At 38.2% G+C, this 144179-nt stretch overlaps 2 protein-coding genes across 6 annotated transcripts; one reads left to right on the top strand and one right to left on the bottom strand.

Annotated features, from left to right (window-relative positions):
- Positions 1 to 43897: 43897 nt before the first annotated feature.
- On the bottom strand, positions 43898 to 48385 carry SOWAHC (sosondowah ankyrin repeat domain family member C). The gene has a single exon (XM_040454169.1). It carries the CDS (start codon positions 48199 to 48201, stop codon positions 46567 to 46569), a length of 1635 nt encoding a protein of 544 aa, XP_040310103.1. The 5' UTR covers positions 48202 to 48385; the 3' UTR covers positions 43898 to 46566.
- Positions 48386 to 48566: 181 nt separating this feature from the next.
- On the top strand, positions 48567 to 116385 carry SEPTIN10 (septin 10). Of its 5 annotated transcripts, none has more exons than XM_040454172.1 (11): positions 48567 to 49031; positions 75708 to 75776; positions 81496 to 81616; positions 82022 to 82217; positions 87019 to 87205; positions 90505 to 90666; positions 92253 to 92349; positions 93538 to 93706; positions 106645 to 106777; positions 112540 to 112727; positions 116085 to 116385. In XM_040454172.1, the coding sequence occupies exons 1-11, from the start codon at positions 49005 to 49007 to the stop codon at positions 116251 to 116253; spliced, it is 1518 nt and encodes a 505-aa protein (XP_040310106.1). In that variant the 5' UTR covers positions 48567 to 49004; the 3' UTR covers positions 116254 to 116385. The 5 variants fall into 5 exon arrangements, with proteins under 5 accessions (XP_040310106.1, XP_040310107.1, XP_040310109.1 ...); XM_040454173.1 differs by lacking the exon at positions 48567 to 49031 and adding an exon at positions 63939 to 63962; XM_040454175.1 differs by lacking the exons at positions 48567 to 49031; positions 116085 to 116385 and adding exons at positions 113479 to 113561; positions 114720 to 115960.
- Positions 116386 to 144179: the final 27794 nt, after the last annotated feature.

Here is a 144179-nt window from a genome sequence, read left to right as displayed (position 1 = left end):
GTCTCTGATATGGTTAGGCTTATTTTCTGGCCTAGTAGAGACTGTTTTTGCAATCCCTTTGTTACCTTAAAATCTTTAACTACTGAGGTTTTTACATTTTTTTGTAATTCTGACACCTAGGAAGTTTCCCAAGAAATGTGCTAGGGCAAAGTAGAGCAGGTACATAGGGCATATAGATCTTGGAAAATAGCTAGGGGCCTAAAAGGACTTTTGTGTCATAAAAAGTAAGTCTCATCTTTCTTTTTCTGAGGGCCCTTCACTCTTTGCATACACAGCTACAACTGTCCCCTGGTCTCCAGGCTAGCATGTCCCCATGAATTGGCCAGCACAGACTGGCTTTTCTGCATCCCAGTTCTCAATTCTCAATCAAGATCTATTGTGCTTGGTGTAGTTTTGGTCATGCTTTCAGATGTGTGCCTGGGAGGGCCACTGTTACGGAACCAGGCTGGAACGCTGGCAGAAAAACCAAGCAGCACTTGGAAATCTCAGTGGATCGGAGATTTATTTAACACCTGCGGGCTCAGAGGAGGCCATTTCTCCAAAGATCTGAGCTCCGAATGAAGGGGAGAAGGTTAGTTTATAGTTGTCAGCTTCCATATCTGTGGCAGGTATTTGCGCACACACGTGGCAAACAGGACAAGAAGAACCTGGAAGAGGGGTCTCTAAGCTAGAGACCAGAGCTTGTTTTAGTCCCATAGGCCATCTTATGGTGTAAAACTTTATTCATTTTCCCAACATTCCCCCTTTGATGCCTTTTAAAATCTTTTATTAGGCATCACTTTTTAGCTCTAGGGGTTGGTACCCTTGGAGGGCTAAGGTACGTGCTGCAGTTTAGCAAGCATCAGTGTTTTCAATAAAACGTACCAGGGTATTTAGTATACATGGGTCAATGGTCACAAGTAAAATTATGGAAAGGAGGGGCCCTGCCAGGGGAGCCAGGATGCCCAGTCTGTGAGATCCCATCCTCTCCATTGACTGATATTTTCCTGTTGTCTACTTTGAATTCTTTCCTTGAGTTCCTTAACCTTAGTCCTGATTATTCCTGATTGGATTACAAAATAGCAGCATTCGTCCCCGGAAAGATACAAGTCCCTCCTTTTCCTGAAGTGTGGAGGTCGAGAGCTCACCTATTTTGGAGGGACACCACTGCCAGGGAGTTTATTTGGCTTTGTAAGATTGTCAGGGAGTCTGCTATCCATTCCATGTCCAGTTTGTTGATGCAGTCTCTATTAGCCCAACAAGAAGCAAGATCAGGGCTATGACACCAGTAAGGGGCAAGGGCTGGCAGAGTTGCATCCAAACCCCTGGGCTCCATCCACATGTTGATTCCTCAAGCTTCTGCCATGCACAGATCAGCCAGCTACCAGGGTGTGGCTGGAGTAGGACTGGAGATCTCAGGGGCCAGTGTCTTTTTGAGGGTCAGTTTTAAGCAGGTTGACTAGATCTGGATCACTTCACCAGGTTGAGAGTTCCTCTGAGTTGGCCTTCTTAGCTCTGGAGTGATGGACCCATGGGCTTATACCTGAAATGGAATCCTCTATTTGGTGGTATATCTGTAAAGTCCACCTCCAAGCCTTCGAAAGGGGCATGTTTCTGGTAACTGTAAGATCAGGGTTAGGGAAGATATGGTTTGCATATTTAGGTATCCATCCTGTCTTCCAATTGTTTAAATGATCATATGCCCATGGGGTCTTATTATTATCCCCACAGAATAACAAGCACAGAAGATTGTATATACATGAAATACTGTGACAATTTTTCTGAAGTTTACCTCAAGTTGTCTAGTTTAGGCAAACAACATTTAAAGACAATCATAACTAGAATTTAACATCCATAACGGTGCATTGTTGAAACATAGTTTTTCTCTCTAAAAACTCCCCTTTCCAGAGACAGCCAAATTGACACCAATACATTTGTAGAATAAGTCCAGTCTTAACAAACCTGGCCTAATTATTTACATAAGCTCAGCAAGAATAGTGATTGTTCATGAGGATCTTTTAAAGTTTACTTTGCTAGAAACTTTTATAAGGAATCTCCCAGTTGAACATTTAGTAGCCTCTCCAGACCAGAAGCCAAGCCAAATACTTGCCATGAGACAGGCCTACAATACCTGTAGAATTGGGCAAATTCCTCTTCATGAGGTCCTCAAGATATCCTGAGGTTCCTGCACCTGCCAGAAAGTGACCTTCTTTACTCACCAGGTGAGGCTTCTGGGAACTCTGTAAGCAAAGTATCAGGCCAATATTTCCAAAGGGCTTTATGGCTCCATGTTTCATAAAGCCAACCTTAGTTCCTGAAAGCTGTCTGGTCATATCTGAGTCTATGAATGTCATTTTCAAATATGACAGTCCAGTCAAAGCCTTGGTAAAATAACCAGTATTTCCAATGGTGACCTGTTACAAGATGAACAGATTCTTACTGAATTTATGCAAACAATTGTAACTGCCATGAAAGAAAGAATATTCACTGAGAGTTTTTTAATTTCAGGGGAGTTCTTTAGAGAGAAAAGATAAATGCTTCAGTTTACAAATGAATACTTTATGACATTTCTGTATTTCATAGATATCTTAGGAGCAAGTTTCCTTAATCTGGAAGAGCAAACATTAGAGAACGAGCAATATTTTTGACAAGAATCACAAAACTATAATCTTCCTCAATTCATTTAATCCCATGTTCCTAATTTTTGTTCAGTTTCAATGCAGCTTTTTAGTTCTGGAAATTCTTACCCATTTTAGTATTAATCTTAAAGATGTCAAATACCTGTATTTGTCCCCAAAGTCCTTCTTATAAATCTCCTTGAAAAAGAAACACGTTTTGTGAGAGAATAAGAACAATTATAAATGACAAAATCTCAGAAATAGACATTGTTAAAGATCTGATGAGAGTTCATTATGATGCAAGTGATAAAGAAATTCGGTTATTTCTGTGACACATAACACTTCAAGTAATCAGAATATTAAGTGATGACCTTATACCAAAACATTAAAATTTTAGGAATTGCATGTACAGCATTTACCTGTGCAATACAACCTAAGGTTTACTATTGTATGACAGTGCTTTTCCAAGTAACTTATCATCCCAAATTAAAGGGCCTAATTGGTCAAAAAGACTTCATTTACTATTTAAATCCTGGGAAGTTTGTTAAACCTTAGGAAGTTATAAGTATATCCTAAATAGGATTATAGATCATTAAAAATCTTAAAACTTTATTTATTCAACCAAGCTGACAGTAAAAGATCCTAAAGGTGAATGTATAGCATTAGTTACCAAAACCTAGGTCCTTTAACATTGAGAAGTTTTAACTAAGTAATCAAAGACCTGATAAAGATGAAACCTAAAACTTTGGTTTTCCCAGAAGACAAACCTTTGTTTGCATTGTCTTATCAAGAGTAGATCAACAGTCCAAGAAAACTTTGTCATTTGAACAGAGAGAAAAGCAGAATTTTAGCCTTATACCAGTGTACTTTTAAAATTCCATTCATCTCAATCTTAGTCAATCCTGAGCAAATAACCAGTCTCATTTAGGACAAAATTACTTCCTTCTAAGCTCAACAAAAATGTTTTTCCATTCCTTATATCTTTCTTACATACCTCCTACTTTCCTACATCAGATTGCTTTCCTTATTTCCATCAGTCTTAAGTACACTTAGCAGAATTTTAACTCTTAGGAAACTTTAGTCTCCAATTGAGGACTTAGTAACCAATTGAGAGGTGTTTACACCAGAATTTTTTTAGATGGTAAATTCATGAACCAATTAAGTACAAAGCATGTTTTCCAATAGGTCCAAATAGCCTTAATTTCTCTGCAATAAGAAGTTAAAAAACACAAATCTATGTTCAGTAATCAAAGCTTTAGCAATTCATTCTATTTGGAAAAGACCTAGATGTCCAAGGGGGTGCACTTTACTCCTTGACCTTAAGGATGGGAGGAGGAGCCACTGAGGAGGGTATAGGAACCAGTTATGTAGACCACACACAAGTTGGTGCAGAAACAGCAGGGGGAGCAGAAGGCAGAAGAGGCAAGGTGCCAGTAGAAGGCAGAGAAGGAAAACCTAATTCAAAACCTTAACTCAGACAGAGGAGCAGACACCATGTTTTTTCCACCAAAGTGGAAATATGGAGTCCATATCAGGCCAGAGAAGACTGGGAATTTCCCTGAAACAAATGGAGTTTCAGCAACTGCTTGGGAACATTCCTTAAAGTCCCCATCGTGAGGTAGACTAACCACAGTTGGCTCCAATTATAGCTGTTAACCTGGAAAATGAGGGAGAATCCCTCACATCTATTAGGCAGAGGAACAGGCAAAGAGAGTCAGTGTCCCCTTCAGTCTGATTCTATCTTGGCCAGACCAATAAGGTCCCCTTCTCAGGGTTCCTCCTGATATCAGCTGGGTTTCTGGGACTTTCCCTGGATGGGACATTTATTCTTCCAGTGTCCCTTCTCTTTGCAGTATGCACATTGGTCTTTTGCTAAGGGGGCTTTGGGCATCCCCCCTTTTGGTGGTTGGGGTCTTCCTGTCTTAGCAGTGTCTATTTCTTTTAGTGAAAGAAAGGTGACCTTCTTTTTTAGTCTTCTCCCTGCTTCTCTTTTGGCTACTTCTCTGTTCATGAAAACTTACTGGCGACCTCTATCAGCTGAGTGATATTCATCCTGGCAAAGCCCTCCAACTTCTGGAGTTTTCTTCTGATATCTGGGGCAGCCTGTGCCACAAAAGAGGTATTTACCATTTGTTGACTTTCTGGTGCCTCGGGGTCAAATGGGGTGTATACATGGTATGCATAGTCTTTCATAGTAGTCTCTGGGAGACTCCCCAGGCTGCTGTGTGACTGACGATATTTTAGTCATGTTCATGGGCTTTTTGGCTCCAGCTCAAATTCCCAGAAGGATGGCTTCCTGGTATCATCGGATGTGGGCTTGCCTTTCTTCTGTGGTGAAATCCCATGTTGGGTGTTCTGCAGGTGCAGCAGCTTGAGCCCAGACAGCAGGGTCATTGATCCCTGGAGGTGCGTGATCTAGATACTGTCTTGTTTCTCTCATTCTTCTTCTTCTTTCCTCTGTATTAAACAGAGTATGGAGTAACTGTTTACAATCTTCCCAACTCGGTCGGTGGGTCTGGAAGAGGGACTCCATCAAGTCGACCATTGCTTGTGGCTTTTCAGAGTATGATGGAGTGTTGTGTTTCCAATTGAGGAGGTCGGCTGTAGAGAAAGGTTGATAATACATCATGGAATGGCTGGGCTGGACTGTTCCATCTTTATTCTGTCTTTCAGGCTCTCTCATCTCCCTTACAGGCATTTGGAGAGCATTAGATCTGGGTCTGGGGCACAGTCTGGCTGCTGGCCCTTGTGGGGGAGGGTTCTCTGGGTCTGAGAGAGGAGGGGAGATGGGCAGCGCCCACTGCCATGGCAACTGTGGCTGTGGTGGCGGCTGCAGTGGTAACTGTGGTGGCGGCCACTGCAGCAGTGACTATGGCGGCAGCGCTGACTGCACAACTGCAGCCGCAGCAGAGAGACAGATGCGGGAGGAGTTTCAAACTCAGGGGGAGCAGGGAGGGAGCTTGGTGAGTCATAAGGTGGCAAAAAGACAGGATCTTCCTCCAGGTCTCCTGCAAACACTAGGAAAGCAGTGGGTTGCTTTTTTGGCTCCCTGGGTGAGTCTCCAGATAAAGCGGCTAAAACCTTTGCCTGGCTCTGCTTGCTATGGATGAATCACACCCAAGGTGGAGGATTTCAGGCAATTTCAAGCCAGAAGTGGATGTGTGGAAATTGATCAGGGTGACCTGGGTCTCTGGAGACAACGTGCCAGATGAAGCAGACCATTGGGACATCCAAAGTTCCCTCAGAGGGCCCTCCTACACCAAAAGTGGGCCATTCTAACTCACATAGGGTCCTTAATGTGCCGGGAGTTATCTTAATTCCATAGTCTCCCAAAAACTGCTTCTTTGCTCTGTCCTGACCCCACAATGTTCCCATGAGGCAGAGTCACAAAGACAGACAGAGAGATACGGGTGCCCTCTATCCCCTCTAATGAGGAGACCAGTCAGATGCCTGTCTGGCCATGTCCCAAAGGAACTTAGGTGACACTAAGCTGTAGCAGTCTCAGCTTTGTGACTTACGATCAGAAGCTATTCTGATGCCACCATAGACTGTGTGCCATTCACCACAGAGTGGCAGATAGGCCCACTCAGACTCCATGGGCTTTTGGGGACCTTAAGGGTGCCCGTCCATGGAGCCACAGAATCAAACTCAGCAGGCAAGCTAGACTGAGTCACACATTCACACTCACATACACACCAGAGGTTATTATATTCCCTCCCACAGAATTCCTACCTGTGAGACTTCTGAGGTCTCTGGGGAGTGATCAAGTTCCCCTTCCACTCTTGCAAGTGGGTCTGACTAGACTGGGCCCCAGCCTTACCAATTCCAACGTTGGGTCCGGGTCCTCACCTACCGAGTCTCCTGAGTCTGGTGGGATTGGCAGAGCTGGGGCTGGCCTGAGGCGACAAAGGGGGAGACTGCTGACATTCAGGCAGGGCGCACCTTCTCCCTTGCAATTCCTCGATCCTTCACCACCTCACCATTTTCCCAAACCAACGGCAACAATGGGCCAGCGCAATTGGTTTTCCAGGTCAGGAAACCAAATATGTTATGGAAACAGGCTGGAACACTGGCAGAAAAACCAAGCAGCACTTGGAGATCTTGGTGGATGAGAGATTTATTTAACACCGGTGAGCTCAGAGGAGACTGTTTCTCCAAAAATCTGAGCTCCAGATGAAGAGGGAGAAGGGTAATTTATAGTTGTCAGCTTCCATATCTGTGGCCGGTTTTCACACACCTGGGTGGCAAACAGAGCAAGAAGAACCTGGAAGAGGGGTCTCTAAGCTAGAGACCAGAGCTTGTTTTAGTCCTGTAGGCCATCTTAGGTGTAAAACTGTATTCATTTTACCTGGAATAAATGACCTGAATGGATCACTGCTGGGGGTGAAGGAAAAAAATTTTTTTTAATATATGAAATTTATTGTCAAATTGGTTTCCATACAACACCCAGTGCTCATCCCAAAAGGTGCCCTCCTCAATACCCATCACCCACCCTCTCCTCCCTCCCACCCCCCATCAACCCTTAGTTTGTTCTCAGTTCTCAACAGTCTCTTATGCTTTGGCTCTTTCCCATTCTAACCTCTTTTTTTTTTTTTTCCTTCCCCTCCCCCATGGGTTCCTGTTAAGTTTCTCAGGATCCACATAAGAGTGAAACCATATGGTATCTGTCTTTCTCTGTATGGCTTATTTCACTTAGCATCACACTCTCCAGTTCCATCCACGTTGCTACAAAAGGCCATATTTCATTTTTTCTCATTGCCACATAGTATTCCATTGTGTATATAAACCACAATTTCTTTATCCGTTCATCAGTTGATGGACATTTAGGCACTTTCCATACTTTGGCTATTGTTGAGAGTGCTGCTATGAACATTGGGGTACAAGTGCCCCTATGCATCAGTATTCCTGTGTCCCTTGGATAAATTCCTAGCAGTGCTATTGCTGGGTCATAGGGTAGGTCTATTTTTAATTTTCTGAGGAACCTCCACACTGCTTTCCATAGCGGCTGCACCAATTTGCATTCCCACCAACAGTGCAAGAGGGTTCCCGTTTCTCCACATCCTCTCCAGCATCTATAGTCTCCTGATTTGTTCATTTTGGCCACTCTGACTGGCGTGAGGTGATACCTGAGTGTGGTTTTGATTTGTATTTCCCTGATAAGGAGCGACGCTGAACATCTTTTCATGTGCCTGTTGGCCATCCGGATGTCTTCTTTAGAGAAGTGTCTATTCATGTTTTCTGCCCATTTCTTCACTGGGTTATTTGCTTTTCGGGTGTGGAGTTTGGTGAGCTCTTTATAGATTTTGGATACTAGCCCTTTGTCCGATATGTCATTTGCAAATATCTTTTCCCATCCGTTGGTTGCCTTTTCGTTTTGTTGGTTGTTTCCTTTGCTGTGCAGAAGCTTTTTATCTTCATAAGGTCCCAGTAATTCACTTTTGCTTTTAATTCCCTTGCCTTTGGGGATGTGTCGAGTAAGAGATTGCTACGGCTGAGGTCAGAGAGGTCTTTTCCTGCTTTTTCTTCTAGGGCTTTGATGGTTTCCTGTCTCACATTCAGGTCCTTGATCCATTTTGAGTTTATTTTTGTGAATGGTGTGAGAAAGTGGTCTAGTTTCAACCTTCTGCATGTTGCTGTCCAGTTCTCCCAGCACCATTTGTTAAAGAGACTGTCTTTTTTCCATTGGATGTTCTTTCCTGCTTTGTCAAAGATGAGTTGGCCATACGTTTGTGGGTCTAGTTCTGGGGTTTCTATTCTATTCCATTGGTCTATGTGTCTGTTTTTGTGCCAATACCATGCTGTCTTGATGATGACAGCTTTGTAGTAGAGGCTAAAGTCTGGGATTGTGATGCCTCCTGCTTTGGTCTTCTTCAAAATTACTTTGGCTATTCGGGGCCTTTTGTGGTTCCATATGAATTTTAGGATTGCTTGTTCTAGTTTCAAGAAGAATGCTGGTGCAATTTTGATTGGGATTGCATTGAATGTGTAGATAGCTTTGGGTAGTATTGACATTTTGACAATATTTATTCTTCCAATCCATGAGCAGGGAATGTCTTTCCATTTCTTTAAATCTTCTTCAATTACCTTCATAAGCTTTCTATAGTTTTCAGCATACAGATCCTTTACATCTTTGGTTAGATTTATTCCTAGGTATTTTATGCTTCTTGGTGCAATTGTGAATGGGATCAGTTTCTTTATTTGTCTTTCTGTTGCTTCATTGTTAGTGTGTAAGAATGCAACTGATTTCTGTACATTGATTTTGTATCCTGCAACTTTGCTGAATTCATGGATCAGTTCTAGCAGACTTTTGGTGGAGTCTATCGGATTTTCCATGTATAATATCATGTCATCTGCAAAAAGCGAAAGTTTGACTTCATCTTTGCCAATTTGGATGCCTTTGATCTCCTGTTGTTGTCTGATTGCTGGTGCTAGAACTTCCAGCACTATGTTAAACAACAGCGGTGAGAGTGGGCATCCCTGTCGTGTTCCTGATCTCAGGGAAAAAGCTCTCAGTTTTTCCCCGTTGAAGATGATGTTAGCTGTGGGCTTTTCATAAATGGCTTTTATGATCTTTAAGTATGTTCCTTCTATCCCGACTTTCTCAAGGGTTTTTATTAAGAAAGGGTACTGGATTTTGTCAAAGGCCTTTTCTGCATCGATTGACAGGATCATATGGTTCTTCTCTTTTTTTTTGTTAATGTGATGTATCACGTTGATTGATTTGCGAATGTTGAACCAGCCCTGCATCCCAGGAATGAATCCCACTTGATCATGGTGAACAATTCTTTTTATATGCCGTTGAATTCGATTTGCTAGTATCTTATTGAGAATTTTTGCATTCATATTCATCAGGGATATTGGCCTGTAGTTCTCTTTTTTTACTGGGTCTCTGTCTGGTTTAGGAATCAAAGTAATACTGGCTTCATAGAATGAGTCTGGAAGTTTTCCTTCCCTTTCTATTTCTTGGAATAGCTTGAGAAGGATAGGTATTATCTCTGCTTTAAACGTCTGGTAGAACTCCCCTGGGAAGCCATCTGGTCCTGGACTCTTATTTGTTGGGAGATTTTTGATAACCGATTCAATTTCTTCGCTGGTGATGGGTCTGTTCAAGCTTTCTATTTCCTCCTGATTGAGTTTTGGAAGAGTGTGGGTGTTCAGGAATTTGTCCATTTCTTCCAGGTTGTCCAATTGGTTGGCATATAATTTTTCATAGTATTCCCTGATAATTGTTTGTATCTCTGAGGGATTGGTTGTAATCATTCCATTTTCATTCATGATTTTATCTGTTTGGGTCATCTCCCTTTTCTTTTTGAGAAGCCTGGCTAGAGGTTTGTCAATTTTGTTTATTTTTTCAAAAAACCAACTCTTGGGGCGCCTGGGTGGCGCAGTCGGTTGAGCATCCGACTTCAGCCAGGTCACGATCTCGCGGTCCGTGAGTTTGAGCCCCGCGTCAGGCTCTGGGCTGATGGCTCAGAGCCTGGACCCTGTTTCCGATTCTGTGTCTCCCTCTCTCACTGCCCCTCCCCCGTTCATGCTCTGTCTCTCTCTGTCCCAAAAATAAATAAATGTTGAAAAAAAAATTAAAAAAAAAAAAACAAACCAACTCTTGGTTTCGTGGATCTGCTCTACAGTTTTTTTAGATTCTATATTGTTTATTTCTGCTCTGATCTTTATTATTTCTCTTCTTCTGCTGGGTTTAGGCTGCCTTTGCTGTTCTGCTTCTATTTCCTTTAGGTGTGCTGTTAGATTTTGTATTTGGGATTTTTCTTGTTTCTTGAGATAGGCCTGGATTGCAATGTATTTTCCTCTCAGGACTGCCTTCGCTGCGTCCCAAACCGTTTGGATTGTTGTATTTTCATTTTCGTTTGTTTCCATATATTTTTTAATTTCTTCTCGAATTGCCTGGTTGACCCACTCATTCGTTAGTAGGGTGTCCTTTAACCTCCATGCCTTTGAAGGTTTTCCAGACTTTTTTCTGTGGTTGATTTCAAGCTTCATAGCATTGTGGTCTGAAAGTATGCATGGTATGATTTCAATTCTTGTAAACTTATGAAGGGCTGTTTTGTGACCCAGTATATGATCTATCTTGGAGAATGTTGCATGTGCACTCGAGAAGAAAGTATATTCTGTTGCTTTGGGATGCAGAGTTCTAAATATATCTGTCAAGTCCATCTGATCCAATGTCTCATTCAGGGCCCTTGTTTCTTTATTGACCGTGCGTCTAGATGATCTATCCATTTCTGTAAGTGGGGTGTTAAAGTCCCCTTCAATTACACATTCTTCTCAATAAGGTTGCTTATGTTTATGAGTAATTGTTTTATATATTTGGGCGCTCCGGTATTCGGCGCATAGACATTTATAATTGTTAGCTCTTCCTGATGGATAGACCCTGTCACTATTATATAATGTCCTTCTTCATCTCTTGTTACAGCCTTTAATTTAAAGTCTAGTTTGTCTGATATAAGTATGGCTACTCCAGCTTTCTTTTGGCTTCCAGTAGCATGATAAATAGTTCTCCATCCCCTCACTCTCAATCTAAAGGTGTCCTCAGGTCTAAAATGAGTCTCTTGTAGACAGCAAATAGATGGGTCTTGTTTTTCTTATCCATTCTGATACCCTATGTCTTTTGGTTGGTGCATTTAATCCATTTACATTCAGTGCTATTACAGAAAGATATGGGTTTAGAGTCATTGTGATGTCTGTATGTTTTATGCTTGTAGTGACGTCTGTGGTACTTTGTCTCACAGGGTCCCCCTTAGGATCTCTTGTAGGGCTGGTTTAGTGGTGACAAATTCCTTCAGTTTTTGTTTGTTTGGGAAGACCTTTATCTCTCCTTCTATTCTAAATGACAGACTTGCTGGATAAAGGATTCTCGGCTGCATATTTTTTCTGTCTAGCACACTGAAAATCTCATGCCAATTCTTTCTGGCCTGCCAAGTTTCAAAAGAGAGATCAGTCACGAGTCTTATAGGTCTCCCTTTATATGTGAGGGCACGTTTACCCCTTGCTGCTTTCAGAATTTTCTCTTTATCCTTGTATTTTGCCAGTTTCACTATGATATGTCGTGCAGAAGATCGATTCAAGTTACGTCTGAAGGGAGTTCTCTGTGCCTCTTGGATTTCAATGCCTTTTTCCTTCCCCAGTTCAGGGAAGTTCTCAGCCATTATTTCTTCAAGTACCCCTTCAGCACCTTTCCCTCTCTCTTGCTCCTCTGGGATACCAATTATGCGTATATTATTTCTTTTTAGTGTATCACTTAGTTCTCTAATTTTCCCCTCATACTCCTGGATTTTTTTATCTCTCTTTTTCTCAGCTTCCTCTTTTTCCATAACTTTATCTTCTAGTTCACCTATTCTCTCCTCTGCCTCTTCAATCCGAGCCGTGGTGGTTTCCATTTTGTTATGCATTTCGTTTAAAGCGTTTTTCAGCTCCTCATGACTGTTCCTTAGTCCCTTGATCTCTGTAGCAAGAGATTCTCTGCTGTCAGCTATACTGTTTTCAAGCCCAGCGATTAATTTTATGACTATTATTCTAAATTCACTTTCTGTTATATTGTTTAAATCCTTTTTGATCAGCTCATTAGCTGTTGTTATTTCCTGGAGATTCTTCTGAGGGGAATTCTTCCGCTTCGTCATTTTGGATAGTCCCTGGCGTGGTGAGGACCTGCAGGGCACTTCCCCTGTGCTGTGGTGTATAATTGGAATTGGTGGGCAGAGCCGCAGTCAGACCTGATGTCTGCCCCCAGCCCACAGTTGTGTCCGCAGTCAGACTGGTGTGTGCCTTCTGTTCCCCTCTCCTAGGGGCGGGATTCACTGTGGGGTGGGGTGGCCTGTCTGGGCTACTTGCACACTGCCAGGCTTGTGATGCTGGGGATCTGGCGTCTTAGCTGGGGTGGGTAGGCAAGGTGCACAGGGGCAGGAGGGGCAGGCTTAGCTTGCTTCTCCTTAGGTGATCCACTTCAGGAGGGGCCCTGTGGCAGCAGGAGGGAGTCAGATCTGCTGCCGGAGGTTTGGCTCCGCAGAAGCGCAGAGTTGGGTGTTTGCGCGGAGCGAGCAAGTTCCCTGGCAGGAACTGGTTCTCTTTGGGATTTTGGCTGGGGGATGGGCGGGGGAGATGGCGCTGGCGAGCGCCTTTGTTCCCCACCAAACTGAGCTCTGTCATCAGGGGGCTCAGCAGCTCTCCTTCCCTTTGTCCTCCAGCCTTCCCGCTTTCTGAGCAGAGCTGTTAACTTATGACCTCCCAGCCGCTAAGTCGCGCTTGCTGTCGGAACACAGTCCGTCAGGCCCCTCCGCTTTTTGCAAGCCAGACTCGGGGGCTCTGCTTGGCCCGCGAGCTGCCCCTCCGCCCCGGCTCCCTCCCGCCAGTCCGTGGAGCGCGCACCGCCTCGCCGCCCTTCCTACCCTCTTCCGTGGGCCTCTCGTCTGCGCTTGGCTCCGGCGACTCCGTTCTGCTAATCCTCTGGTGGTTTTCTGGGTTATTTAGGCAGGTGTAGGTGGAATCTAAGTGATCAGCAGGACGCGCGGTGAGCCCAGCGTCCTCCTACGCCGCCATCTTCCCTCAGGAACAATTTTTAAATAAGGAGAGGCTAAAAATAAAAAAATAAATTAAAATATAAATAGATGATAGATAGATAGATAGATAGATAGATAGATAAAGCCGTTGGTTGGGCTTATGCCTCCCCAAGCACACACACATATTCATAGATCACTAGGCATGGAAGGCAAGCCCAGGGTCCTGCTGACCAGCCATATTGGAGTCTGAGGCAGAGGGTTGAAAGGTGCATGACTCTTCAGAGTTTTATGTATTTTGTAAGGATTTTTTTTTGCCCCAGAATATTGAAATAGTTAAAAAGTACTGAAAAATTTGAAACATAAGCTTATTAAAACTCCCAGCTATATTTTAAGTTTAAATATTTTACTTATACTCAAAATAGAATTATCATTTTACTCTCCAGGCTTTGATGGAAATAAAATGTTTAATAATGTTTTATCAAAATCGTTAGCCATTTAAAAAACATAAAAACATGAATATGGGGAAGCACATTATTCCCTTTACCTCAAGCTTCAATATTGCTTGGATTCTGTCTTCATTTAAATTTTTAATACTTTGTTCATCATGAATGCTTTGCATTCATGTGATCTTTTAAAATATTAAATCAAACTATTATTTATCTGGATGACTGAGTTTTCTGGCACTGCTCCCCTTGCAGTTTGTGCGCAAGGTGTGTGCCTCTCCCTGATACCTGAGTGAAATATGAGGGTCAAGTCACCTGAAAGGAGACCAGAAATATAACCAACCAACAGAAAATAACCTAGGGAGTGTGCACAGTGTGTTCTTCCTCAGAAGAGCAAGGTGACTGAGGAAGGAAAGTCAGAGGTCAAGAAGTAGGAAGTCACCTGGATGGGGTGCCAGACCCATCTCACCATATCCCCTAGAGCCCTACTCAGCTGGTATCAGGTTTCAGATTTCCTTTCACTTTAGATCCCTTTAGGTCTCCTTATGTCTTAGTGAAGATTTTATGAATGTTGCAGCCTATCTTGGCTGTGCTAAGAGGAAATAAGAACTTTATTTACACTGAGAGCAGAGAGTTTAAAATGGGAACTGTGCACCTCTGGGAGCTAGCCATAAAAAATAATTATAACACTCACCCTGGCCTTCCTATAGACTCCAGGCACAGAAACACAATGTTCTCCCATCTATCCACACGGACCCTTGGAGCTTTACAGTGTAATCCTCACCTGGAAAGTCTCCTTTCAGATATAAACTTGGGAGGACCTGGGTTTATGTTAATAAGGCATGGGCTCACTTACTAATGGCAGCAACACTTGGCTTTACACAAAGAACAAAAATCTCAGGCTAAAAGGGTGCATTTCAGGCACCTCCCATCAGAGATTTGGCCAGAAGCGTCTGGGTGCCCACTTGCCAGTTCAGACTATTTGTTGCTATAAGACAGGTAGCTGAAATTACCTAGTGGATTAGTGAGGATTTGCAATGCCAGTCCCACCGCACTGCCTTCCTCCTATCTGTTTCTAAAGTCCTTTGCCTTGAAAGATTACCCTGCACTCTGTTGGCAATAGAAGCTCAAAAACAATGTGTAAGGAATTAAACTCACTGAGCACATGAAAGTGTGCATTACCAATAAAATGCCAGTGGAAGAATTTTGCAAGTGGATTGAAGACTAACTTTGCTGCTAGCATTCACTATAACATTTAGGATCTCACTTGCTTGTGAATTGAGGCATTGTTGTTTGGGACTACATAGTCAGGGAAGCAAACAAAAACTGCTCAGAGTTAGCATTGCATTGCTATTCCTGGGGGTGGGGAAGAGCAGGAACAAACCAATGGGAGAGAGGGGGAAGTCCCTAAAAGTAGACAGTGTGAGCCCAGTGGTTTCTGCTGACTTCCTCTTCTGTTTGTTCTAAGTGTCAGGCCCTGGGGCTTGGCAGTGGATGGGGTCCTGTGATCTGGAAATCAAATATTGACAAGCAGCTAAGGAAGCAGGGCAGGAAACAGAGTCCAGGTTTGGATGACAGCTCCATTTCTTTGGAAAGTGGAATGCTGGCTGGCAGCTTTAAATTCCAGCCCAAGGCTGCACTGAGGCAGCATTGCTGTAACTTCCCCAGCAACAGTGTTCTAGATACTCTTGGGGATAAAGAGACACTGGAGCCAATTCACAGCTCAAATGTGGTTACTTCAAAAGTCTGATTTCTATTTTCTCGCTTCACAGAAATTTTGCAGATGATTTCTTAGTACTCATCTTAGACTCTGGAACATTCTAACTGAAACACAGGCTACTTTCCTTCAATCACACTCTCTCCCCAAGTGACCTTATTCAATTCTTTGTCCTTAAATACCATCCATTGGTTGATGATTCCTATTGTGTAGCACCAGCTCCATCTCCGCTGAGCCCCAGAGCTGGATATCCAACTATGGACTGACACTTCTAATCGCCACCTCAAACTCAGTATGGCCAAATCTGAACTTCTGAGTTCTGCCTCTCCCAGTTTTCTTCTCAACAAGTTCATAGTCATCCTCCCAGTTGCTCAAAACCAAAAACCTAGAAATCATAATTGGTACCCCTTTCCTAATACTACTAGAAAACAGTTCTCTACTCCCCCAAAATATAACCTAATCATTCAGTTCTTACAATCTCACTAACAGTACCAGAGTACCAGACACCTTCACCTCTCACCTAGATTACTTCATGAAAGTTTCCTTCTTCCTTCTCTCTCACTTATTCATTTTTACTTAATTATGTTTTAAAGAACTCTTCATTTTGCAAAATTTTAAACATACAAAAAGTAAAGAAAATAATATAATAACCTCCATAAACCTTTTATAATCATCCTTCCCCTCCCTTTTTATGACATTAATTTGGGGGGGGGGTCCTGGTCATTTGTCCTGTGGAGTTTTCCACATTCTGGATTGATTAATTTATAACATCCCCATAATGTCACTTAAATTGTTTCACTGTTCCCTGCTATTTCCTGTAAGAAAGGTAGTAACTAGTTATACAGGTTTGATTAAGTTTTGGTTACATTTTTATGGCAAGCGCTACATAAGTGGTGCTGAAAACTTCCTGCATCATATCAGGAGGTATAATGTCTACAGTTCCAGTTTTAGTGCATTTATGATTGACTGTGGGTTCAAGTGTCTGACTTATTTTTATATAGGCTACAGTTGAGAATCCCTTTGGTCAAAATTAATGAAATGGAGCTATAATTTTAAAAATTATGTGGGAATTTTATTTGGTGATCCAAACCTAGAGTCTACATAGTAGGTGGGAGAAATGGAACAACGTGATTAGTTGGGACTGGTTGAAAATAAGGGATAAGGACATGACAGTGAGGCATCCCAAAATCTCAGGCCACCTGTCTCACCACTGGGATCAGATACTGAATGATGTCAACCTGAGATGGGCTCTTGACCTTGACTTGATCTTTTCCTTCCAGACACTCACCTCTACCCTACCAGCCCTCTGTTCTGTCTGGATGCATGGAGCAGGGTGTTTTGCCAGAAAGGGGCCTTTGCTGATATTACATTGATTTTTTTGCTTTCTCCTTTAAAGAGAAAATGCCAGCTACTTCGTAGCATAGTCAGTACTAAAAATACTCAGGCTAAGAGTGGGCCAGTCATCTCTTGAATGCATTAGAAGAATGATGAAACAAGATGTTTTGAGTTCTGAGAGTTTAAGAAAAATTTATCAAAAGAACTTAGCAAGAAGTTGAGGGGCACGTGGGTGGCTGAGTCATTTCCACATCTGATTCTTGATTTTGACCCAGGTCATGGTCTCATGGTTTGTGGGATCAAGCTCCACGTTGGGCTCCATACTGACAGTGCAGAGCCTTCTTGGGATTCTCTCCCTCTCTCTCTCTGCCCCTGTCCATCCCACTTGTGCCTTCTTTCTCTCTCAAAAATGGATTAAAAAAAGAAAGAAAGAAATTGAGGATGGGAGGAGCTGTCAGCTGCAGGTTTAGGAAGTGGCAGATGCTAGAGTAAGTCTTTTCAGCTTTAGTGTCTTCTTAACCATGCACCCCATCTATCCACTGCAGGCTGTGCCCCAAAAGAAGATGGGTCAAAGATATGTTCCCTAATGACCCCTATTATTATGGGGTATATCCTGTGTGTATCAAGAGGAAGGGATAGTGTTTTAGAAGGGAATAGACTAGACTTTCAGTCTGCCACCTCCCAATAGCATATAATTGCTCTAAGATCAAGAGGGTCTATGAATTGCACTTCTTTCTTTTTTAATGTTTATTTATTTTTGAGAAAGAGAGAGAGAAAGCATGAGCAGGGGAGGGGCAGAGACAGAGGGAGACAGAGAGTTCCAAGCAGGCTCCATGCTTTCAGTGCAAAGCCTGATGCAGGGCTCAAACCCACAAACTGTGGAATCATGACCTGGGTTGAAGTCCAATGCTCAACCAACTGAGCTACCCAGGCACCCTTATAAATTGCATTTCAAGCTGTGTAGAAGGACATCTAGTTAAATTTAGCATATACTGTCTTGTTGAATTCCGCTAACAAGCTTATGAAATGGTTGCTATTATTCATCTTTATTTTGCTGATAAGAAAGCTTGGGCTCAGAGAAGTGAATCAAATTGATCTAAGTCTCACAGCTAGTAATATGTTTTATTTTTTAAATTTTTTAAATGTTTATCTATTTTTGAGAGAGAGAGAGATAGAGCATGAGCAGGGGAGGGGCCGAGAGAGTGGGAAACACAGAATCAGAAGCAGGCTCCAGGCTCTGAGCTGTCGGCACAGAGCCTGATGTGGGCCTCAAATCCATGAATGCAAGATCATGACCTGAGCCGAAGTCAGACACTCAATCGACTGAGCTCCCAGGCACCCCTGTTTTATTCTTTTAAATGGATTTTATAGCATTATCCTCTGAAAGACCTAGAAACAATGATAGACCCAATAGCAATGATAAACCCAATAGCACTCTAGATGTCTCAATAGCATTTCTCACTAAAAATAAACAAACAAATAAACAAACAAACAAAAAACACCTAGGCTTCTTTAGAGAAGTGTCCAATGCCAGGTATGGTGAAGAAAATGTACAAAATGAACTTGGAACATATTGTCATATTACAAAGCAAAGAAGTAACAGAGTCCTTGAGTTATGTCACAATGAATTATTAGCCAACCTGAGAGCCAACCAAAGGTCAGAAAGACCCTCTCACATTGGCTATGAAAATTAGAGCATCAAAAAATAATTGGAGAGGGTTGAAACACGTTAAATATGTTAGAGCTCACAGTTCATAAAGTTATCTTTAAAATTCCAACTCACTGGTCACCTTTGGGAGATTCTAGGAAACCATTTTATTATTTGGAAAATTGACAGCTAAATGGGGTAAAGCCCATGCATTTGTCCTTCTTTTCCTATATGAACTATATCTTAATGTAACTGAATAGCTGATGGGAAGTTTCTCCTTACAGAAGTATTCCACCTAATAATTGAAGAAGGAATGATAGAATTAGAAGATCACCATTTGACAACCCTTAATGAAATAGTGAATCTGGGCACCAATCTTCAATACCACTAACTTCACATTTATACATACAAACAACAGTTATCTTGGGTTTCCTGATAAAAGTACACAACACCACTTATGAAGTGTTCTTGGCAAAATGGAAACTGAATATAATCAAGCCTGTAGATATGAATACCAATTTCCAGGAAATAAGGGATGGAAGAACATGCTAAATGACACCATAAGGATGCAGTTGGCAAGATCTAGTCTATGGGAACTCTGCAGGAAAAATGACCCAGTTTCTTCAACAAATAAATAGAAACTATAAAAAAAAATGTTGATGGAGTAATTGGAGGAGAAACAGATCAATTAAGAGACTTAAGACATATTGACCAATTGAAATACATGAACCTAATTTGGACTCTGTTTTGAAAAAAAAAAAGATCTATCAGTGCACCTGGGTGGCTCAGTGGGTTAAGCATCCGACTTCAATCCAGGTCAGGATCTCACAGTTCATGGGTTTGAATGCCCCCATTGGGCTCTGTGCTGACAGCTTGGAGACTGGAGCCTACTTTGGATTCCGTGTCTCCCTCTCTTTCTTTGCCCCTCCCCTGCTTGTGCTCTCTCTCTCTTTCTATCCCTCTCTGTCAAAAATAAATAAACATTAAAAAAGTTTTTTTTAAGACGAAAGGAAAAAAAAACTGTTTAGAAACCTGAGAAAATGGGGGAAATTTGAACACTCCGAATATTTGATGGTGTAAAGGAATTATTGCCAATATTTTAGGTGTGATAATGGTATTGTGATTATGTGATTGTGTGTATGCATGTGGTACACACATTTACCTTTTAGGGACACAGACATTTTTTTAATCTTGAATTTTATTAATAATTTAAAAATCTAAATATTTTGGAGGGGACTGGGAAGGCTTCCTGGACACAACACCCTCCTGCATTAAACATGTCCATATACTTCACTGTGCACACACCCTGAAGATGTGCAACTTGCCAGCACAAAGAGTGTCCTCTATTTTTAAAATTCTTTGAAAACAGCCATTTAGATTTCAAAATTTATATTCCTAAATTACCAGCAGCAGTTTTAAGCATCTCAACAATATGTATGAGCTCCACCATTTCTGATGTCTGGGATTTGCTTCAAAACAACATGAGACAAGGGAAAGTGGGTAGGAAAATAGATGAAAGAAGATTTGACAAAATGCTGATAACTGTGGAGCCTGATTTGTGAGTTAATTAGGGCTCATATATACTCTTCCATATTTTTGACATGTTCCAAAATGAAAAGTTAGTAACAACAACAAAAGCTAACCATTTCCCTCAAGATAATATCTTGTTTCTTAGGACCCACAGTCTTTCAATAGCAATTCCTATTTCCTACCTTATGTTCTACTTCTTGGAAGTACACCTTGTTCTAGCCAAAGTGAATTATTCATTGTTTCCCAATGTGAGGTGCAGACCCCAGACACTGAGGACATGCATTATATTGTCCTGTTGCTGGGACCAACCCTCCATCATCACTCCAAGTACATGGTTCCTCAGTCGGTCTCCTTTAATGCTTCCCATTTTACAATATGTTTTCACCTCTTGGAACATCAGTTAACACAGTATGCATATCCCTCCTTTAGCACTGACATTGTTAGTTACCTTTCTGTATGTATGTGACTTTCTTCCCTATCTAGTATAAGTTCCTGAGACCCAAAACCTTGTATTCTACTTATTGGTAGAAGACTTAGCACTATGGTCAATAGTAAGTGATTAAATAAATTTGAGTTAGTTAAATGGCTGTAATGACTTAGATGCTAGAGGTAGAACTTTGAAAGGAAAAAGATGGTGATATTTGAAAGCAAAGTTGGGAAAAAGAAAAGCTAGAAGTGAAGCAATCTGTCCAGAAGAGAAAAAAATTACCTGGTGACAGCCTTCTGAATACTTTGGTCTCAGTATGGGAAGATTTTGTCTTATGACCTTAGCAGATAATATTAGCAGATTTACTCAAGCTTTAAGTAAAGTGTCATTTTGTTCACACACAAGGGACTTTTATTTCCTGCTGACAGCATAAAACTTCTGTCTGTCCCAAATGTTCAGTTGCCAAAGTACACAATCTGGCTGAAACACCCTGAACCACGCATTAAGTGGACATTACTCAGTTCCTTTTATTAATCCTAATTTCTTTTTAAAATGTATTTCAAATAGCCAAAAGAAAATAAGGAAAGATTATTTGAGAAACAGAGAACCTGTCTCCACCATTTACATGACTGGCTAGGATACTATCCCTTTTTCCCCAATCCATTTTTTTTTAATGTAGCAAATATACATAACATAAAATTTACCATTTTAGCCATTTTTAGATCAATTCAGTGATTAAATACATTCTCTTGCTGTACAACTATCACTACCATTCATCTCCAGAACTTTCTCATCTTGCAAAACCAAAACTCTATACCCATTAACTACTAACTCCCCATTCTCTATCCCCCAATCATCTCACAGCCACCATTCTACTTTCTGTCTCTATGAATTTGACTCTAGGTACTTCATATAAGTAGAATTATACAGTATTTGTCTGTGTCTGGCTTATTTTGCTTAGCATAATATCTTCCAGATTAATCCAGGTTGTAGCATGTGTCAGAATTTCCCTCCTTTTTAGGGGGAATAATATTCCATTATATGAATATACCACATCTGTTTACCCATTCATCTATCAATGTCATTTGGGGTGTTTCTACCTTTTAACTATTGTGAATAATCCCACTATAAACGTTGGCATACAAATATCTGTTCAAGTCCTACTTTTCCATTGTTTTGGGTATATGCCCAGCCCAATCCATGTTTGAAAGCCATTATTTGCAGTTATACTTCTTAGGCATCCTGGATATCTCCCTTCTTTCTTCTCTTATTTTTTAAGTAATTCTAGGAGATTTATCTTCAATTTCTAGCCTCTGGTAAGCCTCATATAAAAGCAACAGCCTTTAAGTGCCAGAAGATTGTTGGAGTTGATTTGGAAGCAGCAGCCAGGCGGATATGGATGGACGCTGAGACATCTGATTCAGTCCTTCCGGCTACACCTGGGCCTAATTTAGAATAACAGATGCTTCAATCTCCAGGCTTGAGCATTTGGAATGACTGTTCAGTAAACAGCAGTCGGACAGGGTAAAAACAGAGCCCAGGAATTTGAGCCTCCTATCAAGAAAGGGCTGAGTCTGACTGTGATTCATGGGAGCAGGAAGCTGGCAGCCCAGAGTTAAGGATTGCAGTGACATACTGTGGTAATGAAGCATTGGCTGTGGCCCTCAGTGACTAATCAACTCTGCCCTTCCCTGGTTTGAGTTTGCTAGCTTTTAGAAAAGGGATCTTTATTGTTCATGCTTCAGAGCCATGTGAATAAATATTAAATATTAAGAGAGTTGGGCTTTGAAAAAAAAGAAATCATAATTCCTAACTGTGTGAATCCTCTACTATGGTTAATATACTCTTTCAGAAAAAAAAAAATAGAAGGCCAAAAAAAAAAAAAAATGAGAGAGAGAGAGAGAGAGAGAGAGAGAATATCCCCAGTACCTTTCTGAGCGGAAATTTCCATGGGTTCTTTTTCTAATCTAGTACTGTTAAAAAACATGAGTGGCCTGTAATAACCTTTTGTAAAAGGCATGTCAAAGGCTCTAGATTACAATCAATTTCCTCACATGATTTCTAGAGTCAAATAACTACTTAATTAAAACCTGCAGAATTCCGGAGGGATTCTCTTTACTCCCATCCACTGAGATGGAGAAACATATGTTTCATTTTCTTAGCATAAATTTGGCCTAATGTTTAAATCCATTACTACTCCTCAATTCAGAAAGTAGAGAATAAAAGCACTTGAAAAAAATCTCAGTGAATCTCTGCAAATGAGGAAGTGCTGCAGATCAAACTACTTTGACATATGAAGAAAGCCCTATCTGACAACAAAAAACATTCTAAGCATTAGGGAAACTAACTCCTACTCTCTAAGATTATTGGCTAGAAAAGCCAGGTGACACTTCTTTTAGATTGCTCCATGTTTGCCATAAAGGGATTTGGCCAGTAGCAACGTCTGCTGGGTCCAGGCTCTGTTTGGGAGCATGGCCAGAACTCTCCTGAAGGTAGAAAAAATTCTCCAAGCTCTATTTCAAGAAACATCATCTTGGTGTTGGCAGAAGAAGCAGGGAGTCTTATAAGAACATCATCTCAACAATGCAATTTCCTAGGCATTTGAAACTGCTTTTCAACAGTTTTAGTTGTTTTTAATGGTTTTTAACAGTTTAGTGGTTTTCAGGAGAGCCAGTCCTAGTAGCTGAGATCAAGACACCTTGAGTGAGCCATTAAAAGAATCTAAAAGAGAACAATATTGTACTATAATCATTAATCTTAAGAGATTAGAATTTAATGATTCCAACCTCTAAAAAGAAAGGATAATTATGTAATATGATAGAGGTGCTAATTATTGCTACAACGGCAATATTACAATATATAAATGTATCAGGGTGCCTGGGTATCTCATTTGGTTGAGCCTCTGGCTCTTGACTTTGGCTCAGGTCATGATCCCAGGGTCATGGGATTGAGCCCCACATTGGCTCTGCACTGAGTGTGGAGCCTGCTCAGGATTCACTTTCTTTCTCCCTCTTTCCTTCTCACCCACTCACACTCTCTCTTTCTAAAAAATAAACTATAGGGGTGCCTGGGTGGCTCAGTCGGTTAAGCGTCCGACTTCGGCTCAGGTCATGATCTCGCGGTCCGTGAGTTCGAGCCCCGTGTCGGGATCTGTGCTGACAGCTCAGAGCCTGGAGCCTGTTTCCGATTCTGTGTCTCCCTCTCTCTCTGAACCTCCCCCATTCATGCTCTGTCTCTCTCTGTTTCAAAAATAAATAAACGTTAAGAAAAATTTTTAAAAATAAACTATATATCTATATCTATCTGTATCTATCTATATCTATCACCTATCTATCTATAAAATGCATCAAGTTAACATGTACACCCTAAATTTATAAAATGTGTTTATCAAATATATTTAAATTAAAAATAAATAAAAATTATTTTAAAAGAATTTTTAGAAGAATGATGAGAACCCTGTTGCTGAGGCTCCATTTAAAAAAAATTTTTTTAGCACTGTGCAAACCTACTCTGTATTACTGTGTATTACTATATATTATATGGGGAATCAGAAGTTGATTTTGTATGTATGTATGAAAGCTAAATTGAACTGGATTGATTTTTAAGCTGGTCAATCGAAAGATGTCACACAGAAGACCAGCAATTAAATCATTATTATCTTTTTGTAGATGGCTCAGTCCCACTCTTGGAAGTCAACTTCAAAACCAGGTTCAGGACAAACAAGAACAGCACATGCTGATCCAAACATGTAATATGCATACCTTGGGGAGAATTTGGAACTTTGGTTTGTTTTTATAGAACATAAAGATGAAAGTTTCAGAAAAAAAATTTTTCAGAGAGCAAACCTGTGTTTACCACATCTTTATATGAACTTAATTTGGTTCTAGTGAATGCTACATCTTAACTGTTAACTCTTGCACAATAGTTTGTTCTTTTACCTAATTTTTAATGTAAGTTGAAATAAGAGCACAAAGAATTTCCACAAAGAATTAGGACAAATTTCTTTTGTCCTAATTCCCCAAATGTTAACATTTTGCCACATGTGCTTTAACTTTCTCTCTTGCTAATTTTTTTCCTGAATCATTGAAGAGTAAGTTCCAGACATGATGCTCCTTAGCCCAGATAGTGTGTATTTCCTGGAAGGAAAGACATTCTTTTACATAACTATAATGATCAAAATCATGAAATTAGCATCAAAACAATACCATTATAATCTACAGACCTTATTCAGATTTTGTCAATCCTCTTAAGAATGTCCTTCACAGCAAAAGAAAGTTTGGATCATGTGTTGCCTGTGGTTGTCATATTTCTTGAGTCTCCTTTAATCTGGAATAGCTCCTTTGACTCTCTTTGTCTCTTTTGATATTGATGTTTTTGAAGACATGTTAACTATATTTTATAGAAATTCCTCCATTTGGGCTTGTCAGATGTTTCCTAATTATTCCATTCAGGTTACACGCTTTTGGTAGAGATTTCATAGAAGTAATGTGTTCTTTTCAGTGCCTCATATCAGGAGGCATATTATGTTGATGCATAATAATTTTTCATAGAAAAACTATATCTTGGTATGCTCTTCTCAATGGGAAAAAACACAGGATAATTCTAAACCATTATCGAATTCTTAATAACTGTAGTACAATTCTATGTTTATTTATCACTTTCCAGCAGTGAGAAAAGTGTAGATCATCTCTTATTCATATTTACAATTTAGCAGCCAGAAAAGTGCATGACATCTAATTGCACTCAATAATACGTACTGAATGAATTATTTTTGAAGAGGAGAGCACTCACTTCATCTTTACAAATCATCTTTACTCTTGGTTTCTGCTCTGTATCTCCTCAACCTTGGCTTCTTCCTCAATTTAGACAGAGTCAGACAGTAGCCCAGTTTGGATACAGCTCCCTCTTAGACATGATATATGCCTCCCCTTGGGAGCTCAGAGTGGTAAAAAAAAAATGCCACTCACTTCAATGTTTGAGAATATTGGATCACTAAATAAAACATGTTTAAAATATAATATGCCAAGTAATTCTCTCACTTCTGCTAAACACTGGAATTTCACATTCAGAAACTTTTCTTTTTGCAATTTACAGAAAATGTTAGTATCATCAATTTCAGGTTTCCCCATAAATTGGTGTTAACACTCAGCATTTAGGCTCTTGCCATAGCCTATGTGTTAGTGGTTGCTGGCAGATGAAATAAGTAAACATGTCAGCAATGGGATATTTAATTAGAAAAAGAAGATCATAATTGTTTACCAGGCTTTAATTTTTTCATAGATACTCATTTGGGTTTGACTTCATATTATATGCAAATTAGTACTATCGTCAACATTGATCTTTTTTTGTATGCAGATCTAAATTCCTTCCTATGTTAGTTCTCTCTTAATTTTTAACACTGCAAGTGATTGTCATTATTGTATTATGCTGTCACTAGACTTTTGATTTGCCCACATATGCACATTAATGTACACATAACCACATATGTCTCAGAACTTCCATCTAGGATTACTTTGGCTTTTTCTGAATATAGTTCTTTAATGAGAAATTATGTTGGCAGCAAAGTCTCTCAATTTTTACTTATCTGAAAATATCTTTATTGTGCCCTCAGTCTTCAAAGACCTCTTAGCTTCATCTTCAATTATAGATGACTATTATTTTTGCCAGTGCATAGAAGCCATCATACCCATGGCCTTGTGGCTCTTATTGCTATTGAGAGATTGGCCCTCAGCCTAGCTGTCCATTTTTGAGAGATAATGTGCCTTTTCTCTCTGGCTTATTTTAATGTCCTCTCTTTGTACTTGGTGTTCTTCAGTCTAACTATAATATATATTCTGCTTATGATTTGTTGGACTTCCTGATCAATGATTGGTATTTTTCATCAGTTGGGGAAAATTTCACCATTATTTCATTATCTCCTACTAAATGCATGTATGTTGGGTCTCATCCTAGTCTTTATGTGTCTTAACTTCTTTTTTCTATTAAAAAAATCTGTCTGAGTTCCATCTAGATAATTTCTTCAAATGTATCTTCCAGTTGATTTTTTTTCTTCCTCTGAAATGTCTAATCTGGTGTAAGGCTATCCACTAAGTTTTTTTATTTTAAATTTAAATTACTTTACATTTTATTTATAAAAGTTTTGTTTAGTTTTTTTCAAATAAGCTTATTGAACTTATAGTCTCTCATTAGCTGCTCACGTTTTTGTACTGAGCGTTCAGAAAGGAATATGAAAAAAATCCATGCCCTGAAAAAGCTCACCACATAGTATGGGTAATAGTTAGGTAGAAAAACTAAATTACAACATCATAAGAGAAAGTGCAACAGGGAGCACACAACATGTAAATGTATCAACTTGTCAAAGGTTTCTTGAAGAAAATGACTAGCTACGAATTGCAAGTGAAGTTAACCAGTTAATCCATATTTCTCTTGAGCAATAACATTCACATGATACCAACTGTTGCATAAGTTAGATTTTAACAGAATTAAATAGAATCAATTCCATGCTACCAGAGAAAACAAATATCCACTGACTTTTTGAAAATCAACCAATCTGTAACAGTCCTGGAATCTAGCAATCTCTTATTTTGATTCCTACACTCATTTTCTGTGCTCAATATCATCCTTTCAACCCTAGATTAATTCTCTACCTGGGGGACAGATCATCTAGGTTTAATTTTGTTTCAGTTCTATCCAACTGCTGACAAGCACTGGAAGAGGGGGACTGACTCACTCCTTGCCCTTGGCTGTGGTTTAGCAGTGGCCGCATCCTTCCCAGGATGACAGGACTTGCTGGACAGCCCCTTTCTCCAGCTCTCTCAACAGGTGCTGGTAACATCTCAGGCTTGAAGGTGGTAATAGCTTCCTGGGTGCCTCAGCCCTCCCAGCTGGTTCCTTAATCCTGTCTTTTCTTTTTTAAGTTGTTTTGAGAGGGTGCCTGGGTGGCTCAGTTGGTTAAACATCTGACTTTGACTCCAGTCATGATCTCACTATTTGTGAGCTTGAGCCCTGCATTGGGCTCTATGCTGACAGTGTGGAGTCTGCTTTAAACCTCTGTCTCCCTCTCCCTCTCTGCCCCTTCCCAGCTTGCACTCTCTCTCTCTATCAAAAATAAATAAACATTAAAAAAATAAAATTTTTCTAAGAACAAGACACCCCAATAATTAGACAGCAACAGCTAACAGACAAGATGAGCTCCCTCATGTCAAGAGAAAAAAATAAAATTTGAATCGGGCTGAACAGCTATAAGAAACAAAATTAGTCACCACTGCGGCACCTGGGTGACTCAGCTGGTTAAGCTTCAGACTTCGGCTCAGATCATGATCTCACAGTCTGTGAGTTTGAGCCTGGTTTGGGCTCTGTGCTGACAACTAGGAGCCTGGAGACTGCTTTGGATTCTGTGTCTCCCTGTCTCTCTGCCCTTTCCCCGCTTGCACTCTCTCTTAAAAGTAAATAAACATTAAAAAAAAAAACAGCGCTAAGGTGACAGGCTTGCACAAAATTCATCAAATTTGCAGGAAGACCACTGCAACATATCTTATCATGCTCTTTAGAGACTTCTGCCACATCCTGAAACTGCTACCAGAAATCACAAGCTGTATCCTTCTGGTCCACTCTGCTCCGAAAGTGTGCAGTTTGGCACCTTGACTCTGACCAATTTCAATAAAGGGCACAGAACTTCCAGTTTTCACTGATTTAACTCTGGGCCTAAACTTTCCCTCTTGAAGCATATTTTTGGTTTGTAACAGAGGCTGTGTCTCCCCAGTTTGTAAACTGCATGGCGATAAAGCTTCCTCTTCCCTCTGACCAAATCTTTGCATTCCAAGAATTTTTGTTGAGAGTTCCTTCATTCAAATGTCTTTTTAAAAATTCCAGCTGAACATGCCTTTTGTTTCCCATCATCACTCTGCCTAATACAGTTTCCCAAAATCATTTCTCATACAGCATGAGCACAGGAAAAGTGGAGTAACAACATTTATGGTAATGTATAAGATTTTGGAGGCGAAAAGGAATTCAAAGGGAAAGAAATGTCACATGATAATTGTGCATTTCATCTTGGACATCAAGTATTGAATAGATAATATGGAATTGTTTCCACCAAAACTGATCTGACACCAATTGGGTACACCGTAATTCAATTCCAACACTAACGACCTGAAGTTAGTGCAGACCCCACAGGTGGAGGGTAGAGTCCTCTACAGGCTGCCCTTACTTTAGATGGCAGCCCTAAACCTCAGAGGGTCCCCAGGCCACCTGCACTTCTCACTGGTTGGCTACAATTCAGGGTTTCTCATGACCCCCTTGGGTTTGATACTTCACTAGAACAACAAACAGAACTCAGGAAAATGCTATACTTTGGAGTATAGTTTTATTGTAAAAGTTACACATAAGTCAAGATCTGGGAGGGTCCCAAATGCAGAATTTCTGTGCCTTCTCCCTGTGGAATCAGGGTATGTCACTACTGGGACTTCATTACATGGGCATGGCTGATTAAATCACTGGCCACATAACTGAACTCAACTTCCAGTCCCATTTCCCTCCCCAAAGGTATAGCTCAAAGTCCCAACCCTCTAAATGCATGTTGGCTTTTTTGGTGACCAGCCCCCATCCTGAAGCTATCTAGGGACCTATCTTGAGTCAATCATTAGCATAACAAAGATACAGCTATCATTCAGGAAATTCCAAGACATTTTAGAGTCTCCTTGCCAGGAACCCAAGACAAAGACCGGAAACATTCTTTATTATACACAATGATCATAAGATGGCTTAATGAACTGGTAGCTTTCCCAGAGCACAGGATTTTTGAGCTTCATATTAGTACTGAGAAGGGACAAAGGACAAAAATCAGCATATAACTTAGGTTTAAACATTATTTGCAACTAGAGTTTCCCAAATTAAGGATTTGGCAAGTTATGACAGATGTTGTCATTAAACTTATGAATTGATATCTACATACTTAGCTCAATTTCCAAAAAGATTTGGGACTATGAATAAGACTTATTTTCAAAATATCCTATTTTAAGAACGTATAATTCACCTAAACCATAGAAAATAGTCTAAGTGAAGGCAATAGTACTGAGACTCTGTAGGCTTAGATTCAAGTCCTAGCTCAGCCACAATGTTACTCTTGCCTTATCTCTGCTGCACTCGATAATAACACCAAGAACTGGACAAGATGGCATCTGCCATCGTAGGCCTGCCACAAGTCAACTGCCAGTTCACACAATGATGGCATCATGTGTATTTAAGCTTCAAATAACTAACACTCTTACACTATTTTTAGTACATATTTTTCAAGCTTTAAACTTAGAAACTTTCTACCATTAGGTATGGTAATTGAGATTTAAAAATCAATTCTTAATTTAGTAAATATTTATAAAGCTAATTTTTATATTAAGGTAGAGATCTCTCATTTTTCAAGTTTGTGGAATTAAGTCCCCCAAAAATGAAAAATCACTATAATTTATTAAAGAAAAAACTACTTTTAGGCCAAGTAATAGTTGTACTTTGCTAGTGGCTATTCAGTAGTATTTATCCGTTTGGTAGTATTTTTTATTTAGCCAGATGCTTACAATTAAATGATTGCCAGCTTACTTGCCAAAAACACGAGTTTCTTCAAAAAAAAAAAGGGGGATAACACCCAGAACTACATAAGTACTTTTGTAAGGTTAACAAAATCTGCCATTTAAGTGTAAATTATTCTTTTTCTCTCTCCCTCTGCTCTGCTTTGCAGCTTGCATACTGTCTCTAAAAAAAATTAAAAAATAAAGGTTAAGTGCCTTAAGTCCTGATTTCAGCTCAGGTCATGATCTCACGGTTGCTGAGATTGAGCCCCACATTGGGCTCAGTGCTAACGGTGCAGAGCCTGCTTGGGATTCTCTCTCTCCCTCTCTCTTTCTGCCCCTCCTCTGCTCACTCTGTCTCTCTCTCTTTCAAAATAAATAAACATTGAAAAACAAATAATAGATAGATAGATAGATAGATAGATAGATAGATAGATAGAGATAGATAGATACTTTTTTAAAAGGCTGCCTATGGGGTGCCTGGGTGGCTCAGTCAGTTAAGCATCTGACTTCGGCTCAGGTCATGATCTCACAGTCCATGAGTTCAAGCCTCACTTGGGGCTCTGTGCTGACAGCTCAGACCCTGGAGTCTGCTTTGGATTCTGTGTCTTCCTCTCTCTCTGCCCCTCCCTAGTCACACTCTGTCTCTCTCTCTCAAAAATAAATAAACATAAAAAAATAAAATAAAAAGGGTTGCCTGGATGGCTCAGTTGGTTGAACATTTGAGTCTTGATTTTGGCTCAGGTCATAATCCCAGGGTTGAGGGATGGAGCCCCATGTTGGCATTTACACCAAGAGTAGAGCCTTCTTAAGATTCTCTTTCTCTCTCCCTCTGGCCCTCTCCTCTGCTCATGCTCTCTTTCTCTAAAAAATTAAAAAATAAATAAATAAAATAAATAAACCCATTAAATTAAATGTACTACCTGAGATGAGTTGCCTTGAAAAGGTCATCATATTGGTGAAATGCCTTGAAATGAAATGTGGATAGATTTTAAAATATATAAAACAAGCAGACAGCTTTGGAAGCAGAAAAATGCATCCACCTAAAAAGCATGAGAATATAAATAAGCATATGGAGGAGAGGGGTCTACCCTAGTAAACTGAATGTGGCTGTAATGGGAATAATGGGAAATATATTCTTTAATGGGTCATGATCAGTTGTTCATAACAGAAACCAGGAAAGGGGGATTTACTGCAGTCTCTTAGGTGTCTGGAACATCTTTGTAAGAGTTAGAGAGAGGCTATCAGCTGGGCTTCTAATACCTTCCCAGAATACCACCACAGAAGAGGACTACTGGAGCTGCCACCTCTGTTTCTATCTGGAAGATAGAGAAGCAAGTCACTGTCCCAGATGGACCACATTTAACATTTGCATGCTGTGCCACCCAGCATATGCTTACCAAAATCCTTTCATTAGGATGTTCATAGTACATTCATAATAGCTTCAAAGTGAAACTACTCAACTGACCATCAACAGAAGACATAAATTGTGTTATAGTCACCCAACTATATAGCAATGAGAATAAACAACCAATCTGCAATCAATAATATGGACGAATCTTACTAACACTGTTCAGCAAAAAAAAAAAAAAGTCAGACACAAGGAGTACATACTGTATAGTTCCATTTTTATACAAAGACAGTCAAAATTAATCTATGGAATATTTTATATACTTCCATAAAATACTTTTTTAAGCCACTGCCTCAACTATGGACCTAGGCCCCCAAAGCCCCAGTGCACACCAGCAAATTGGATGCCTTCACACTGCTCTAGACTTTCATGAATCTAAGGACCAAACTAGGCCTCTACTCCCAGGAAGGATCTCCAACCCCAGCTTGTCTGTTGAATGACAGACATAGAAGCTCCTGCATCTCACCTTGACCTTCCTAATCTGCAAGGCAGCAATTTGATGGAAACCAGTCTAAATAAAAATTCTCAAATTTGAGGGTCTAAGAGGTATAGCTGCAAGTCTGAAATGTGCCAGTTTTCAGAGTGAGGCAAGGACAGAGGGCTGGAATAGAGTTGTGTGACCAGTCTGCAAATCAGTCTCACTTTCCCATCCACTAGCTGATGTCTTTGATATTTCCCTCTTTAGTTTAATTCTGCCTAGTCTGTTAACAGCTTGACACTCTAACTTTCTCAGAGACTATATTTTATCCTTTAAATTATATCGTGAATGAGTTCAGATAAACAACAAAATAAGGAAGAATGGAAAAGTTGTGACAGGAGACCAAAGTCTTTTTTTTTTTTTTTGTACTTTGTTTCCTCGTGCAATATCTATCTCAAACATATTTTAAAAATGGTAAACAAATATATACCTATCACCAAGCTGTACCATATTTAAACATCTTGCTATGTTTGATTCTGAGTTTAAGAAAAAGAACACCATGGATATAGTTATTTATCCACTTCATTCTCCTTCTCATGCAGACATAACAACCATATTGAATTTGGTATATATCATCCCATGCTTCTTTTTGTACCACAAATGAAACAGAATATTATTTTATTTTCATATCATATAAAGTATATCATACTCTACATTTCAGTCTGCAATTTGCTTTTTTCGTTCACTTAACACTACAATTTTGAATGTAATCCATGTTGTTATATATGGTTTTACTTCATTTATTTTTAACTACTTTATAATATGTCATTATATGGCAGTACTACCATCTGTAGTATCTGTTCTCCTTGTGTTGGAAATTTGGGTTGTTCCCTTTTTGGTTGTTATTAGAAGCAATGCTACAACAAACATACATGTACCCCTGCTTGAATTCCCTAGAACTTATGCTTGCCAATTCCTGGGATCTTGTTAAAATGCGAATTCTGATTCAGGAAGTCTTGGGTGGGGCCTGAGGTTCTGGATTTCTAATAAGCTCCAAAGTGATACTGATGCTGTTGGTCCGAAGGCCACCTGCTGAGTAGGGTATGTATTCAGAAGTGGAATTATTGGCTTAATGGGTATATGTATCTTCAACTTCATTACATTTTTCCAAATTACTCTCCAGTTCCCTTTGCTCTACATTTTAACTAACACTTGGTATTATAAGAATATAAAGTTGTTTCGATGATTATACAGTTTTTCTCCACACCTGATTGTGGTATGTTATATCAAACAGGTTTTCTCATTTGGAACCAGCTTTTCACTGCTGAAGGGAGGACCTTACTTGAATTTGATAAGTTATTATTAAGGATTTTTAAATCTAAGTTAATAAGTGAAATTGAGCTATAATTTTCTTTTCTTGTAATCTACCAGTCTGATTTTGGTAACAAGATTACATTAAATTCATAGAGCATTTCTTTTTACATTATCTGAAACAATATATGGCAGGAAGTATCTGCTGTTGATACATTTTATTTGTTTTAAGAGATTACAGTGTTTGGGGAAAGATGACTTTTAATTAATAACTAAATTTATTGAATGCTTATTTGTTTTTTAAAGAATTTTCTATTGCTTTTTAAGACTTCTTCCCCTAAAACATGACTTATTTAATATTATTTCTCAAATTGTTACCATAAAGTTACTACATTGTTTTTGAATAATTTCATACCATCATCTTTAAGTTTAATGTATTTCTAGTTTGATTTGAGTGATTGACCTAGTTTCAATCTTTTTCTAAATGAATTTCTTTAAGGCTATAAACTTGGCTCAAATATCCCATTAGATGCAGCATACAAATCTTGATATATCAATAGTACTTTCAATGTAGTTCACTTCTAGGCCCAATATGTTGTCATTTCAGATGCAATTTTTTAAAACTCATTAGAATTTTAGGAACATAATTTTAGGTTTCCAAAGAAATTATTTATAAAATGATTATTGTTGAGCTAATTTAATTGCACTGTGGTAAGTGAATTGGTTTGTGTGATATTGATTCTTTAAAATTTGTTGCCGGGCACCTGGCTGGCTCAGCCAGTTAAGTGTCCAATGCTTGATTTTGGCTCAGACCATGATCTCACAGTTCATGGGACTGAGCCCCTCATCCGGCTCCACACTAACAGTGTGGAGTCTGCTTGGGATTTTCTCTCTCTGCCCCTCCTCCACTCATGCTCTCTCTTCCTCTCAAAAATAAACTTAAAAACAATTTGTTGTAACTTCCTTTTGTGACTTGTAAATGATCAATGCTTGTAAAATTTTCTGTGTCTATAGTACACACAGATACATACCTATAATTTGTTAGGCACAGTGTTCATTTATAAATATATTAAGTAGTTATTCATATATTCTACATCATTTCTAGCATTTGGGATGCATGAACTCTCAGTCTCTGAAAGGCATTTTAAATATTTTGCTCTAATTTATCACTTTCTCTTTGAAATCTGCATACTTTTAACTTTACTCAGGGAAAGCTTTGAGTATATAATCATGATTTTAAAGAAACATCCAAGGTGCCTGGGTAGTTCAGTTGGTTAGGCCATCAACTCTTGATTTCAGCTCAGGTCATGATCTTGAGGTTCATGAGATCAAGCCTGCAACAGGCTCATGCTGACAGCTTGAAGCCTACTTGGGATTCTCTCTCTCCCTCTCTCTCTGTCCCTCACCCTTCTCTCTCTCTCTCTCTCAAAGTAAATAAGCTTTTAAAAAGTTTTTTTTAATGTTTATTCATTTTTTGATAGAGACAGAGCATGAGTGGGGGAAGGGCAGAGAGAGAAGGAGACACAGAATCTGAAGCAGGCTCTAGGCTCTGGACTGTCAGCACAGAGCCTGATGTGGGGCTTGAACCCACAGACTGTGAGATCATGACCCGAGCCAAAGTTGGAGGCTCAACCAACTGAGCCACCCAGGCGCCCCAATAAATAAACTTTAATAAATGAGGAAACTGCCTGATTCAGTGAGAGAAGAGGAAACAGGAACCTTGATACTGGACTTCTTTAATTCCACATGTTATGTGTTCAATACTTTACAGATTTGAAGCAATTCCACATGATATATCATTTGAAACTCAAAACAACTATGTGTGATATGTTATATGATATATCATCTCCAATTTATAGATGAAGATTACTGAAACTCAAAATACAGTGCTTGCCTGAGTTTAAATGGCACATAAGTGGCAGATAAATTTTCTAGTGACCAAGAAATACTGATAGATTTATTTTTTTTAATTTTAATTCAAGTTAGCTAATATACAGTATTATGTTAGTTTTGGGTGTACAATATAGTGATTCAATACTTCCATACAACACCCAGTGCTCATCATAAGTGTACTCCTTAATCCCCATCTCCTATTTCACCCATCTCCCCACCCCTCTTCTTTCTAAAGTAAAGTAGGAGTCTGTTTCTTGGTTTGTCTGTCTCTCTTTTCCTCATTTGTTTGGTTTCTTAAATGAATAGTGGTCACTTCCAGGGCACTTGGGTGGCTCAGTCGGTTAAGTGCCCGGCTCCTGATTTCGGCTCAGTGCATGATCTCACATTTCATGAGATTGAGCGCTGCATCAGTTTCTGCACTGCTGGCGCAGAGCCTGCTTGGGTTTCTCTCTCTCTCTCTCTCTCTCTCTGCCCCTCCCCTGCTCTTTCTCTCTCTCAAAATAAATAAGTAAACTTAAAACACATTGGTTACTAAACATATAAAAAATTATATCTAAATAAATATTTTATAGTATGATAAACAATACTGATTGGGGGTCAGATCAACATGAATTGATGAAAAATATGAATTTTAAGATGTCATAAGTGAAATTAATTTCTATTTATAAAATCAAACTAGGCTGAAAAATTTCTGCTTCAACATAGTTCCCAGTGTTAATGAATGCTGGGAGTGACCTGCCTCTATGCTGAGGCATGAGAATAAGCGTCTGTAATCACAGAATCTTTTGGTTAAAATGATCTCAAAGTTTATTCTGTCCAACTTTCTACTCAGTGCAAGAATTCTCTCTTCAATATCCTACACTAATGGTAGTATTAGCCTCAAATGAAAGGCACACATGATGGTGGTTTATAGTCTTCACCTAGCAATCTTTCCCTTAAATACTCCTTTATTCTATTTGTTTGCTTACAAAAATATGACTTCATAATTAGCTAAGAGCTTAATTTCAATGCAGCCTAAATATGAAAAGATTTTCTGTGTATGCCCAAGAGACAGTGAGAGATGTATGGAAGAACACAGGGAGAGAGCTAATCTGAGCAGTCAGCATAAGAATTATACATATCTAGACTATACTCATTAACTCCCCTCCCCAGAAGGCAAAGAAAAGAAGAGCAGACCTCAAGTAACATTCCCCAGGCAACTTGCAGATAACTTCAGATGGACACCTGAAGTAACCGTCTAAGAGACTGTAAATTTGAAATATTTGTAAATAATGTTTATAAAACTGGCAAAGTGGATGAAAGCATATTATCATGGTGAGGTGGGAGGCAGCAAGGGGAGTGGCAGAAGATGAAGACATAAAGTTGAAAGTAGACTCTGGGAGATTGTAAAACCCTTGTAAGTCCAAAGCCAGGGATGGCATGGTCAGATGTTCATTTGCAAATCTCCCTTTGGAAAGGGTGCCTTGGACTGGCAGAGGAGCTGGAGCAAGTCCTTGAATGAAACTTCCTGCGATACCCAAACTGTAACAAGTCCTATTGTCGTCCCAGAAGCCTTGTAGTTAAGGTGTCCATGGTGAGAGTCCGAATATTAGCTTTTGGGAGGGCACCTGGGTCGCTGTCAGTTGAGCATGGGACTCTTGTTCTCAGCTCAGGTCTTGATCTCAGAGTTGTGAGTTCAAGCCCCACACTGGGCTCCCCACTGAGTGTGAAGCTACTTTTTAAAACAATAGCTGTTTTTCACTCCTTCAATATCTGTATTAGGTATAATCCAATAAAAACTGAATAAATTATTTTATTTATTTTTTAATGTTTTTATTTATTTCTGAAACAGAGAGAGACAGAGCATGAGTGGGGAAGGGGTAGAGAGAGAGTGAGACACAGAATCCGAAGCAGACTCCAGGCTCTGAGCTGGCAGCACAAAGCCTGACGCCGCGCTCAAACTCACAAACCATGAGATCATGACCTGAGCCAAAGTCGGTCACTCAACCAACTGAGCCATCCAGGTGCTCCCTGAATAAATTATTTTAAACCAAGGAGAGATTCCAGTCTGAATTAAAGAAAAGTCAAATATCTTAAAGTATAGAAGGAACCATTAAGTTGGAGTTATTCTGGGGAATGTAAATAGGAAAAATGAATACTTTTTGCCCTATCTGCTTCTATCTTGTCATTTGTTGAAATCCATGAGCACACATCACATTTTTTTATATAAAAATCATTAATAAATTAAAGCAAGGCATTTTTTTCAAATTTTCATTTAAATTTAAGGTAGCTAACAAGTAATGTAGTATTGGTTTCAGGAGTAGAATTTAATGATTCATCACTTACGTATAACACCCAGGTCTCATCCCAACCAGTGCCCTCATTAATGCCCATCACCCATGTAGCCCACCCCTACCTACCTCTCTCCATCAACCCTCAGTTTAATTTCTATCATTCAGAGTCTCATGGTTGCTTCCCTCTCTTTCTCTTTTTTTCCTTCCGGTATGTTCATCTGTTTTGTTTATTAAATTCCACATATGAGTGGAATCGTATTAAATAATATGATATTTGTCTTTCTCTGACTGACTTATTTCATTTAGCATAAATACACTCTAGCTTCATCCACATTGTTGCAAATGGCAAAATTTTATTCTTTTTGATGACTAATATTCTATTGTATATATATGTGTATACACACACATCTTCTATATCTACATCTTCTTTAAAAAATTTTTTTAATCTTTACTTATTTTTGAGAGAGAGACAGAGTGTGAGCAGGGGAGGAGCAGAGAGAGAGGGAGACACAGAATCTGAAGCAGGCTCCAGGCCCTGAGCTGTCAGCACAGAGCCCGACATGGGGCTTGAACTCATGAACCATGAGATCATGACCTGAGCCAAAGTCGGATGCTCAACTGACTGAGCCACCCAGGCACCCCGTATCTTCTTTATCTATTCATTAGTCGGTGGACATTTGAGTGCTTTGCATAGTTTGGCTATTGTTAATGCTGCTATAGACATCAAGATGCATGTACCTCTCTGAATCCATATTTTTGTATCCTTTGGGTAAATACTTAGCAGTGCTATTTCTGGGTTGTAGGGTAGTTCTATTTTTAAGTTTTTGAGGACCCTCCATACTGTACCAGTTTGCATTCCCACCAGCAGAGCAAAAGGGTTCCCTTCTCTGCATCCTCGCTAATATCTGTCATTGCCTGAGTTGTTCATTTTAGCCTTCTGACAGGTGTGAAGTGATATATTCTTGTGGTTTTATTTGTATTTCCCTGATGATGAGTGATGTTGAACATCTTTTCATGTGTCTGTTAGCCATCTGGATGTCTTCTTTGGAAAAATGCTTATTCATGTCTTCTGCCCATTTCTTTACTGGATTATTTGTTTTTTGGGTATTGATTTTGATAAGTTCTTTAAAGATTTTGGGTACTAACCTTTATCAGGTATGTCATTTGTAAATATCTTCTCCTATTCTGTAGGCTTTCTCTTAATATTGTCAAATGTCTCCATGGTTGTGCAGAAGCTTTTTATCTTGATGAAGTCCTAATAGTTCATTTTTGCTTTTATTTCCCTTGCCTCCAAAAACGTGTCTACTAAGAAGTTGTTCCAGCTGAGGTCAAAGAGGTTGCTGCCTGTGTTCTCTTCTAGAATTTTGATGGTTTCCTGTCTCACATTTAGGTGTTTCATCCATTTTAAATTTATTTTTTTGTATGGTGTATCAAAGTGGTCCAATTTCATTCTTCTGCATGTTGCTGTCCAGTTTTCCCAACACCATTTGTTGAAGAGACTGTTTTTTTTTCCATTGGATATTCTTTCCTAAAGCAAGACATTTTTATTCATTTGAAGTATATATGTAGTTAATTGGGTATCAAAGTTTTAGGAAGTGACTTTTTTTTTTTTGGTTTCAAGTTTTTATTTAAATTCTAGTCAGAATTTAACTAGAATTTAACTAGGTCACAGCAACTTCTTACTTGACATGTCTCTGGAGGCAAGGAAAATAAAAGCAAAAATGAAGTATTGGGACCTCATCAAGAGAAAAACAACAACAACAACAACAACAAAACTTCTGCACAGCGAAGGAAACAATCAACAAAACTAAAAGGCAACCGACGGAATGAGAGAAGATATTTGCAAATGACATCACATAAAGGGTTAGTATACAAAATCTTTAAAGAACTTATCAAACTGAATACCAAAAAACAAATAATCTGGTGAAGAAATGGACAGAAGACATGAAAAAGCATTTTTCCAAGGAAGACATCCTCAACATCACTCATCATCAGGGAAATGTAAATCAAAACCACAATAATATATCACTTCACACCTGTCAGAATGGCTAAAATTAACATCTGAGGAAACAACAGATATTGGCAAGGATGCAGAAAAAGAAGGCTTTTGCACTGTTGGTGGGAATGCAAACTGGTGCAGCCACTCTGGAAAACAGTATGGAGGTTCCTCAGAAACTTAAAAGTAGAACTACCCTATGACCCAGTTATTGCACAACTAGGTATTTATCCAAAGGATACATATGGGAGTGCTGTTTCGAAGGAGAACATGTACCCCAATGTTTATAGCATTGCTATAAACAATAGGCAAATTATGGAAAGAGCCCAAATATCCATTGATTGAAAATGGATAAAGAAGTTTTGATATACACAATGGAATACTACGTGGTGATGAAAAAGAATAAAATCTTGTCATTTGCAACAACGTGGATGGAACTAGAATGTATTATGCTAAGCGAAATAAGTCAGTCAGAGAAAGACAGATATCATATGGTTTCACTCATATGCGGAATTTGAGAAACACAACAGATGAACATAGGGGAAGGGGAGAAAAAATAAGATAAAAACAGAGAGGGAAGCAAACAATAAGAGACTTAAATACAGAGAATAAACTGAGGGTTGCTGTAGGGGAGGTGGGTAGGGGATGGGCTAAATGGGTGTTGGACATTAAAGAGGGCACTGGTTGGGATGAGCACTGAGTGTAATGTTTAAGAGATGAATCACTAGGTTCTACTCCTGAAGCCAAGACTACGCTGTATGTTAACTAAGTTAATTTCAATAAAAATGAAAGTTAACATACAGTGTAATAGTTTCAGGAGTGGAATTTATTGATTCATCACTTACATAAAACACCCAGTGCTTATCACAAGTACCCTCCTTAATATCCATCACTCATTTAGCCCATCCCCTGCCCACTTACCCCTCTAGTAACTCTCAGTTTGTTCTCTATGGATAGGAGTTTTTTATTGTTTGCCTCCCACTTTCTCTGTCTCTCTCTCTTTTCTTTTTTGAAAAATGATTCATTTTTAAGAGCAGTTTGCAAACCAGGTGCATCCTTAAAGATTCTCCTCTTTAAAACATTCAACTGTCACCCTTTTCAATACAGCAAAGGCAAGTTTCTGCCTATTCCAAAATGGGTTATCAAAGTTCAGATTTATTGGTTAAATTTATGTCAAGGAAAATGGATGATGTATATTGGTTTTCTTCCAGGTTGATCATTAATCTTAAGATTGTGTATAAGTGGCCCAAAACCTTTCATTAAAGTTTAGTGCTCAGACAAGGTGGGAGGAGAGACTAGGAAGAGGGGAGGGGAGGCTGACCAAAGAAATATAACCACACCCTATGCTTTTAGGAACTCCACCATTCTGAGCTAAGAAAATGTTCTTTCCCAACCCAAATGAATTTTATCCTAGGTGAGACAGAAAAATCTAAACACCTAAAAATCTAGTTTTAATCTTATTCCTGTGTAGTAATATTAGGGTGTTAATGTCAGTATTTGTCTCAATCATCAGTGTGTGGTTGTGATTTTTGTTTGGTCTTTTACACAGGGACTATGAATTTTCTACATCATTTCTACATCACTAGGTGGTAGCCTTGTGAACTTATGGCCAGTTGACTATAACTTCTGTTCCCTGAGAAGTAGTATAGTCTGTTGCTTACCACAAACCCTAGGCCCAGGTCTACTACCAACTAGCTTTGTGAACTTGGACAAATAGCCAGTTTCTGCCCTTCAGTTCCTCATCAGTGAAATGGGGAGACTGGAACCGAATGGGGAGGGAGATGGGAGAATTAAACAGCTTACATTTTTCTTAAGTTTATTTATTTATTTTGAGAGAGAGATTGAGAGAGAGAGAGAGAGAGGGAGACATGCACAAGCAGGAGAGGGACAGAGAGAGGATGAAAGAGAGAATCCCCAGTAGGCTCCACACTGCCAGTGCGGATCCCCACATGGGGCTCCAACTCACGAACTGTGAGATCATGATCATGACCTAAGCCGAAATCAAAAGTCAGCCACTTAACCGAGTGAGCGAGCCATCCAGTCGCCCCAGCAGCTTACTTTTTATAAAGTGCTTAAAACCTTGCCTGGCATGCACAGTAAGCTTCCTGGAAGTGTTAATGGTTTTCATACAGCCAAAGAGAACCCTTAGCTGGGTTTGGAATCTCCTCAGTGCAAACTCAGCATGCAACCATAGGATTGAACAGCTGACCAAAACCAAATCATTGCCTCTTGAATGCATACTTGTTATGGACTCAATGTTTGTGTCCTCCCCAAATTCGTATGTTGAAACCTAATCCCCAATGTGGTGGTATTAGGAGGTAAGGCCTTTGGGAGATGATTAGGTCATAAAGATAGATCCCTCATGAATGGAATTAATGCTCCTGTAAAAGAAACCCCAGAGAGCTCCCTTGCTCTTTTGTTATGTGAGGGCACATGGAATAGACTACTGTCTATGACCAGGAAACAAGTTCTCACCAGACATGGAATCTGCCAGTGCCTTGGTCTTGAACTTCCCAGCCTCCATAACTGTGAAAAATAAATGTCTGTTATAAACCACCCAATCTATGGTATTATGTTATAGCAACCTGCATGGACTAAAACAAAACTCAAAGATCACATTTATTAATATTGGAAACTTCTGGACAGATCTCAGGAATACTCAATTATATTTATAGAAATTAAATCCAAAGCTTCTGAGAGACCTGTAAGAGTATTCTAACAGGTACTTCCAGGTTCTTTCATTAGAGCACCATAAATTTGGGTTAAAAAATTATATAGTGCTACTTTGCTGGATAACTTACTTCATTCAAAGTCAGGCCAGTTTTGGCTAAACCCTTGGTCAGAATAGATATGGCCTAGAGCAAGGTTTATCAAGACAGAATCAGGCACAAGGGTGCCTTAAATCTATTTTAACTTCTCAGGTGCTCATGTAACCTCTGATCAATTATTTTCAAGGGCTATGTTCTACCTCCTAAGACAGGCCACATCATGTTTAAAGTGACTATTAGAAATTTCTCTAAGCTAAACTAAATTTCATCTCTATTCTTTTGCTTTTTGGGGTTTCACAAAGTAGTCATTTGTATACATGATAATACTTAGAATATTTAAAGCCAGTTAAAGTAGATTCTCCTAGGGATTATGTACTTGGATCAACTTGTAAGGTAAAACTTTCTTATAATGAAATTTACTCATGAAAATCTTCTAAGTTGCTCACAAAGTAAAATCCTATTAAAGCCTATTTTACCTCCTGGGTTGGAATACTGTTCTTTTGGCTGGTCTGCAAATGAAGTAGTTGACTAGTATTTAGGAGCCAGATCCTATGAAAAATACTTACTTTTATTCATTTGGCAGAAGGGCATATCTCTGAACTTATCCATATGATGCAACATTATGAAATATTTCTTTAGCGTTTTCTATTTTTAAAAAACCCACTTATCATCTTCAATATACTAGGTATTGTGCAAGAGTTGGAACTTGTTTCATATTCCTCACCAATAAATGTGGAAAAATAGACACCTTTTTAACTGAATGGGGAAGCCTCTCCTGAGATGGAAATGAGATTTAAAGAGAAGATTAAGGAGAAAAAAGTATAACATGAGGGGCACCAGGGTGGCTCAGTCAGTTGGCCGTCCGGCTTCTGCTTGGGTCATGGTCTTGCGGTTCGTGGGCTCGGGCCCCACGTTGGGCTCTGTGCTGACACCTCAGAGCCTGGAGCCTGCTTCAGATTTTGTGTCTCCCTCTTGCTCTGCCCCTCCCCTGCTTGTGCTCTGTCTCTCTCTGTCTCTTAAAGATAAATAAACATTAAAAAAAATTTTTTTAAGTATAACATGAAAGTGATACTCTACAGAGGAAAATAATTGAAAAAGATGCAAACAACTCTACTGCTGAATCTTGAAAAATGAGTTCACAAACTGTCATCTTCCTGCTTAACTTCTAACGTTATTTCACGAAAATCTGGCTAATCACTGAAGGAACAATGCTTTGCAGAAAATTCCCAGAGTATTTATTTTTAGGAATAAATTCTAAGAAACTCCAAATAATTGCCTTCCTTTAGCAAAATTAAAAAAAAAAAGTTTTTCACCAGGATTAATTACAGAGATCTTCAAGTGGACTATTCAATGAATCCTTTTAAGATGCCTATTTCTAAGGAAAGAAGTCATTCTAGAAACAGAAACTAGACTTCAGTTCTTCAGTGGCACTGAAAAATATTTTATAAGTTGTCATAAAGCAAGAGCAACAACAAAAATCTCCAAAACCAATCATAATGGGATCTTCCCAAGTGAGCCATGGCTGACAATTACGTCAAGGTTTCTGATGCATCCCTTTGCCATCAGAACAGAGGTGAATTTCGTTAAAATGAAGATCAAAGTATTTCCTTGGTGAGGAAATGGGCTCATTAATGTCCAAAGATTAATGGATATTGAAGAAAATTGAAAAAGGTATTCCCGTATCTTTCCTAAGATCTGGTCTAGATAGGAAGGGCTCATAGTTAGCTGGTGTGTGCATGAACTACAGCGTTGTTGTTTTTTTTTTAAGGTAGTGGTAAAAGTACTACCTTCTGTCCAAGTGGATTCCTCTATTATTGAAGACAAACTACAATAGTTTTGCCAAAATTAGGCAATTGGAAGTGCAGAAAATATAATGTGGAACAGCACTGAATCTTAAAATCTTACTAACTGCTATTTACTTCGTGACCCTGAACAGTCATTGGCTTTCATTCCCTTTTCAATTTTAAGGGACAGGAAAGGGATCAAATAAATGTGAACTTCAAAAAGCATTGTATGAACTATAAAGGACTACAAAGATTTAGACAATTCAGAGAAAAAGTCTAGTGTGAATCTTTTATTTTGACAAAACAAATTTTTACAAATTATACACTCTAAACTCCCAAAGTTTCACTCATTTAAAATATAAGAGATGAGGCATCCTGGACCCCAAGATTTCAGGCATGAATAAAATAGTACCAGATTTTCAATTTATATAAGCTAGTTGCATTTTACATACCATAAAAGTGAAGAGAATCGTGACAAGCATTCACTAGTTTCAAATGTACCTATAAGACATGTGGGCAACTTGGGTTTTTTAACCACACAGCTTCATATTAACAAATATCTAAATAACTGACATATATATTTCCATTAATGGCAGACACAACTCCACAAAATCAAATTATATGAATAATTTGCTTTTAATAATCTCAACTTGGAAACTGAAAAATTAGAGGAATGTATAGTTAAGTAGCTGAAAATGTTATACTTATGGCACACAAGCACATCATGACAAGGAATGCTAGAAGTTGTTCCCCTCAGGAATGAATTTGAAAATTTAAAGTATATTTTATTGAAAAGCTAATATCCTTAGTGTGAAAATCAGGTTAAATGAAGTGTTGACTCAATCTCTAAAGATCCAGTAAATTATAGATTTTGTGCAATTAGTTACTAACATACACATTTCAAGATTAATACTGATTTCAATAGAACATTTAGATGGTTCTGAAGTATCTACTTTTTATAGTTGACTTTAACTACACATGTCAATGAAATGTAAGATTCCTCAGTGGGAAGTTATAAAGCTTGTCAGGCACTAGCTACAGGTAATATGTATAGGATTCAGAACAAATGGCGCTTTTCACCTTCAAAGAGCCCCCTTTTAATTTATACAAAATTAGACTGTTTTTACCCACATGTATGCATAAAAGTGCTTGTCAAATGTACACAGTCCATTTCCATAATCCTAAAACAAAACAGGCACACAAATGGATAATAGTTTATATGTTTTATGTGAATATTTTTGATACACCTTTAAACAAATTCAATTGCTATCTAGAGAGGTGTAACAAACTTGGTACAAATTTCTTTGACTTGGGAAAGTAAAGATCTAAGAACTCTCTAAACTCTGCAATTCAGTGTGATTCATATACTGGTTCACTCACTCTGCAAGCTGTTAACTCACTCCTTAATCTCTAGAGGCTGCAGGTACTTATGTTTCAGCAATTATGAGACCAAAAAGACTAAGGGAGAAGGACTTGTTAGAATTAGTCTCCCACAAAATAGTTTTGAATCTAGTTACAAATTGATTTAATATGCTTGCGAGTTAAATTTTATAATAATTATAAAGACATTTACTCTAACAAATTTGAATGAAATGTAATTAAGGACTACACCCTTAATTTTAATGAAAGGCATTTTTCATTTACATACAAAGGAATTCAATAGCCAGCAGCATTTAAATAAAGATATAGTTCCATCTCTTCTCTTTTCCCTTTTATAAAGTGCTATTTTTAACTGGGTAGATTTACTATCCAGCTTTTCAGTAACTTCACTGTATGTCTCTAATAGATTCAAGGAAACACTGAAAAATTGAAAGTCTTTAGTATTAGAAATATTTGCAAACATTGTACAAAGCACAGACTATGAATGTATTTTATTAATAAAATAAAAAGTGTACCTTATGTGAGAATCATTAAGTTGATTTAATAATTACTTCACAGAAGCATAAGCTGACTAGCATTTATGCCAATTTTTGCTAGTCCTCTAAACCAGAAACAGCTTCTGTAGGCAATTCAACTCTAAGCACCACCAAATAGGGTCATGTCAAATAGAACAAATGATCCCCAGAATAAAAACTCTGACAAATTTAAATTTAGACTGTTAGACTAGCAAAACAAATTACTGAGAATCAGAACCAGAGGCAACATTTTACTTAAAAGTACCATAGGTCATCAAGTGTTTTCTTTAAATAAAATTTTGTGTAGTTATTAATAATGTACCTTAACACTAAGTGCAGTGGTCTTAGAGACAGTTAAAAGAAAACCAGAGTACAGATTAACTTAAAAGTGAATGCTGCCTATTTCTTTAGTTCAGTAATTAAAGTTGAAATTGCTATTTAAAAAATAGCTGAGCACTACCTAATACAAACAGGATACCATCTTTCTCACATTATTCTCTAAATAGCTTTTTGTATTTCAACTTTGACCTGACCTTCAGTAGTATCTCTACTGTATCTACTCTAAAGCCAAATGTAATTACTAAAAAACAAAAAACAAAAAGCAGGGCAGTATGTAGTTTTGTTCACACTTAAAATTTCATTACAATTTGCATTTCTTGTCACTCTTGGAAGAGTAACCACTTTTAAAAACAGAAACATAAAAGCGCAACATTCCTTACTTTGCATGGCATCCAGTAATGGTAAAATCAAAGGATCCCTTAATCATCAATTCTGTACACCCAATTTAAATACATTTCCAGTCCTCAGAAACAGGGACTCCAGGGCAGAGGGGTGGCATATGGAAAAGAGGCCTAGGGCAAGGTTTGATGAAATCACTTGGAAATTTACTTCACCCAGAATGCTAGGTTATGGTAATTCCTCCCACCCATTCCAACTTCCCAAGTCAGAATGCAGAATTTAACCTCTTATCTGGTCTTACTTTCTTGCCTCCTCCTAGTATTCTATTCCTGAAAACAAATAAACCTAGAATTTTCTAAATGAAATTATTTTTACCCAAATACATTGGACTTCGGTCTCAATTTGAATGAAGATGAGTGGCTTTTAAGAGCCCGGTCCTCCTCTTCCTCCTCTCCTTCCTCCAGTAGCTGCTCTGGGTCTCTGAAAGAGGGTGTAGTGTGGATGATCTGGGTTCGGAAGCGGATTTTGTTGAGTCTGGGTTTTATTCGTCCACTAGAGCTGCCGGAGGCCTTGCGACCTGGATCCTTTGCTTTGCCTCCAGCCCATCCCTCAGTTAAGTGGTGGTGGTGGTGGTGATGGTGATGATCCCCTCCATCCTCTAAGACATGTGAGAGTTTGTAGGTGATGAGGTGTGAAGGGAGCACCTTTGAAAGCCTCCATCGCCCACCCCCGCTGCCAGTGGCACTCTCTCCATCATCCTCATCCAGGGCTCCCACCAGGTTCTTGATCTCCTCAGCGATGCTCTGACTCAGGTATTGAGAGGCCTTTTTCCCACTGTAGTCCCTAATGTCCACGTCTGCGTCGTAAGCCCCCACCAGCAACTTCACCACCTCCACGTGCCCGTGCATGGCAGCTAAGTGCAGGGCAGTGTAACCTCCGCTCGTCCTGGCGTTAATGTTCACTGGCAGCTGGTGTTTGTTAGCGAAATTGACCAGCATGGCAAGGAGCTCCTGTCTGCCATGCTTGGCGGCCCAGTGCAGGCAGGTGAAGCCAGTTATAAAGTCCCTCTTGGCCAGCAGGCCGGGCTCACAGGTGAGCAACCCTTCCAGGCTATCCCACTTGCCGTCAGAGGCTGAGAGCATCCAGGCGTGTTCCAGAGGGTCCAGCGTCACGGAGCCCCCACCGCTGCTCTCCTCCTCTGCCGACGACGAAGCGACGGATGCGCTGTCTGAGTCGCCCCCGCCTTTGCCGCGTCCTCCCCCAGAGGAGGTCCCCGCGCTGCTGCCCCCAGGACAGACGCTCCTCTTCAGCTGCGGTGAGCTGCCCATCACAAGGTCCCTAAGGTTCTGGCGCGTAGATTTTGGGGTGGTGACGCCACCGCCGGGGGAGCTGCCCGCGTCCGTCTCCTCGCAGCCATGGGGTGGGGGCTCTAGGTCCTCGCTGGGCCCGGGGTCCGGTCCCCTGGGGGAAGGCTGGACCTCGCGCTGAGAGCTTTTCCTCCGGGCCCCGCCGCTCAGCGACGGCCCGCTCAGGCTGTCGCCAGTCAGGCTTGGCGGCCCAAGCGCGGCAGCCGGTGTCTCCCCATGGCTCTGCTCGCAGTCTGGACCCGAGGACGCCTCGGGAGACGCCACCTCTGGGCACAAGCCGCCTTCCTGGGTCTCGACGCGGCCGTCGGGCGTCCTTGGGGCGCCGCTACTGGACTCTGGCTCTACGGTCACCGAGATGCTGGGCAGGTCACGCGAGGGCGCGGCTTCTGGCTGGGGGGGTCCCTCGCAGAACCTCTTTTTAAGGTGCACGTACTTAGAGCCGTCAGCAGGGTCGGTGCGCACCGTGGCCACGGCATTGACCAGTTCCTTGAAGAGAGCGCGGGCGCGGGCGCGCTGCTCCGGCTCGCCGCCCAGAGCACCTCTGAAGTGCTGCACCAGCTCGGCGTGCCGGGCCCGGCCCCCGCGCTCCGCGAGGAAACGCAGCACGGCCTCTGGGCTGAGCTCCACGGGCCCCTCCATCCGTGGCCGCCCTGCTCCTCCCGCGGCGGGTGGCTCAACCCGGCCCCATCGCGGCCGGCTGGAAAACACTGGCTTCTGAGGGACGTAGAGTCCAACCGCCTGGCTCCAGTGGATTCTTGCCAGAGCGTCCTCGGCAGGAGACGCCGCCACCGCCTCACTGGGGCCGCGCCCCTGGGGAACACCCCCCCCGCCGGCCCCCCCCCACGGGTTCACCCCCCCCCCCCCAAACCCCCCCCTTCCGGTCCCCGCGCTGGCCGCTAGTGCGGCTTCAGGCCGGCCGTCGGCGGGCACGCCCCCCCGCCCCATGACCCGCCCACTTCCGGCCTTAGCGCGGGCCGGCAATCACTGCACCCACCCGCCGCCTGCTGGCTGAGTTTTTTTTCCGCGCGTCTTTCACCTAAGGTCCTGAATCTCTTCCAGTCACTCTCCCTCTGCTTGGGTTTGTAGTCTTCTGAGGCGTCGAGGGGATACTCTTGAGAGAGGCTCCCTTCGCGCACGCGCGCAACTATTTGGCGCGGTTAACGTCGCGCGCCCTGCCTGGCGGGGCCTTAGCCCTCTGGCTTTCTGCCCTCGCGTCACTGAGGCTACTAGACTTGGCCCCTCCCCTTTCCCCGGACACCCCTACCCCCTCTCCCGCGGAGGCTGGCCTCGCCCGTTACACCGCCTCCGGTCCGCGCCCCGCGCGTTCAACTCTTCCCGGCGCCCCTTTGCTCCCTTCGCGGTCGGGACGCTACGCTCGGGGGCCCGGGCTGAAACCCCACTTCGCTGAGACCCCAGCCTCCGCTCAGCTCCCGCTCGGGACCATGACCTCTGAGGTGGCGCGGCATCTGGTGAGTCCCTGTCGACTCCTCACGACCCCTCCGCTGCCAAGCGCTGCCCCCTCCACCCTGGGCCCGACTCCCCGGGCCGCCGCCCCGCCTTTCCCAGGGTCCCAGCATATCTTCCTCAGTCAGTCCGGAGCTTGGGGCCCCTTAACACAGTCAAGGCCCCGTCCAGTCGTGGCCGGGATTGTGAGCCGCGCCGCTCCTCAGCTCCCATTGCCCTCTCGGCCGGTCATCCCCGGGCTCCCGAGGCCGGATGGTCCGACCCTGCTGGGAGAAGGGATTCTCTCTTAGCGCGGGAGGCAGGGAGCGGGGCTGTCCCCGCTGCCAGAAGCGGAGGCACAGGGAGGACTCCCCAGCCTCCCGACCCCACGTTGCTGGAGTGGCTGGGAGTTTTTTGCACGGCTTCTCTGTCTAGCCAAAAGTTAAATCTGAAACAGCGATTGTGGATCCATCATTTTTGTAACGGTTTTGGAGGCACAGATTAATGCAATAGTAGTGTAATATTTTACATTTGTATACTCTTCCCTTACTCTTTACGATTTGAGCCTTTTTTGTTTTTGTTTTTTGCTTTGGCACCCTTGAACCTTAAAATGATGTATGTGACTAATTTGTTCAATGTTTTATACTTTTTTTTTTTTTTTTTTTTTTTTTTTTTTTTTACTTTAGAGGGAGAGAGAGTAGGGGAGAGGAGCAGAGGGAGAGAGAATCTTACCCAGACACCCTGCTCAGCTCTGGCCCGAGGCAGAACTGGATCCCAGGACCCTGGAATCATGACCAGAGAGGAAGAGTGGCATGCTCAACCACTGAGCCACCCAGGCACCCACAATATTTTATACTTTTAAAATCACTTATATATTTACGTCACTTGATATAGTAAGCCAGTGGTTCCCAAAGTGTGGTCACAATTATTTTTGTAACAATACCAAGCTGTTATTTGCCTTTTTCACACTCTTGCTGTTATGAGTGTAAAACGAGTTTTCCAGAGGCTACATGATGTGGAATGACCTCACCATTCTGAGGGCTAATGTGTGTACTTGTCCTTTAAAAAAATTTTGTTTAGAGGTGCCTGGGTGGCTCAGTCTCTGGGACTCTTGGTTTCATCTCAGGTCATGATCTCATGGTTGCCTGCCCCCCCCCATCCCCCCCTTCCGTGTTGGGCTCTGCACTGACAGCATGGACCCTGCTTCGGATTCTGTCTTTCTCTTCCCTCCCCTGCTTGCTGTCTTTGTTTCTCTCTCAAAATAAATAAACTTAAAAAAATAAGAAATTTCTGTTTTAATTAATAACACTGTAAATATTACGGGTTGTAAGCCAGGTAAACAAAAGCTCTATGTGGGCCTGAGACCAAAAAGTTTGGGAATTACTGGTCTAAGCTCTTAAATTAGATTGTAGAAACAGAGTTCAGATTGTAGCCTGAGAGATTAGGTGATGTGTGGAAAGTTACACAGCCAGTTTCTTTGATAGATCCTGTACAAGGATTTTTCTCACTGATTCAGCCCAGGTCTCTGGACACTTGTCACATGTTTAGAGAAATATCAGTTTTTCTGTCTGAACTGCATTACAGTTGCTTTGTGTGCATGTGTGGGTGAGGAAAATATAAACTCATTCACAGTCATCTTCAGAATTAAACTTGAGCTGAAGAGATCACTTCATTTAATTGGTGTTGGATGGCTTGTCAACTGCTGTACTTATTTTGCAATAGTAAGTGTACTTTTATTTTCTAATTAAACTTTTTATTTTGAAGTAATTGAAGATTCAGGTGCAGTCTTGCAGTTAAGAGATAATGAGATCCTCTGTACCATTTATCCAGTTTTTTTTAAATAATAACATCTTGTAAAACCATAGTACAAGACCACAACCAGGACGTTGCCATTGATACTGTGAAGGTAAATTTCCATCATCACAGCATCCCACAAGTTTCCCTTTTATACCACATCCACTTCATTTCTACCTCACTTCCTCCTTAACCCGTGACAACCACTAATCTGTTTTTTATTTCTATAATTTTCTCATTTCAAGACTGTTATATAATGGACTCACATAGTATATAACCTTTTGGAATTGGCTTTTTTTTCATGGAGCAAAATTCTCTGGAGCTTTCATCCAGGTTGTTGGATGTGTCATTGAGTTGCTCCTTTTAATTGCTGAGTAGTATTCCATGGTATGGATATACCACCTTTGTTTGAAGGACATCTGGTAGTTCCATTGTTGGGCTACTATGAAGGAGGTTTCTATAAACATTCCAGTATAGTAATATATAATGTCACCTAATGAAAACATAAGTCTTCAGTGGATGGAACTGGAGGGTATTATGCTAAGTGAAGTAAGTAAGGCAGAGAAAGACAGATACCATATGTTTTCACTAATGTGGATCCTGAGAAACTTAACAGAAGACCATGAGGGAGGGGAAGGGGAAGGGGAAGGGGAAAAAAAAGTTAGGAGGGAGGGAGGGAGGCAAACCATAAGAGACTCTTAAATATTGAGAACAAGCTGAGGGCTGAGTGGGGAAAGTAGGGGATGGGCATTGAGGAGGGCACCTGTTGGGATGAGCACTGGGTGTTGTATGGAAACCAATTTGACAATAAATTATATTTAGTATATATATAAAAAAAGAAAACATAAGTCTTCAATCCTCTGGGATAAATTGCCAGGAGTGTAGTTGCTGGGTCACATGGCAGTTGCATGTTTAGTTTTAATGAGAAACTGCTAAACTGTTTCCCAGAGTTTCTGTACTGTTTTCCATTCCCACCCGAGATGTTATGAGGGATCAATCCACATCCTCATCAGCATTTAGTGTTCCTATTTTTTATTTAGACATTCTGATAGGTATATATGTATGTATGTATCACAGGTATGTGGTTTTAATTTGCATTTCCCTAGTGGCTAATGATATTAGCATCTTTTCATGGGCTTATTTGTCATCTGCATATTCTCAAGTGAAATGTCTCTTCATTTCTTCAGCCCATTTTTGAATTGGATTTTGTTTACTGTTGATTTTAGAGTTTTCTTTTTAAATATGTTCTGGATGCTAGTCCTTTCTTGATACATAGTTTGCAAATGTTTTCTCAGTCTGTTGTGTTGTTGTTGTTGTTTCATCCTCTTAACAGAGTCTTTTGCAGAGCAAAAATTTTCAATTTCGATTAAATCTACTTTATGTTTTTCCTCCTATGGATTATACTTTTGGTGTCAAGTCTAAGAGCTAACCCTAGATCTCAAACGTTTTCTTATTTTTCTCCTAAAAGTTTTGTGGTTTGTGTTTTACATTTAAGCCCATGACCCATTTTGAGTTAATTTTTGTATAAGGTATAAGACTTAGATCAAGTGTAATTTTTTGGCCTATGGATGCTCCAATACCGTTTATTGAAAATGTTGTCTATCCTCTATTGAATTGCTTTTGCCCTTTGCCAAAAAACCATTTAAACATACCTGTGTGAATCTATTTCTGGGTTCCCTATTAGCACTAGCACATAGTCTTGATTCTTGTAGCTATGTAAGTTTTGAAATAGAGTAGACTTATTCCTCTCACTTTATTCTTATTTTTTCAGAAATTATTTTGGCTATTCTCGTTACTGTGCCTTTCATTATAAGTTTTAGAATAGTCTTGTCTATATCTACAGAGAATTTTGGTAGGATTTTGATAGGAATTGTATTAAATCTGTATATCAATTTAGGGAGAATTGAAGTCTCTACTATGTTGAATCTTCCAATTTATAGACATGGTATCTCTTCCAATTTCTTTATATTTTCTTTCATTTCTTTCATCAGCATTATGTAGTTTTCAGCATACAAGTCCTGTATGTTTTACTAGATTTAAACCCATTTCATTTTTTAAGCAATTGTAAATTGTATTGCATTTTTAATTTTATTGTCCACATATTCAGTGTTAACATGTGGAAATACAGTTGATTTTTGTATGTTTATCTTGTGTCCTTTGACCTTACTGAATTCATTTATTCTAGGAACTGGGATTCCTCCTAGATTCCTTGGGATTTTCTTCATAGAAAATCTTGTCATTTACACATAGAGACAGTTTTATTTCTTTCTTTCTAGTCTGTTTGCCTCTTGCTGCCTTATTTATGCTGGTTAGGACTTGTAACATTATTGAATAAGAGTGGTGAGAACAGACATCCTTGCTTTGTTTGTGATGGGGGGAAAACATTCAGTCTTTTATCACAGATGTAGATTTTTTTGTAGATGTTCTGTCAAATTCACGAGGGATTTTGGTCTGTAGGTTTTTGTATTGTCTTTATTTAGTTTGGTATCAGGGTAATAATAGTTTCATAAAATTAATTGGGAAGTGTTCCCTCCTTTTTCTGGAAGAGACTGTATGTATAGTATTGGTGTTAATTCTTCCTTAAATGTTTGATAGACTTCTTTAGTGAAACCATATGAGCGTGGAGATTTCTTTTTTATAGTTTTAAAATTACAGATTTAATTTCCTTAGTTGTTATGTGGCTATTAATATTATTTCATATTGGGTGAGTTGTGGTAGCGGGTGGTTTTGTGATCCATTCCTTCTAAGTTGTTATTTTTATGTGTATGAAGTTGTTAATAATATTCCCTTATATTGATGTCTTTGGGGCCTGTAATAATATTCCCTGTTCCATTAATTTTTTTTTTTAATTTTAATGTTTTATTTGTGTGAGAGAGAAAGGATGTGGGTGGAGGGGAGGGGCAGAGAGAAGGGGGTGGGGTGGGGACAGGATCTGAAGCTGGCTCTGCACTGTCAGCAGAGAGCCTGGATGCTGGGCCTGAACTCAGAGTGTGAGGTCTTGACCTGAGCCAAGTCAGACACTTAACCACCCGAGCCACCCAGGCATCCCTCCCTGTTCCATTCCTAATAGGGTTATATTGTGTCTTCTGCCTTTCTTGGTTAGTCTTGTTAGAAGTTTGTCAATTTCATTCATCTTTTCAAAGAACCTGCTTTGTTTCATTGATTTTTCTCTGTTGTTTTTCTATTTTATTTATTTATTCATTTATTTTAAAGTTTATTTTGAGAGAGAGAGAGACAGCAGGAGCAGGGGAGGGCAGAGAGAGAGAGGGAGACAGAGGATCTGAAGCAGGCTCTGTGCCTGATGCAGGGCTTGATATCACAAACCGTTAGATCATAACCTGAGCGGAAGTCTGATGCTTAACTGAGCCACCCAGGTGCCCTTGTTTTTCTGTTTTATTTTATTTTATTTATTTATCTTTTTATATATTTTTTTCAACGTTTATTTATTTTTGGGACAGAGAGAGACAGAGCATGAATGGGGGAGGAGCAGAGAGAGAGGGAGACACAGAATCGGAAACAGGCTCCAGGCTCTGAGCCATCAGCCCAGAGCCCGACGCGGGGCTCGAACTCACGGACCGTGAGATCGTGACCTGGCTGAAGTCTGACGCTTAACCGACTGCGCCACCCAGGCGCCCCTTGTTTTTCTGTTTTAAATACAACTGATTTATGATCTTTATTTCCTTTCATTTGCTTGTTTTTGGTTTATTTTGCTCTTTTTCTAAGTTTTTACGGCAGACTTCAGATCATTGATTTGAGACTTCCTCATTTCTAATATATGGACTTGATGGTGTGAACTTTCCTCACAGCATGGCTTTAGCTGTGTCCCACAAATTTGGGTATGTTTTATTTTCATTTTCATTCTCCCTTTATTATTTAAAGAGTTATATTAAATCTCGCTTGATACTCAGGTTTCCAGGTTTTTTTTGTTTTGTTTTTTTAAGAGAAGAGGACATCAAGACTCGGAAAGTTTTGTATTTTGCTGATGGAATCATAGCTGGTGATGGTGAGATCTGCTCTTGGCTTATTGTTTCTGCCAGTCTCCAGGATGCCCCTTATTAGTAATTGCATAAGTTTTATTTCAAAAGATCTTGACTATATAGTTATATATTGCTGACTGTGATAATAGATCTTGAAATAACATTACCTTTTCCTTTCTCCTGAGAAAGGCACCTTTAAATTCCCACTTACCAAAACTTTTAAATGGTATCCATATTTTTTCAGTTCTTATCTGTATTTGTCATTTCCTCTTTCAGCTGCAATGCTTCAGAACTCTTATGTTTCTATTTTAGTTATCTTTCAGTGAGGATGTTTGTATCTTAGAGGCTTCCCTCATTTTATTTTCCATTTCTTAATTCTTTACTTTCATGTCTTGGAATTAATGACCACCTCAGTGCTAATGAAAGACCAAGTTCCTTTCTCACCTTCTCTAAAATTTTTCCAGAGAATTCTAATCCTTGACAATCTGTCATACTACTTGTTTGCCACTTAGTCACATGCTACCTTGTAATACTTCCTAACTTATGTTTGTATTGTTACTTAACTTTTTGCATCAATTTAATTGTAATGAGCCTTGCATTTTCCCCCTCTATTAAATGATCTGTCTTCAGGAAGAGAGCCTGTAATATTCTTTGTATCCTTCATAGCCATGATTTTATATTGTTGAGGACAGATGTTGATTATATTTTATATGGAAAATAAGTTCACCTTGAATCATTTTATTCTTGTTCAATGTTAAATGCTTAAATTATGAATTCTTGTAGGTAGCCAGGAGCTATTTCTTAGTCTACATTTATGCTTTCGTGAAGCTCCACCTTCATCCAGGCTGGACACAGATAGTGTCATACCTTTTAGGTATTTCCAGACTGATTTTGATCCTAACATAGTCCCAGACTATACCTATTTGTACTGGTATGTATGTATGTATTTCAGTGTGTGGAAGAGGAGGAAGAAGAAGGGTGCTTTTAAAATTTTATATTTTACTACAAATAGATTTTCTCTCTTTAGGAATATGTATCAGACCTCATTTTTAACCATATTAAATATAGCTTTCTCTGCTTAAGATTTTAAGTATTCCTAATACAAAATACCTGATTCTTTTTTATTAAATTTTTTTTTTCAACGTTTATTTATTTTTGGGACAGAGAGAGACAGAGCATGAACGGGGGAGGGGCAGAGAGAGAGGGAGACACAGAATCGGAAACAGGCTCCAGGCTCTGAGCCATCAGCCCAGAGCCCGACGCGGGGCTCGAACTCACGGACCGCGAGATCGTGACCTGGCTGAAGTCGGACGCTTAACCGACTGCGCCATCCAGGCGCCCCCAAAATACCTGATTCTAAAAGCTCTTTTACTGGGAACTTTAATTTTTACAATTTCTTGTCATTTATTGGAAGGAAATTTGATTTAGATGATGCTGTATTTTAAAAATTTACTTAACACCTTGTAAGATATGTATCTACTACTGGTTTGAAGATCAGGGAAGTAGGAATCACATTTATAGTTTCAATAACATAAATAAAAGATTAAAAGCTCTCATTTTAAATACCTTTAAAATAAATATTATGATGTAGTAGACTGGGATATAGCATTTAGATTTTGTTAGTATTACCTTTAGTAAATATGCATGTTATGCTCTAATATTCTTCCCATTTTTGAAAATTTGTCTTTGGCAGTTACACTTACTTGAAATTAACTGCTCTTTTTTGCATTTCTTAGCAAGTATAGAGATTTTTCTTTTTTTTATAGTTTTTTTTTTATTTTGAGAAAGGGGGGGCATGCGTGGGTGAGGGGCAGAGATAGAGGGGGAGGATCCCAAGCAGGCTCCACATTGATAGCTCAGAGCCTGATGAGGGGCTTAAACTCAAAAATGCAAGATCATGACCTGAGCCAAAATCAAGAGTCGAACGCTTAATGGAATGAGCCACCCAGGCACCCCAGTCTAGAGATTTTTCATTGAGGATTTAGCTAAAATAATTTAAATATAGTAGAACTCAAAGTTCATTCCAGAACATCTTCTTTTTTTTTCTTAGGAAGACATCTTTATTGCTAAATTTAATGGATACATTTTTATTAGTTATTTAATATTTCAGAATTTCTTGTTGCTGGTCCCTTCTTTAAAACAATTCCTCCCCCTTCAAGATGTCATAACTGTAGGATTTTCTTTCTGTTTTCTTTTTTTAAAAAATTATTTCCTTATGTTTTAAATTTTATTTATTTATTTATTTATTTATTTATTTATTTTTATATATGAAATTTATTGTCAAATTGGTTTCCATACAACACCCAGTGCTCATCCCAACAGGTGCCCTCCTCAATACCCATCACCCACTTTCCCCTCTTTCCTTCCCTCCCCCCCCCCATCAACCCTCAGTTTATTCTCAGTTTTTAAGAGTCTCTTATGGTTTGGCTCCCTCCCTTCTAACTTTTTTTTTCCCTTCCCCTCCCCCCATGGTCTTCTGTTAAGTTTCTCAGGATCCACATAAGAGTGAAAACATATGGATCTCTGTACGACTTATTTCACTTAGCATAACACTCTCTAGTTCCATCCATGTTGCTACAAGAGGCCATATTTCATTCTTTCTCATTGCCCAGTATTATTCCATTGCTTCTTTTAAAGGTGAATTTTGTTTGCCAGTCTTTTTTTTTAAAGAGAGAGCAAGCACGAGCTGGGGAGAGGGGCAGAGGGAGAGAGAGAGAATCTCAAGTGGGCTCCATGTTCAGCTCAGAGCCCCAGTCAGGGCTATATCCCATGATCCTGGGATCACAACCTCAGCCGAAATCAAGAGTTGGATGCTCAACTGACTGAGCCACTCAGGTACCCCTCCCTTGTTTGACAGTCTTAAAGTTGTTCAGTATTATATTTTGGCAGCCCCCTTTTCCTTCTCTGTTTTGTTCAATTTAAATAATGTTACGTCAGATGTACAGGTTTCCCTTTGGCTCCCTATAAACCATATTATCATAGACAAATGAAGGTGTGTGATTACAGTTTTACCTAGAGAAGTCTTGAGTCCTGGAACAGTGCCAGGTGTCTTAGTACATGATCCCTTTAGACTTTGGTTTGAAGAAACATGGTTACCATATTCTCTCAGTAACCATGAATTGATTACATTGGGAATTCTAGAATTTTCAGTTTCTTTCAGTCTGTTTTTTCAGACACTAGATCATTTTAAGTTACAGAGTAAATAAATTGTTGGGGCAAATTTTAAAAAGTGAACTGGGTATTGAGGCTAGAAAGGAAGGTAAAGGCAAACAGCATGTGAAAGATTTTTGAAATGTATCCTAAGGGAGATACAAGCTGAGGAGAAGGACCCTAGGCTTTAGAATTTCACTTCTACTTCTTTCTCTTATAGGGGAAGATGCTTGAAAACTGAAGTGACAGGAAGTGGTAGTTTCTGTGATAGGAACATGGGAGAGCTAAGGCTGTAGAACCTCTATTAGGGGAGAGGGATAAAGATATATCCTCTCAGCCAATTTCCATTTAAGGCTGTCCCAGGTCTTTTTCCATTTAAGGAATCCTACATAATCTGATACTAAGCCTGAGACAACTGACAGATGTAAAAAAGTAAATATATGGCAGTATTTTAGAGATTGCATAGTCATCATTTAGTTAACAAAAGATAGGTCCCAGAAATGCTTATGACCAGACGTAGAAATTAGATAGGAGACACAGGATTATTTGCTAGAATATCAGACTTGAGTAATGTATTAAATTGAAAAATAAACTAAAATAATGCCATATGTTGAACAAAGTAATATATACATAGGAAGAAGAAGGGGCTACCATTGGGAAAGAAAAGATAATTGTGTTTGAGATTTGGATGTGGGGTAAGACCAGGAGGATGATCTGGCCCTGCAGGTCCTTGCCAGGGTGCTCTAACCCCTTCAATCTAGTTTCAGACAGCCTATTGTCATATGACCCAGGGGTTTACCAAAGAGAAGATGGGAGAACCATGAGACATCTTCCCTGATCTCCTTTTACCTCTCCTCTTAAGAACTAGGTTAAGTTTATCCTACCTTCTGTGTGAGCTATGCTTATAGAGACAGCAAGGAGTCCTGTTATTCATGATATGTGTAGAAAGGTATTTTGTGAGTCATCTGTATGCTGTTTTTTTCATAGATGAATATAAAATGTGCACAGCAATATTTTTCTTAGTTGAATGTATACCTTTTAGCTGGAATGTTACTTTGCACTGCGGATTAAGCCAGAAATGATTGAATCAGTTTTGAAAATAAAAAGATACCTTTGGTTTTTTTTTTTTGAATGTTTATTTATTTATTTTGAGAGAGAGTGAGAGCGAGTGGGGGGAGGGGCAGAGAGAGAGGGAGAAAGAATCCCAAGCAGGCTCTGCACTGACAGTGTGGAGCCCGAGGGAGGGCTCACAAACTGTGAGATCATGACCTGAGCCAAAATCAAGACTTGGATGCTTAACCAACTAAGCCACCCAGACGCCTGAACATGAGATGCCTTTTAATTGTATTTACCAATCAAGAGAAAATTCACTTAAAATTTTTTAAGGTTTTTTTTTTTTAAAAACTAAAGTGAACTTTACCCATTATTTTCAATTTCTTTGTACATACTTTTACTTTTTTTAGTGGTCTAGTAATCTTTAAAGATCTTTGCAAAAGTTAAAGTATTTAAGATACATTTTTGTATGGTTTTCTCCTTTGCTGCTTTGAGTAAATCCACTGGGGTAATTGGATAATACCAAATGCTAAAGTGCATTCATTGTGACAAGTACTTTAGTTGTAATATCACATTTATCTTCCCAACCCTAGGAGTTCAGAACTGTTATTTTCATTTTGGAGGGATGAGGCTTAACTTTCTCAAATTTTGCTGAGAAGTCTTGTTTTGTTTATGTTGTCGTTGTACCTCCTTGTCCCAGGCCCTCCTACGTGGCTTTGGCAGTGATTTAGTGCTCCAACAGTTTGCGTCTGTTGCCACCAGAAGCAATTAATTCTAACAGCCTTCTTAAGCCATACATTTATACTGATGTCATGTTAATTCTTCTCTACTGTGACATGGGCCATTGAGATAATTTCTAGGGGATCTCTGTTTTGGGAGAAGACAGGCTGCTTGTCATATGGTAACAGAGATTCTGTTGTATAGAAAAGAAATCTAATTTGCAGTTTCCACCTAACTGAGAGCCAAAAGAACTTCATACTGAATTGTAATTTGAGCAATTGGAGAAAATATTTTAATCTTTTGCATTTGCTTATTTTGGTGTATATTTACTTTTTTATTGCTGCTTACAAATTATCATTTATTGTCTCAATGACCTAGTTTATCCTCACATATTCTAAGTTTTTGTTAGCCTCTGCTTTCTCGTGAATTGATTACTTATGTTTAGTTAGAAAATTTTGTTATATCTTCATAAATTAAGCTTTTTTATTGAGGTATAATTTATGTGTAGTTAAATTTACCCTTTTTTATTATAAAGTCTTAGGAGTTTTGATGAACACATATAGTTGTGTGTAACTACCACTATAATCAAAGATATAGAACATTTCTATCACCATTTCCATCCCCTGTTATTCCTTTGTGCTTCTTTGTAGTCCTCCATCTCTGACAATCACTGATCAGTTTTCTGCTCCTGTTGTTTTGCCTTTACCAGAGTGTCCTACATATGGAATTATTGTAGCCTTGAGCTGGCTTCTTTCACTGAATGCAATACTTTTGAGATTTGTCCATGTTGTTGCATGTTCCTTTTTATTGCTGAGTAGTATTCCATTGTATGGATGTGTCACAGTTGTGTTTGTTCATTCTTTATTTGAGGAATACTTGGGCTGTTTCCAGTTTTTAACAGTTTTGAATAAAATCACTGTGTACATTCACATACAGGCTTTTATGTGAATATAAGTTTTTTATTTCATCTGGGTTGATATCTAGGAGTAAGATTGCTGAGTAGAATGGTAGGTATGTATTTAAGAAGCTGTCAAACTGTTTTCCGAAATGTTTGTACCAATTTGCCTTCCTAACAATAATGACTGAGAGCCCTTGTTGCTCTGCATCTTTGCCAGTATTGTTAGTTTTTTAAAAAGTCATTTTTATAGGTATATGGTCATATCTTGTAATTTATTTGGCTTTATCTAATGAGTGATGATGTTGAGCTACTGTCATTTGCTTATTTGCCATCTCTGTATTCCTGGTGAAGTATCTGTTCAAATATTTTCCCATTTTTAAAATTAAGTTATTGTATAATTACTGAGTTGTACAAGTTTTAAAAAGATATATATTTCTCATATTCTTTTATGATATAAATAATTTACAAATGTTTTATCAATCAAAGTATGTGTCTTGAGTTTTCATTCTCTTAACAGTGTCTTGAAGAGCAGAAGCTTTTTTGGTTTATTAGGTTCAATTTATCATTTTTTTCTTTTATGGATCATGCTTTTGGTGTGGTAGCTAAGAAGTTTTTGTCTAACCTAAGGCCACAAGGTTTTATGTATACAATCTGTTTTGAGTTAATTTTTGTATATGTTACCAGGTTCCTTTTTTGTTTTTGTTTTTGTTTTTTGGGGGCAGATATTGGAATCTTAATTATTCTGGCACCATTTTTAAATTTTTTTAAAATGTTTATTTTTTTTTGAGAGACAGAGACAGAGTGCAAGTGAGGGAGGGGCAGAGAGAGAGAGAGAGAGAGAGAGAGAGAGAGAATCCAAAGCAGACTCCAGGCTCTGAGCTGTCAGTGCAGAGCATGACGTGGGGCTTGAATTCATGGACTTCGATATCATGACCTGAACTCAAATCTGATGCTTAACTAACTGAGCCACCCAGGTGTCCCTCTGGCACCATTTTTAAAAAACACTATCCTTTCCACATTGAATTGCATTTGCACCTTGTTGGAAATCTACCCTCCCCTCTCCTTTGACTGCTGTGGCTCACATCACTCTCTTTCCTTCATGATAATGACCACACTTTGCTTTCTTGTTTAACTGCCTCCTCTTCACTAAGTTCCTTGAGAGGAGGAGCTTTTGTATGGGACCAAGGATAGAAAGGGTATCCAAGCAGAGGTAATGATAATTGCTGGGGTAGAACTTTGACATGTCTGAAAACATGCCAAAAGGGGTCATCAAGAACAACATGAAGCTGCAGAAATAGATGGTGGTCAAATCCTGTAGGGCCTTAGTGAGGCTATAGTGCCAAAGGAGACTATGGTCTAGGACAAAAGGATTGGCATAGAGAGGGAATAGGGCATCATCACACTGTGATACTCCTTTTTGCCAAAGTGTATAAAAGAGGGGCAATAAAAAACTTCATTTATTTATTACCTGTGTCATGTTTCACAGCTCCCTAAAGAGTTCTGCCCACTGCTTTTCTTGGGTTAAAATGGATTTAGCCTTCCTTACGTATTGGTTATTTTAGTCAGAATATAGTAATATTTTACTAAATTTACATGTGACCAAACTTTTCCCAGAGGAGATTTGCGAGAGCTATGTTTCAAGGATTCCTGTCACTAATGGATACCTCTTGTAGCACAAAACCTGGAGATGGCCTGGTTGACCCTTTACTCCTCATTGCCACTTCCAGATCATTCTCCTCTCCTCCCTAAACATTCTCTCTTGACTTTCAATCAGCTATCCCACTGTATACTCACTATCTCTCTGATACATTCATCTCTGAAACTTATCTGCCTCCATGCTTGATGGTGTAGGTACTGGCTCCCTGTGATTCTCCAACATTAGATCTGTGGTAATTCTATGGGATTTCAGTATCCACATGGATTATCCTTTCAGTACCCTGCCTTTCAGTTTTTGGCCTCTTCTCCTTCAATGTCTTGTATTCTGTTCCCTGCTTTCACCTGTCCTTCTTGTGGTTAATATCTTGACCTTGTTATTCCCTGTAAATGCAGCCCCTCCAGGCAGTCCACTCAGCCACACCTCCTACCTTTTCTGTTTACTCTCTGTGGTACCAAGTCCCACAATTCTTTGACCTGACCTGTTGTTCCTACTACCTTTTCCCTTCCTTCATGTCTTCCATGCTCTTTCCCCTTTTTGCCCAGTTGTAAGTTCTTCCTCGTAACATTTATAGTCATTTCCTTGCATGTCTCAGTTCCCTTCCTTGCTTCATCATTCTCCACTGGCAAAAGCCACACACAGTGAAATTATACTATCTCCAGACTCTGCTCATGCAGCCTCACAGCTGAATAAGATTGAGGGTAATCATGCTGAATGGTCTCACTCTTAAGTCATGACCACTGGACTCCAGAGGCCTTGGTGCTGCCTGAAATTGTACCACATTTTCTTCATTTATTTGCCCTCTAATTCTTCTAGATTAAGGATCTTCTAGAGTAAGGGTTTTCTTTATAGGGTCAAATAGTATTTTCAGCGTTGTAAGCCAGATGGTCTCTCACAACTATGCAACTCCGTTGTGGCCTGAAAACAACCACACACAATACGTAAAGGAATGATAGTGGCATACTCTCTCTTCCCCCAAAGGCTTTCTTTACCTGTCTTCCAGGATTCCACATATATCTGGATTTCTTTCACCCTCTTTGGCTGATCTTTCTCAGTCACTTAGACTGGTTGCTCCTCAGTTCCCCAGCCTTTAAATGTTGGAGTTCCCCCAGCGTTCACTTCTGTGATCCCTTCTCTTTTCTAAATACCTTTTACTCCATGGGTGATTTCATCTCTTCCTGTAGCATTGACTATTTGCCATGTACTGATGACTTCAGAATTTTCACCTGTGATCTAGAGATCCTTCACTCTCAACTTGTCTATCCAGCTACCTACCTAGTACCTCCACTTCAGCATCTAATAGGCATTTCCAATTTAATATGTTTCAGAGAGAACTCCTGACCTTCCACAGTCCTCATTCTATTGTCTTCCCAGTTCCAGTAAGTGGAAGCTCCCTCCTCCATGTTGCTCAAATAAAAAACTTGGAAACCATTCTCTATATCTCTTTACATCCCACATTGAACATTCAACAATTTCTAATTTTTTTTTAATGTTTGTTTATTTTTGAGAGAGACTGAGACAGAGCTCACGTGGGGGAGGAGCAGAGAGAGAGACACACACAGAATCCAAAGCAGGCTCCAGGCTCTGAGCTGTCAGCACAAATCCCAATGCAGGGCTCGAATTCACAAATGGTGATATCATAACCTGAGCCAAAGTTGAAGTCTTAACCTACTGACCAGCCAGGTGCCTCTCAACAAGTTCTACTTTTGAGGTAGATCCAGAATTTAACCATGTCTTAGCTCTTACATCATTCACATTCTGCCATGATCTCTTTTCTTGAATTAACATAGTAGCTTCTTAACCAGTCTGTTTCTGTGTTGCCATTATTTTTTTGAATTTTTAAATTTTATTTAAATCCAAGTTAGTTAACATATAGTGTATTAATTTCAGGAGTAGGATTTAGTGATTTATCACTTGCATATAACACCCAGTCCTCATCCCAACAAGTACTCTCCTTAGTGCCCATCACCCATTTAGCTCATTCCCCCTACCCAACACCCCTCCAGCCAGCCTCAGTTTGTTCTCTGAATTTAAGAGTCTCTACGGTTTGCCTCCCTCTTTTTATCTTATTTTTCCTTCCCTTCCCCTATGTTCATCTGTTTTGTTTCTTAAATTCCACATATGAGTGAAATCATATATTTATCTTTCTCTGACTGCCTTACTTCACTTAGCATAATACACTCTAGTTCCATTTGCCTTGCCATTCTTTAGTCTACTCTCAACATAGTAGCTGTAGCGAACTATTTAATACAAAGAGAAATCATGTCTCTCTTATGCTAAAAACTCTTCAAAGCCAGTCCTTACATAATTTGGCTCTCATTTCTCTCTGACCCCTCTGTATCTCCCTTCCTCCCCTGCAGCCACCAGCCACATTGGCCTCCTTGATGTTCCTCATACCAACAGCAACATCTGACTCAGGATCCTTGCAATGGTTTAATTCCTTCTGCCTGGAATGCTCTTCCTCCAGATAGCCCCTTCATCTGCTCTCCTCCCTTAACTCCTTCAGGTGCCCTAACTCCTACGTCTTCAGGACGTACTTACCACCTTTCCAGTTAGGCCTTCCCTAACCTCAGGGCACCTGGCTGGCTCAATCAGTAGAGCATGCAACTCTTGATCTCGGGGTTTCGAGTTTGAGCCAACGTTGGGTATAGAGATTACTTAAAAAGAGTAAAATCTTTAAAAACAAAACCAAAATGATATCTCCTCACTCATGCCACCTCCACATTTCCTGTCCCCCTTTCTTGTCTTATTTTTCTTTATTGTGTTTATTATTCTCTTATTAGCAGTGTCTGCTTTATGCCTGTCTTTCCCTAACTGGAATGGAAGCTCCCTGATGGCCAGGACTTTTTTCTGTTTTGCTCAGTTATACTTCCCCCATACCTAGGATAGTTCCTGGAACATAGTAGTCATTCAGTACATATCTTTTGAATAAATGCATTTTTATAGATATTTGAAAAATACTTATATTCTATTAGTCTCTGTTAAATTCACATAAATGATAATATTAATGGTTATCAAGAAGAAAAGGTAGTATTCTCTTCCCTCTAAGAATCAGACTCCAGGTGTTTGTCCATATGCATAAATAATCTGTAACCATGGTGTCAATACAGTTTTATATTCTTATTTTGCTACTTAATATCACATCATGTCGTTAATCTTAATTTTCCTAACTATCACTTCCAATTTTTTGTAAAAAAAGTATTTCAACATAGACTTATATGGAACTTCTTCCTTTTTTTAAAAAAGATTTATCTTTTTCTGACTTGTAAATATAGGATAATACTTTCTAAACTGCATCCTGTTACTAGTAACATATAGCATTAACTATGTTCAGTCTAAAAATCAAGCCTGACTGGCTTAATGAGTTAGGCTGAATTTTTAGTGCTCTAAAATGTGGAAGAATTACCAATATGGATGAATTCCAGTCTTAGGGAATCAGTGGCAACTTCAAGAGAAATGGGAATTATCACTGTATTTATTTATTTATTTATTTATTTATTTATTTATTTATTGTTAATGTTTATTTTTGAGAGAGAGAGAGACAGAGAGAGAACATGAGTGGGGGAGGAGCAGAGAGAGAGGGAGTCACAGAATCCGAAGCAGGCTCCAGGCTCTGAGCTGTCAGCATAGAGCCCAACGCAGGGCTTGAACTCAACGAACTGCAAGATCATGACTTGAGCCAAAGTCGGATGCTTAACTGACTGAGCTACCCAGGTGTCCCACCACTGTATTTATTTTTAATAATCATGTAAAAGTTACCCTAGATTAATTATACACTTGACTGAAGACTTCAGTGGTTATGTAGAATCTCCTTGAGGGATCCAGAGCGCTCATGAAAACCTTAAACTCAGTATTTCCAAAATTGCATCAAACCAGTGCTGATTTATCTCATTTTCTTTCCTGCCTCACAGTAACATCTACCAAATTACCACCTTTGAAGGTGGGCATGGCTTCACTCTAAGGCAGAGTGGATGTCCAGCTCCCTGTTTCCTTGTCCAGGCTTACCTCTTCTGTCCTCCTTGCACTTAACCTTAAGCCTCCTTAGGCTTAAATGATAATGAGCTTACTGCAGTTTTCCTAGCTTTCCTAGTATACTTGCATGGTTTTGCACACATTGATTCCTCTACTTTCTTTTCCCATTTGCTAGGAATATTCCTATTTCTCCTTCAAGTCTTTGCTCAAGGCTTTTCTTGGCAGTACCTTCTCTGACCATGCAGGGTTCAGTATACCCCGAGCTACTGTGGTGTTTATAAGTTGAATGCATGTCTCCCCACAGTACTAAAATTTAAATTGCAAGGATATTGGCTTATTCACCTTTGTTATTCTGTCCTGAAGATGGAAAACCTTTTAGTAAGTATTGTGTATATTTGTGGAATAAATAAAAAGCAGTATATTGATAGTCTTCATACTGACTCCTCAGTATTCTTTTTTCCCAGATATTCCATGTCAATTTTAAGTCTTTTAATTTTATTTAATTTTATTTATTTTATTTTATTTTTTTATGTTTATTTATTTTAGAGAGAGAGAGACAGAATGCAAGTGGAGGAGGGGCAGAGAGAGAGGGAGACACAGAATCCAAAACAGGCTGTAGGCTTGGGTGGCTGGGCTCAAACCCACGAATCTTGAGATCATGACCTTAGCTGAAGTCAGACACTTAACTGAATGAACCCCTATTTTTTTACTTTTTAGAGAGAGTGCACACAAGCCCAGGAGAGGGACAAAAAGAGAAAGAAAGAGAATCTTAAGCAGGCTCCCCATTCAGCTCAGAGCCCGATGTGGGGCTCAGTCTCAGGTCCCTGGAATCATGATCTGAGCTGAAATCAAGAGTCATACTGTCAACCAACTGAGCCACCCAGGTGCCCCTAAGTCCTTCTAATGAATTTCTTCTGCCTTCCCCCCTTCTTCAGCTCCTTTTCCCATTTGCTTGCTTTTCCCATTTACTTTTCAAATTTGACTGGCTTTTTTTCATGAGTCTACATGGAACATGCTCCCTCTCCCAGGAATTCAAGCTGTCTACTTTTCATTTTAATAGCCTTTGAGATTTAGTTCCAAAAAGCCTTTTCACATCAACTAGATACAATTATGTTATGCCTGTCCTTACTTCCCCTTGTCTGAGCATGCAGTTTCCATGGCTCATTCTTCATTCTCCATATCACATACTTTTTCCTCACTGCTTGCTTATAGTTATACAGTCATAAAATCTGAGTTGAAAGAGACCTTAGAAGTTCATTATTTTTGCTTCTCACTCAGTGAAGGAATTGGCTCTGTGTATCCAGTTGATGACTGTGTCACTGTTTAAATTAACTCTCAAAGGCTATTACACGGGCCACTAACTGAATCCTTCCTGGGACAGCCCATTCCACTCTTGCTAGGCAGCTCTAGTCATTCAGTAATTTCTCTTCACTGTGTCAGATTGACCTCTCTAGTCCATTCATGCATCCTAAGTTTTCCCTTGGGAACTCATTTCCCTAAAACAGACTTTAGAGATGTTTGAATATACTTTGCTATCCCTTGATAGAGCAATAGGCTAAGGATGTTGGGAAAAATTCGGATTGCCTTGACTCACGCAGTGCTAGAAAATAATTTTTAGAAGTCTTAAAAACTTACGTGTAAGACATGAAACCCTTAAAGAACTTGGAAAAAATTCAAATGGATTTTTTTGAACCTCAGGGTATGAAAAGATTTTTTAAGCTTCACATTTAAGGAAGAAACCAGAAAGGAAAACATGGATTGGACTCTATGAAAATTGAAAGAGTCAGTGACAAATCAGGAAAAGATATTTGTAATACACACGACAAGCACAGTTATATCTAACAGCTTTTGTTAATAAGAGGAACAAAAAAGGGGATACCCCGATGGGCAAATGGGGGAAAACATGAATTTAAGATTTATGAAAATATTCTGAAAAAAATACTCAAAATACTGGATGTCAAATTAAGATGTCAGTGTTTGCCTGTGAACTTGACAAACACTTAAAAAAATGTTAATATACTGTATTGATGACTTCATAGTGAAATGAACATACAGATTTTATTTTTTGGTTTTTTTTTTTAACATACTAATTTTGGAAATGTGAGCAGGTATATAGCCTTTTTGAGGAGGAGTTTGACAATATGTTCATACCTTTGATCAGGACAATATGTTCATACCTTTGATACTAGGAATTTATCATGAGGAAATTATCAGATGTACAAAATGATTGATGTTTATACAGGTGTGTCCTCTTGGGTCCTCTGGGAAGCAGATGCTGAAGTTAAGAGTGTTAGAAATAGATTGGGAGTGAGAGGCAGGGAGGGGAGGTAATGCCTGTAAGAGACAGGGAGGAAGCAGTACTGGAAACGAAAAGGCTTCAGGCTCTGATGCAGATTTTGACAGCTGTGAAAGGAAAGAAGCTGAAGCAGAACTTGGCAGAGAGAGCCTCAGAGGCTATTCAGGTCTGGCAGTCTGGGCCAACCCAGTGGAGACCTCTCTGACTGCCTGTTTGGGGGGGCTCACCTAGTGCAGAAGGGGCCAGGCCCTGACACGCTCTTTGTGCTCAGTCCTGGGCTAGGGGCTGCCAGGAAGGAGTGGTCTTGGGTGGAATACTGTGCATCCTGAAGGCTCTAAAGCTGGAAGCTATCAGCCAACTGCATTCTTTGTAGCCAAAGGGCTAGTTCTTGCTGGAAGGGAGATGTAAGTACTATACCACAAAATGGATGTTCATTGCAGTGTTATTAAAATGACATGATTAGAAATGCTATTTTTTCCTATAATAAACATAAAATACTCCCATTTCTAATTAAGAGTGGGAAGGTAACTTCAAGATAAGATTACATTTATTATTTTAAGCAGCCATGTATTACTGTAAACTTTTGTTAACCTTGATACCCCTAATTTTTTATCACATGAACTACTATCAAGAATTTACATGTCTTGATCTTTTGAGGCTGAATATTAGACTTTATATTTACCCTCTAACTTTTATATTTACTGGAGATGATGGTAAAATTGAGGTGATATTTTGATGGGATTTAGACTACCCCAAACTGCCTTAAACTGAGACTGCCCTGGAGGAGATCCAGGTGTGCACATAGGAGGCCAATGTGTTGCTTTGCCTTACACTGCCCAGTCTCACTGGTTTCAGTTGAATTCTTTCTTTTTCCCCTGCGGTGTAATTAGCATCCACTTCTAGAATCAGGTAATGTTAGTACTTGTTTTTAGGAAAATTTTAGATCAGCACTCTTAAGTTTATTTTAAAGTTTCCTTAACCTGGAGATTTAATAAAATGATTTAAAAAAAATTTTTTTTTCAACGTTTTTATTTTTATTTTTGGGACAGAGAGAGACAGAGCATGAACGGGGGAGGGGCAGAGAGAGAGGGAGACACAGAATCGGAAACAGGCTCCAGGCTCTGAGCCATCAGCCCAGAGCCCGACGCGGGGCTCGAACTCACGGACCGCGAGATCGTGACCTGAGCCGAAGTCGGACGCTTAACCGACTGCGCCACCCAGGCGCCCCTAAAATGATTTTAATCAATGAGTCTGTGGAATCTTTCAAAGAACTCTGCCTGTTTGAAAGGCATACAATAGGCCTAGGTAATTATTTTGACCACTCTCTGCTTTTCGTTGTCTCTTACTTTTTTTTTTTTTGTCTTAAAGAACTCCAAGAAACACACCAGGAGACAGTTTGAAAACTTTGGTTCTTTGATTAATTTCTTTTTAATACGAAATTTATTGTCAAATTGGTTTCTATACAATACCCAGTGCTCATCCCAAAAGATGCCCTCCTCAATGCCCATCACCCGCCCTCCCCTCCCTCCCTCCCACCCCCCATCAACCCTCAGATTGTTCTCAGTTTTTTTAAAATTTTTTTTTCAACGTTTATTTATTTTTGGGACAGAGAGAGACAGAGCATGAACGGGGGAGGGGCAGAGAGAGAGGGAGACACAGAATCAGAAACAGGCTCCAGGCTCCGAGCCATCAGCCCAGAGCCTGATGCGGGGCTCGAACTCACGGACCGCGAGATCGTGACCTGGCTGAAGTCGGACGCTTAACCGACTGCGCCACCCAGGCGCCCCTGTTCTCAGTTTTTAAGAGTCTCTTATGGTTTGGCTCCCTCCCTCTCTAACTTTTTTTTTTCCTTCCCCTCCCCCATGGTCTTCTGTTAAGTTTCTCAGGATCCACATAAGAGTGAAAACATATGGTATCTGTCTTTCTCTGTATGACTTATAGCATAACACTCTGCAGTTCCATCCATGTTGCTACAAAAGGCCATATTTCATTCTTTCTCATTGCCACGTAGTATTCCATTGTGTATATGAACCACAATTTCTTTATCCGTTCATCAGTTGATGGACATTTAGGCTCATTCCATAATTTGGCTATTGTTGAGAGTGCTGCTATAAACATTGGGGTACAAGTGCCTCTATGCATCAGCACTCCTGTATCCCTTGGGCAAATTCCTAGCAGTGCTATTGCTGGGTCAGAGGGTAGGTCTATTTTTAATTTTTTGAGGAACCTCCACAGTGTTTTCCAGAGCAGCTACACCAGTTTGCATTTCCACCAACAGTGCAAGAGGGTTCCCATTTCTTCACATCCTCGCCAGCATCTATAGTCTCCTGATTTGTTCATTTTAGCCACTCTGACCAGCACGAGGTGGTAATCTCAGTGGGGTTTTGATTTGTATTTCCCTGATGAGGAGTGATGTTGAGCATCTTTTCATGTGCCTGTTGGCCATCTGGATGTCTTCTTTAGAGAAGTGTCTATTCATGTCTTCTGCCCATTTCTTCACTGGATAATTTTTTTTTTTCGGGTGTGGAGTTTGGTGAGTTCTTTATAAATTTTGGATACTAGCCCTTTGTCAGATAATGTCATTTGCAAATATCTTTTCCCATTACTGCGGTTGCCTTTTAGTTTTGTTGATTGTTTCCTTTGCAGTGCAGAAGCTTTTTATCTTCATGAGGTCCTAATAGTTCATTTTTGCTTTTAATTCCCTTGCCTTTGGGGATGTGTCAAGTAAGAAATTGCTGCAGCTGAGGTCAGAGAGGTTTTTTCCTGCTTCTCCTCTAGGGTTTTGGTGGTTTCCTGTCTCACATTCAGGTCCTTCATCCATTTTGAGTTTATTTTTGTGAATGGTGTAAGAAAATGGTCTAGTTTCATTCTTCTGCGTGTTGCTGTCCAGTTCTCCCAGCACTATTTGTTAAAGAGACTGTCTTTTTTCCATTGGATTTTCTTTCCTGCTTTGTCAAAGATTAGCTGGCCATACTTTTGTGGGTCCAATTATGGAGTCTCTATTCTATTCCTTGGTCTATGTGCCTGTTTTTGTGCCAATACCATACTATCTTGATGATTACAGCTTTGTAGTAGAGGCTAAAGTCTGGGATTGTGATGCCCCCTGCTTTGGTCTTCTTCAAAATTACTTTGGCTATTCGGGGCCTTTTGTGGTTCCATGAAAATTTTAGGATTGCTTGTTCTAGCTTCGAGAAGAATGCTGGTACAATTTTGATTGGGATTGCATTCAATGTGTAGATTGCTTTGGGTAGTATTGACATTTTAACAATATTTGTTCTTCCAATCCATGAGCACAGAATGTTTTTCCATTTCTTTATAGCTTCTTCAATTTCCTTCATAAGCTTTCTATAGTTTTCAGCATACAGATCTTTTACATCTTTGGTTAGGTTAATTCCTAGGTATTTTATGGTTCTTGGTGCAATTGTGAATGGGATCAGTTTCTTTATTTGTCTTTCTGTTGCTTCATTATTAGTGTATAAGAATGCAACTAATTTCTGTACATTGATTTTGTATCCTGAGACTTTGATTAATTTTATAAAGATAAAAATTGTGGGAAAATAAAGTTAAAATGAAGCTATTAAAACCAAGTCACATTTCTGTTCCTCTAAGGCTCATTGTTATACCTAGAGAAAGGGGCAGTTTCAAGAATGTTTACAAGTAAGGAAACTTGTTATCTAATGTATTTTGTGAAAGAATCAGCAAATGTTTTCGCATAATTGGCTGATAGGAAAAAGGTCATCTACTATATGTCTCCCTAGGGACCCAGAACAATTGTGTGCCACCTCTGTTGTATTGCCGATACTCCCCAAAGTGAAATTTTGAAGAAGGTAGAGCACCGAAACTTCCTTCGGCTATCTCAATGTTTTGGTACTTTTTTCCCCATGATTCATTATATATTATAACTTAAAAAAAAGTGTGTTAGACTTTGCCAGGAATTAAAGGTACTATATGTTTTTTACTTCTAGGTAGTGTATGTATAGATTTAAATATATATGTGTTTGTGAATGTATGATATATATATATGTATTTAAAACAAAGTGTAAAAGCAAACTGCATAATCAAGTGTAGGTAGTGGTTTCATTAGTCTAACTTGGAATGAGACTGTGATTGCCTGTCATGAGTTTGTGTTTCTCAGAGGTAAGTTCTTAAGGTCAGGGCTGTGTCTTACTCCTCTTGAGACCCTGGTACCCAGCACAGTGATTTACACATAGTAAGTGATCATTGATATTGCAGACTGGAATTTCACTTCCAGTTTGTTGTTTTGTTTTATTTTGTTTTAATTTAGGTTTTGCCACTAGAAGGACTTGGTCAGCTCTTGTCCCCTTCTTATTTTACCTTCAATAATGTCCTGTTAATTTATTAAAACCTTTTTATTCTAAAACTTGTTTTGGAAATTTGACTAGTCAGGGAGTAGCAGTGGAAAATATTAAAAACAACTATTTATAATATTTTTATGTGACTCATTCATACTTCCTGATCAAAACTTTTATCCACAGAGATATTAAGTAGACTTTTTGGCAGGTATTCAGAAACACAGGAAGTGAATAATCAAAAGCAGATCTTTGAAATGAGCTTACATAAATGACAGAAAAATAACCTAGGTTTTATTAGTCAGAATTTAATGATGAACTAGTACAAAACCTATCCTGTTTTTTTAAGCAAATTTTACTTATCAACCGAATTGCTTACTAAGCAAGCATTTAATAAAAATATGCTATTCATTACATTAAAACCCTAAAGCTACTTTCTTACCATATTTTTTTTTACATCAGGAAGTAGCATTCAGCATGGAATGTTCTACACTCTTACTCGATTTATCTAAGGCAAGGCTCTCAGCAGGTTCCCTAAACAGTTGTGTTCTGTGGTACTTCTTTGCCTTTACCAACAAGTGAGACTCTTGAGATAGACTCTTCAAAATTCCTCAGTCAGCTACTCATCTCTTGTCTCTAATCTGTTTCTCATCCTCCTTCATAACCTCATTCATAATTGCAAAAGGAGACAATGAACTTTTTTTTCCCCTGTACCGAACTACTATACTCATGATTTACTTTCTCCAAATACAAAATTTTACCTCACTCCAGTGCTTAGGGATTTTTTTCTACCCTAAATGCCACCTTCTCTCTTGGTATGTATACCACTTTCCTGACTCATTTCAATATTATTGTCTTCTCTGAAAACTGCTTTGGCCTTTAATGATCTCTTTCTCCACATGTCCGTAACTACCATTGCTCTTTCCCTTAGTTTTTTCTTACTTTTCTGTTCTGGCATAGGAGAGGGACATGAGCTATTGCCTACATGCCACACAATGACTAGAGGTGAGACAGCAGGATGGAGGGAGTAAGGTGAAGTATATATAATTAAAAAACAAAACCTTAGGCCAATTTGATGTGCTTTGTATCATTATGTAATTTTCACTTTTTAATGTGAAAATATGGCTATCATCTGTAAGTGTTCATCACAGAGCTTTTGTTGTGTGCTTTTATATAAGGACATCTTCCAACTGACAGGAGTCATTTCATGTTGGAACAATGTGTTCAGTTGTATGTGGAGTGGTTAAGTCACAAGGCCAGCCTTCAAAAGCTTCTGTTACCCAGAATGTACAGAGGTAGATTGTTGTTAGCATTCTGTAAAATCCAGTTATGATATATACCTGTCTATCTGTGAGATTGCATTCACAATCCCAGTGTGTATGTGTATGGGGGCGGGTGTGTGTATGGGTGTGCATGGTGCCAGAAACACTATTTTCTTGCTACAGTGGTAAGGTTCTTCTCCCTTTCATCATATATTGTCATATACAAAACAGAATACTATACCACAGAATGAATGTAGTAGATCTACATACTAGAAGCAGTTTTCAGGAGAGATTAAGGGGAAAAAAATCACAATGCAGAGCAATAGATCACTACCATTTATATAAACAAAGACACTTGCATATTCACTTATGCTCATACACGTATGGTCTGTCTCTGGAAGTATACATAGGTTTGCTGAAGTACTAGCAAGTCAAGGGTAGGAAGGGAACTTATTTTGCAGTTTTCTTATTGGCACTGTTTGCATTTTTCTTACTATAATCCATATTACTACTTTTTTAAAAATGCCACATTTCCTTAGTATCTTGTGTAGTCAAAAGTAGGATAACAGTTTTTGAGGTAGTATGGATTTGAAATTCCCACAACTTCTCTTGTACCTTTTTCCCCCCATTCCTCACTGTTGCAAACAGTGAATATGTGTTTGGTTTACAACTTGGGACAGTAGTAGAAGGAATATCTGGTTTGCAGGCAGATCAGACCTGTGTCTACATCATACTGGCTTTTATGATTTGGAGTAATTTATTTAATTTTATAGAAGCCTTGAATATGTATAGCTCAGAAAATAATAAACATAGTTAAATAAAATATACTTAATGAGCTGCATAGTGATAGACATATAATAGGAATTCTACAAATGATAATTATTTCTATTTTAGTTGGATAACTAAAGGACTTAAGTTTTTTTAATTCATTAATGTTTATTTATTTTTGAGAGAGAGAGTAACATAGTGCAAGCAGAGGACGGGCAGACACACACACACACACACACACACACACACACACACAGAATCCAAAGCAGGCTCCAGGCTTTGAGCCATCAGCACAGAGCCCAATGTGGGGCTTGAACCCATGAGCAGTGAGATCATGACCTGCGCCGAAGTTGGATGATTGACTGAGCCACCCAGATGCCCCAAGACTTGTTCAGATTTTTAGATCACTGCTTTCTTAAATGTACTAAAATTGGATCACTAACAGTTGTATTTACTCTGGCATGCTTCTGTGGCAAATACCTAATTTTGAATATCTCCTTGGCTCTTAGAGTATTTTTTTAGTGAAATAGCTTATTTTCCCTTTTTAATCCTGTAAAGTCTTTTAAGTAAGAGTAATGTGCTTTGTTTTCCTGGATGTAAATGGGAGTTTACTCTTTTATAATATTTTTGCATATGTGGGTAAATGTTTTAATATATATTATATATTGCATATATTTATCCAGCAAGGAAACCATGGTTTTAAGCATGAGTCAAGTGTGTAGATTACAAGTGACAACTTGATGATAATGAAAATTTTTAAATTCCTTTTTAACATGGATATATTATTTAGATACAGGGTTTTTTAGAGTAATCTCTTTTTTAATATATATATATTTTTCTTTTTTTAGCTCTTTCAGTCTCACATGCCAACAAAAACAACTTGTCCATCCTCACAAGTATCTGATGATGAACAGAAAGTGAGTATATCTTTCAAATAGAGCCATATTGTACTCCACATACCTCTAGGATTTCAAAATAACTGCTCAGAGACCTGACATTTTGTTTGTACCTTGAATGTAAATTAACTTTTATGTTGATTGAAATTGAAAATCAGTAATAGATTGAATAATTGTTGAATGTTTTCAGTGTCTCTTACTGATGTATGGGACTTGAAACAAATTAAAACTCTTGACTGCTTCCAGAGCATTCAGTAGGAGGACTAGCACTGCTTTTGTTGGGCATGCTTACAGAACTTGGTGGGTATAGAGAACTCCTTTAATGACAGGGTGTAGGAAGTCTCCAGGTGGCCCTTCAGATGCCTTCCTGAGTGTGAGATCAAGCTCTTAATGCTTCCAACATTCTTCTAAGTGTGCCTGAATAAGAGGGATGTGTTTTAGTAATTCATATTAAAATATATATTAAAAAAGAGGGAGTATATTTAACTTGGTGAAAGAGGTGAGTTGATGAGTTTTTAAATAGAAAATGGCAAAAACAAGCACAGGTAATTCAGTAAGATTAAATGATTTCCTTTAGTTCTGTGCCCATTAAGCCTCTTCTTGCTTTTCCCTCTTCCTTCACAAATGCTAAGTTCCCCATGGTTTTGATAAATTATAGTTTGACCACCAAACTACCATCCTTTTTATCTTTTTTCTCTCATTGGTAATAATGGTCTGCTCCATCTTTATTTTATCAACTTGCAAACTTTTAGAATTACTCTTTATCTGCCTTCTAACACATTGCTTTGCCGAAACTGCTGTCAATAGTCACTAGTAATCCTTTAGTGATGAATGCGCTAAGTGGATTGCTTAGTCCTCATTTTCTCTGGTCCCTGTTCTTCGTTAAATTATGGTGACCACTGGCACATTTTTGAGAAGCTTCTGTTATTTTCATGACCTAACAGTCTTACAGCTGTAGAACCCGAAGGGATTCTACAGGCCATTTAGTTCAAGTTTTATCTGATAAGCATGTGCTAATCAAGTAAAAACTCTAACAAGTATCTAATCTTGAATACTTTCATTACTGAGAAGCACAGTGTTTCTTCACTTTCTCTTTTTTTTTTAAATTTTTAATGTTTATTTATTTATTTTAAATATTTTTTAAGGAAGTATGATTGACATATCAAAATTATGTATATATTTTAAAGTTTAAAGCTTTTTGTTTTTATTTTTTTATTTTATTATTTCTTTTAACGTGAAATTTATTTTTGAGGAAGAGAGAGAGAGACAGAGTGTGAGCAGGGGAGGGGCACAGAGAGAGGGAGACACAGAATCCGAAGCAGGCTCCCAGCTCTGAGCTGTTAGCACAGAGCCCAATGCAGGGCTGGAACTCAAGAATGGCAAGATCATGACCTAAGCCGAAGTCGGACGCTTAACCTGACTGAGGCACCCAGGTGCCACTTTACTTTCTTTTTCTTAATGATAAAGATAACATACTTATGTGACTAAAAGGGTTCTAAAGGGCAGAAATGAGAATATAGTATACTAGTTTTCTATTGCCCCATAACAAATTGCCGTGAATTCAGCTTCTTAAAACAATACCTATTTATTAGCTCATAGTTCTGTAGGTTATAAAACTAGGTTGGCATAGCTTGCTTCTCTGCTCAGGGTCTCACTTAAGATGTTGGCTGGCTGGGTTCTTATTTGAAGCTCCCCTTCAGACTCTTTCAGGTTGTTGGCAGAATTTAGTTTCTTGCTGGCTGGTTGCTGTCAGCTCCTAGAGAACATTCTTATGTCCTTGCCATATGCTTCTCTGTCATTCATACAACAGGGGAGAACTAATGTCAAATCAGGTTTCAAATCCCTTTCACCTGAAAGATCCCAGTGCATTTTAAGGGCTCACCTGATTAGTTCAGACCCACCAAGGATAATCTCCCTTTCTTAGATTAATGATTTGGGACCTTAATTACATCTGCAAAATCCCTTCATGGCAGCACATAGTTTGCTGTTGGGTTGAAAAAATAGAAGGTTGTGAGTACACCAGAGGCCATGAATCCTGGGGTCCATCTTGGAATTCTACCTACCATCTACAGTAATAAGTGAATCTTTCTCACCTCCACCTCCAAGACCACTTCTTCAACCTGCAAATCCATTACCCAGTAATAACCACTCTCATGGACATTTTCATCCATATTCATATATATGAGAAAATATGAAAAAATAATACTTTTTTTTCTTAGTCAAATCACAGTAAAAAAAAGTCACTTAGTTTTTGAGACTTAACCATGTTGTGGCACATATCAGTAGTTTAGTATTCCGTTGTATGGATATACTACATTTTATTTACCCATTCAACAATTGTTGGATATTTGGGTTGTTTCTAGTTTTTGACTGTTTGGACCAAAGCTTCCATGAACATTCATGTGTGTGGATGCATGTTTTTATTTATCTTGGATACCTTCAGTTAGGGATTTTTGGTTATGTATAGTAATGTGTATTTAACTTTATAAGAAAGTACTCAATTGTTATCCAAAGTGGCTGTACTGTTTTGCTTTTGTACCAGCAAATTTATCAGAGTTCCATTTGTTCTTCAGAATCTCTAATACATGACATTATATGCCTGCTAAATTTTAGACATTTTAGTGGTTATTCAGTGGTATCTTACTGTAGTTTTAATTCACATTTGCCTGATAATGTTGCACACTCTTTCATTCACTGATTGGCTATTTTGTTATATCTGTTCATGTCTTTTACCCATTAAAAAAATAGATTGTTATTATTGAATCATATGTATTCTGAGTGTATGTGCTTTGTCATATGTATATGTCATATATATAATATTTTTTTCCAGTCTGTGACTTACATATTCCTTGATGATCACAAGTTTTTAATATTGATAAGGTAGAAAAATATAAATAATAAGATTATCCCAATACCACACTTCCTGGTGATTGTAACTTTTTGATTAGATAGTATAAATCCTTTAGCTTTGTTCTTTTCCATAATTGTTTTAGCTATTCTAAATCATCTGCATTTCCATATAAATTTTAGAATAATCTTGTCAGTTACTATATTGACAGCATGGAGTTGAGTCATTCTTTTATCCAATCTGACAATTTCCTTCTTTTAACTGAAATTTTTATATATTCACTGTCCATTATGGTAGCCACTAGCCACATGTGGCTATTTAAATTTAAATTAGTTAAATAAAATTTAAAAACCAGTTCCTCAGTTGCACTAGTCCCATTTGAAGTGTTCAATATCTGCATGTGGCTGGTGGCTACCTGTTGCATAGATCAGATACAGCACACTTCCACCATCACAGGAAGTTCATTCTATCAGATACCGCTGGTTTAGATCATTTACATTTAATTTAACTATAGATATAGCTAGGTTTAAGTCTGCCAATTTGCTGCTATTTGTTTTCTCTTTGTCCCATTTGTTCTTTCATTTTTCTTCTTTTTCTGCCTTTTTTTTTTGATTAGTTTTTTTTATTGCATTTCATCTTTACTATTGACTTCTTACCTATACCTCTTATGTCTTTTTTTTTTAAATAGTAGTTGATGTACGCTTTAATTTATTACACATATCTTCCAACAATATTATAATACTTCATGTATAATACAGAAACCTTACAACCATAACTGTCCATTCCCTCTGTTGTGTTGTCATTATCATACATTCTATTTCTCCCATGATTCCAAATTCTGCAATATATTGTTGTTGCTTTAAATGATAATATTTTCAAGAAATTAAAACAAAAAGTTATTTTACACACATTTACATGTCATTTTTTTCTTTTGTCATTTTATTGATTATTTTCTGTGGCCTTATGCTTTGCATTGTTTTTTTGTGAGAAAACTGTAGTCATTTTATGTATTATTTGTGTGTAATATGTCTCCCCACATCTGGTTGTTCATAAAATTTTTCTTTATCCTCTTGTTGAAACATTTTGTTCTGATATGGCTAGTTGTGGGTTCCTCTGGATTTTTCCTGTTTCTGGTTTGCTGAAATTCTTGGATCTCTGAGTTCATGTTTAGAATATTGGAAAAATTTCAGTCACTGTTACTTATATATTTCTTTCCATCCTCCTCCAGTCTCTCCCCATCTTTTCTATATGATACTCCAGTTACAGGTATGTTAGACCATTTGATATCATTCCACAGTTTTTGGAGCTCTATTGCAGTTTTATCTTTTCTATGAGAGACTTTTAGCTTGGAGAAATAAAGGTATTTAGCTTGGATGATAACTATTGAAGAAATCTTTCCTTCCATTGTTTGATCTGCTGTTAATATGGTTCAATAAGTTTTTTATTCAGACGTTGTATTTTCCTTCCAGGAATTCCATTTGCTGACTTTTGTTGTTGAGAGCTTCTATATCTCTCTTGTAATTCTGTCATGTCAGCCATTATATCCATCTCTTTTTCCTGTAGAAAAAGAGTATAGTTTTCTTCTTCAGCATATTTATCATAGTTATTTTAAAGTTCTTATCAGCTGATTCAACATCTGGTTCATTTGTGGATCTCTTTCTGTGCCTTTTTCCCCCTTGACTGTGAATCACATTTTTCTACTTCTTCCTCTAGTAATTTTTTATTATATGGTAGATACTGTGGATAGTACATTGTGGAGGTGTTGGATTTTGTTTTCTTCTTCTGAAGAGTGTTGACCTTTGTTCTAGCAAGCAGTAAATTGCTAGGTTGTTGCATTGTTCATGTTGAACCTTGGTTATAGGCTTTTTTAGATCAGGTCTATTTCAGCTGTGTATTAGGGAACATTTCTGATTCCTGGGGTGTGATCCTTACTCCTAAAATGTAGTCCATATAGTTTTTCAATAGAAAGCCTGAAGTGTTTACTGAGCCCCTTTAACTTATAGACTTAAAATTTATGCTCCCCAGGATGGCATTTCTATATAGCTCCTTCCAATTTCCATCCCCCTCCCCACTTTAGGCTCTTTGTGCTCCCCTTATACTCAAGTTCAGCAGTCAGCCAGAGTTTTAAGAGGAGTGTATTTCTGGATTTTAGTCCAAAATCTTCTTCCTTTCTGGAATTTTCTTCTTCAATTTTCAGCTGATCTACCTGCTCTTGTTTCCAACTGACTACTCAACCCAGTAAGACTACTACTTCCATCTTGAGGTCTATCTTCTTTGTGTAGCAGTGACTAGGTTGTGCCCTCGGAAAGACCTAGAAAATGTACATCTCACCCTACATGGTCTCCTGTTCCCAAGAGTCTCATTCCCTCTAGTGTCTATTGGCCTTTGGTTGCACTTCAACAACTTGGAAGAATTGATTATAATTGTTAATTAGTAGGAACATTAGTGTGACATAAGTTTGCTGTCCCATTGCTGGGAGCTAAAACTGTATAATTTTGTATTGTACTTTTTTCACGTGACATTTAAATTAAAATTTAAGTTACTAAATATTTACCATAAATGTATTTAATCACTTTAAACATTCCATTTTATGAATGAATATGCCATAGTTTACATGATTATTTTCCTATTTTTTGGAAATCAAATATTTGTGATAAACAATGCTGGACTCTCATTGTATGAAGAAAATAAGAAATGCAGATGTGTTTTGAGGGTCTGGACACAGATTTCTCACAAATTTGCTTAACACATTTATATCTTGGTGAAGGTATAATGATCATAAAATCTTTAGTTTCTTTGATAAATTATATTTATCATTTGAAATGTGTTTATATCCTATTTTAGTAAAAGTTTTTTCTTTTAATTATTGCCATTGTCTTTGTTTTCTTTCAGCAAAAAAGAGAAAATATTCGTTCTTTAACTATGTCTGGCCATGTTGGTTTTGAGAGTTTGCCTGATCAGCTGGTCAATAGATCCATTCAGCAAGGCTTCTGTTTTAATATTCTCTGTGTGGGTAAGGGCCAAACTCTTCTTCTATATTATTCCTTTATATTCCTTGTGTTCTCTTCATTCTTGCAAAGAGTATGATGCTCATGTCATTAATTTGATATCATGATCGCAGATTTTTTCAGTTATTTAAATTCTATTAGTTTTTTCTTAGCTTTTCTGCTTTAAATTTTTTTTGTTCTTTAAATATTTCAGTGCTTTCTTCAGAGTTCTGAGTAACTTAGCATACATACTTACTTTTATGTTCTGCTAATGACTCAGTGGACCAGCCTTTACATGTATGTCTTTCACAGACAACTCAGCCTTTGAAATGTTTGAAATATTTGGGATCCCTTGAAACCACTCTGGGAGTTCTATTTTTTTCTCATTTGTCTTAATGCACCTGTGAAGATACACCTTTGTTTTCTTTCAGGGGAAACTGGAATTGGAAAATCAACATTGATTGACACACTGTTTAATACTAATTTTGAAGACCATGAATCCTCACATTTTTACCCACATGTTAGACTTAAAGCTCAGACATATGAACTCCATGAAAGTAATGTTCGATTGAAATTGACCATTGTGAATACAGTAGGATTTGGTGACCAAATAAACAAAGAAGAAAGGTATGTGTTTTCTTATTGTAATGAAATAAGTTTTTTCTTATTTTAAGACAATTGTCTGAGGTGCGTGCCTTAAGCATCTGACTTCGGCTCAGGTCATAATCTCACAGTTTGCAAGTTAAAGCCCTGTGTCAGGCTCTGTGCTGACAGCTGAGTGCCTGGAGCTTGCTTCAGATTCTGTGTCTCCCTCTCTCTGTGCCATTCCCCCACTCACGCTCTATCTTTCTCTCTTAAAAATTAGTAAAAACATTAAAAAAAAAAGACATTTGTCTTGTGCCATGATTTGGTTTTCTACTATGGAAATTCAAACCCTTCCTCCCAGACTTTAATTTTTTTAATAATTCAGCTATATTTTGTTCTTAACAAATTGACATTTTCTATCCAGTTTAATTTGTTTAGAATAATTTGAATCACATTATTGAAATGTGTATTTCAGCAAAAATTATTTTAATTATTCATATGCCAATTTGGTATATAATAAGTGATTTGTACTAATTTTCAGGCAGGAAATTATTTTGTTGAGGGTAAAATAACAAGACATACAGTGGCAGATATATAATGGCCCAATCCATGGTGCTTGAATTTTTTGTGTGTGAAATTCTAACCAAATCAGCCAGGTACATTATTAAGCATTGCAGGAAAGGTCTGATATAAATAAATTATTACTTATATTTTATAGGATAGCATTATTTCTCCTATGATACTATGAAGAATGATTATAGAATCTATATGAAATTTAAAGTATGAAATAGGGAAATAGATTGGAGTAAAGCAATAACTTTTTGTTCTCTTTTCCTTTTCGAAATGCATATATTTTCATTATTAGAGGTAATTTTTTAGTTTCCTAAAGTTTGCTTGAGAGGAGAAATATTTTGCATAATTGGCTCCCTTTATATGACTTATGTTAGCCTATCAGCACATTTATGTGGGTTTTCTAGAGGAAGAAGATTAGTGGTAGAGTCAAAGGCCTGTGACATGTTGCTTTAAATCTTCATAATTTTTTTATAATTTTCTATGTAGACATCTTATACAGCTTTATTCAAATTTATTCTTAGATATTTGGCATTTTGATGCTTTCATAGATGATATCTTTTAGAAATACTTCACTTTCTATTTGGTGTATAGAAATATAATTGATTTTGCATATAGGGACATTTGTAAATTCTCTGATTAATTCCAACAATTCATCTCTAAATTTGTGTAGATTTTCTTTTTTTTTTTTTTTTTAAATTTTTTTTTCCAATGTTTATTTATTTTTGGGACAGAGGGAGACAGAGCATGAACGGGGGAGGGGCAGAGAGAGAGGGAGACACAGAATCAGAAACAGGCTCCAGGCTCTGAGCCATCAGCCCAGAGCCTGACGCGGGGCTCGAACTCACGGACCGCGAGATCGTGACCTGGCTGAAGTCGGACGCTTAACCGACTGCGCCACCCAGGCGCCCCTTGTGTAGATTTTCTATGTATGTAATGTGTAATCTCCAAATGACATTTATATATCTTTTTTTTTCAGTTTTTTTTTTGTTCCTTTTAAAATAAATTTTATTGATGTATAATTTATATAGCATAAATAAAATGCACTGATTTTTTTTAAGTGTACAATTCAGTTAATTTTTACACATACATGGTTTCATAAGCACCACCAGGACTATAATATAGGATATATCTATAGTCTTGGGTTCTTTTCCTCAGACATATATGCAGATTAGTGCTTCACCAAAGACTGGAGGGAACTGCTGTCCAGATCATTAGCACTTTTGTTGGTGCAGCTGTCTTCTATTTAGTGTTCTTGCCTACAAATTTTATTTGCCTTGGCCTCCCTGAACTCCTGTTTCTGTCTCCTCAACTTGGTGAGTCCACCAGGCTCTGGCTCTCTTGTGCTGTGCCCTGGAAACTTATATCCAGGGAGTAAGCTGAGGGAATTGTAAAGTTTTTCTCATTTATTTCCCTTCTCAATGAACACAGTTTTATACAATGTGTTGTCCCATGTCTTGAGAGCCTTTTTCGTGTGTTTTATCCAAGTTTCTAATTGTTTAGGGTGGGAGAGTAAATCCAGTCCCAGTTACTTCATCATGGCTGCAGAGAGTTTTTATTTTTCTTTCTTCCATTTTTAAAACCTGACTGCATTGGGTAGGGTGTACAGTATTATATTGGATAGCCAGTAGTATTAGTGGGTATCTTTGCCTTGTCCTGATGCAAAGAGAAAGCTTGATTTTTACCACGTATTATGCTTGCCTGCTTTTTTAAACATTTTAGTTGTAGTAAGGAAGTTCCATTGTATTATTGGTAAGGGCTTTTTTTCCTCATGAATAAATATTATCAGATATTTTATTTATTCATTCTGTAGAAAAGAATTTACTTTCTCTTGTTTAATCTGTAGCAAGGTGAATTTTAGTAACTGAGTTTTCATTGGTAAATTAGCCTTGAAATCTTAAATACCATTTTGCATACTTAAGATTATAAATTATTTACCGATGTTTGTTTTTTTACTTTGGGTCTTATTCATTGTGTTTTTTTTTCTCATATGCTTGGTTATTTTTTATTGTAGGTATCATGGTCTTTGAAAAATTATTTGCAGAGATACTTTGAGGTCTAAGATGAAGATGCCTTCCTTTGAACAGATTTAGATTTGCTTATGTTATGCCCCTGTGGCATTAATACTCTGAGGATCCTTAAATCCGTTTCATGGCTAGAGGTTTTCAGCATCAAAGAGGCTGTGAACCTGGGCTGTGGATATATGTGAGGGCAGACCCTGTGGCCTCAAGTTCTCAAAGACTTTTTTTCTTCTTTCCTTTTATTTTCCCTACTTCATTTACTGCCAGGGCAACCTTCCCTGCAACAACTTGGGGGGAGGGGAGGAATTGTAGGTTAACTTCTAGTTCATTCTTAACCCTGAGGGTGTAGGCTCTCAGGATCTCAGCTCAATGTGGGGAGGCAGTCTCTTAATAGATTGCCACTTTGTGTGGGTCCTGGGCTTTGATTTCTTCTTTCTTGTCCTGTGAGTCTTTCAGAACTAAAGCTCAAGAACTAGATTGACAAGTGACCTCAGGACAAAACTAGCACTGATGCTTTTAGTGCAGGGGTTAGTAAAATTTTTCTGCAAAGTGCCAGATAGTCAATATTCCAGACTTTGCAGGACATATGGTCTCTGTCCAAACTACTCAACTCAGCCACTGTAACACAAAAGCAGCCATAGGCATTACATATACCAGTGAACAGGGCTGTGTTTCAGTGAAACTTATAATATACAAGCATCGTCTGGACTTGGCCCATTTACTACCTCTCCTCTAAGTCCTCTGCTCACCTCTCTCAGGTTCCACTCTCTTCAATTTTGACCTGGTTAATTCCTTAACCATTTTATGAGTACTTGGAAGTTTTTAAGGAGGTTATTTTTGTATTTTAAGCCATTGTCTTTTGTTTCACTGGAAGAATGAGTATGCAATGTATTGGAAATGGAAACCTAAAGCAAATTACTATGGAAGAACACCTAATGGTAGACTATTTAGCAGAAAATGTTTTGGTTTACATTTTGACAAGCATAATGCAACACAGTCAGGTAGAGGACCATTTATGGCTATTAGGGCATAAAATAGGTCATATTACTCATCTCCTTCAAGTCATTAATAAAAGCTTTGGATTTTTTTTATGTTAAATATGTATTTAACAAATTAATTTTTAGTATTTTATTATTTGCGGGAGGAAATCATGTTGAGTCACATTTAGACAAGTTTTCCAAGTGTAGTGTTCCTGATAGTTAATACTGGTGTTTCTAATAGTCTCTCTGATAATGTTCAAAGTATTGTACTAAGTGTTGTGGAGAACATAGAAGATACTGTCTCTGTCCTCACATTGTTTACCATCTGTGTGGGAAGAACAAGGTATTCTATGAGATTAAAAGAGGTGATGATCCTAAAGGACTAAAAACGTCAGGCAACTTCATGGAAGAATTCAGTTCTGTGCACATGTATTGAGTATCTCAGCTGTATGAAGTACCACTCCATTTGCGCTACAAAGATAATTAATAAGGTGTCCAGAGAATTTGACAGAGGAACTATTTGCTGTTATTTTCACTTGGAAACCCAGATTTACTTAACTAGAATGGTTAAGAGTAGAAAGTTGAGTTGAATAGACAGTGATTTAGCATATCAGAATGAAGTGGAACAGTCACAAACTAATGTGAATGCTGGTGCACATGCAACGTAATATGATTTGCATCTTGAAGGATGCATAGAATGAAATAGCTAGAGGAGAATTTATTTGGGCAAGGACTCAGCATAGAGTATGATGCGCTTTCAGAATTAAAAATAAAATTATGCCTGCATTACTGGTTACGTTCATTTTATATATGCATTTCCTCATTATGTTGCTATTCTTCATGCCTTATGGGTCTTATTTAAGAAGGAAGAAATCATAGAATTTGACTTAAATATCTTTTAAGGTATTAGTACTCATACCTTTTATCAGTCAAATAATGTGTCATGTCCAGTTTGGTTATAGTTAGATGCCTGTACTCATTCAGCAGTCTGGCAAGTGTGGGGATCCTTGTCAGACGTGCAGTGTGCAAATGAAGGTGAGAGTGAGTCTGTATATTCATTCTATTTCTGTAAAGCACAGGGTATACTGATGGTTTTAAAGTACTACCTTTGTATATGCATGTTCTGCACAATTTGTTTTATTACTAAAGTTCTCTGTTTAGCATAGATAGTAGCTGTTTATTAATTGGTGAAAATTCACATAAATTACATAAATATCTTATTACGGTAGCATGAATATGCTGTATTAAATATTTAAATGTTAATTTTTTCAGCTACCAACCAGTAGTTGACTACATAGATGCTCAGTTTGAGGCCTATCTCCAAGAAGAGCTAAAGATCAAGCGTTCTCTCTTTAATTACCACGATTCTCGCATCCATGTGTGCCTCTACTTCATCTCACCTACAGGTCACTCTCTGAAGACACTGGATCTCTTAACAATGAAGACCCTTGACAGCAAGGTGGGCTTAGAAAAGGAATCAGCTTATGCTTTAATATTTATTTTGAACTATTATAATATCTTTATGATATGTATGTATATCTTAACTTTTATTCTGTGCATTTTAAAAACATTTGATAAATTTCAATCTTAGGTTATTTTCCAGGGAAATTCAATTTGGAAGATGAACTGCAAAGAAAAATATGTTAACATAAAACTTTAGTCCTTTTTTTAGTGATTAAATTGCATGCCAGAATTTGACACTGATTTTACTTAATGATGCTATTGAGAAGAAGTTCATTGACAAAGGTTGAGATCTAATGTTTCATCATGTGTTATAGTAATTATGTTTTAATTTGAACCATACCAAGAAAAGCTAGTTTTGAACATCTGAGCAAAGAAGTGGTATATAAATACAGGGAGCTATAAAAATAATATCCACAAATTAACTCCTTTGGGGTTTTTTTTTTATTCATTTTTTTTAATCTGCATAGAAGATGGTTGAAGACCACTATCTTATTCTAAAAAAACTCCAGAGTTTTCCCATAACCTTTGATGGTGTGAGAAATGCAGTTTTCATTATCCTGCCTAATGATTTTATGAAATAGGATTCAGGGAAAAGGGCATTCTGTCCAGTACTACTCTCTATGTAGAAATCCGTGTGGAAAGCATAAAGCTGCCAGTGAGGTCATGGTACATAGATTGATTGATTTTTGACTAGTTGCACAGTCCCCTGGATTTAGCAAAACTTTGATGAAGCTTACATGGTAGTCTATTCATCTGATTAGATGTTGTAACCATTTACCCAGTATTTTAATAGTTGAGTCTGATTATATGGAAACTCATAAAATCAAGCATGTGCCAGTTTGTCTTAGCTAGACAGAAGCAACATGATGTAATCTGTATAAACATTATAGAATTTGGTGTCAGTAGAGGCCGGTTTTAAATACTGGGTCTGTCCCTTAATAGCTTTGTGGTTTTTGGCAAGTTTCTTTAGCCCCCTGAGTCTCAGTTTCCTCACCTCTAACATAAAAATTTAAGGAGAAAAATACCTACCTCAAGGGACAGATGTGAGGGTTAATTAAACTGATATCTTGTCTTTTATTCCTAAGCTTGACATGGAAAGTTATCTTATGCAAACAGTGTAAAATCTCTTTGCCTCCCAGCGACATACAAATAAATGGATGTGTAGCATTCAGTCTGTGATATACCCTCCCAGTCTAATTAGAGTGATATTCTTGGCTAGGAATGTCTGAGGTACTCCCCTAACTATATTACTCATAGCATGCCCCACAGATATCCTTCCCAGGACCAGTGTCATGGCTGAGCCGGCCCTTATAGCTCTTTTACTATGATTTCAGGATGCACTTCAGCCAGATACCATCAGGGAACTTTGAAGAACAAGATCTATTACTCACAGGTCCTGGAGGGTACACAACATGTAGGAGGGCCACACAATAAAGTTGACAGTGAACCTGGGCTCTGCTTTTATTAGGATTTAGGGTCAGGTGTCTAGGGTTTTGCGGGTTCACTCCTGGCAAATTTAAAGGATAAGAGTGGAATTAGGGCACGGGGAGGGAGAAGTGGGCTCACTCAAGTGGTCAGTTACCTGGGTAAGTCACCCAGGTTTTCTAAAAGGGGAGCTTCATGGGTGGGGGTGGCTTTGTGCTTTATTCAGTTTTGCTAGTAGCTGTGTCATACACCTGGCAATATGTTTATTCAACATGGATGTCTTTGAAATGAGTATCTTGGCAATCAAAAGCTTAACGTTAGGCACTTACATTAGAGCATGCTTCTGCTATTTACTGTGGAAGCAATTATAAGTTATTAACTTGGCATAATTTATTGACAATCTAAGTATACAATATTGAAACCAAGAACTTGGATCAAATTTTTATGTACTTTGATTAATTTAGCATGAAAGCTGTTTGCCCATAATTGCTGGAAAGTTTTCATGGGTAGATGAAAAAATCTTTATCTTCTGTGGAGCATATTAAGACTAATAAATCTGAATATACATAGTAAGTCACTGTGAAATTGGAGAAGAGCAAGAAATTTACGAATAGAGTACGAATTATGATTTTTACTTTTCATTCTGAAAATTACATTGATATCTCACTCTCTTGATACATATGATTAGTTAGCCTGAAGTTTTTCTGTAAAACCAACTAAATAACCAACAAACAAAAACCCTACAAACCCTTAGATTTGTGGAGACATTAGTCTTTTGTGGGACTAATGTTGTAAAGTTAGTCAGTCTTCACAACCCCAGATTTCTTCCTCTTTGGCCAGTGATAGGGCTTTAATGCTAAGAGTGTTATTCCTTTGAGTCATGAACACTTTCAGTTAATATTCATAAATTTCCTTCCTTCAACATAGGTAGGAGTCTCTAACAACAGGGTTCAGATAGGATGTATTGATTGGGGAGAGGACCTGCTGAAATGAGGGGCAGAAGGAGAAACTCACCTGCTTCATAGTTTTGCCAAGGGATCAGTTACTCTTATTATTTAGTGCTTAGATTATTAAGAAATAAAAAATTCTTAGTGAATTAAGCAGATGATCTCAGCTTCCTGCTTACATTTTGTATGTGATAGAATTATAAGACACGTTGAAAAAGAAAAGAAAACGTAAAATTTATAACCATAAATTCAGGTGTAAGATTAATCTTATAAGAACTCTGCATTAAAAATTTTTTTTTTCAACGTTTATTTTTGGGACAGAGAGAGACAGAGCATGAACGGGGGAGGGGCAGAGAGAGAGGGAGACACAGAATCGGAAACAGGCTCCAGGCTCTGAGCCATCAGCCCAGAGCCTGATGCGGGGCTCGAACTCACGGACCGCGAGATCATGACCTGGCTGAAGTCGGACGCTTAACCGACTGCGCCACCCAGGCGCCCCAAGAACTCTGCATTTTAGAAGGAGTTACTATTAAGGCCAGCATCTGTAGGAATGATTGTATAGGGGAATATGATGACAATGACAGCCAGAGATTTTCTAGGTTAGGAGTTGGCAAGCTTTTTCTGTGAAGGGCCAAGTAGTAAATAATATTTTAGGCTTTACAGGCCATATGGTCTCTGAGTTAATTGCTCATTTCTGCTATTGTAGCATGAAAGTGGTCATGGATAATATGTAAATGAGTGAGCCTGGCTGTGTTCCAGTAAATCTTTATTTATATCAACAGGCAATGAGCTGGACTATAGTTTGTTCATCTGATTTAGGTTAAAAGTTTGTTGAGACTGAGTGGTTTTGAATGCAAAAAACATAGAATTAAAAAAATAAATCCTCAATTGTGAGATTTTGTTTTTTCTTTATTGTTGGTAGGTGAACATTATACCAGTGATTGCCAAAGCAGATGCAATTTCTAAAGCTGAATTACAGAAGTTTAAGATCAAGCTCATGAGTGAATTGGTTAGCAATGGTGTCCAGATATACCAATTCCCAACAGATGATGAAACTATTGCTAAAATCAATGCTTCAATGAATGTAAGCTCCTAGTTGAATGTTAATTCTGTTTTACATGTGAAAAGAGTAATGTATAAATGACATTCCTACTAACACACTTCCACTTGCGTCTTCTCAAAAGACTTCACACAAGGTGAATTTTCAAATGTTCAGTATAGAAAAATGTTTTATTTTCTAGAGTTGGGAAAAATATAAAGAGAATATATTTTTGAGCATATTTTCTTTCCTCTACTTTTACCTAAATAGAATGATACATTGGTGAGGCTGGGGTTCTCCTTTTGTGGCACTATACTTCCTAATTGCCTTAGGAAGATGCCTTTCTATCCTGTCTTTAAAAACATGTGAAGTCTTTATACTCTCCTTTGGAATGCTTTAGAATCTTAAAACCTTTAACGATATGTTTCTAATTTGGTATTTAAGCTCATTCTCCCTTATGGTGTTACATGTACATATTAAACATTCATATAACTTTTAATTTAATATAACCAAATATGGCTAATTTCTTTGTGTTACTTTCTCCAAGCTACTAAATTTCTTAAATATCTGGTTATATTTTGAAGGGTCATGGGTTTTGGAGTTATATAGACTTAACCATATGTTCTTCTGGGAGTTATTAACCTCCCTGAGACTATTAACTTACCTACAAAATTGGGTTAATACCTATTGTATGTGTTGTTGTGAGGAGACAGTCCTTGTTCACTGCCTAACACATTGACATTCAGTAACCCTGCAGGCTATTTCTCCTTTTCCTTTTCTGATTTTTTCATTCAGATACTTTAAATATATAAAAAGCTGACTATGTAAATGAAGTGATCTCAATACCTATGTGTTATATTGTCTTCCGATCCAATTTTATTTTTTGTGCCCACTTGGAATAATTTTCCAGAAAGGCCCAATTAAGACACTGTCAGTTATTAAATATTAAACAAAACACTTAATACATTTTATATTAGACTTTTCCCCTATAGTATTCCTCAGTTTCAGACAGACCAGTCTATTCACTGTTTCCTAAATCTAACTATTTATGTCTTTGTTCAAAATCTTCCCCTTGCCAAAGTTAGTTCTTACTCTCCTTGATCCATCTTTGGTTTAGGTTGTATCTTCTTGCTTACAATAATCCCTCACTCTTCTAAGTTTATGTAGCATTTATTGCATTTACCATTAGTTTTGGACTTAAATATTGCTTCATATTATCATATATCTGTGCACACACTAAATATAGACATATGTTTTAGTTATGTATTTTGTGTGTGTGTGAGTATATGTACTTGTGCAATTTCCTAAACATTGTTTTTTAGAACCAAGATAATATTGAGGGAAATTATACTAATACTAGAATTTTTTTTGTATTCCTATTACATAATACCTTGCATGTGGGGGATGCTCAATAAATAATTTTCTTTATAGGGCCTAAAATTTACTCTTAGAGAACAATTGGCACATATTCACTGCCAAGTTTTAAAATTGGAGGCATAGCAGGTCATTTGATTTTAATAACTTCATTATTTAGTAAATTTTCTCTAATCTGTTATTTTTATAAAACTTGTTTTAGTTAGGCATTTATCACAGTAATGTGAGATATGATTGATATCATGGTTCCTTTCCAGGGACATTTGCCATTTGCTGTTGTAGGAAGTATGGATGAGGTAAAAGTTGGAAATAAGATGGTCAAAGCTCGCCAATACCCTTGGGGTGTTGTACAAGGTAAATGAGATGAATGATGACTAGGAATATGTATGTCACCTAACAGTCTGAAAGTAGCATTCAGTATATTCTGAGGTATTATTTATTTTGGGTTATGATTTGTTTATCAGGAGTGTGGAATGTGTTTTATTTTAGCCAACCCTGTAGAGGCTGGCAGAGCTTCTCTATTTTCTGCATGATCCCACACACATTTCATGTCTGGTGTGCCAAGACATTCAGATGGTAGAAAGCACTGGTCAGGTCCTTTGAACAGAATTTGAGGGTAAACACTAGTGTTTGAACATGATACATAAACTAATTACTAGGTAATTCTAGGCACAGTAAACCATCTTGTACATTTATATATTTTCACTCATCAAAGTATTACTATTTCTAAAACAAAGTAGTCAGGCAATTAAGAAACTTTAGGATTTATCTAGCATTATAATGAATAAGTAATTAGTACTATCTGGTTCATTTACTTGTGGTGCTAATTAATGGGGAATGGATTACCTCTACTAGTACTGATTTCCCAGTGCTGCTTCTTTTTTAAATTGACAAATTTGTAATTAATAAAAATATTGACAAAACTTAACATTTTTAATGTGTAAAAAAATATACAAATAGTAATTGTACTTAAAACTATTCGTTTCAGTAACACATTTATTTGTAGTCTTTGAGCCACTGTAAACAGATGAAGGACCATGTAAGGAGGACTCAGTGTATTTATTCATTAATTCTGTATCATGTCAAACATAGCATCATAAATGTGACATTGTATAAAAAGAATTTGATAATTATAGCATGTATAGGTGGTATCTTGAGTACTTTGAAGTTTTAGTAAAATAATGTTACAGACTCTTTTTAAGCACTTTGCGAAATGTCCTGAGGATGGTTTTGTAAATTGCTAACAAAATATTAGTGAAATAACTGGAGCATATGGTAACATAACGTAATGTATTTGTTTCCTGTTTATCTATTGCCTACTAAATTTAAAGCAATCTCCCAGTCTGTTAATTTACATGCCTGTAATTCAGTGTATATAATTCAAGAGTTTCTTCCTTGGTTATTTATATAAAATAGTTGTAGGTAACTGATCATTTTACTGTTATTTCAAATGTGTTTTTATACATTCATTCATTCAACAAATGCTAACTGTGTGCCAGGAATTAAAAATTGGTGTTGCTGTTTTCTTGTTTTTCGGACTAGTGGAAAATGAAAACCACTGTGACTTTGTAAAGCTCCGAGAAATGCTAATTTGTACAAACATGGAGGATCTGCGAGAACAGACCCATACTAGGCATTATGAACTTTACAGGCGTTGCAAACTGGAGGAAATGGGCTTTACAGATGTGGGTCCAGAGAATAAGCCGCTCAGGTAAGGGGGGGGATTTCTCTGAGAAGCCAACCAAAGAGGAGGTTAGAACTATACTATGTTATATATCCAGGATGTTGGAGAATGTGGTTTTCAGAAATCAGGCAAACCATGAAGTAGAATCATTTCCTAATGATTAATATTGTGCTTCTCAGATTAGTTGAGGCCTTCTTGCTTTTGAAGGGTTTCTAAGACCTCATCTGACTTGAAGTGTTTAAGAAAGAACATGGGGCAAAAGCCCACTATCTCAGTACATGCTGAAATGAATAACTAAAGGAAAGAACTCTCATTATTTGGTTCTATGTTTGTATTTTTCTGAAAAAGATGAAAGTATATTTATCCTTTCTTCTAAAAGAAAGTTAGAATGTGCATCATAGTAAAACAAACAAAAAAATCACTTGGTTTTCCTCCTGATGAAAGTTTGGAATGACTTAAACTTAGGGAACTATCTTGTAAAGGAAAAATAAACATGCTTGCAGGAAGTCAGAGATTAGACTTGTTTCTTAAAATATTTCAGTATAGTTATAAGAATTTTAGAGCCTGATGACCTTCTTGCTCAGTGATTATAGCATTCAATGTTATAGTAAACTTGCTGGGTAATTTTATATGCTGCCACATTCCTCACTTTTTTTTTTTCTTATTAAGATACGTAAACATGAAACTCTAATCCTTAACCTACTACATCAAATTTGATTTGATGTAGCATTCCAGAACAGTTTTTGCATGGAGGAAAGCATGAGATCTTTAAGACAAACACTCTTTAAAACTCTGTTATGGGACTAAGGATTCCTTTTCCATTTCATTATTTGCATTTCTGTCATTTCCCTGGCTGTTCCTATTTGCACTAGAGTAAACACAAAAGGAAGGAGGAGGAGAATGTTAAATGAATGCTGCTATTGCATATGACCTTTGGGAAGATTTAATAGATGAGGTTAAATTTTCAATTTTTTTTCTATCCATGGATTTAATTACTGTTTTAGCTTTAGTAGCATGATAAATTAAGAATTATATGTACTTAACCCCTCTCACCAATTTCAGGCATGCTGTGCTTCTGGTTATGGGTCAGTTCTGATAAAATTATTTTCTCTATTGAAGATCTGGCTTTGCCACTGTTTCCCAGATGAGGCTTTACTTCTTATTCTTTAAAGTCTAAGGGTCGGGGCGCCTGGGTGGCGCAGTCTGTTAAGCGTCCGACTTCAGCCAGGTCACGATCTCGCGGTCTGTGAGTTCGAGCCCGCGTCAGGCTCTGGGCTGATGGCTCGGAGCCTGGAGCCTGTTTCCAATTCTGTGTCTCCCTTTCTCTCTGCCCCTTCCCCGTTCATGCTCTCTCTGTCCCAAAAATAAATAAACGTTGAAAAAAAAATTAAAAAAAAAAATAAAGTCTAAGGGTCAATTCAGAGGTCTCATTGGGGCGCCTGGGTGGTTCAGTCACCAAGTTGATGGTTCAGTCAATCAAATTTGACTCTTGATTTCAGCTCAGATCATGATCTCAGTGTTGTGAGATCAAGCCTCACATCAGGCTCCTTGCTAAGCATGGAGCCTGCTTAGGATTCTTTCTCTCCCCCTTTCTTTGCCCCTCTCCCACTTGCATACACATTCTCTCTCTCTCTCTCTCTCTCTCTCTCTCTCTCTCTCTCTCTCTCAAAGTACATAAGTAAACATGAAAAAAATTCAGAGGTCTCAGTGTACATTACTAAGACATGGATCCTGAGTGAGAGCAAGTGGGACAGCATTGAAATACTCTGAAAAGAGGGATTCAGGTTGTCTGGTGGGTCAGTCATCAGGCATCTGTGAAAGATTAAGAAAGACAGGTTCAGAATTTCCAGGGATGGGCCAAAGGATCTACATTTAAGTTAAAATTATCATTCAGCCATTTAGTAGATATTTACTCTTTGTCTCCCATCTGCCCCACACAGTGCTAGTCAATGGATATGTATGCACTGTGGGATTAAACAGGAACCCTGCCTTACAGAGTTTCTGGGGTAGAGGTGGGAGGAGGGTACTCTGGCCCTGTGTGGAAAATAGAGTCAGGATGACTGCTGTAGTAGTCCTGGTGAGACCAGAGAGGCTTGGATTAGGGTGGTAATGTAGACGTGGTCAGAAACACATTACGACATCTAATTTGAAGGTAAAGTTAATAGGACTCATTGATGTTTCAGATATGGGATGTAGAGGACAGAGGAATCAAGGATAACTCTAATCACTGTGGTTGACCTGAGAAATGGCTGAATGGTGGTGATGTTTACTAATATGAGCAAGGCTGGGGAAAGGGTCAATTTTAGGAGTTATGGTTGATAATTGAGAGGTTTGGGACATGTTAAATTTAAATTGCTTATTAAATATTACAGTGAAGAGTTTCAGTAGGTTCTTGCATAAATGAATCTAGTGCTTAGAGAGAAGTTAATGCTGAGATAATAATTTGGGAATCAACAGTGATTAACATTATGTAAAATCATAAATATTGTAAAGGTGTTTACTCTTTGCAAGGCTCTGGGCTAAGTGCTGGGGATATAATACTGAATAAGATCCTGTAGACATGGCTGTCATGGAGTTTACATTCTTGTAGGGGAGGCCAAAATCAATAACTAATTCCACAATCACAGTTGTGAAATACACACTAAGGGAGAGATGTTATATTGGGGGGGGGGTATCCTGATTTAATGTGGAAAATTAGAGACTTTCTTGAGGCAGTTACTGTTTTGAGCTAATAATTTGGGGAAATAAGAGAAAGACATGAAAAGACTGTGTAAGCAGAGAGAATAACATTTTGAAGTCTGTAGGAAGGTCATTGTAGCTGGAGAACAGACAAGTTGGGGGGTATAAGATTGAGAGAAGAGGTACATAGGAGTCAAACTGGGGAGGACCTGGTAAGGATTTGGGCTTTGTCCCAAGGGAAAGGCAAAACCATTCAAGGAGTTATATCACATTTGCATTTGAAATATCACTTTTAGCTATAATGCAAAGAAGGTATTAAAGGGGTATGCAAAGCTACTTTGGAGAGAACAGTGGGAGAGTAAAAGCAATGAAAATAGAACTAGATGTGCTTGCAAGATATCTAGAAGATGAAATTGAAAGAACTTAGTGATTGTTTGGGTGTAATGAGGTAAAGAAGCAAGAGATGTCAGAAGATGCTAAAAAAAAGACTTCTGGTTTCCTAGTATTATGGTTTCATTGGCTAGGCAGATGGTTGTTGCTTTCATTGAGATAGTTATCTCTGGAAGAACTGGCTTTTTTTGTGGAGCAGCAGTGATGGCCATGATGGAGATCAAAAGCTTGGTTTGGGACCTGCTGACATGAGTTTCCCCTCAAACATCCAAATAACAATGTTGATAGGCACTTTGGGTACTTCTCTGGAGCTCAGAGGAGAGGGCTGGGCCAAAGGAATAAACTTAAGAGTTATCAGCATTTAGATGTTTAATTGAATGTATGGGTGTGGATGAGATTGCCTGGAGAGAGAAGTATATCTGGAAAGCAAGGTACCTTGGAAACAGACTTGAGTCACTCTAATATTTTTCAGCCAGAGAAGCAGATAGAAGAGATTGAGAAGGCTTGGGCAGGAAAGCCAGCAGTGTCATGTCTTGGCAGCCAAATGTAGAGGGTTTCAGGAAGGAAGAGGTCAGTTGTGTTGAAGCTGAGGATCAAGTTCTTGCTGTAGAAGTATAGCAGTGTAATACAATCCAATTGCTTCCTTTACAGCTCTTTGAAAATAAAAACCACTCCGTCTAAAAGAAAAAGGGCAATAGTTGGAAGACTACATTGGCCAAGACTTACAGATTTAAAGGGAAGGCTTAGAACAGGTAGAAACCAGTTTCATTCTATACTGGAAGTGGAGTGAATGAATTGAAACCATTTCCAGACTTTTAATTCTCTGCTTGACAATTTATAGCCCAGGAGAGAGTGTCCAAAGGCCTACCTTAGGACGTCTTGCCTCGTCTTGGCCAGAGTGGGCATGAATCTAATTAATTGTCCCATCATACGATATCCCCAGTGGGGAGAGGTAGCTCTCCAAAAGGTAATCAGGTAACAATACCAAAAGGAGGTATAGATAGATGGTGGGCAGTCAGAATCAAAGAGTGCTTAGAACATCTTTTTTTTTTTTTTTTTTTTTTTTTTGAGCATATCTTCAGTCTGGGAAACATCCGCTCACAAATCAGAAGACGAATGGAAAATTGGCAAAGGAGGTTCTTCAATTTATGCCAGATTTTAGATTGGATAGGGAACAAGAAAGAAAAGATGGGGAACTAGATCTCAGTGTAAGGAAGACCTCTACCTGCATGGGTCCTCTGCCATCCTTAAGAGAGAAGAAATTCCTTACTGGATTTCTTGAGTCAGGCATGGCAGATGTTTCTTCTCTTGGTGTTTTCTCATTCGTGAATGAATTATCTGATAAAGCTTCTATAATTCAGTATAGCCTGATGTCTTAGGAAGGTTTTACAGCTTCAAGAAGTTATATTCTGTTTTCTGGGCAATGTTTTCCATTTAATTTGGGGTGTATGTAAAAATAGTCACTGTGATTTGGTTGGCATATGAAATCCATCCCTATTATATCTATCAATAAAAAATAGTTCTATGAACCTGTTAGAATGACCTTTATTCTTCACTGCCATACCGTCAGCTTGTTTTCCACTTATATTTTATTGTGAACAGTTATGCTGAGTCATAGTTAGCATCCTAATCTCCCAACACTGTTCAGGTGCTTATCATGAGGTCCCAGTAAATGGCATTATACTCTCCTCTAGTCTTAATTAACTGATCTTTAGTTATTTAAGCTAGATCAGACATGCTTATAAAGCTCCTTAAATCCCCAAGTTATTTTAGATTAACATAACCACTCTTATTCCCCAAATTAATCATCTTTAACATTAGAGAATAGAAGGGGCCTATAGATTTGAGGGACCTATAGTTTTGAAAAGAAGATTTTTGTAGTATTTTAGAGTTGCTTAAGTGTTTGGCGTGATTTTTTGTGTTATAAAATTTGTGTCTTTGGAATTCTCAAGAAATAAATAACTTTTGCATTTAGTCTACAGCAGAAATGGAGAAAGTTCAGCAGGTTTATTAGAACTGTATATGAAACACAAAGAAATCCCAAGTGAAGGGACTGCAGTGATTTTCTTGATGAAAATGAATTTCTGAGAATTTTTTTCTTCTTTGGTTTTCAACAGTGATACTTTAAGTATAGTAATATGTTGTGTTGAATATTCACAGCAAGCTACTTTTATATTAGAAAAAGCAAGAATTTTATATTAAAATAGCAAGAAAACCATTTTTTCATTTTCATTTAATGAATAAATCCATGATAGTAAACAGTGGTTGTCTTAGTTTTACAACACTAACTAATAAATCATTCCCTTACAGATTTTCTAAGAGTTTCTTTATGACTTTTTGAAAGATAGTGCAGGTTTCTTTACTTACAATTGGCTTTTGGTTGTCAAAGTTGAAAAACCATATGACATGGTGGAAAATATGCAGGAGTAGTACATTTTTATCTTTAAAAAAACCCAAAAATCTGACCTGGTTCAATTTCCAACTTTCTACTTACCAACTATGTTGCTTTGGGCAGATTACTTTACCTTTCTGAGCTTTAGTTTTCTTATCTGTAAAACAGAGTATTAGTGCTTGATCTTCACAGATGGTATGGAAATTAGATAGATATGGGAATTACCAGAAAATTACCTTGCTGTTAGCAGCTATTCAACAAATGTTAGGTCTTTTCTCTTTACCAGGTAGATTTATTTTCCTCCTAAGCAACTCAAGTGCTTATGTATAAACAGATAATGAGAATTTTGAAAACAGTTTAAAATTCATTTAAATTCCACATATTATTTAAATCAAGTTTGTCATCAAAGACTATCAAATCCAATATGGGGCTGGTGAAATGTAGTGAGGTTTCTGACAATAGTGAAGGTAGCCTGATAGATTTAGAGGCTTCTTTAAAATAAGACCAAAACAGGGAGGAGCCAAGATTACGGAACAGCATGGAAGTCTTTTTGCATCTCACATCCATGAAATACAGCCAGATCAACACTAAACCATCCTGCACACCTAGAAAACTGATTGGAGGATTAACACAACAATCTGCACAACCTGAGCCACAGAACTCAGCAGGAATTCACCCCATAAGAAAGAGCAGAAAGAAACAACAGCCAGAGACTTAATCAACACAGATAAAAGCAAGATGTCTGAACCAGAATTTAGAATCACGATAGTAAGAATACTAGCTGGGGTCAAAAATAGATTAGAATCCGTCCCTGAAGAGATAAAAGAAGTAAAAACTAGTCAGGATGAAATTAAAAAAGTGTCATAACTGAGCTGCAATCTCGAATGCCACGGTGGCAAGGATGGATGAGGCAGAACAGCGAATCAATGATATAGAGGACAAACTTATGGAGAATGATGAAGCAGAAAAAAAGAGGGAGACTAAGGCAATGAGCACGATTTAAGAATTAGAGAAATCAGTGACTCATTAAAAAGGGAAAAGATCAGAATCATAGGGGTCCCAGAAGATAAAGAGAGAGAAAAAGGGGTAGAAGGGTTATGTGAGCAAATCATAGCGGAAAACTTTGCTAACCTGGGGAAAGACACAGAAATCAAAACCCAGGAAGCACAGAAGACTCCCATCAGATTCAACAAAAACTGACCATCAACAAGGCATATCATAGTCAAATTCACAAAATACTTAGGAAAGGAGAGGATCATGAAAGCATCAAGGGAAAAAAATCCTTAACCTACAAGGGAAGACATCAGGTTTGCAGCAGACCTATCCACAGAAACTTGGCAGGCCAGAAAGGAGTGGCAGAATATATTCAATGTGCTGAATTGGAAAAATATGCAGCTAAAAATTCTTTATCCATCAAGGCTGTCATTCAAAATAGAAGGAAAGATTAAAAGTTTCCCAAACAACAATTAAAGGAATTTGTGATCACTAAACCAGCCCTGAAAGAAATTTTAAGGGGGACTCTCTGAGGGGAGAAAAGACAAAAAAAAATACCCAAAGCAACAAAGATTAGAAAGGACCAGAGAACACCACCAGAAACTCCAACTCTACAAGAAACACAATAGCAATAAACTCGTATCTTTCAGTACTCACTCTAAATGTCAATAGACTAAATGTTCCAATCAAAAGACATAGGGTAACAGACTGGATAAGAAAACAAGATCCATCTGTATGCTGTTTACAAGAGACCCACTTTAGACCTAAAGACACCTTCAGATTGAAAGATAGGGGATGGAGTACCATCTAGCTAATGGTCAACAAAAGAAAGCCAGAGTAGCCATACTTATATCAGACAATCTAGACTTCAAAATAAAGACTGTAACAGGAGATGAAGAAGGGAATTATATCATAATTAAGGGGTCTATCCACCAAGAAGACCTAACAATTGTAAACATGTATGCTGCAAATGTGGGAGCACCCAAATATAAAAATCAATTAATCACAAACATAAAGAAACTCATTGATAATAATACCATGATAGTAGGGGACTTCAACACTTCACTTACAGCAATGGACAGATCATCTAAATAGAAAATCAACAAGGAAGCAATGACTTTGAATGACACACTAGACCAGATGGACCTAACAGATATATTCAGAACATTTCATCCTAAATCAGCAGAATGTATATTCTTCTTCAGTGCACATGGAACGTTCTCCAGAATAGATCACATACTGGGACACAAATGAGCCCTCAACAAGTATAAAATGAGCCCTCAACAAGTATAAAAAGATCAAGATCATACCATGAATATTTTCAGACCACAATGCTATGAAACTCAAAATCAACCACAAGAAAAAATTTGGAAAGATAGCAAATACTTGGAGACTAAAGAACATCCTACTAAAGAATGAATGGGCTAACCAAGAAGTTAAAGAGGAAATTAAAAAGTACATGGAAGCCAATAAAAATGATAACACCACAGCCCAAAACCTCTGGGATGCAGCAAAGGTGGTCATAAGGGGGAAGTATATAGCAATCCAGGCCTTCCTAAAGAAGGAAGAAAGCTCTCAGATACACAACCTAACCTTAAACCTTAAAGAGCTGGAAAAAGAACAGCAACTAAAGCCCCAAACCAGAAGAAGACAGGAAATAATAAAGATTAAAGCAGAAATCAATGCTATTGAAGCCAAAAAATCAGCAGAACAGATCGATGAAACCAGAAGCTGGTTCTTTGAAAGAATTAACAAAATTGATAAGCCCTTAGCCAGTTTGATCAAAAAGAAAAAGGAAAGGACCCGAATAAATAAAATCAAGAATGAAAGAAGAGAGATCACAACCAACACAGCAGGAATAAAAACAATAAGAGAATATTATGAGCAATTATATGCCAACAAAATGGGCAATCTGGAAGAAATGGACAAATTCCTAGAAACATATAAACTACCAAAACTGAAACAGGAAAAAATAAAAAATTTGAACAGATCCAAACCAGTAAAGAAATTGAATTAGTAATAAAAACATTCCCCCCAAACAAGAGTCTAGGGCCAGATAGCTTTCCAGGGGAATTCTACCAAACATTTAAGGAAGAGTTAACACCTATTCTCTTGAAGCTGTTCCAAAAAATAGAAATGAAAGGAAAACTTCCAAACTCTTTCTATGAAGCCAGCATTACCTTGATTCCAGAACCAGACAGAGACCCCACTAAAAAGGAGAACTATAGACCAATTTCCCTCATGAACATGGGTGCAGAAATCCTCAGCAAGATATTAGCCAACTGGATCCACCAATACATTAAAGAAATTATTCACCACAAGCAAGTGGGATTTATACCTGGGATGCAGGGCTGGTTCAGTACCCACAAAACAATGTGATTTATCACATCAATAAAAGAAAGAACAAGAACCACATGATCCTCTCAATAGATGCAGAGACAGCATTTGACAAAATACAACATCTTTTCTTTTAAAAATTTTTTTTTCAATGTTTATTTATTTTTGGGACAGAGAGAGACAGAGCATGAACAGGGGAGGGGCAGAGAGAGAGAGGGAGACACAGAATCGGAAACAGGCTCCAGGCTCTGAGCTGTCAGCCCAGAACCTGACGCGGGGCTTGAACTCACGGACCGCGAGATCGTGACCTGGCTGAAGTTGGACACTCAACCGACTGCGCCACCCAGGCGCCCCACAACATCTTTTCTTGATAAAAACTCTGAAGAAAGTAGGGATAGAAGGATTATACCTTGAGATCATAAGAGACATATGTGAAAGGCCCAACACTAATGTCATCCTCAATGTGGAAAAACGGAGAGCTTTTCCCCTAAGGTCAGGAACACAACAGGGATATCCACTCGTCACGGTGATTCAACATGGAATTGGAAGTCTTAGCCTCAGCCATCAGACAACACAAAGAAATAAAAGCATCCAAATCGGCCAGGATGAGGTCAAACTTTCACTCTTCGCAGATGACATGATACTGTATACAGAAAACCCAAAAGATTCTACCAAAAAACTGCTAGAAGTGATCCATGAATTCAGCAAAGTGGCAGGATATAAAATCAATGCACAGAAATCAGTTGCATTCCTATACACCAACAATGAAGCAACAGAAAGAGAAATCAAGGGATCAGTCCCAATTGCACCAAAAACCATAAAATACCCAGGAAGAAATCTAACCAAAGAGGTGAAAAGTTTATACACTGAAAACTATGGAAAGCTTATGAAAGGAATTGAAGAAGATACCAAAAAATGGAAAAATATTCCATGCTCCTGGATAGGAAGAAAAAATACTGTTAAAATGTCAATACTACCCAAAGCAATCTACATATTCAATGCAATACCTATCAAAATAACACCAGCAGTCTTCACAGAGCTGGAACAAACAATCCAAAAATTTGAATGGAACCAGAAAAGACCCCAAATAGCCAAAGTAATCTTGAAGAAGAAAACTAAAGCAGAAGGCATCATAATCGCAGACTTCAAGTTGTATTACAAAGCTGTAATCATCAAGACAGTATGGTATTGGCACAAGAACACTCAGATCAGTGAAACAGAATAGAGAACCCAGAAATGGACCCACAAACATATGGCCAACTAGTCTTTGACAAAGCAGGAAAATATCCAATGGAATAAAGACAGTCTCTTCAGCAAGTGGTGCTCGGAAAACTGGACAGCAACATGCAGAAAAATGAACCTGGACCACTTTCTTACACCATCCACAAAAATAAACTCAAAATGGAATGAAGAGCTAAATGTTAGACAGGAAGCCATCAAAATCCTCGAGGAGAAAGCAGGCAAAAACCTCTTTGACGTTGGCCACAGCAACTCCTTACTCAACATGACTCCAGAGGCAAGGGAAACAAAAGCAAAAAAGAACTATTGGGACCTCATCAAAATAAAAAGCTTCTGCACAGCAAAGGAAACAATCAGCAAAACTAAAAGGCAACTGATGGAATGGGGGAAGATATTTGCAAATGACATATCAGATAAAGGGTTAGTATCCAAAATCTATAAACAGCTTATCAAACTGAACACCCCAAAAACAAATAATCCCGTGAAGAAATGGGCAAAAGACGTGAATAGACACTTCTCCAGAGAAGACATCCAGATGGCCAACCAACACATGAAAAAATGCTCAACATCACTCATCATCAGGGAAATACAAATCAAAACCACAATGAGTATATATGTACAGTGGAGTATTACTCCAGAAGTAATGCGGAGTAATGAAATAATAAAGAATAATTCATTAATTATTCCGCAAGTAATGAGGAGTAATGAGTGAGTAAAGAATGAAATCTTGCCATTCGCAACTACGTGGATAGAACTAGAGGGTATTATGCTAAGCGAAATTAGTCAGAGAAAGACAAATATCATACAACTTCACTCATATGAGGACTTTAAGATACAAAACATATGAACATAAGAGAAGGGAAGCAAAAATAATATAAAAACAGGGAGGGGGACAAAAACATAAGAGGCTCTTAAAAACAAAGAACAAACAGAGGGTTGCTGGAGGGGTTGTGGGAGGAGGGGATGGGCTAAATGGGTAAGGAGCATTAAGGAACCTACTCCTGAAATCATTGTTGCACTGTATGCTAACTTAGATGTAAATTAAAAAAAAATAAATAAAATTAAAAAAATGTTTAAAGAACAAAAATAAGACGAGAACAACCACAGAAAAGCAAAAAGCCTGGTAAAAAGTAAAATGTTCTTGAGATCTGGGACATTTATGTGCTTATCTAGGGCAGTTTGTACATTTTGCTTTTAAAGAAAGTGTTTAGGATCTTTTCCTCCTCAGAACACCTGCTTTGCATACCACACACAATAAGCCATAATAGCTGTTATGCAACATTTCTTACTCTATTTCTTCATGAACTTTTAAAATTCTATACTTGGAAGATTTATTTCTCCAGTTACAACATTTAAGATTGTAAAATGCCTTAATTTATCACATTTTATATCTATTTATATGTAAAGTTTTTTTTTTGTAAGCAGTAGAAATTTCTCACTGCAACACAGCTGGAAGGTGCATTTGTGTTCCCTGTTAAATCTTTGGGATAGTCTCATGGTGAGCTGAAATGGAAGGGCTTGGCATTTCTGATGTATAAGAAGTACATCTGAAATGCTATAAGTAAGAAAGAGCAGCTAGGCATAGTGTTCCAGTACAGTCCTTTCTCTGGTTGGTTAAATCTGGCTCTACTTTCTGCCAATTTCTGTCACCAAATGAACATTTATTAAAAGACTGAAATGTCTAGAGAGCTTTGCTGTAGTCACGTTACAAAGATAATGATCTATTAGAAGAGAGAGGCAGATAGGATATAAATGCCAAGGAAAAGGTACAAAGTGCCATGAGAATGCTTCAAAGGCACAGTTAGTTCCAATGGGGGAGACTAGGGGAGGCTTTAGAGAGGAAGTTGCATTTAAATTTGACCTTGAGAAGTAGAAGGTTAGATGGGTAGAATGAGGATTGAGAGGTGGGCAATAACATGGGAAGCACAGGAGACACATAAGCTAAAGCATGAAATTTGTGGTGTGTTTTAGGAACAACGAGTAGGCTGTTATGACTGGAACCTTAGGGCATTAGATTTGTTTGTTAAGAGACAAATCTGGAGAGGCATCTGGGGTGGTTCCATTGGTTAAGCATCCAACTCGATTTCAGGTCAGGTCATGATCTCATAATCCCCTCGTCTGGCTCTGTGCTGACAGCAGGGAACCTGCTTGGGATTCTCTCTCCCTTTCTCTCTCTCTCCCTTCCCCCATCTCTCTCTTTTTCTGTCTCTGTCTCTCTCTTTCTCTCTCTCTCTCAAAATAAATAAAGTTTTTTTGTTTTAAAAGAGATGAATCTGGAAAGGTAGAATTAGGCCAGCTTGTGAAGTTTCTTGAGTGCTATTTAAAGGAGGTGGGACCTTATTCTGTAGATAACATAACTAGTGCAATGGAAAAAAAGATGAGATTTGTGGGACTTTTTGGAAAATCTTAGGAGTGAAAAGAAAGAAGAAAGTGAAAGAGGAACTAAAAGCCCAGAAATCAGTTATGATATTGCAATAGTGAAAGCAGAAAATGACCAAGATTGAGCTAGGATATCTGTAAAAATCAGAAGATTGGAATGAAATGATGTCAGGGGCACAGACTGAACTCCCAGACTTTGGTGATCAGGTAAGGTAAGGGTAGAGTCAAGGATGACTTCAAGACTTCAAGGTTTTCAGACACAGTGATGCCAATTAACAAAGACTGAAAGAGGAATTCAGTTGGGGTAAAATTAGAATACTTCTTGTAAAGGGCTTATAAAAAGCAGAGATTTCAGAAGTCCAGTACTCTCTGTTAGCTGTGTCACTGGTGGCTTTTTATGTCTCATTGCTATAGGAAATGTCATGTTTTGGGTTGCTGTGTGTAAGAGGGTATTGGAAAGTATGGTATACTTATGAGGATTAATCCAAGATGTTTGACCATTTGAAAGTTTCCTACATCGCTTTTTAACATGAGAGTACCACAAATAACTTTGTAGTCTTCAAGAGACCTATGAAGCCAAAAGACATGAATTTTATGGTGAACGTCAGAGGAAGGAAGAAGAAATGAAGCAGATGTTTGTGCAGCGAGTAAAGGAGAAAGAAGCCATATTGAAAGAAGCTGAAAGAGAGGCAAGTACACTGGTTTGATGTGATCTGCATTTGTTTTTTAGGTGTCCTGTTTGAGAGATTTATCTCAAGAATTTAGCTGAGATGCTTTTGGAGAGTACTTATTGTTCTTTAAAAAGTAGCTATTTTAACACATAGTCTTTGGATACAGACTTTTAAAAATCTGAAATCAAATAAAAATTTGGCTTTTTTGAGCAAATTGTCTTCCATTAGAAGTGGTTCTCCAAGGGGACTAGGTCACTAAGAGGTGTTTTAAGTATCTTAACTTTGTTATTTATTTATTTATTTATTTATTTATTTATTTATGCATGCTTTAGTTAATATACAGTGCAATTATTGGTTTAGGAGTAGATTTCAGTGATTCATTACTTAAATACAACACCCAGTGCTCATCACAACAAGTCCCCTCCTTAATACCCATCACCCATCTAGCCATCTCCCACCCACTTCCATCAACCCTTAGTTTGTTCTCTGTCCTTAGGAGTTTCTTATGGTTTGTTTCTGTCTCTTTTTCTTCCCCCTCCTTCCCATGTTCATCTGTTTTGTTTCTTAAATTCTCCTTATGAGTGAAATCATATGGTATGCTTTTTGACTTTCTCTCATTGACTTATTTCGCTGTTTAGTAGATGCATTCTAGTTCCATCCACATTGTTGCAAATGACAAGATTTCATTCTTTTTGAGGCTGTGTGTGTGTGTGTGTGTGTGTGTGTGTGTATACACATACCACAGCTTCTTTATCCATTCATCAGTCGATGGACATTTGGGCTCTCTCCATAGTTTGGCTGTTGTTGATAGCACTGCTATGAACATGTACCCCTTGAATCAGTATTTTTTTTATCCTTTGGGTAAATACCTAATAGTAAAATTATGGTCAACTAATCTTCAGCAAAGCAGGAAAGAATGTCTAATGGAATAAATACCTTAACTTTGAACCAGAAATGTTTTAGCTGTGGCTTAATAAAACCTTTCTTGAGAGCTCTTGAGAGCTGTTGGGGTTGATGCCATGAAACAGGTAACTATGAAAACAATTAAGTAACTCTTCTGAGTTTGAACTCAGGCTTTCCAGACCAGTCAGGTAGTCAAATCACTTTTGGATAACCTTGGCACACATGTGCACATGCACACACAAACATTGCAGTTATTTCCATAGTTTTGTTTGCTTCTAGTTCTTCAAGCAACACTTTTAGTTTTATTTGAGTTAAACTATTTTCTATAGACCTAACTAATGGCTACTTTTAAGTAAATGGCCACATTCAAGATGAGAGTCAAAAAGGATGAGTTCAAAAAGGAACTTCTAAGACAAAAATGTTAATACAAGTGAACTTGATAATACAAGATTTTCTGAATTATTTATATTTTTACAAATTTATTTTTTCAAGTACGCTTGTAAGTAGTTTTATAAAATTAATAGTCTGATATATCTTGTTTATAATTTGAATTTGAACTTTGTATTTTGAAAAAGTTCGAACAGGAAAGTGAAAGTAAGGGTACCTACCTATGTCCCTCCCCACACCTAGATTTAGCAATGGGTGTTTTGCCACCTTTATTTTACATATGTGTGTGTGTGTGTGTGTGTGTGTGTGTGTGTGTGCGCGCGCATCTGGGAGAGAGGGGTGTCCATTTTTCCCTGGTCATCTGAAAGCTGGTTGTAGATATTATGACATTTTATCCCTAGGCACTTCAGTGTGCATCTCTGAAGTTAGGCACATTTTCTTCCATAACCATTGTACTAGTATTACACCTAAGAAAATTAATGGGAATGCCATAATCTCACCTGATCTCCTGTCCACAGTCACATTTCCCCAGTTGCCCAAGATAGTCTTTTATTGTTTTTTTTTCTTTTATTTGTTTACAGATTTTTTAGTTTTTTATTTTTGAACTGGAATTCAGTTGTAGGTCTCATATCACATTCGGGTATTCTGTTTGTTTAGTCTCTTTTGTCCAAGAATAGTTCCCTAGTTTTGAGTTATTTTTAAGTATAAAAATTGAGGAAAGAGTTGTAATGAGCAGGAAATGAGGATGCTGACTTTTTTTTCATTAGTAGATTCATCTTTAAGATAGAAGTAGAGTGAAACTATTTAAGAGTTTAATTCTCATATATCATGATTCTTAGTTTTTCCAGTGAGGAGAAAAGATGTAGAAGTGGTTTACAGTTGAGTTGTTTCTTTTTTTTTTCTTTTTTTTTTTTTTCAGAGAGACAGAGACAGAGACAGAGAGAGTGAGCATGAGTGGTAGAGGGAGAGAGAATCTTAAGAAGGCTCCACATTGACGTGGTGCTCAATCTCATGACCCCTGAGATCATGACCTGAGCTGATATCAAGAGTTGGATGCTTAGCCGACTGAGCCACCCAGGCGCCCCTATAGTTGAGTTTTTAATTTTTAAAATCCGATACAAGATTATCTTGTTTAAATGTGTGTTATTTAAAAGGAAATTGAAAATTCAGGGTTGAATTTCAAATCACATGGTTGAAAGAAAAAGAGAAAGACCGTTTGTCAGTAGATCCTTTATAGACTTTTATTTTTAATTTTTTAATGTTTATTTATTTATTTATTATTTTTTTAATACAATTTTTTTTTAAATTTTTTTTTTCAACGTTTATTTATTTTTGGGACAGAGAGAGACAGAGCATGAACGGGCGAGGGGCAGAGAGAGAGGGAGACACAGAATCGGAAACAGGCTACATACAGGCTCCGAGCCATCAGCCCAGAGCCTGACGCGGGGCTCGAACTCACGGACCGCGAGATCGTGACCTGGCTGAAGTCGGATGCTTAACCGACTGCGCCACCCAGGCGCCCCTAATACAATTTATTGTCAAATTGGTTTCCATGCAACACCCAGTGTTCATCCCAACAGGTGCCCTCCTCCATGCCCATCACCCACTTTCCCCTCCCCCCGCATCAACCCTCAGTTTGTTCTCAGTATTTAAAAGTGTCTTATGGTTTGCCTCTCTCCCTCTCTGTAACTTTTTTTTTCCACTTCCCCTCCCCAATGGACTTCTGTTAAGTTTCTCAAGATCCACATGAGTGAAAACATAGGATATCTGTCCTTCTCTGACTTATTTCACTCAGCATAATACCTTCCAGTTCCATCCACATTGCTGCAAATGGCAAGAGTTCATTCTTTCTCATTGCCAAGTAGAATTCCATTGTATATGTAAACCACATCTTCTTTATCCATTCATCAGTTGATGGACATTTAGGCTCTTTCCATAATTTGGCTGTTGTTGAAAGTGCTGCTGTAAACATTGGGGTATATGTGCCTCTATGCATCAGCCCTCCTGTATCCCTTGGGTAAATTCCTAGCAGTGCTATTGCTGGATCATAGGGTATATCTATTTTTTAATTTTTTTAGGAACCTCCATACTGTTGATTTAGTTTTGAGAGAGAGACAGAGTGTAAGTGGGGGAGGTACAGAGAAAGGGAGACACAGAATTCGAAGCAGGCTCCAGGCTCTGAGCTGTCAGCACAGAACCCAACACGGGGTTTGAACTCATGAGCCATGAGATTATGACCTGAGCTGAAGTTGGATGCTTAACTGACTGAGCCACCCAGGTGCTCCCTAAGTTTTTAACTATATAGCGTTATAGGCAGTAGATTCTGGGCCTCTTTTATTAATGTTACAAGGTACTTCATGGCTAGTTTTAATACTGTAAAGCCAGTAGCATTAATACTTTAGAGTATTATAGCTTCTCACCAATGCCCTTAAGACAGTACCACCAATATGTAAACACTGCTTCTGAGTATTTGAAATATGTTTGAATTACATAGTGGAACCATAAGTGAGTGCTTTATGTACATGGAATAGACTGCTGCTGTCAAAAGTTGTGAATTCCACATTATGTAAATAATAGTCATACCTATCTCTGCCTCCCTTTTTAAAACATTTTTCTTTTTGTAGTATTTCTGCAATTTTTAGTCAACTTCATGAATGATCTATGAAGTAGTCTATAACCTTTCAAGATATTTAACTATGCATATAGAGTATGCAGCCTACATTTAAGTAATCAGAGATGTCTTTATACGTGTCCTCTAAATCCACTCTTATACACATAATCTAAATCCACTCCTGTATCCTGTCTTTCCAGGCTTTACTCAGCTCCTCTCCCACATTTATAGAAGATACACACATACTCAGTTGTGACTCTGTGTATACCATTGATTTGAATGACAACTAGATGAACCCCACTTTTTAAATACACATGCACACACACACATAAATTTTTGTAAAAGCAGGAACTATGAAATAAGCAAATACTAATGAACTGATGCTTCTCTGAAATGCCATCCTCAGTAATAAAAGCATTTTAGGGAAGAAGAATTTTACTTAATCTGTTTCAATCCTGTTCTGTCTCCTTTTAAATACATCTCCTGTCAGGATTTACTGGCGCACAAGACAACCTCTTCCATATTTGGAACAGTGAATTTTTATTAGGATGGAGTTTAGCTCTTCAGTTTCTTATATGCCATCTTTTCTAGAAACCAAGTCCTACTTTTTTATATGAATGCTACCCAGAACTGAAAATACTAAACGTTATCTAACTAGACCAGGGAATTCAAAAAGTTACCTTTTTTATCTAGATTTTGGATGCTGTGCGTGTGTTCTTGGCAGGCAAGACATGCGGCTCATTGATATAGGATCCACTAAAGTCCCTAGATTCTTTTCTAGATAAACAAACCAAGGAAGTATCATGTTATAATGTTATAAACTTTTACAAACTCATTTTAATGGTTGCATTGAGTGTATTTAGCACAAATTTACTTTTTGACTTTATTAGATGTGGGCTATGTTTTCCATTATGCTGTAAACTCAACTATAGTGATTATTTTTATGAATAAAACTTACTCAATTTAGGATTTCTTGATTTAGCTTAGATTTCAAGAAGGTGAATGAGGGGCGCCTGGGTGGCGCAGTCGGTTAAGCGTCCGACTTCAGCCAGGTCACGATCTCGCGGTCCGTGAGTTCGAGCCCCGCGTCGGGCTCTGGGCTGATGGCTCAGAGCCTGGAGCCTGTTTCCGATTCTGTGTCTCCCTCTCTCTCTGACCCTCCCCCGTTCATGCTCTGTCTCTCTCTGTCCCAAAAATAAATAAACGTTGAAAAAAAAAATTAAAAAAAAAAAAAAGAAGGTGAATGACTGTGGGAAAATGTAATAGATTTTTAAGGTTCTTGATTTAAATTGACAGTTGACACTTTCCAAGCAGGATTACCAATAGAACTTTTAACAGTTTCACTATATTTGGTATCTTTACTTGGAAAATAACTTGCTTTTGTAATTTGTGTCCCTCACTTTTATTAAGCATGGATTTTAGAGAGTTTTATTTGAAGAGGCTTTGCAGGGAAATATATAGAACAAGAAAATGAAAACTCTAAGAAAAGGTCAAATGTTTTAAAAACATGGGAATCTACTCCCGAAGCCAAGAACACACTGTATACACTGTATGTTAGCTAACTTGACAATCAATTATGTTTAAAAAAAATGAAAAAATAAAATTAGAATAAAAAAAACAGGATTTTACATGAGACTGTATTTTTTTTATTATGTGTTTTTATTCATGCATCTTTTGCATGGGAACTCATTTATAATTAAAGTTACCAAGGCAGTTCCATATGTACATTTTTCCTTAAAGCATGAACTTTCGAGACATCAGGAAAACTTGTAGATTGCTGTGTAGGTTAGTGTTAGAAATTGTTGCTAAGCCGGAGAACATTCCTGTGCATGTGCTGCCACAGTGTGTTGTTGCTGGGAACTGCACCTTTCTTTCACAGCTACAGGCTAAATTTGAGCACCTTAAAAGAGTTCACCAAGAAGAGAGAATGAAGCTTGAAGAAAAGAGAAGACTCTTGGAAGAAGAAATAATCGCTTTCTCAAAAAAGAAAGCTACTTCAGAGATATACCAGAACCAGTCCTACATGGCATCAGGCAGCAACCTGAAGAAGGACAAAGACCGTAAGAAGTAAGCCATCCCCAACTCCCTGACTCTGGTGGCCCAATTCCTCCATTACTTTCTTTCTCATTGCCCTGTTTGATCTTCATTGAACTTACCAGTTTCCTTATTCCTTGTCAACCTCTTGTGATTAAAATATCAGCTCCTTGAGAGCAGAGACCTGTCCCTTTTCTTCACTGCTGTTTCTGCAGCATCTAGAACAGCACCTGGTACCTATTAGGTGCTCAGTAAATATTTGCCAAAGTGAGCAAATGAATGAGGGAAAAAAAAGTATCATAATGTAGAAAGGGTCAGCTACCTGGGGGGAAGAATGGCTGCTCTTATTTTGTCACCTAGCCTGTATTTCTTTTTTTTTTTTTTTTTCAACGTTTATTTATTTTTGGGACAGAGAGAGACAGAGCATGAACGGGGGAGGGTCAGAGAGAGAGGGAGACACAGAATCGGAAACAGGCTCCAGGCTCTGAGCCATCAGCCCAGAGCCTGACGCGGGGCTCGAACTCACGGACCGCGAGATCGTGACCTGGCTGAAGTCGGGCGCTTAACCGACTGCGCCACCCAGGCGCCCCAGCTAGCCTGTATTTCTAATAACTGCTGACTTACCTACTGTTGGTTATATATATTTTGAATTTTATGTATATACTTTGTTGGGGAATCATAGAAGTAAAGTAATACTTGATAAAAGACCAAATTCTTAGGTTCTCTTTTTTTATTTTACAAATTCTACTGATAATGATTTTGTGAGAATTTTTATTTTAATAAGGGATCCAGGCTATCGATTTGAACTCCTATGCTTTGATGTCAGAGCTTGTGAAATCAATGGTGGACGTAAAGAAGCAGAGGAAGGTAGAGAGGGCCCCTGTACAATGGGGTGGCCATGAGTAGCATTTGGATGATAATCTCAAGGCTTATAGGTTTGGGGTATGTGTTAAAATCAAAGTTACCAACATTTTAGAAAATAAGTTTTTTTTTTCTTTTCTATATTTTATGTCCTTTATTTCTCCTACTTAAAATGCCCTTGTCATTTTGGCTAGTTGACTGTTCTTGAAATTCATCATTAACCTGTTCTGTTGAGAGTGCTTCTCTGTGACTCTTTGCCTTAGTTTATTCCAGCTGCCTCTGTTTTGGCAGCATCCAGCTCTCCTTCTGTTCCTCACAGAGCAACATTTCTGATTTAATTTTATCATCATATCTTATTTCAAACCCAGCATTTTCAGAATATTGTGACTTACTTCAAATAATTAGGGAAACCTAACATTGGACCATGGGGACTTTCCAATTTTTAAACTATGGAGAAGTAAATCCACAGGGTTTTGGTGGACTTAGCCGACCTGTGGATTTTATAGTTTGGGGAGAAGAAAGAAGGAAGGAATTCTCATGTGTGATCCTTCCATATAAACTTTACAAGGGCATGGATCTTTGTTTTGTTCATTGATGCATCCATGTCCAGAGCCTATAACGGTGCCTGCTATATAGTGGGCCTGCAATTACTTGTCAAAAAAATGTATATGATTTTTAATAGCTATTTTTATTCAATAATTGAATTTCAAAAGATAAGCTATAAATATAGTTTATTACTGCTTTAAGATATGCTTTGAATTGTACAGTTAAGGGACCTTTTACCTTCTTATCCTTTCATCTTAATCCAGTGTTACTAAAAATTCCCCAAGTTTATTCCATGTATGAAAGACAGCTTACATTTGCTTTGTAAAAATTGTCACCCTGCTCCACTTAACAACCATTAGTATGTGTTCTTGTTTATAAAGTAAGGGCAAAGCCCATAGTTTTTTGAGAGCTCAGAAGAATTAATATTCAAGAAAATAGAGTTTGATGAGGTATTTTTATTTTTTCTTTTCCAAAGTCCCATAGCTAGATATCCTATAGTATATTAGATGTATATTTGCTCTTTCTGTAAAAGCTTTGTAAAACTAATGGTTTTAATAATTTTTATTTCCTATATAGTTTTTTATTGTACCAATCAAAAGGTTTTTTTTCTCTTTCCAGCTCCAATTTTATGTAAAACAAAGGTTCCAGATCATAGAAGGTCATCACAAGCAAAAGTTATTAAAATGTTAGAAGTATGCTCTGATTTTCTTGCTGTTTTTATTTTCTGTATCACTTATTCTATATCTGGCAAATGGCCACAAATGGCACTTAAATGCTTTTAAGTATGAAGTTAATATATAAGCCACAGTGAATGATATCACTTATATATTCACTGTTATTAGAGGTTTTCAAGTTGCTGGTTTGTGATGAATGTAGATCATTTTTCCTGCTGCCTGGTTATTGTCACTTACATGCATTGTACCATGGAGCAAAGTGTCAGTGACATTGAAAATACAGAACTCATTCATTGTATGGCTATCTGATTACATTTATATTCCAAGAGGAACTCCTTTTTTGTACATACCAAAGGTAAAATTTGGGAAATATGTTTTAAAATGTATTATATACCTGAAGCTCTAATCTCTTAATAGTTTTATAGAAGTTTTTAATTTTTGTACCATTATCCAATTGATAACATGATCCTACGCTTTTGTATGAAATTATGTAACATGATGGCCCTTCTATGCTTCACTATACCTTATTGTGGTTGAAGTATTGTTGTAATGGAGCAAGATATGTTTGAAAGTAATAACATCTAGGTATAAATCCCTTTTCTAGTGATGAGTACCTTTGAATCTGGGGTGTTGCCACTCTATTTCATTAGGATATTTTATATGTTTAAAACTGTCTTCCAGGGAAAAAAATCATAAGGTTGAATTGTCTTATTAAAAATATTTCTTAAGAAAATATCTGTCAGCATCTGAATATTAAAGATATAAAAATTTAGATAACTCATATATTGAGATATTTGAATTCAGTGCCTTCATAGTATTCTTAGAACAATTGGATGCCTTCTAACTTTTTCTTAACAGTCATAGATAGGTATATAATTTTTCACTTTTGTACTTGAATATCCTAAATAAAATATCCTCTTGACAAATAAGATATATCTACGTATTTACTAAAATTGGTTTAAAATTACTTTAACTTTTCTTTTTGCAAACTGTCATCTTAAAGAAACATTTTGTCAAAATTAGTTCATTTAATCATGTGTTTGAATTATTTTAAGACAGAGATGTATATTACCAGTATTTTTCAGAAAACAAAATGTTTTACTTAGCCTATGTCAGATTCTGAGCAGTGTATATTTTCATGAAATTGTATAAGTTGCAAATAAAACCTTTCATTTCATAGCATAATTTATCAGAACAAACACCTTAAATTCCAGTTTTGCATTTGAAATTCACAAATGTCTCAGCCTTTTAAAACATTAGTAAAGTAAGTTATAAGTATCACAGAAAAAGCTCTGAACTTTCTTCTCAGGATCAGTAATGCCCAGGTTCTGGAAGGTGGGAGCAAGAGAGCCTCTGAGTCCATGAGGGCAGGTAGCCTGTTGTACGGAGCCCAGCTGGAAGGTGAGAGCAGGAGAGCCCGTGAGTCCCTGAGGGCAGGTAGCCTGTCGTACAGAGCCCATCCACTGCCACAGCACTGAGCGTTAGCTGAGGGGAGTGTCATCCTGGAAGCTCAATTATGTAATGTGAGTGCTGGTCATCTGTAGTTTTATTATATTAAACTATGTATTAAACAGCTATACTCAACTTTAATAAAGTAAGTTTAAATGCCAGATTGGTTGTTGGCAATGTTAAAAAAAAATATTCAATTTTCTAGTTGAAAAGATTATGGAAACCTGCCTAAGACTCTGAACTTAGCAGAAGGGTAATCATTTATTACTACTACTGACTCTGCTGTAAGCAAGACTCACCACATGTGCTTCAACTGACAATGTGATCTTTAATTTATTTCATTTATTTGAGATTCAAAGTTTTGAGAACAAATACACTATAATGTTCATGTTCTTCTTACAAACCTGATTTATTCTTCACTATCCAGATGCAGGGTTACAAAGTGAGTTATGATCCAATGAAGCTTGAATTAATAAATTCCCTGGGAACAAAATAAAGCTAGACATGTTTTGGTAATTTGTTTTCCATAAAGCATGTGAAACAATTACCTCATTATCAACCATTAATCTTTACATACTTGTCTGATCTTTAAAGCTTTTTCACATAGACTATGATTTCAGCTTCAGAAAAACACAAAGGGGGAAGAAAACATTACAGGGACTATTATCCCCTTTTTGAAGAAGAACTCAATTTAGGCCCCATTTTCCTATTGGGCTAGGAAATAGGCATACGCATGGTTAAGGCTAGCCATGCTCTAATGGAGCAACCAGAACAGTAACAAGACAAGAGAGCAAATTTACGCATAGAGTAGTCTCAGAAGGGCTTTTATCTCACCCACAGAACACAAGAAAGCACTCAGGGAAGTGACTGGGTCTTGAAGGATTGGAAGCAGTTTTTTAGATATGTGAATGGAGAACCATAATGCAGGTACAAGGAATAGCATGTTTTTGATAATATCTGTGTACTCTAGAAAATAGCTAACTATGAGTAGAGAGTATAGGGGAGATGTGGAAAAAGAGTGAGGATGAAATTTTAGAATTAGGGGACAGATCAAGAAAGAGTTTATAAACCCAATCCCACAGGCAGTAGGAGCCATGGAAATATTTGACCTCACATGGTCAGATATTCCTCCAGAGTTAACAGAAAAGATGTATTGGAGGAGCTGGAACTGGCTTGGGCGGGGTGACTCAGTAGAGAGACTGCAGTCCAGGTGAGCAGTTCTTTTTTTTTTTTTTTTTTTTAATTAAAGTTTTTTTTTTAATTCAAGACTACAGTGTAGTCTTGGTTTCCGGAGTAGAACCTGAACTCTTAAATATGACATCCAGTGTTCATCCCAAAAGTGCCCTCCTGAATGCCCAGAGCCCATTTAACACATCCTCCCTCCCACCCAACTCCCCTTTAGCAACCCTCAGTTTGTTCTCTGTATTAAGAATCTCTTATGGTTTGCCTCCCTGTTTTTCTTATTTTTTCCTTCCCTTCCCCTGTGTTCATCTGTTGAGTTTCTCAAATTCCACATATGAGTGAAAAAATGTATGTCTTTCTCTGACTGACTTATTTTTATAGCATAATACTCTCTAGTTCCATCCATGTTGTTGCAAATGCAAGATTTCATTCCTTTTCATCACCAAGTAGTATTCTATACCATATCTTCTTTATCCATTCGTCAGTCGGTGGACATTTGGGCTCTTTCCATAATTTGGCTATTGTTGATGATGCCGCTGTAAACATTGGGGTGCATGTGCCCCTTCGAATCAGTATTTTTGTATCCTTTGGGCAAACACCTAGTAGTACAATTGCTGGGTCATAGGGTAATTCTATTTTTAATTTTTTGAGGAACCTCCATACTGAAAACAGGTGAGCAGTTCTTGTGTAATAGAATAAATAAGTAGTATTTAAAAAATACGGATGCAGAAAGGTATATATGGTAATGGAAGTGGTAACCAAATGGATAAATCTAAATGAATAATGACTGTGAAACAATGATAATGTCTTAAAGAGTTGGAAATATACAGAAAACTAAAACACAAGACTAGAGTGGCATATAAATTGGGGGAGTGGGATAAATCAAGTCATCTAAGGTTCTTCCATTAACTGGGAGGAGAATGAGTCCCAGTCAGCCCAGTAACATGAGACTTCGTAAGAGTGCACGTAAACACAGTAAAGTATGTAACTTTCAAACTGACAGAGGGAACACTAGTCTAATAAATGATAATTCAAAAGAAAGCAAAGAAAATAAAACAGGTATGACAACCAGAAAACATTTAATAATATGGTAGATGTAGACCCAAGTAAATATGTTATCACATTGATTACATGCTATAATTTTTTTAGACAAAGTGTTTAAAAATCAGCTATAATCATTTTATGAGAGGCCTGAAACTTTCTCTGTCTTCATAGACAGAAGATAGGAAAAAGTACATCATGCAGACTCTAACCAAAAGCTAATGTGTAGCTATATTTTCTATATATTAAAAAAAAACTTTAACGCAAAGGTATTGTTGGAGATAGACCTTCAAATACAAGAATATATAACAACAAATTTGTATGTACATTACAGCCTCTGTGAGCATATTTAAAGCAAAAATTGATGAGAATATGTGGAGAAGTATGCAAATCCATACTCTGGGAGATTTCCATACACCTTTTGTATATGATAGACCAAGTGGACCAATATTAGTACAAATATGGGAGCCTTGAAGAAAACATTCAACCACATTGGCCAGGTGAGCAATTAATTATAGAGCAGTATACCCCAAATCACAGAACACACACTGCTTTCAGGCCCACTGGGAACATTTATGAAAACTGACCAGGACATTTGACTACAAAGTGAGCCTGAGTACCTTCTGAAGGAGTTACATGTAGACTGATCATCATATAATTAAGATAGAAATCAGTAATAACAAAAATTCCCATATATTTGGAAACTAACAAACTTCTAAGTAACCCATGGGTCAGAGAAGAAATCAAAAAGGAAATTTGAAAAATATTTTGAGCTGAATGATAATGAAAACCTATATCAAAACTTGTGAGAAACAGCTAAAGTTATGCTTAGGCTCAAAATTTATAGTTCTCCATGCTGTGCTAGCATTAGAAGAGAAAAAAAGGCTAAAACTTATAATCCTAAATGCTAGTATTAGGAGGGAAAAAAGGCTGAAAACCAATGTTGTACACATTCATCTCAAGAAGTTAGGAAAAGAATAGTAAATTAAACCCAAAGCAAAATAATAAAGATGAAAACAGGAATTAATGAAATAGAAAAAAAATCCAAATTTCCTATATTTTTAAAAGATATATTAAGATTAAAAAACCAAGGGAAGAATGACCAAGAAGAAAGGAAAGAGGCTTGGAATGGCCAGAGTTGAAAACAACAAACCTGACATTACGAAAATGAAGGTGGGGAGTTGTGGAATGACTAGAACACTGCATTGCTGGTGGGAATGCAAAATGGTTCAGTCATTTTGGAAAGTCAGCCAGCTTCCTGTTCCCTCACCATATGTGTTAGTTTTCTACAGCTGCTATAACAAATTGCCACAAACTTATTGACTTAAAAAACACTGTATTACATTCTTGGAGGCTGGAAGGCTGACATGGGGTTCACAGGGCTAAAATCAAGGTGTGGCCAGGGATCTGTTCCTTCTGGAGGCCCTAGGGGAGAATCCTCTGCCTTTTCCTGCTTCCAGAAGCTGCCCATATTCCTTGGCTCATGATTGCTTCCCCCATCTTCAAAGTCAGCAGTGGTGAGTTGAATCCTCACATGGCCTCAGTCTGACCTTTTTCTCTTCCTCCCTCTTCCACCTTAAGAGACTTTGGTGATTACATGGAGCCCACTAGCAGCAATTCCCCATCTGCTGGCTAGCAACCTTAGTTTCCCTCTGCCATGCAACCTAACATTCAAAGGTTCTGTGGATTCAGATCTCTAGGAGGACATTGTTCTACCTGCCATGCCATAAAACCCAGCAATTCCAGTCCTAAAAAATGTATTCAAGATAGATGAAAATATTTGTCCATACAAAGACCTGTATTTAAATGTTTATAGCAGTTTTTTCCATAATCTGCCAAACTTGTAACAACTCAAATGTCCATCAACTGATAAATGTATAAACAAGTTGTAGTTCATCATACAATGAAAAGGGGCACACTGATACATGTAGATACATGAATAAATCCAGAAGTACTTTGCTAAGTCAAACCAGACACAAACGGCTATATGACTACATTTATGTGACATTTTTGCCAAAGCAAAACCATAGGGACAGAAATCAGCTGTAGTTGCTGGGCCTGCTGAGGGAGGAAGATTGACTTCAAATGCACACAAGGAAATCTCTTAGAGTGGTGGAAATATTCCATATACCTCAATAAGCCTGATATTTTTTCTTAAAAAGTTAAAGGCAAAAGCAATGGAAATGAAGAAGATGTCACTACAGATCCTGTTAGGCATTAAAGTGTCATCAATAAATTTGAAAATACAGAAGAAATGATAAATTCATTTTAAAAATAGCTTACTGATAAAAAATTAATAGGAAATTTCATAATAAGAGATAATCCATAATTAAAATCCTCATGAAGTTTAGGCCAAGATAGCTTCACCCTGGAATCCTACCAGACATTTAAAGAGGAAAGCATTCTTTCACTTCTCTCCCTGTGGTAAATAGAACAGTGTTTCCCTCTCCCCGCCCCCCCCCCCCCCCCAATGATGTCTGTGCCCTAATGTTCCAAACCTGGGAATATGTAGCCTGAGCTGGCAAAAGAGACAATAGATGTACAACCTTGAGCTGCGGTGATGGTCCTGGATTCTCCAGACTAGGTGGGCCTAGTCTAATCACTTAGTTCTTTAGAGCTGAGGGCCTCTCCTGGCTGTAGTCAGAGAGAGATGTGACCACTGAAACAGGTCAGAGAGAAGTGCCACTCTTGGCTCTGATGACAGAAGAAGGGGTCACAGCCAAGGAGCACAGGGCACCTGCAGAAGCTGGGAAAAGTAAGGAAACGGATTCTCTCCTAGAGCCTTCAGAAGGAACTCAGCTGTGCTTTGATTTTGATTTAATTCTTTGATTTTAGCCCCGTGAGACCCAAGTGAGACTTCTGACCCTTGCTGAAATTCCTGCCTCTCTTAGCTACAAGTAGCTGTTACCCATAAATTAAAAGCAGCAGGCTGCCTAAATCTTAAATTCTGCCAAGTCTAGAAGTGTAAAGCCAAGTGCACAGCTAAACAAACCCACAAGACACCAAGCCACAACACCCACCCATATTGAATCTGTGTAGCTAGAAGTCCGAATAGCGGTTATTCTAAGTAAGGATGGTGACGGGAGGGGGCCTGGGGGAACATTCCAGGGTCCTGGTAAGTTTCTTGATCTTGGTGTTTGTTACATGGGTGCTACTGTTTTGTGAAAATTTGTCAGGCTGTGCATTTATATGTACGCTTTCTGCAGTACTTCAAGTGTTTAGAAAGAAGGGAGGGAGGGAGGGAAAGTAGCACATTCTGAGGCCTGCTAAATAGCCCCCCATTTTCCTCACCTGAGTTCTGAAAGAAATTGAAAAGTAAAACTGGCAGCTGGAGGCCAAAATGTCACCTTTATTGCTGACAAAGACTAAATGTGAGAGCCAGATGAGCTTGTTAAATGAAGCCCAGAATTAGGGAGAATCACCGCCCCCGCACCCCACCCCAAGCAGTGCTGATGTGTGCAGGTCTTTTCAGAATTATATCTACTACCAACTCACCTGACTTCAATCAGGTAAAACACAAAAACAAGAAACTTTTGGTCCTAGACATTTCAGTGCACTGGTTCATATACAGTTGCTTATTCTGGTGCCCTCTGAGCTCTCAGTTGCTTTTAGTAATTTTCAGACTGCTCTAATGTCTGTATGCCTATTTGACTAAGGAAGCAGGTGGGAAGGTGTTACTGACCCTCCTTGTCTCCTGCTGTAACACGCGTCTGCTCCAGGATAAAACACAAAACAACAACAACAACAACAACAGGCATTTCTAAGTCTTTCCTACAAGACTTGGCTCTGACAGTCTTACACACCAACACAGCTTTGTCAATAGAATGTCTCCAGGAAGAAGTGAGCTGAGGGTAATTTCTTTTGGGCATCTGGAAACTGAAAACCACTTATAATGTCCCTTAGGTTAGACACCTAAAAAAAGAGGGCAGATTATCTCCCCCTGCCAAAGCCAGGTAATATTCTCCAGGGCTTACACTGTATTCCTCACTTATTTCTGTTCATTCCTGGTTTCTTATTGCAGAGTTGTTAATTTCAGTGTTTTAACAGTGTTACCCCACATAGACAAAAATATTAACTTTAAAAAGAAGCATGAAGAACAAAACTCCTCAAGATTCGAACAAGTTTGATGGGATTTCAGGAATATCAGTACATGGGAAATTTTTGAAAGCTCCTCTCAGGATCTCCTTTTTCTCTAATTTGGTCATAGTAAAGGGTGTTTTATGGTAGTGGTTAGAACTTGTGTTTGCATGAATTTAGTGAATTCATAGTTCCTATGACACTGTATCACTCTAATACTTATCAATTCTATTTGCTAAGAGCTTTTTAAAAAATGTTTTTAAAGCTGTTCTGTAAAAAAAAAGTGAATGTGACATTGAGTGGTGAATATCACTGGGATGCAGACATTATGTCACACCCATTTCATCCCATTGGACAGCCTCAATACATGGTTTGATCAATATTTTCAATATTTCCACATCAAAATTTCTGCTTTAGAAGATAGATGTTTTTTCTGTTTTTGACTAGCAGATGCAAATAAAACTCAACTGTATTTTCCAAGAGGAAAAATGTGTCTAATATTTCTTTTAAAGATACCAAGAATAGCACAATAACAAAAAGGATAGGTCACTGTATTGCCATTCATTTTGTGGACCCCAGTTCACACATTTGCACACACTTCACAGTGCACATTGGTGTATCGAGTTTTCAAATCCTTCCATCTTAGAACCATCCATTTAAACGTGGGCCATTTTTTCCCCCTCCACATTCAACAATAACAAAAAATAATAAAATCTTCCTTCAGTGCTAGATTGTTCCTAGTGAGAGTATATACAGTTTGCCATAACTAAAAAAATTTCCATTTCAAATCCAGGGTGTTTATGATTCCCACCAGCAGGTGCTGCTAAATAATCACTGTGAGTTGCATGTGGCGGTGTGTCTTGGTCATGCTCTTAGGATGGCTGTCTTCTTAATGAGCAGCAATAGTTTTGTGCTAATTTCTGAATAAAGGTAGGGGTTACCCAGTGTCAAAGTAGGTAATGACAACTTAAAAGAGGTGAGGATCTAGCAAATCATTTGAGACTGTCCAGAAAATACTTGGAGGTTTTAAAGAGTGTGCCTAAGTATAATAGGATATTCTCACAGATGACTGACTTAAGGAAAATTTCCCATCTCTTTTAGAAATCTATCATTTGGGTAAAAGCAAGATGTGTGATTACTTTATACTTCAGTGCCACATATGACCTTAAATAGTGCCTTGTGGAGGTTAGCTAAGTGGCTTAATTGGTTAAGCATCCAACTCTTGCGACTCTGGTCATTATCTCACGGTTCAGTTCATGGGATCAAGCCTACTGTTGAGCTCTGTGCTGCCAGCTTAGGATTCTCTCTCTCTCTCTGCCCCTCCCCCTCAAAATAAATAAACTTTAAATAAATACATAAGTACACAAATAAATAGTGCCTGGTGTGCATAAGCAAAAGCAATGACAGACCAACCATAAAAATAATCTCTAGCTTTAGATAAATTGTTGATCTTGATAGTTTTCTCTGATGACTTAAGATGGACAGATTAGCATCTCTCCTTTTGGATGACAGGACTGTGACCCGTTTGCCAAATGGTTTACTCCAGGCCCACATCCAGATAAGGAAGAAGCCATCCATTCAGATCTTCCTGAGGCTCTACTGTCTATATAGTGCCTTTAGGAGTAACAGTAATGAATGAGCAGAAATCCCTGCTTTTCTTGAGCCTTGGACCTGTGTGTTACTTAATGTAATGAAGTGTGAGACACTATCCAGGTGCATTATGTTGCCATAATTATTTCATCGATCCTTAGAATGCTCCAAAAGGTAGTTGTTTCTATCATCTCTCTCAAGATGCTGAGACAAAGTCAGGAAGATTAAGCCCTGTTCTCACCTATTTCTCCTCCACTCCTGCACTGGACCTGCTCCCTTAATCACTTGAAAGGTGATGTCACCAGTGTTCTGTCCTCAGCTTTCCTTCCCCTTCCCCTCCTCAGTCCCCCTGTGTATGCTCACTTCAGCCCCATGTCGGTGGTGCCATATCTGTATTGTGGCCTTCATCTCTCAACCAAGCACCAGACCCATATTTCTAACCATCTGCTGGAAATACTACCTATGTGGCCCACAGGTACCAACTTTTCAGCAGTCCCAAATGGGCCTCCTCTTGTCCACTTCCCACTCCTCCTCCTGGGTACCCTTGTCTGGCTGATGGAACACTATCTGTCCAGTTGCTCAAACTTATCTCCAGAGGCTTCCACATGGGTTCCCTGGTCCTTGGGGTTGTTGCCCTTTTTGCCTAACCCTGAGCTACACAGATGTCATGAACAGAACATTCTCCCTATTGCAACAGTCTCTATCTCCAGTTCTTGCAACAATCCTTGGAATAAAGTCCTTACTAAGCATGTATTTTTTTTTTATTATTATTTGACAAATCTTACTGGGGTAGGGAGGTGGAGCAGGGGAGAAGAATTTCCCAGGTGGGAGACGGAGGCAGGACATATCAACCATATGTAAGGCAGGGGGATGTGAGAGCAGTCAGTGCTGTGGGTATAAGGATTTAGGGAGAGGGTCAGGATGATTTGGTGCCTTTGGCAGGAGCACAAATGGACACCAGTGCCTTCCCGTTTCTATTCAGACCAAGGGTCCTATATGCACAGGACTGTGGATCTTTTGCCCAACAGCCCCAACTTGCCCCTCATCCCCTCTGCATGCACACACAAATGTTCCTTGTCCAACCCTCAGCTTACTCCTAGGGACCTGGGCTGTCCTGGGAGATTAAACCAAAGACAGAGATTTGCAGAGGTTCTGGGAGCCAGTTGGGGCTGAGCTCTCCTCATCCTGTGGAGAGGGGGTGGCTGACCCCCAGTGCAGGGGTCAAAGTGTACAGTGCTGGGCATTGAGCAGGTGTGCTGGCTGGGGTTGGGGGAGAGACAGAATAGCTGGACCAGCAGGGTCCTGATGTTGACAGGACTCCCTTCTTGGAGCTCCCACAAAATATATTCCTACATCAGAGTGCCTAGATGGTTTATTGTTGGTTTATGTGCTTGAGCTTTTCATTACATCACAAAATCCTTCAGGTCAGGGTCTGTGTCTTTCAGAGTCTGGCACAGTCCACTCAGCTGTCAGCTGGATGGATGATGTCAATCTGTGGGCATTAAAAATGGTGTTTGTGAGCTCCATACAAGACTTTTTTTAATAGCTGGAGAAAATGTTTCTAACAGATGCTATATCAGCCAGAAGTAGTCAGGAGAGAGAAACTACACAATGAATAGGGAAATTTTAATATGAAGAATTACCAACTAATAGAATTAAAGAGAATTTGGATAGTAAGAAGCAGAGAAAATGCCAGAGTCTATAGCAATAGCAGCTACAAGGAGCAGCCACTACTGCTGGGGCTGAGAAGGAGCGCCCTGGGCCCACAGTCCTTGCAGGGCTCACAGCATGGTTTCTGTGGTGCCACCATGGGAAGCCAGCTGGAAATCCACCTTAGAGGGGCCAGGAAGGCTGTTCTCAGGGAGGTGTCTCCATTACACAGCCACCTAAGTGCTGTAGGAGCCTGCTGGAACTGGAAGGAGAACGCCTTTTCCCAGTGCTCTCAACTGACAAAACTTAATATTGTGCCAGCTGACAAAGAAAAAATACTTAAAGGGCCCATCTTAATTTTCATGAGTAGGTGATGAAGGGTGAATTTGAAGTTGAGAGAGAGTATATTGAGAGTTGGCACAGTATATATTATTTAAACAATAATTACACAAGATCTATTAACTGTTGTTATTTACCTATTTACTTTCAGAAGAACTGACCTAATCCTTGACATCCTTCCTCTATGAGACAAGTTTCTTGTGCTTTGGTCTTCCTCTACCTGTGGCTCCCTGACCTAGCTGGGATGCGCTCCTACTGTATGCAGTTCAGAGGCCATCCTACCTGCTGCTCTTGGGGGAATGTGGCAGCTCCTCAAACCCTGCCTTGCCTTGTCTAGGTAGTGGATCTTCTGTGGTCAACAGACCACACATCATGTCTCTCCCATCGGCCTCCAGAGCCCATTTTAAAATCAACATTCCACACAGCCTTCTACCCATTCTACCCATTCCTTATGGGTATCCATGGCTGTGCAACACAAACTCTTCTTGTCATGCTCAGTGGGGGGCTTGCTGAATGCACAAATCAATTTAGCAAGCAAAGATCTGTAGGTAGTATTACTATCTGAAAGGTTCCCAATTGTTGGCATGGCAATCATATAATTCTTCCCTGAGTAACTTTTTATCTCTATAAGCAGCTTGTTTCTGCTGCTCATCAGGCACTGCCTTCCTTTATGAGCCAGTGAGAATTCTACAGTCACCTCTGATATCTTCCTGTTTTTGCTTTGGGTACTGGGGAGCTCAAAGTTCAATGTAGTGCCTCATAGGAGTAATAAGCTTGTCCTTAATTCCTGGTACACTTATCTCCCTGCTTTAACTGTAAGGTTTCCAACAGCTTAAAAAATTAACTTCTATGTTTACATGTGTATGTGTTTTTACTATAAATCTTATTCTGTCTCTTTTTGTTTTTTGAATTTGGTAGATCATACATTTTAAATAAGCACATGTAAGAAACAGGTCTTCTAATTATTTTTTATTCTTCTTTAAGGAATGTTTTGTAAATCTTAACCTATAAATTTATCCATTTATTCAGCTTCCAGATATCCATGTGGCTCCTTTGAGCCACATAGCAGGCTGAAGTTTGAGGCATGATGACTCAGCCAGAAGGTAGAGCTCAGAGCTGTGTTGCTTGAGGACTCTGACGGAGGAAGCTCAGGATGCTACTGAAGATTGTAAATGGCATGCCCAGTTTGGACTTGGTGGGGCCTAAAACAGTTTTTCCAGAGGAATTAACATCCATGCTGAAGCCTAAAGGATGCTGGTTTAGCCTTGTTTTGTTTTGATCAGGAATGGATGCTGGATTTTGTTCAATGCTTTATTTATTGAAATGATCATTTTTTCCCTTTTAACCTAGTTTTTAAATGTATTTTTATTGAGATATAATTGACATAGTGTAAGTTGTTTAAGGTATACAATGTGTTGATCTGATATGTTTATACACTGTGACATAAATCTCACTGTAGTATTACCTAACACCTCTGTCACATCACATAATTATCATTTCTTTTTTGTGGGAACAATTAAGACTGGTCTTCTAGCAACTTTGAAGTTTATAATACAGTAATGTTCTCAATAATCTCTATGCTGTGCATTAGATCTCCAGGACTTACTCATCTATTAGTTGCATGTTTGCATCTTAAACCAACATCTCCCCAGTTACCCTAGTCCCTAGCCCCTGGTAACCACCATTCTACTTTCTGTTTTTAGAAGGTCACAGCTTTTTTCAGATTCCACATATAAGTGATATCATACACTATTTGTCTTTCTCTTTCTGACTTATCTCACTTAGCATAATGCCCTCAAGGTCCATTCATGTTGTCACAAATGGCAGGATTTCCTTCTTTCTCATGGCTGAATAATATTCCATTATATATATGCATACACCACATCTTCTTTATCTATTCATCCACTGGCAGACACTTAAGCTATTTCCATATCTTGATTATTGTGAATAATGCTGCAGTGAACATGGGATTGCAGATATCTCTTCAATATTCTCTTTTCATTTCCTTTGAATGTATACCCAGAAATAGAATTGCTGGATCATATGACAGTTCTATTTTTGCTGGATCATATGGTAGATCTCTTTTTAACTATTTGAGGAAGCTCTATAATGTTTTCTGTAATGGCTGAAACCAATTTACATTCCCGATTCTGTACAAGGATTCCCTTATTGCCACACCTTCACCAATACTTGTGATCTCTTGTTTTCTTGATAAGCAGCCATTTAACAGGTGTGAGGGGATATCTCATTGTGGTTTTGATTTGCATTTCCTTGCTGATTAGTGATATTGACATTTTTTTCATGTACCTATTGGTTGGCCATTTGATCTTCTTTGGAAAAATATCTATTTCTATTGCCCATCTTTAATTGTATTTTTTGATTTTTTGTTATTGAGTTGTAGGAGTTCCTTATATACTTTGGATATTATCCATATATGGTTTGCAAATATTTTCTTCTATTCCAGAGGCTGACTTTTCGTTTTGTTGATCGTTTCTTTTGCTGTGTGTAAGTTTTAAAGTTTGATGTGGCCCCACTGGTTGGTTTTTGCTGTTGCTACCTTGCTTTTGGTAGCAAAAATATATATCTTAAAATATAAGTTTGATGTGGCCCCACCGGTTGGTTTTTGCTGTTGCTACCTTGCTTTTGGTAGTAAAAATATATATCTTAAAATATAACAGCCAAAACCAATTTCAAGGAGCTTCTTCCTTATGTTTTCTTCTAGGAGTTTTATTGTTTCAGGTGTTATGTTTAAATCTTTAATCAGTTTTGAGTTAATTTTTTGAGTGGGGAAAGATAGGTGTCCAATTTCATTTTTCAGCATGTGGTTATCCAGTTTTTCAACACCATTTATCAAAAAAGGTATCCTTTCCCCATTGAATGTTCTTGGCTTCTTGTCATATGTTAGTAAATTCAGGGATTTGTTTCTGAGCGCTGTATTCTGTTTCATTGGTCTTTGTGTCTATTTTTGTACCAGTACTTTACTATTTTAATTACTACAGCTTTGTAGTATAGTTTGAAGTCAGGAAGCGTGATGCCTCAGCTGTATTCTTTCTCATGACTGCTTTGGCTACTTAGAGTCTTCTGCAGTTCCACACAAATTTTAGAATTGTTTTTTTCTGTTTCCATGAAAAATGCCATTGGAACTTTGGTAGGGATTTTATTGAATCTATAGATAGCTTTAGATAGTATGTACATTTTAACAATATTCATTATTGCAGTCCATGAACACATGATAAATTTCATTTGTATCTTCACTTTCTTTCATCAAAGTCTTGTAGTTTTCATTAGATATTTCCCTTTTTCCCCAGTTTTACGGAGATACAATTGACATACAGATGTTAGTTAACATCTATCATCTCATAGACACACACACACACGCACGCACGCACGCGCACACACAATGCTTTCTCTCTCCCCCTTGTGGTGGGAACCCTTAGGATTCACTCTTAACTTTCAAAAAACCGTACATCAGTGTTAACTGTATTCATCATGCTATACATTACACGCCCAGTAATTGTTTATCTCATAACTAGAACTTTGTACATTTTGACCCCCTTCATCCAATTCTTTCTCTTTCACTTTCTTGGTTAAATTTATTCCTAAGTATTTTGGTTTTTTGAAACTAGTGCAAATGGGATAGTTTTCTTTATATCTTTTTCAGTTTCATTTTCAGTGCATAGAAACACAACTAATTTTGTGTAATGATTTTAATTCCTACACTTTTACTGAATTTGTTGATTAGTTCTAACAGTTTCCTTTTGGTTGCATATTTAGAATTTTCTACATATGAGATTATATCATTTACAAATAATGACAATTTTACTTCTTCCTTTCCAGTTTAGTTGTCTTTTATCTCTGCCATGTCTAATTGCTCTGGAGGACTTCCAGCTCTACCTCCAGACTACTCTGAATAGGAGTGGTGAGAGTGGGCACCCTTATCTTGCTCCTGATCTTAGGGAAAAGTTTTCAACACTTCACTGTTGAATATAATGTTACCGTGGGTTTGTCATACATGGCCTTTGTTATGTTGAAGTATGTTTCTGTGTCCAATTTGTTGAGAGTTTTTAATCATGAAAGGATGTTGTATTTTGCTAAATCCTTTATCTGCATCCCATTTAGGTGATCACAGGATTTTTATCTTTCATTCCATTAATGTGGTATTCCACAGTTATTAATTTGCATATGTTGTATCCCAGAGATAAATTGCATTTGGTCATGGCGTGTAATCCTTTTAATGTGCTGTTGGATTCAGTTTGCTAACATTTTGTCAAGAATTTTTACATCTAGGGGCCTGGGTGGCTCAGTCAGTTAAGTGGGCGACTTTGGCACAGGTCATGATCTCGTGGTCTGTGAGTTCCAGCCCTGCGTTGGTCTCCGTGCTGACAGCTTGGAGCCCCAGACTGCTTCAGATTCTGTGTCTCCCTCTCTCTCTGCCCCTCCCCCATTCGCGCTCTGTCTCTCTCTCAAAAATAAATAAATGTTAAAAAAATTTTACATCTATATTCATCGGATCTAGAATTTTCTTCTCTTGTAGTGTCCTTATCTGGTTTTGGTATCAGGATAATACTGCCCTTGTAAAATGAATTTGGAAGTTTTCTCTCTTCTTCAATTTTGGGAACAGTTTGAGAAGGATTGGTGTTAATTCTTTTTTTAAATGTTTGTTAGAGTTTACCAGTGAAGCCATCTGGTCCTTGGATTTCCAGTGTTGGAAGGTTTTTGATTACTGATTCAATCTCCTTATTCATTAATGGTCTATTCAGGTTTTCTGTTTCTTCCTGATACAGTATTGGCAAGCTGTGTTTTTAAGAATTTGTCCGTTTCTTCTCGGCTGAACAGTTTGTTGTTTATGGTAATGTTTTATGATCCTATGTATTTCTGAATGATCAGATGTAATGTCTCTTATATTTCTAATTTTATTTATTTAAGTCTTGTCTCTTCTTAGTCTAGCAAAGGTTTATCAATTTTGTTTATCATATCAAAAAACCTACTATTAGTTCCACTGATTTTTTCTATATTTTTCTAGTCTCTATTTCATTCATTTCCACTCTAACCTTTTTTATTTTCTTTCTTATGCTAACTTTGGGCTTTGTTTGTTCTTCTTTTTCTAGTTCCTTGAGGTAAAGTTAGCTTGTTTGTTTGAATTCTTTCTACTTCCTTACTGTATACATTTATCCCTATGAATATCCCCCTCAGAGCTTCTTTTGTGACATTTCATAGGTTTTGGTATGTTGTATTTCCATTTTCATTTGTTTTGAGATTTTTTAAATTTCCCTTTTGATTTCTTCTTAAACCCATTGATTTTTCAGGAGTGTGTTGTTTAGTTCCCACATATTTGTAGATCTTCCAGATTTCATACTTTTGATTTCTAGTTTCTTACCATTGTGGTCAGAGGGGATACATGGTACCAGACATTTAAAACAGAGTTAATACCTATCCTTCTCAAGCTGTTACAAAAAAGTAGAAAGGGAAGGAAAACTTCCAGACTCATTCTATGAAGACAACATTACTTTGATTCCCAAATGAATCAAGTAGTATTCATTCCTGGGCTGCAGGGCTGGTTCAATATTCACAGTCTGTCTGGATCCATTGCTGAAAGTGGAGTATTAGAGTCCCCTACTATTATTATATTGTTGTCTATTTCTCCTGGCAGATCTATAAATATTTGCTTAATATATTTAGGTATTCCAGTGTTGGATGCATAAGATATTTATGATATGGTCTTCTTCATGAATTGACCCCTTTATCTCTACATAATGACTACTTTGTCTCTTGTTGCCATTTTTGTGAAGTCTAGTTTGTCTAATGTAAGTATGGCTACCCCTGCTCTCTTTTGGTTTCCACTTGCATGGAATATCTTTTTCTAGGCAACATATAGTTGGGTCTTGTTTTTATTTTTTATCCATTTAGCTACCGTGTGCCTTTTGATTGGTGAATTCCATCCATTTACATGTAGAGTTATTCTTGCTATGTAAGGGACTGCCTAATGCCATTTTTTTTAACATTTATTCATATTTGAGAGACAGAGAGAGACAGAACACAAGTGGGGTGGGGCAGAGAGAGACACACACACACACAGAATCTGAAGCAGGCTCCAGGCTCTGAACTGTGAGCACAGAGCCTTTCGCAGGGCTTGACCTCAAGAGCTGTGAGATCATGACCTGAGCCGAAGTCGGAAGCCCACAGGCAACCCCCTAATGTCATCTTAATTGTCTTCTGGTTGTTTTGTGCTCTGTGTTGTTTCTTTCTCTCTGTTTCTGCCTACATTTGTAAATTGGTAATTTTCTGTGGTGATATGCTCTGTTTCCTCCTTTTAAATCTTTTGCACGGCTACTCTAGGTTTTTGCTTTGTGGTGGTAAATCTAATAGATGAAACAATACATTTGAAATTGATAGGAACTTAACTTCAATCATCTACAAAAAACTTTCACATTTCCCATTTTTGATGTTACTATTTTTCTCTTTTTATATTATATATTTGTTAGCAAATTACAGTAGCTGTAATTATTTTTAATACCTTTTTCTTTTGACTATTATACTATAATTAAGTGGTTAACATACCTTCCTATTACAGAATTAGAGTTTTGTAGGTCTGACTATATATTTACCTTTACCCATGTGTTGTATTCGTTCATGTTACTGATCATTGTTTTCTTTCCAGCATTTCCTGCAAGGCAGGTCTACTGGTGATAAACTCCCTCAATTTTTGTTTGTCTGGGAGAGTATTTTTCTTTTCTTCATATCTGAAGGATAACCTTGCTGGATAGAGTATTCTTGGCTGGCAATTATTTTTCAAAACTTTGAATATATCATTCCACTCTTTCTGGCCTATAGGGTTTCTGTTGAGAAATTTTCTGATAGCCTAATGGGGGTTCCTTTGTAGGGTTGCAATCTCTTTTTTTTTTTCCTTCTGACTGCTTTTCAGAACTCTGAAAATCTTTTCTTTATGAGAGTTTCATTATAAAGTGTCTTGAAGAATGTCTTTTTGCATTGAGATAACAGGACAATTTGTTAGCTCTTTGAAATTTGATGTCTAAGTCTCCTGCCAGTTTGGGAAGTTCTCAGCTATTATTTATTTAAATAAACTTTATCTCTCCTTCTCCCTCACTTCTCCTTCTGGAACCCATATGATTCTTTTTTAAAAAATAATCTTATTCATTTTGTACATCTTTATTGAGATATCATTTGCAAACCACAGAATCAACCCAAAGTGTATAATTCAATGACTTTTGGTATATTGATAAAGTCATGCATCCATCACCACAATGCATTTTATAATATTTTCATTATCCCCAAAGAAGCCGCATACAATATCACATAGCCTCACCTAATCTCCTCCATCCCACAGCCCCAGGGAACCACTAATCTATTCTCTGTTACAGATTTGCCAATTCTGGACATTTCGTATAAATGGTATTGAAACTGATCCTTGATCATCATTTCAGTTTTAAGAACAAATCTTGCCAAAACAAAGCTTGCCAGCTTCCTTTTTATAAAATTACTATAATCTCCCTTAAAAATGCCATGCACAAGATACTTGTAAATATCAACAAGTTTATCACATTCCTAGCGAAAAACACATTTAAAATACTTCAGTAAACAAACAAAATTAGTCAACATAAGAAACTCACAAGTTGTGAAATAAAATAACTCAACAACCTATTACAAATAGGTTAACAGTCATTAAAGTGTCTATAAAATATAGAAAACATCTAAAACAATATTATGAGAAAAATATATGATGAAAGACACATTATTAATCACACATTCTGAATGTAAAATTCCAGTTCATAATAACAACACTGGTAAAAGAGGAGTGACAGAGAAGGAAATAAGAAAAGTTAGATACTTTCTCATCTTAACACAAAGAAGGGTGAAGTCACCATAATTAGAGAAGAAAACTTGGTGGAACCCATATTATTATTAATATTTGCTCCTGTGGTAGAATGTCATAGATTACATGGGCTTTCTTCACTCCTTTTCATTCTTTTTCTTTTGTTTTTCTCTGACTGGACTATTTCTTTTTATTTTTTAGTATAATTTATTGTCAAATTGGCTTCCATACAGCACCCAGTGCTCATCCCAACAAATGCCCTCCTCAATGCCTATCACCCACTTTCCCCTCTCTCTCACATCCCATCAACCCTCAGTTTGTTCTCTGTATTTAATATTAGTATATGTGCTGCCAAAGTGAGCACTGTTCTCTGTATTTAAGAGTCTCTTATGGTTTGCCTCCCTCCCTCTCTGTTTGTGTAACTTTTTTTTCCCCTTCCCCTCCTCCACGGTCTTCTGTTAAGTTTCTCAAAATCCACATAGGAGTGAAATCATATGGTGTCTGTCTTTGTCTGACTTATTTCACTTAGCATAATACCTTCTAGTTCCATCCACCTTGCTGCAAATGGCAAGATTTCATTCTTTCTCATTGCCAAGTAGTATTTTATAGTATATATAAACCACATCTTCATTCATTCATTCATCAGTTGATGGACATTAGGCTCTTTCCATAATTTGGCTATCATTGAAAGCATTACTATAAACATTGGAGTACATGTGCCCCTATGTATTAGCACTCCTGTGTCCCTTGGGTAAATTCTTAGTAGTGCTATTTCTGGGTCATAGGATAGTTCTATTTTCTATTTTTTGGAGAACTTTCACACTGTTTTCCAGAGCGGCTGCACCAGTTTGCATTCCCACCAACAGTGCAAGAAGATTCCACATCCTCGCCAGCATCTGTAGTTTCCTGATTTGTTCATTTTAGCCACTCTGACCAGTGTGAGGTAGTATCTCGGTGTAGCTTTTATTTGTATTTCCCTGGTGATGAGTAACGTTGAGCATCTTTTCATGTGTCTGTTGACCATCTGGATGTCTTCTTTGGAAAAGTTCTGACTGGGCTATTTCAAGGCTCCTGTCCTCTGTCTCACTTATTCTGTCTTTCTTTTGCTACACTTGGCTGCAGGTGCTCACTGTCATATTTTTCATTTCTTTCACTGAATTCTTTAGCTCCTGAATATCTGTTTTTTTCTTTTGTTATGATTTATATCTTTTTGATAAATATCTCATTTTAAATATGTTTCTCCTTCCAAATCTCAATGAACTGTCTCTGTGAATTTTCTTGTAGCTCACTGAGTCTTTTCAAAACATCTATTTTGAATTCTTTATCAGCTAGGTAGCAAACTTCCATGCTTCTGGGCTTGGTTATTGGAAAATTCCTGTCATCTTTTGATGATGACAGGATTCCTTAACTTTTCATGTTCCTTGTAGTTTTGCACTGTTACTTGTGCATTTGAAGTAGCAGTCACCTTAAATACCTGCTAGTTGCCTTCAGATGGGGTGTACTGTTCATTGGTGCTATTATATTGGTGGTTTTTTCCACATTCTAGGTTTTCCAGAAGGTAACCCTATAGCTTAAGTTTGTGTTTTCTCCTTTGCCCACAGATCCTAGTCTGCTTTTCTAATAGCAGTTGATTTATGGGACTGGCTTTTGCTTCTGTACTCAGGAAGGCATACAAGAATCTAGCTGCATAGTGGTGGAAGATGAGGGTTTAGCGCTTTGGGTTTGGGGAGTGCCCACAAAGCTAGTGAGGAGATCCTTGAGTGAGGTACTCCCAGAGTCTTGAGTGCAGGCAGCAGAAATCTCATCCCTGTAATGCCCTTTGGCATTCTTATCTTTCCCAATCTCCTCCCTACCCCCAGTCATGGAGGCCCTGTCTAGTATTATGGGTGCTGCTACAGAGAAACAGATTTCCCTAGCTGTGTCCTGCAGAACCAGGGTAACTGGACACCCACTTACTCCTTTTCCCTTGAGGAGAGGTCATCACTGCCAAATCACTGAGCACTATGCAGTGTTGCCTTTAGTTGGTGGTGGGGCAGGGAGGGTGGTTCCTCTTACCATCTCCACTGCAATATATATATATATATATTGCAGAATCTCCCTCTGGAAGTCAGGACTTCTGCAAATTTTATTCCATCTGTGGGTATCTGCCCAGGTCAGCACTCTTTAGGTTTTTTTCCAACTACAGCAAGAATGGTAGCTCACTGAAGAAAAAATAAACTGCATAGTTCTATACTTATTTAAGAAATTGAATAATAATTCAAAACTTTCTCCTCTGGCTCCTCTGGATCCACAACCTGCACCAAGGCCTGTCTACCTATTATTACCACATGCACAAGTAGGTAAAACTCCCCCAGGATCCCCTGACATATGGTACTAGTTCTCATAACTCCTTGAAAGGCTTTTCGATTCATGGATGTATGTCTATTAGCTGTTTAAAAAGGGGACAAAAAGGAGGAATGTCTTGTTCTGCTAGTGATGCTAATGTCACTCACACTTTTAGTTTGTTAATATGGTGAATAGCATTGATTTTTTTGAATGTTGAATAAATCATGTTTTACTGGGATAAACACCATTTAATCACGACATACTATCCTTTTTATATATGATTGGATTTGTTTCGCTAAATTTAAAAAAAATTGCACCTGTGTTTATTAAGGATACCTGTCTGCAGTTTTCTTTTCTCCCAATATCTTTGTGTGGTTTTGGTATCATTGTTATGCTAGCCTCATAGAATGAGTTAGGAAATAACCCTGCTTTTCAATTTTCTGGAAAAGTCTGTTTAAAATTGGTATTATTCTTTCTTAGATGTTTGATAGAGTTCACCAGTGAATCCCTCTGAACTGATTTTTTTGTGATATGGTTTTTAATTATAGATTCAATTACTTAAATAGATATAGGACTATTCAGTTTATCAATTTCTTCTTGAGTAGAAAGACACAGTAGTTTTGTCTTTCAAGAAATTGGTAAATTTTTCTAAATTATCAAATTTTGGGGCATCGGTTTTTACTCATAATACCTCTTTATTATTCATTTAGTAACTATAAAATCTATGATTGTGTCCTTGCTTTCATTTCTGATATTGATAATTTGTGAATTCTCTCTTTTTGCACTCCTCAATCTGCCTTGTTTTTCAAAGAACAGCATTTGGTTTTATTGAAATCCTTTGTTGCTTTTCCACATTTTATTTCACTGATTTCTGCTTTTATTTTCATTCCCTTCTTCCTGATAACTTTCGATATATTGGCTCCTGTTTTTCTAGTTTCTTAAGGCAGAAGCTTAAATCATTCATTTGAGAACTTTCTTCTTTTCTAAGTGTTTAATGCTATAAATTTCCCTGCTTCAGTTGCATCTCACAATTTTTCACGTGTTTTTATGTTTTTAAGTTCAAAATATTTTGTAAATCTGTTGAAAACTTTTTTTGAGCCATGAGTGTTTTAGAAGTGTGTTGTTTAATTTTTGAATATTTGGGGATTTTCCAAGTATCTTTCCATTATTGATTGATAGTTTAATTCCATTGTGGTTAGAGAAAATACTTTATATGATTTCAACCCCCTTACATTTACTGAGGTCAAAAATATGGTCCATGTTGGTGAATGTCCTGTGTGCACTTGAAAAGAATATGTATTCTGCTGTTGTTGGGTGGAGTATACATATGTCAGTTAGAGCAACCTGATAGTGTTGTTCAAGTCTTCTGGGTCTTTTTTTAAAATATAATTTATTGTCAAATTGGCTTCCATACAACATCCAGTGCTCATCCCAACAAGTGCCCTCCTAAATGCCCATCACCCATTTTCCCTCTCCCCTTCCCCCCCCAATCCACCCCAGTTTGTTCTCTGTATTTAAGAGTCTCTTGTGGTTTGCCTCCCTCCCTCTCTGTTTGTAACTTTTTTTCCCCTTCCCTCCCCCCATGGTCTTCTGTTAAGTTCCTCAAGGTCCACATATGAGTGAAATCATGATACGTGTCCTCTGACTGACTTATCTCACTCAGCATAATACCTTCCAGTTCCATCCACGTTGCTGCAAATGGCATGATTTCATTCTTTCTCATTGACAAGTAGTATTTCATTGTATATATGAACCACATTCTTCTGTATCTTTATAGAGTTTGGCTTACTTGTTCTATCAATTGCTGAAAGAACATTTTGAAATTACAGTAGATTTGCCCTTTTACTGACTAGGGGACCTGTAGGTCTCTTTTTTGTTCCATCAGTTTTTTGGTTCATATACTTTGGAACTCAGTCATTAGGTGCATACACACTTAAGATCAATATGTTTTCATGAATTGGCCCCTTTATCATTAAGAAATGACCCCATTCATCTCTGATAAAATTATTTATTCTGAACCTGCTTTGTTTTACATTAATGTAGCCACTTCAGCTTTCTTTTCATTCATGTTTTCACAATATATCTTTTTCCCTTTTACTTTTAATGTAGCTATATCTATGTTTTTAAAATCGTGTTTTATTAGATGGCATATAATTGAATCTTACTTTTCAATCCAATCTGATGACCTCTGCATGTTAATATTGGAGTGTTTTAGGCCATTTACAATAATGTAATTGAATTTAAATATACAATCTTGCAATTTTCTTTTGTTTCATCCATTCATTGTTTCTTTTTTCTCCTTTTCTTCCTGACTACTTTGATTAATTTAGTATTTTTTATGTTGCCATTTTCTTTTCTTTTTTTTTTTTTGGCTTAAGAGGCATATTTCTTTGTTTTAATATCTTGTAATTTCTTTAGAGTTTACAATATACATCTTTAATTATCACTAAATATTAAATTATCATGATATGAAACATAAATATTGTACCAATTCACATATTTTGTTAGCACCTTGTTGTAGTACGCTTCCATTTCACAATATACCACTTCACACATTTTCTAAGCATTTTATTACAGTGTGCTTCCATTTTACCCTTCTCAGCCATTGTGTTATTGTTTTCATGTATTTTACTTCCATATATGTTATAAAGTCCACAATACATTTGACGTTTTTTTGAACAACTGATTATCTTATAAAATGTTTTTTAACAAGAGAAAAACAGTTTTTTATGTTACATATTTACCATTTCCAAATTTGAATTACCATTGTCTAGATCTGAATTTCCTTCAGGTATTGTTTTCCTTCTGCCAGAAAAACTTCAACATTTCTTGTAATCCAAGAATGCCAGCAATACATTTTTTAAGCATTTGTTTGTCTCAATGTCTTTCTTTTGCTTTTGTTTTTGAAAGATACTTCCTCCAACGTGGAATTCTAGGTTGACATTTTTTTTCATTCAGTATTTAAAAGTTGTTGTATTATGGCTTGTATTGTTTTTGATGAGATGTCTCCCTCATTCTTAACTTAGTTCGTCTCTATGTAATGTGCTTTTTTCCTCTAACTGCTTTTAGCTTTTCTCTCTGTCACTGGTTTTCTGGAGTTTGATTATGATTTATGTATGTGTGGTGTGTGAGGGTGGCATGTGTGTTTTCATATTCTTTCTACTTAAGGCTCACTGGGCCTCTTTTATCTGTGCATTTACAGTTTTTGTCAAATTGGAAAGTTTTTGTTCATAGGGTCTTCAAAATCTTTTTTGCCCACCTTCCTTATATTTTAGGGTTTCAATTACATGTGTGTTAAGCCAACTGATATTGTCCCACAGTTCACTGATGTTCTCTTAGTATTCTGTCTTATCTCTATGTTCATTTTCGATCATTTCAACTGCTGGGTCTTCAAGTTCATTGATATTTCTCATGAATCATCTAATCTGTTAGGAGATTAAGTATATTTTTCATTCCAGATATTGTATTTTTCATCTCTATATATTAAATTTATGTCTTTTATAAATCTATCATTTCTCTTTCCATCATTTTCATGCTTTCCTTTACCTTTTTAAACTTATGGACTATATTATAATAGGAGTTTTTATGTTTTTGTCTACTAAATCTATAAGCTGTGACTTTTCTGTGTCTATTTCTACTGATGACTTTTTTAAAAACATTGAGAATCATATTTTACTACTTTTCTTTGTATGATTGGTGATTCTTTATTGGATGCCAGATATTGTGAAATTTACATTAGTGCTGGAGTGCTGGAGTTTGTTGTATTCCTTCATATAGTTTTGGCTTTGTCCTAGAAGTGGTTAAATTCCTTGGAATCAGTTTAATCTGTATGAGGCTCGTGTTTGCACTTTATCCAAACAGCTTTATTCTGGAACGAATTTGGTCACATTACTGAGACTACACACTTCTGAGTGATCTCATGGCTTCTTGTATGAGGAGGTTTCTTCCTGCTCACTACTGGTGGGAGCACAAGCCACTGGTCCCGAGTCAGTTCTGGGGATTGCTTTGCTTACTCGCTCATGGTGGTTCATTCCCCAGCTTGCATAATTCCTTCACGTGGATTGGTACTCAAGTAAAGACTTGAGGGGTTCCTTTGTAAACCTCAAGAGCTTGCTCACTCTGTACAGCCCCTCCTTTTTGGTACTCTCTCCCACAAATTCTGCTTACTTTGGCCTCTGTCTCTACAACTCAGCTGGCTCTCTTTGTGTTACCTTTCCTTGTACCTAAGCCTAGAAACTCTCTAGGATAGACCTAGGCATTCATTAGGCACACTCTGTGTTATGGGCTGAGTTGTCTCCCCACTTCCCATACATATGTTGAAGTCCTAAACCCCCAGTACCTCCGAATGTGACTGCATTAGGTGTAAGACCTTTAAAGATGTAAGTAAGGTTGAATGAAGTCATGAGGGTAGGCCGTAATACAGTATCATTGGTGTCCTGATATGAAGAGGAGGTTAAGATACAGACTCACAGAGGGAGGCCATGTGAGGACCCAAGGAGAGAACGGCCTTATCAAGCCAAAGAGAGAGGCCTCAAAAGAAACTAATGCTGCTCACACTTTGATGTCAGACTTCTATGCTCCAGAACTGTGAGAAAATAAATTTCTGTTGGGTGAGTCCCACCCCCCAGCCTGTGGTACTTTGCTATGGCAGCCTCAGCAAACTAATGCACTTCATCTTGTTCCCTTCTCTCAACAATCACTGTTCTATGTTTGTGTTATAAAGTTCTATATTCTGTTTGATTTTCTAGGTATGTAAGCTGGAAAGTAAATCCAATTCCTGTCTTTCTGTCATGTCCATAAGCAGAAGTCAGAACTAGCTTTAGTCACTCAGTAACATCTGCTCCAGCTTTAGTTGTGATCCAAGAAGAAATGACAATTCATAGAATGTCAGATTAGAAAGAAGACTAGCAGAGACTTTAAAACATAGCTGTAAGAGGAAAAAAGTTTAGACTATTAAAATAAGAAACTCAAAGTTAAAGGGGCTTAAATAGATAAAATTTATTTCTCTCTCACTCAATACCTTGAGCAGGCCATCCATGGCAGCTTGATGGAGTCAGAGATCTCTGCTTCTTGCTTTTCTGCTGCCTGTGGATTTTGATACTGTCCTCATGGCCACAGATGTCTTTCTACATATCCATGCTCCTGTTCCCGAAAAAGGGAGAGAAACAAGGCATGTGTACAGCTTTCCATATCTACCATGCTCATGGCCAGGCCTTTTTGCTGGGCAGTCTGGGAAAGCATTTAGGGAGGCTATCTTTTTTTTTTTTTTTTAATTTTTTTTTCAACATTTTATTTATTTTTTTTTTGGGACAGAGAGAGACAGAGCATGAACGGGGGAGGGGCAGAGAGAGAGGGAGACACAGAATCGGAAACAGGCTCCAGGCTCTGAGCCATCAGCCCAGAGCCCGACGCGGGGCTCGAACTCACGGACCGCGAGATCGTGACCTGGCTGAAGTCGGATGGTTAACCGACTGCGCCACCCAGGCGCCCCTAGGGAGGCTATCTTGTACTCAGATAAAATTTATATTTCTATGGAAGAAAGGGAGAATGGTAGAAGTCTATGCCATACCAATGAGACTTTTGTATTTGATAAGAGATGAGAAGAAGCTTTCTAAATGAGATGAAAGAGTGAACTTACCCTCACAAAACCCTGTACACCAGGCAGTATCAACATATCTGGGCATTTCAGGAAGTGACCGGTGATGGTTTATTTGGGATTTTGCATTTGAACTTGACTAGTGGCTGGGAAGAGGCTATACAGAGATGTTCTTTGACAATGGTCTCGTGCCTGATACTAAGAAGAGATGAGGAATAAGCAAACCTGAGAGATCTGGCGCCAAACCAAATCCTGGGGGACTCTGGGAATATAGTGTATACTGAATATAAAATTTGATAGCTGAACTGTTTAACTTAACTTTGTGATATCAATTCCAGATCATATTTTTAAGTCTAAACATCCTTACAAGCTCCTCTAGCAGTATGTTAGAACATCACGCCCCAACACAACTGACAGCTTGTCAGTTGTAACCAAAATGTTAGATTACAGAAATGTTATATTTGCCAGGGAGAAATAAAAGGAGTCAAGAGCACACATGGTTCGTGGCCTCTTTATCACCGGGATTTGGGGATTTTCTACAGAAGACCTTTACAAGTGTTCTGGATTGTGGGGGACATCCATAAAATGGGGTTATGGGCTCCACCTCTGTTTTAATAAGAATAAACCCACTTTCATCTGGCTTGTAATGTTAGGCTTCCAGGTGAGATTTCATTTAAACAAAAGTTTCTAAGATTTTTAAAATATAGAGTAGTTCATTTATAATTTGCTTGCTTGATGAAATTTGAAGATTTGTATTAATAGATCATCCCAATACCTGGAAAATGTGTCTATGATTGAAGAGGAACTTACCTCCCTTGCAAATTCTGCCTGTTCATCCTGGGAGTACCTCACAACAATCAGAGGCCATTACAACACCTGAGCTTTCAGAGCAGTGCTGTGTTACCACTAGCCCTTCTCCAGGCTCTACAGCTGCACATCTTTGGTGGTTCCCCACATGCCCCTACAGCATGCCAGCCACCTTGGTGGATTCTCAGTGGGGCAGATGGCTACTCCAGAGTGCAGTGGGACGGCCCTCTGCATCCACCCATACAGGCAGTTTTGCATTTACTTATGTCATATTATCCTTTTGGAGAAACTTCAGTCACTCTGTAAATGATCTTTGATCAAGTACAATGAGTTTCTGGTTTCTATACACAAGGTTTTATAATTATTCAGGTTGGTGCATTAATTTCTTCTCTTAAGGTAACTGTGACCTTGATTCTGCCATCTGTTATATCTACCTATCCCACTGGACTTTGGGTAATTGATAGATGTGATATTTATTTCTTGATGCCTTCATCTAAATTATGGAATGCTTTACTGGGTAGAGCCCTGTGGTATGCCACTGGAGACTTCCCTTCACATTGACAGTGATATGACTTGGCCCCACAGAAGATTCTGAAGTCTTTGATTAAAATCTAGGCCCTTTGATGAGTTAATTGAAAAAAATATAAATCAGTGATGCTCCAAATAAACAGCTGAGAAGTCATTACCAGACTGATTTACATTTATTAGGGCTGTGATGCATATTTAAGAGTCACATTAAAGGTCTGAGTTCAGGTTAATGTGTTGGATTTGCCATGACTTTAATAACTCAGCAACGGTGTAGGGTGAGCCCCCTCCTTACTTTTATAAGTGCTCAGTCCCACAGCAGCTGAGAACTGAACAGAGAGAAATGGACCAGAGGGAAGCTGGCAGAGTCTGCATTTCTGCAAAACACGTCTTGAACATTTGAAAGGGCCGACATCAAACACGGAACCAGTCTAGAGAGTAGGATGTTTTCACATCAGAAACCAAGTGTCAGGATTGGAGCTTTGAACATAAAAAGGAGAGGTGAGGGAGAAAAACCTTCTGACAGCATTGATATCCAAGGGACAAACTCTGAGACCAAAGATAGAAGTACTTGTGCCCAATCCTCAAAGATCCCTGTGTGTCCTGCTTGCTCCCTCTATTTGCATGTTCCCTGGATTGGAAGAGGTTCAACTGGGCCTAGGGTGTGGAATGGGAAAGGACATGGAGGCACTAGCCTTGGTTGGGGAGGGCTCTAAATTCTTTCTTGCAAAATCTTTCTTCATTTTCTGACAAGCCGTGTCATTCCTCCCACATGTCTTGGGCTGGGGTGAACACTGGAGCACAGTGAACCCCATCAACTAGCCAGAGAAACAGGCAGTCAGTGTTCAGCTCAGACTCCCAATTAAATTGAAAATTGTTTTGAGGACCTAAGATATTTATATGGTAAAAGTAAACATCATATAAAAAAGTATACCTAGAACTATCTTGTGCCCACCTCTGCTGTCTCAGTCCCATTTCCTCTCTTCCTTCAC

Source organism: Herpailurus yagouaroundi, unplaced genomic scaffold (genome assembly GCF_014898765.1).
Source record: "Herpailurus yagouaroundi ecotype Mexico unplaced genomic scaffold, PumYag 210, whole genome shotgun sequence".
NCBI lineage: Eukaryota > Metazoa > Chordata > Mammalia > Carnivora > Felidae > Herpailurus > Herpailurus yagouaroundi.
This window is presented reverse-complemented; position numbering and strand designations above follow the sequence as displayed.

Excerpts from the sequence above, each read along its gene's own strand:
- SEPTIN10 (XM_040454175.1), top strand. The coding sequence starts at position 75,723 with ATGCCAACAAAAACAACTTGTCCATCCTCACAAGTATCTGATGATGAA. Across the intron at positions 93,707-106,644 it reads CCAGAGAATAAGCCGCTCAG|TCTTCAAGAGACCTATGAAG; the intron begins GTAAGGGGGGGG and ends ATAACTTTGTAG. Across the intron at positions 106,778-112,539 it reads TGAAAGAAGCTGAAAGAGAG|CTACAGGCTAAATTTGAGCA; the intron begins GCAAGTACACTG and ends TTTCTTTCACAG.
- SOWAHC (XM_040454169.1), bottom strand. The coding sequence starts at position 48,201 with ATGGAGGGGCCCGTGGAGCTCAGCCCAGAGGCCGTGCTGCGTTTCCTC.